At 44.6% G+C, this 144,179-nt stretch overlaps 3 protein-coding genes across 3 annotated transcripts; 2 read left to right on the top strand and 1 right to left on the bottom strand.

Annotated features, from left to right (window-relative positions):
• The first annotated feature begins 34,943 nt into the window (after nt 1-34,943).
• LOC126539174 (neprilysin-1-like) lies at nt 34,944-67,833 on the top strand. Its single transcript, XM_055075120.1, has 10 exons — nt 34,944-34,981; nt 36,349-36,510; nt 39,352-39,432; nt 41,432-41,640; nt 45,433-45,627; nt 56,582-56,712; nt 56,787-57,012; nt 60,845-60,943; nt 65,652-65,729; nt 67,717-67,833. Exons 3-10 carry the CDS (start codon nt 39,366-39,368, stop codon nt 67,831-67,833), a joined length of 1,122 nt encoding a protein of 373 aa, XP_054931095.1. The 5' UTR covers nt 34,944-34,981; nt 36,349-36,510; nt 39,352-39,365.
• A 5,798-nt stretch (nt 67,834-73,631) lies between these two features.
• On the top strand, nt 73,632-95,056 carry LOC126539169 (membrane metallo-endopeptidase-like 1). The gene is made up of 8 exons (XM_050185919.2): nt 73,632-73,684; nt 77,502-77,553; nt 82,354-82,421; nt 84,420-84,550; nt 87,959-88,024; nt 90,701-90,805; nt 90,931-91,007; nt 94,813-95,056. The coding sequence occupies exons 1-8, from the start codon at nt 73,633-73,635 to the stop codon at nt 94,910-94,912; spliced, it is 651 nt and encodes a 216-aa protein (XP_050041876.2). The 5' UTR covers nt 73,632; the 3' UTR covers nt 94,913-95,056.
• Nucleotides 95,057-101,387: 6,331 nt separating this feature from the next.
• Nucleotides 101,388-133,074, bottom strand: LOC126539160 (neprilysin-1-like). Its single transcript, XM_050185907.2, has 18 exons — nt 132,435-133,074; nt 131,791-131,877; nt 129,742-129,938; nt 126,930-127,127; nt 121,434-121,520; nt 119,658-119,791; nt 119,354-119,579; nt 117,966-118,064; nt 115,388-115,465; nt 115,194-115,306; nt 114,794-114,852; nt 114,270-114,321; nt 108,959-109,026; nt 106,797-106,927; nt 106,400-106,465; nt 105,394-105,495; nt 102,785-102,861; nt 101,388-101,530 (listed from the first exon to the last, which is right to left on the bottom strand). Exons 2-18 carry the CDS (start codon nt 131,798-131,800, stop codon nt 101,419-101,421), a joined length of 1,809 nt encoding a protein of 602 aa, XP_050041864.2. The 5' UTR covers nt 131,801-131,877; nt 132,435-133,074; the 3' UTR covers nt 101,388-101,418.
• Nucleotides 133,075-144,179: the final 11,105 nt, after the last annotated feature.

Raw genomic sequence — 144,179 nt, 5'->3', positions numbered from 1 at the left:
CCTCTTGCGGCGGTTGTTCATGTGACGTCTGCGGTGCCGCTGCTGCCGTCTTGCAGTCAGAGGTGGTTTCAGCGTCCATCACTTCTTGAACATTAAATGCTTGCATGGGCTGCGCCTCTACTCTCCGCTCTTGGCGGGGCGAGAGGGGGTCCCTCCGCGGCACCTTGCATTTCTCGTTGGCGTCCTCGGGCGCCGTGCTCGTTTTGGTTATTTTAGTCGCTGAGCTGCCGCTAGCTAGCGCATCTATTTTACTCATGAGTCCCTTGATCTGCACATTCTGTTCCTGAATCTGGGCGTTTTGCCTTTCGATTAGTCTTTTAAGTTCTGTACATTCGCCGCACTCTTGGCGTGTTGCGGCGTTTTGGTTAGAGGGGGTAGGTGAGGTAGGGTTGAGGGGTGGGAACTCTGTCGTTCCCTAGAGCGACGGAAGACCTGTTGGTTCAGCCCACCTTTTTCTCGACGAGTATCCCTCGTTGGTTGGACTCGACCCCGGTTCTTGATCTGGTCCGGGACCTCGAACGGTATCCCCGGCGTCTTGCGCTCGAGCTACGACTGCCTCCTTTCCCCATCGTCTCCCAGCGGCGGCCGTCCTTGGAGCCAGCCGATGGAGCCTGGTCGGCCCTGTTCAGGCCATTCCGGGAACAGGATCTCGATCGTTGACGGCTTTGGTGACTGCCCTTTCGGGCCGGCGTTCTCGAACGGCTCCGCGAAGAGATGCTGCGTTGGGGTCGGCCTGCATGCCCTCTTTCTTCTTGGCTGCTGTCGTCGATGGCCCGGCGCCGCTCCCAGCGCCGGCGCCGCACCACGTACGGCGTCTTAAATTTTGCCTTACAGGCCCGGTCGGCGGTGAGATGTTTGCCGCCGCACAGGCCGCACTTGGGCACGCGCGCATGCTCTTTGTCCGGGTTGGCGATGCCGCACCCCCGGCAGATGCGATTTTGGGGATTGGGGCACACGTCCATTCGGTGTCCGACGCGGCCGCACTGGTAGCAGACGTCGATCTGCTTGCGGTGCAGTGAACATTCAACGAGCAGGTTCCTGTAACGCACGTAATTGGTAACCTTGGGCCCCTCGAAGGCCATCCCCACGGACCTGGTCTTGCCGATCCGTTTCGCCTGCAACGCCGTCGGGTTGTGCTTGTGCACCACTAGGTCTTGAATTTCTTGGGCGGTGTCCTCTAGCGGGATGCCCCGTATCACTCCTTTAACTGTTGCGTGAGGCGCCGATTCGTAAGTGCTCACCTCGTGGGCCGTTCCTCGAATGTCGATGCGTTTCACCATGGCGTACTTGTCGGCGTGCTCCCTCTTCGAGGTACTCACGAGGATTATGTTCTGTTGATGGTTTGGACAAATAATATCTTCTCTTGCTGCAATTGCATCGACTTGGGCCGCCCCAGTAATAGCTCGGCTGATTTCGACCCGGGCCACATCGCTCACTTGAAGCCCGCCGCGTGGCCGCATTACAATCTTCACGTCTTCGCGCGGGAGGTCTGGCATTCTCGCGCCCTTGAGCAGCTTGCCCTTGTTTACTCGCTTCACCCTGTGACGAAGGCTCTTGTCGGTGGTGCCATAGATGTCATCGCCACGTCTGTTGCTGACGTCAACTGCGGCTTCGGCGCCATCTTGGCTTGCGTGGCTCCTTTGCTTCAACGTCTCGCCGGCTGTTTTCCACCCCTCGGCTCTAGTGAGTTGATCCGGCGAAATTTCTTCGCCATCGACCTCAATTCTCATAGCGGTCGCCATATTGGGTCACTGTCCGCTTGCCAAATTAGCGATTGGTCGGTAATTGGCTGCGGCTCGATGCGGCCTGAGAGTAGGCCTACCGCTTCCCTCGGCCGAAGCCGAGGCCGGTGGGCGCTCTTCGTGGGTCACAAAATCGGCTCTAATTACCGAAGAAATGGACGCCTACCTCGGAATTGGGTATCCCGGTGGTCCACGTAGGTTCATACATCCGATTGATGCACTTTCATGAAGATCTGAGTTGAATATTCTGAGCAATTAGCGAAAATTCAGAGAGCTGACGTGGAACACGTTCATTCAGCAACGCAATGGCTCATCGCGAATGTGCAGAACACCACACGAATGCTACGTCATGCTTACTTGGCCTGAGCTAGTGCGCTCTAGTCGGCTACTCTGCACTGGGGAAGAGGGAATGGGAGCGAAAGTACTGGGATGGATGATGACCATAAGAGAAGTGGTGAGTGCTTATGTAGGTCAGACAGTTGTCTTGCTAGAGCCCTTCGTCGAGCTTGGTGTCCTGCAGAAACTTCAACAATACTTCTGTTGTACGCATTGAAATTGCAGTATCAGGCCGTGGGCCGAGGATAGCTTCCTCCGACAGTGGTTGCCTGCCAACGTTGGCAAGGAAACTTTCTAACGTCCTTCGCTCGAGCATATATACTGGGCAGTCGCACAGTACGTGTTGCAGTGTTTCAGGCATCTGTCAGTGTTCACTATCAGGGCTGTTCGATTGGCCGATGAGATGCGCGTAGCGACGGGTGAAAGCAACGCCGAGCCGAATCCTGTGCAGCAATGATGTTTTGCTCTGTGTAAGCTTCGGGGGCATACAGAATTTACCGTCTGGGTCAATCATATGTAGACGTCTGTGAATGTTGTCATAGTGGGCTCTGTACGCCTTTGTAAGGTCCTGCATGAGTGCTTTGATCACGGAGTTGGCGTCAGGTCGCGAGTAGGCAATCTGTACTTCATCAGAGGAAGAGGAGGCCGATCTTGCCTCACTGTCAGCGAGTTCATTGCCAAAAACACCACAATGACTAGGCACCCATTGAAAGGTGATCACGTGGCCACTTAACTCGTCACTGTGATGAAGTTCGATGGTTTCGAGCACGAGCGGTTAGTATGGTCCTTTCTTTAAAAAGTATTTTAGCACCTGTAGCGCTGATTTGGCATCGCACAATATCGTCCATTTAGGAGGTGTCTGCGTTCTCATAAAACGGACAGCCTCCCGTATTCCCGCAAGTTCCGCAGCCATAGATGTCGATTTGTGGTCTAATCGAAATCGTCGAGTAATTCCAAGTTGTGGGATGACAAATGAGGCCGTTGTGGCAGATGGCGTTACCGAACCATCAGTAGATACTTGTACAGTTCCACTGTATAATGTAAATATATGGGACAGGGTGAGCTGTTTCAAGCCAATGGAGGAAACGTGAAATTTCTTCATAATTCCGGGTATCTGAAGCCCCACGAGTGCTCTTGGCAATGTCTATGAAGGTGTCGCGGGGATGTCGGTGGCCTGGAATCTTGCAGGTATAATGCTTGCGTGACATGCAACAGCTTTAGAAAAACCACAGTCAAGGTAGGTGCTTGGAAGTGTTGACAGTGGATGGTGTGAGTTTCTGGTTAGCAGGCGAATATAGGTTCGCACAGGTTCACAAGACCTGTATATGTCGCTTGGACAAGCCCGTGCTTCCACTATTGTGCCCTTAGTTGACGTGCAGCGTGGCAAGCCAAGACATATCCGTAGTGCTTGTGCCTGAAGGCTCTCCAGCGTGCGTATACAAGATGTCCCCATGTTAGACAACACAGGCGTGCTGTAGCGTATGTAGCCCACAAATACTGCCAGGTACACTTGGAGCAAACTTCGCTCAGAGGGGCCCCATTTCAGTCCTGATATTACACGAAGAACGTGTATGAAGTTGGTCAGTTTAGCCTTAAGTGCAGTAACATGTTTGGTCCAAGAAAGATTGCTGTCTATTATCACGCCAAGAAATCTGTGGTGGGTGACTAAAGGGAGCGCCGTTCCGTCGACAACGATTGGATAATGTGACATTGATTTGCGCGTGAAAGCCATGACTGCACACGTAGTTGCTGAGAGTTGCAGGCCTCTACGGCGCAAGTACTTCGCCGTTATGGTAGCCGCACGTTGAAGCCTTGCACGCACTTGTGGACGTGTGACCCCAGATGACCAGATACAGATATCATCCCCGTACGTACTGAGACGCGCTGTTTCAGGTAGCTCGTCTGCAAGGCCCACCAGTATGATATTGAACAATATTGGGCTAAGGACACCACCCTGCGGAACACCCCTGCGAACGTCATGTCTATCAGTCTCGCCATCCGAAATGGACATGAAAATGGTGCGGCCACTGAGGTAACTCTGCAGCCATGCGTACATCCGGCCACCAAATCCAATATCCTCAAGCGCCCGAAGAATCGAATGGTGGAAGACGTTGTCGTAGGCACTTTTGATATCCAGAAATATAGCACATGCAAGACGACGGCGTCTCTTTTCCTGTTGAACAGAAGATACTAGGTCGCTCACACCGTCAATGGACGATCGGCCTCTTCTGAATCCATTGATAAAATCAGGAAGTCCACCACTTTCCTCGAGTAGCCATTCCAGTGTGTTCAGTACCATCCGCTCCATCACTTTACCGACACAGTTTGCCAAGGATATTGGCCGATAATGTGAGAGATCATGTGGGCATTTCCCATGTTTTAGCAAAGCCACAAGACGACTGCACTTCCAGTGAGTTGGCACAGTTGCTGTGTCCCACGTAGGGTTGTAGAGCGTCAGGAGAATTTCTCGAGCTTCTACTCCAAAATGACAAATCGTGGAGTATGTAATTCCGCCTGTTCCTGAACAAGTTGACCGGCGGGAAGTAGATATCGCAGCGTCGAGCTCGTGCACAGTAAAAGGCGCGTCCAGACGGGGATCACTAGATGGTGGGAAAGTAGCGCATTTATGTATTATGTAGCGCATTTGTTATCTGGTGCAAGCCCCCGAAGTGTGTCTGTCTTAGGCACCGACCGGCTTAAATTTTAAAATTTCCCCATAAATGTTTCATGAACTATATGAAGTGAATAAGTGTTAAATTATTCGTTGTAAATAATAAGTATCACACATTGCTCACGTAGGGCGCCGCTATTGTATTGCCGAAAAGGGAAAGGCTACCTTTCCGTCAATGTCTTTAAAACATTTTTGGCTGTTTATTTTTGAAATGCGTGTCAGGTTCTTCACGTATCTCGCCGCAGAATGCTCGAAGACCTTTGCCCGTCTGTGCGTCAACATGCAGATTGTCGAAGGCTTGTCGCGAAAAGAACAAATGTTTGACATTATCAACGAGAAAACGTTTCTGTTGAAATTTCACTTCTTTTTTTACTTAAATTGTCGCTCAAAAAATCACGGAAGACCGAACTGAAGCCCCCTTTCCTAAGCACCAGTCGCGAAGCGCAGTCGAATCTTCTGCGTCTACGTACGCCTCAGTATATTGTCCTTTTTTGCGCTAAAGTTCAAGTACCCATAGCCAACTAACATGCAGTCAAATTTTACATCGTTATTTGCTTTATCGCAGTGCCAACACAGCATGAATGGATGAGTCGTTCATCGCTCACATGGACGCCCTATTGGCCAGAAAGAACCAAAGGAAAGGCGGCAAGAGGCTATTAAGCGAGGGAGGGGAAGGGGGTTGAGGAGAAGGAAGAAATATTCGATGTTTCGAATACGAATCGAATATTACCCACTATTCGTATTGGTATTCCAAAGAAAAAAAGTATTCGGGATTTCCCAACATCCCAATAACTAACCAAACATTTTGGAAAAAGTGACTGTTAAGTTCTGGCTACTCTTCTCCGTCTGCTAAACAATGTATCGCAAGTTAACAGAAGCAAAACAACGAAAAAAAATTTTGGACTCAATGCAGAAACAAAATTGGTAGTGGAAGCATTGTTTTCGGTTTCGTGGCGGAAGCCTACATGACAACCTGCGATGTTAACTTGTAATATGACATTTAGTGTTTTTGGCAGTCGATTCATCTAACAGTTTTATGTTTTATGCTACAGCCAGTGATTTTTTCCTTGCAATGGACCCTTTTGCATAGGTCTATGGAACATAAGTCCTTAAACAGCTTTTTTTCTCCAACAACTTCTTATCTTTTTCGGCGACCATTTACCTAAAGTAAATCTACAACTAGCCACAGAGCAGCCTTTCGTCCGTAGAAAGTTTGTTTGCAACCAGGATCTAATGATGTGAATAGGCTATTGATGCAGTTTTTTTAATGCAAGTTACTGATCTTGTGGTTAAAGATAGGAGGGCGCTTACCTTCGCCTTTAAGATTGGAATGCGATATCATTCGAAAATCCCTTGATGCTTCTCAGGCTTCCTGGAAACTGCAGCTTGTCTGAACGCAATGTTTACCGGCAAATGGAGGGGGCGGGGGGGGGAGGGGGGAGAACGCTGTGTTTCAGAAACGCGGCCCCTTGTGTGGCCCGATCCTACAGGTGGTGCACAGTCGCGCCAGGTTTCAGGTTTCTGTTATTTCTGTTGCTTCTCTCTTTTAATATTTCAATCTGAGAAGATTAGCATATAAGGCATGCGCTATCGGTGTTGCGTTTCATCACATTTCTTTTGTGGGCGGTCACTGTCAGAATTCAGATGAATAACTTTGTCAAGAATGTATAACAAGGTATGAGCAACTTCAGTGACAGAATCGTGTGGCAATGTAACCCGCATATATTTCATGTCATATAGCAAGGCATATACCTAAATATATACGGAAATGTTCCCTCACGGGGACTCCGGCACCGGACGCCTAAGCCGACACCGGATTTACACCGGATTTTACGACACTGGAACTTTTACTTACATATTGAAAGCGCTTTTCAATAACGGTGTCATTTAGAATCCATGGCGGAAATCTGATCTTTTTGGTCAATTTCTTCAACTGAAAGAAAAAAACCTTTTTGTCAGTTTGGCGTTCTTTTTGCGACATAATTCCGAAAGCTTTCTCGGCAAGAAGGACTGCTCGCTGATCTTAGCATCACCATTTGATTAAAACAGTATCTTCACGTATGTGGACAAGGTACGTTTACTGTTGCTGTTATTTGCTACTGTTATTTGCCTAAACACTGGCATGAAGATGCGAGACTGTGTGGCGCCTAGGCACCTTGATGCTCGCAGTATGCAACTGCGATTTGTGGGAGTTTTTCATTCTTTTTGATGGCACAACTGTCCACATTAAATTCGTGCTTTTCTTTTTGTAGAATTTTAACCTTATGGTTCAGATTTTAATCACTGTGGTCTTCATCGAACAGTCCCTCGCCTTTAGTAGGGAAACTTGGAGAAGTTTGTTTTATGGTCCTAGATAAAATATAGTGCTAACAAAAACAATGATGCAGAAAAAAACACGTGTGAGCTGTGCCGATTCCCTTGGTCCCCTTTTTTTTAACGATGTTTTTGTGGAGTACTGCCTACCTAGAATGAGGGACTTCCGTTGGCCATTGATGCGAAGCTGCCCTCTTTAAAACTAAATGCCATAGGGAACACTCGAACTTTGATCTATTTTTTTTTATTATGAACGCGTGCTTACATTGATGATGTATGTGAAATTGTGGTCCGAAGTTGTAACAAGGTACAAAGAAGAAACACAATCCAAGTCATAGAAAGGCTGTGTTTCCCTGTCCATTACTGCGACTAAATAGCGCAACTGACGACCCTTACCGATGTAATGCGTAAGAGAAACACTTGGCAGCTCCTTGTGAGCTTCGTGAATAGTGGCTTGCGGATGACATAATAATGGGATGGGTATTCTTAAGATACATCATGTACTCTTGGAGAGCTGACTGTCTGTGCATCTATCTGCACCTTCAACGGAACTCAAGCTTGGCACTACGGCACATGGCAAAGCATGATAGCGGGCCACGAGCCCTAATGAAACCCTAATATATAAAGCCCCAATATATATATATATATATATATATATATATATATATATATTTATTTATTTATTTATTTATTTATTTATTTATCTATTTATCTATTTATTTATTTATCAATACTGCTCTCCTTCGAGAGCGTGGCAGTTGGGCAGTACAATAATTCAGCTGTACAATGCAAGGACAAAGTATAGATTACACAAAAAGTAAAAAAACGACATAAGCAGTGCAAGTTATACATAGTACTATACAAGTAAACCATGGTAAGATTAAACGGAATAGTAAATAATAAAAAAAAGAAATGTAAAAGAGCAAGATGCTTTATAACAATAGCACAGATATTACTAAGGGCAAGTAATAAAACAGAAACTAAAATAAACTACGAGTGTTAGGGAGTCATTATGGCAAACGAATAAGCTGTCGAAAATTAGAGTGTTTACTAAAATTTCCTAACGAATAAAGCAATCTGTGCCGGTGTCCCTGCTTGCATAATAGGTACTGTTATTGACACACAGTTTTTTCTATTTGTAAGATAAATTCGGATAATGATTCAATTTTGGTGATAGTAGGATCAAGTTGGTTCCATTCTGCTATCGCGAGTGGGAAAAAAGAATACTTAAATGTGTCATTTTTGCATGTGTATTCTGTCGATGTGTGCGCATGCTTGTTACGTGTAGGTCGAGCCTCGGAGAATGAAATGTATCGGGAGGTATCTATTCTGTAGTTATATTTTAGTAGTTGAAACAAGAATTTTAAGCAAGCGTGTTTCGCTCTTGTGGATAGCGTTCGCAAACCGGACTGGGTTAAAAGATGTGTTGGCGAGTCTGTACGTCTATATTTGTTATGGATGAACCTCACAGCTTTCCTTTGTATTGATTCTAGCTTACTTATGTTAGTCTGTGTATGCGGAAACCAGACTGTGTTAGCTTATTCGAGAACAGGCCTTACAAATGATGTGTAGGCTAGCAGCTTCGTTGACTTGGTTGCGAGTGCCAGGCTTCTCTTTAAGAAAAATAGTTTGCGCAGTGCCTTTGAGATTATATTACTCATATGTTTGTCCCATTCGAGCTCCGAGGTTAATGTAACACCTAGATATTTGTGTTCTTCAACTTTGTTAAGTGGAGTGCCGTTAATTGTGTAAACAAAAATTGATGATACCGTTTTTCTGGCTACAGTCATGATCGCGGATTTTTGCATGTTTATTTGCATCTGCCATTTGGAGCACTAATCAGTTATGTCAGCTAGAGAATCATTTAATTTAATATGATCATTGTAATTGTTAATTTCTCTGTATATGACGCAGTCGTCTGCGAATAGTTTTATATTGCAATTGATGTTAGCTGTGATATCGTTAATATAGAGTAAGAAAAGCAATGGTCCAAGCACAGACCCTTGGGGGACTCCGGATGTTACTGGGACTGTGTTAGAAAGAGTTTTTTCGTAAACCACAAATTGCGAGCGGTTACTTAGGAAACCTTTTATCCAAGCAGAAAGTTCTCCTATACCAAAAACCTTTTCGACTTTAGCTATTAATATGCTGTGACATACACAGTCGAAAGCCTTGGACAAATCGAGTAGAATCAAGTCAGTTTGACCGCGGTTGTTAACTGTAACAGCAAGATCGTGGACTAGTTCCGTTAGTTGGGTTACTGTCGATAGACCACTGCGAAAACCGTGTTGGTTGGGTGAGAAAAAATTAATGCGCTCTAGGAATATGGTCATGTGCTTTAAGATTAGGTGTTCTAGAAGTTTACATGACGTGCTAGTTAGTGAAATGGGTCTGAAATTTGAAGGTAATGTTGTGTCACTTCCTTGTGGATCGGGATTACCTTTGCAATTTTCCAATCATGAGGTAGTTGTGAAGTTTTAAGTGATTTCCGGAAAACTAGGCCAAGATATTTACTACACCATGTGCATATCTTTTGAGGAAAGTATTAGGTACGTCGTCGGGGCCACTACCTTTCTTGGGGTCAAGTTTAAGCAGTAGATTGAAAATACCAGCATCCGTAATGTCTAGTTTAGCGATTTTCGCGCGATGTTGCGTTGCAAATGGGGGAATAATGTTATCATCTACAGTAAACACTGACCGAAAAAAATCGTTATATGCGTTAGCCTTAGCAGTTTTTTCTTCGGGAAGAGAATGTGATGTAGCATTTTTATTAGTACGAAAGTAATTCCAGAACCTCTGAGGGTTATTAACAAGAAAATTAGGTAGTGTTACATCAAAGTAGTGCTGTTTAGCACGTTTAGCTTTAAGCTTGAATTCCGCGATGGCATCCGGTAATTTCTGAATTCTGGAGTCTCCACCCCCTTTTGTTTTTATTGTCCTACGTAACCTTTTCAAACGTCGCTTTGCTTGAATAACTTCTCGCGTGATCCATGGATTGTTTTTTGGAGGACGCTTTGTTTTTGTAGGTACATAGTGACTGATGCAGTAAAGTACAACCGATTTGAAGTGACACCAAAGGAAATTTACATCTACTGAAGCATCTGAGCCAATTTCTGAAAAATGCTGGAATTCATGAGCGAGGTGCATTAGTATGCTGTTATCGTCAGCGTTTTCGAAGTCTGTTACTACAGATACAGAAGGATGAGTGGTTATGCTGCCACCAAGAGGCACGATGCACACTGGTACGTCGTTGTCTGATATACCATGAATTACATCAGTTTTCATGCGATTTATGTCGAAGTGGTTACTGAAAAAGATTAGATCTAGTATGTTCTTAGTATTTCCCTGTGAGCGGGTGGGGCATGAAACGATCTGATGAAGATTGAAGGTTAGCATGAGGTCAAACAACGCATCCGAAGCTGACGATGAGTAGCACACACTATTCCCGTTAATGTCTGGCAGATTAAAGTCACCCAAGAGGACAACGCGGGAATCAAACACGTGGCGTTCTATGTAATCATGAATGACACTGATAGAGGCTTCATCAGAGTTTGGGCTCCGATAAACACAGCCTATGAATATGCTTGTGCCGTCACAAAGTAGTTTACAAAAAATGGCCTCTGCGCCTTGTACCTCTGGAAGGGCTATAAAGGAAAGGCCCTTTTTTATCAATAACGCCCCTCCACCACCACGTGTATAGTTGGGTGGTGCGAACTCGTGATCAAAAATGTCAGGTGTGAGCCATGTTTCTGTTATGGCTGCTAGGTCAGGTTCATGATCAATGATCAGATTTTCAAGTGATTCAGTCTTGTTGATGACGCTTCTTGCGTTCAGCGTGAGGAGTGTTAGTTCGCTAATTTTGCAGTGCGACGAGTAGTAGCTCCCTTTTTTGTTTGGTCGCTGGACGCACTCACCGCCTTTGCTGCACCTGCAGTAGCTACTTCTACGCGTTTTTCATTGAGTGGTATCTTGTCCTCTTTCTCATCGATCCAAACATATGCTCTATTATTTACATATAACTTATCAAAAACAAGGGAAACTTTCTCATTTCTTTGTCGGTTTGTTTTCGCACTATTCCAAAGCTTCCTTCGAATATCGCGTACGCGTTTCGAAAAGTCTTCTCCAATGGATAGGCCTGTACCTTTAAGTTTGTATCTCCGTTTTAGCATTGAAGATTTGTCCCTTGAGTCAAGTAGCTTAAGAATTACAGGCCTAACCTTGTTCGGTGCTCCTCTACTAATTCGGTGTATACGTTCGATTGCTACTGGTTGTAATTCTAGAGTATCTACAATCATGTTTTTGTTCACCGCACTTTCAAGTATCAAGGGTGTCTCTCCCTCTACCTCCGGTAAGCCATATATTAACAGGTTATTTCGCCTGCTACGATTCTCTAGATCGTCGATTTTTTTCTTGCATGTCTTTGATAATAACATTCATATTTGCTATTTGTTCTTGACAAGAGTCAACCTTTTCTTCTAGTTTTGTTAGTAGGTCTAATTTCTTGTCCATTTTAGCCAGGTGACTTTCCTTAATTTTTTATATCCGCAGCTATTTCCTTTAATTATTGGCTGATTTCAGGGCATGGATTCGTCTCAATGTCTCCGCCAAGCAATAAGAGTTCATGTACATGCATCACATGCTCAATCACAACAGCACATAGCCGTGGGCACGGCAGCACAAGCAAAAAGGGTCATTTGAGCGGATACACTTTCCATATCGCCTCCTCACCTGTAGGATGAAGATAAGCGGATTGTTAGCTGACCGCATACCGTGAGTGCCGCCGTGCCCAATGGCTCGGCCTTGCTTGAGGTGGTCTTTTATAGCTGGGTTTAAGTGGTGGCGCTGGGCACAGGTCACGCGCACAGCCCACGCTCCCAGCGTCCACGCAGGTGGATGACGAGTGATGCAGCACGGGGTCCCATGACTTGAGCGGCACAGAATCTCGTTGTAGGTTGATAGCGGTGGCATTCGCGACACATGTTGTTCCGGCTTGTCCTGGTGGCTCGAAACTCGGACCGGCATAGAGCAGCAGTCCGGGCACAAGCTGTAGGATGAACATAAGCGGATTGTTAGCTGACCGCATTCCGTGAGTGCCGCCGTGCCCAATGGCTCGGCCTTGCTTGAGGTGGTCTTTTATAGCTGGGTTAAGTGGTGGCGCTGGGCACAGGTCACGCGCACAGCCCACGCTCCCAGCGTCCACGCAGGTGGATGACGAGTGATGCAGCACGGGGTCCCATGACTTGAGCGGCACGGAATCTCGTTGTAGGTTGATAGCGGTGGCATTCGCGACACATGTTGTTCCGGCTTGTCCTGGTGGCTCGAAACTCGGACCGGCATAGAGCAGCAGTCCGGGCACAAGCTGTAGGATAAACATAAGCGGATTGTTAGCTGACCGCATTCCGTGAGTGCCGCCGTGCCCAATGGCTCGGCCTTGCTTGAGGTGGTCTTTTATAGCTGGGTTAAGTGGTGGCGCTGGGCACAGGTCACGCGCACAGCCCACGCTCCCAGCGTCCACGCAGGTGGATGACGAGTGATGCAGCACCTGGTCCCATGACTTGAGCGGCACGGAATCTCGTTGTAGGTTGATAGCGGTGGCATTCGCGACACATGTTGTTCCGGCTTGTCCTGGTGGCTCGAAACTCGGACCGGCATAGAGCAGCAGTCCGGGCACAAGCTGTAGGATAAACATAAGCGGATTGTTAGCTGACCGCATTCCGTGAGTGCCGCCGTGCCCAATGGCTCGGCCTTGCTTGAGGTGGTCTTTTATAGCTGGGTTAAGTGGTGGCGCTGGGCACAGGTCACGCGCACAGCCCACGCTCCCAGCGTCCACGCAGGTGGATGACGAGTGATGCAGCACGGGGTCCCATGACTTGAGCGGCACGGAATCTCGTTGTAGGTTGATAGCGGTGGCATTCGCGACACATGTTGTTCCGGCTTGTCCTGGTGGCTCGAAACTCGGACCGGCATAGAGCAGCAGTCCGGGCACAAGCTGTAGGATGAACATAAGCGGATTGTTAGCTGACCGCATTCCGTGAGTGCCGCCGTGCCCAATGGCTCGGCCTTGCTTGAGGTGGTCTTTTATAGCTGGGTTAAGTGGTGGCGCTGGGCACAGGTCACGCGCACAGCCCACGCTCCCAGCGTCCACGCAGGTGGATGACGAGTGATGCAGCACGGGTTCCCATGACTTGAGCGGCACGGAATCTCGTTGTAGGTTGATAGCGGTGGCATTCGCGACACATGTTGTTCCGGCTTGTCCTGGTGGCTCGAAACTCGGACCGGCATAGAGCAGCAGTCCGGGCACAAGCTGTAGGATAAACATAAGCGGATTGTTAGCTGACCGCATTCCGTGAGTGCCGCCGTGCCAAATGGCTCGGCCTTGCTTGAGGTGGTCTTTTATAGCTGGGTTAAGTGGTGGCGCTGGGCACAGGTCACGCGCACAGCCCACGCTCCCAGCGTCCACGCAGGTGGATGACGAGTGATGCAGCACGGGTTCCCATGACTTGAGCGGCACGGAATCTCGTTGTAGGTTGATAGCGGTGGCATTCGCGACACATGTTGTTCCGGCTTGTCCTGGTGGCTCGAAACTCGGACCGGCATAGAGCAGCAGTCCGGGCACAAGCTGTAGGATGAACATAAGCGGATTGTTAGCTGACCGCATTCCGTGAGTGCCGCCGTGCCCAATGGCTCGGCCTTGCTTGAGGTGGTCTTTTATAGCTGGGTTAAGTGGTGGCGCTGGGCACAGGTCACGCGCACAGCCCACGCTCCCAGCGTCCACGCAGGTGGATGACGAGTGATGCAGCACGGGGTCCCATGACTTGAGCGGCACGGAATCTCGTTGTAGGTTGATAGCGGTGGCATTCGCGACACATGTTGTTCCGGCTTGTCCTGGTGGCTCGAAACTCGGACCGGCATAGAGCAGCAGTCCGGGCACAAGCTGTAGGATAAACATAAGCGGATTGTTAGCTGACCGCATTCCGTGAGTGCCGCCGTGCCAAATGGCTCGGCCTTGCTTGAGGTGGTCTTTTATAGCTGGGTTAAGTGGTGGCGCTGGGCACAGGTCACGCGCACAGCCCACGCTCCCAGCGTCCACGCAGGTGGATGACGAGTGATGCAGCACGGGGTCCCATGACTTGAGCGGCACGGAATCTCGTTGTAGGTTGATAGCGGTGGCATTCGCGACACATGTTGTTCCGGCTTGTCCTGGTGGCTCGAAACTCGGACCGGCATAGAGCAGCAGTCCGGGCACAAGCTGTAGGATGCAGATAAGCGGATTGTTAGCTGACCGCATTCCGTGAGTGCCGCCGTGCCCATCTCTTTTCCCACACTCTTTTCCCATCTCATTACTTGTGAAACAGGATAAAATGTCCCACTAAGGGCACTTTCTAATATAGGGGGTGCATTTGTTAGCTGCACCATTTTTTTTACAAATTGCCGATGGCATGTAGCAGAATACTGACCCTTGGTCTAACTTACTCGATGAGGTGGCCATTACTTCTACGAGAAATCGAAATGTTCAATTGTATAACTGATATAATTATGCTAATTCACTTTTTAAGAAACTACCTTACTCCGCATATTTCAATCAACGAATTATGGCCGCTGAGACCACACAGCGTGTCCACTTGGAATGAATTCTCTAGACAGGCCCATTTCGGAGATAATTTTCAATGTACACGACGAAATGCATTGCTGTTCCAGTTTCTTTCCTAAGAAGAACCTCATTTATGCATTGAAGCATGAAAGTAACTGGAATACCAATGAATTTCGACGGACCTTTAAACCTTAGTATCTCGGAACTGGGAACACAAGCCCCGTATCGCACTACGGCGCTTGTATTCAATGTGCACTCTGAGATCAGCGTGAACATTCTTGTCGCCCACACGGACGTAAGCCACGCCAGGATTCACGGAAGGACACGAAAAATGCCGCCCGCCGAGAGGCTAACAGCTTCGCTGTAAAGCGCAACAAATCTGCAAAAATTATACGGCAGAAATCCGAAGAGTTGGCAGTCAGCGGTTAATATTGCAAGTACAGAAAAGTTGGCAAGTCAGTCGTTTTGTTGGCGGGGTGGCAAAATCTTCGATTTGGGCGCTACTTGTCCAGTTTGGATATCAATTCACTAAATGCTAATTTCTTTTGTTTTGCTTGTGGTCCTTCGCCTGAAGTTGCGAAAGCCTTCTTGCCACTTACGCGTACTTATACGTATGACCCCAGGGTGCATCAGATATGGATGTCGAGTGGCCTCGAGGACGCGCTGCTTGCTGTAATTTTTTGTTCTCCGATCTAAGTGGCGAAAGTGCTTTCGCCACATGGGTGCGAAGGGTCACGAACAGGCGTCGTAGCCTCAAGGAGGACAACCTGCTTCGGCTCACCAACCCCTTTGTGCTCTGTCACTTACCTACAGCGTCGCCAGGTACAACTGGCTCAGAGCCGAGCGAGACAAGCTCAGTGCTCTCATTAGAAAATTCGTCAAGAGAGCCATCGGGCGGCCCGTCAGAACGCATACAGAGGACCTCCTCCGGCTCGGCATACACAACACCATGGAGGAGATAGCCGAGGCTCAGGAACGGGCTCAGCTAACTTGGCTGTCCACCACGCCGGCCGGCAGGCGTATCCTCGAAGAGATCGGACTCGCCCCCACCAAGAACTTTGCTGACAACAGCCTGATCCCCAGATAATTAAATAGGGGATAAGATCGTCGTCGCCCCGTCGCCCCGCCACGTTCATGCCGTTCACAACGCAGGTCGTCGAAAGGCAAGAGCACCGAATATACTGAAGCAAATATACAAGGACAAGATCGAAGCAAGCTCCGTGGACGCCGCCGCGTACTGAGACGGTAAAGTTCTTGCGGTTTCTGTCGTGGACACGTTGGGCATAGTCATCAACTGTGCATCGGTCCGAACGACGGAAGCCGAGGTGACCGAGCAAGTGGCCGTTGCACTCGCCATGCAAGGCGGTCGGAGAGACAGAGTATATAGCGATTCCAAAGCGGCCGTCAGGGCATTCCAGAAAGGCCGGGTAGACCGGCAGGCAGTTTGTGGGGATTCGCGACTCTCACACGTCCCCTGATGTGTTATTTTCTCGCATAGCTCCCGTCTCCTGTAATCCGGCTTCGCCGCATGGCAAAGTGCCCGTGGCAGTCAGTGTGGTTGAAACGCATTACGAGAGATGGCGCGAGTGTGGCTCTGCTAACGCCACCTAACAATGGGGTTACTTGGGCGCTGAAAGAAGGCTCTTACTCATTGGCTCGGGTTCGGAAAGCGGCGCGGACGTTCTGCACGTGCGCCGATCCATGCTTTTGCAAGAGCGTCTCGTGAGGCCTACTCGGGAATGGACGAACACGATCGTTCGAATGCGCCACCATTCGACCATACGCGCGAACGACCAGGCGTTGCTGTCTATCATGGGCCAAAGATATTCGCTTGTTATTCGGTCCCGGCGAGTCGGACTTCCTCGATTTGCCGCGCGCCCATCGGCATGTTTTGTGGATAGCAACTCGGCTAGCAGGCATTGATCTATGAAAGGTGCAATAAATGCCCTTGCGATTGTTTGCCCTACTGTGTTGTCATTCCTTTGTCCCAAGAGCACGGCTGAGAACCCCAGTAGTACAAATTATGAAGGGCGCCAAACACGGCGACAGCTCCATACAGTCCATCTTTCAGTTACCTGCCCACACGGGGCGGTTGAGGGGGTTCCGCCGAACCTCAATGAGTCTTCCCACGAGGCTGCGCGAGTCTTCACCGACCGTGCTGCCCTCAGATCGGGCGACTCTCTCCCAGGACACAGAGACGCTCCTATCACGCACAACGAAATCACTAAATTTTTTTTACTTAGAGAGAAGGTATTTCCCACCGCCTCATTCCAAGCTAATCAGGGCCGAAGGCTGTCACGCTCATACTCTTGCAAACTAAATCCTACCAAAATCCAGAGTCCCTTAACAGCCTATATCCTGCGATTTACCCGAATTGTTCATGCGAGGCCTGTGGTGAGGCTGCTATTTTGTCTCACATGCTCTGGGAGTGCGGGTCGTTGGGCCCTAGGTTCACCAAGAAAAGGGGGGACGCGTTTCGGCGAAGTCCCGTCTTTGAAGACCAAATCCTGGCCGTCCAGCGCGCCCGCGATCGCGCCGGCAGCCTAGACCTGTCAGTCCCGTCGTGGGATTAGCCGGGTGCGCGTTTCATCGCGTTTGCTGAACCCAGTAAAAGTTTATTAACTCACTCACTCACTCACTCATTCGCCACTTGGGAGGCACTGCTGTAAAGAATAGAGAAAGACAAAAAAAAAACGTAAAGCCAGTTCCTCGCAGTAAACTCTGTCAAAACAGCGAAGCTGGTGGTTGTCTTTTCAAGTTTGAACTCGTGTTTAGTGCTATTTTCATGGAAGTCTTTTGTCTCGTTGTAGTCGTTTTTCTAGATCCGAGATTCCGTTCCGGATTGCGCACGCTCACTCTTCATTTGCGGGAGGTTGTGTTCAAAGCACAGTCTATCACACACTTTGCAGCTGTGGCCGCACTCACGGTCGAGGAATTCTTTCTTGAACATGGCATTCTGTGTCGACGTCTCTCGTCGATCTCCTACTCTTGTTAGATACGGGACTTTTCCTGAGCCTCCTTCGAGTTCACCAGACCACATAGAATCGCGCCACACCAAAGTAAGGAACGCAGAAGCAGATCTACCCCGTTCCCGAGGCGCGGCACGTTCAAAAGAGTTGGCGTCCCCCACCTTGTGCACCGCAGGTGGAGCTATTCACTGCTTGACCCTTCCCGAAAGTGTAGCGAGAGCCTGCCACTGTTCCAGGTAACGTGGGTCCCGAGGCAAGACGGCTGTAAAGCACCGCGAAGCCCTTGCAGCAATCTCCCCATCCGCCTTTGTGAAGGAAGTTGCAGACCGGGAAGGCAATACCGCAGAGAGAAGTAAGCCCTCGGACAATTGGGGCCCAAGGTGCGACCCTGTACGCCGGGAGAGACGCAATCGCACGGGTGCCTGCCATTGGCCGAAAATGACGCCACCTGAGCGGGCTCGCCGAGTGGCCAAGCGTGACGTGACTTCGAGACAACGAAAGGGTTAAAAGTCAGAGACCGGGAGCAGCAACGGAGCATTCCTTCATTCATTTCTTTCGAGCTTCTTGCCACGGGCCGCAGCGTCCGAGTTGCTGCCGGTTCGTAATGACTTTATGACTGTTAATTTCTTTCAACTCTCACTGTAAATAATGTAAATAAACCTCCAGTTTTCATCTCAAAGTCCTCCTCAACCTCGGCCGACTCCCGCACCCAACGGCAAGGTCCAAAATCTGGGGGACAGCAATTGGGATTGTCCTCCAGATACAACTGGTTGACAGCGGTGGGATCGTCCTACACTCCAACACTCTCGAAGTTGGGGGTTAGCTTGCTTCCACCGGCGCTTGGCTTGCGCTTGGCTTGCGTTTCTCGCTCTCGAAGCTCGGGATTTGCGCGACGTCGACGCGGCCGCTCTCGTGCCAGCACCGGCGTTTATTGTGCACTCCATCATCTGTATATTATCATCATCATGTGTGTATGTGCGTGCCCCTCATATATATATATATATATATATATATAGAGAGAGAGTAATGGTAACGAAGACCTCCACAAGTAAAGAAGACGAAGAGAATGGCAAGCGGATGGATACAGTAACAGTGGACCAGCAGCTCCGGAAACTGCCCCCATGCGTGACACCGGACAATGGACGGCGAAGGCTCAACTTGGAACAGCTCCGCTCTTGTAATCCCCGTGTGCCGAGCATAGGGGGCACGTTAAAAACCCCATGCGGCCAAAATTAATCCGGAGTCCCCTACCACTGCGTGCCTTACACTCAGTTAGTGTTCAAGGCACGTAAAACACCAGAATGTTTTACAGCTAAGCTGTTTTATGCTGACCCTGTGCCGTCGTTGCGGGGTTCACGAAAGCTATAATCATCAGCAACGGCTCGAACCTCGTCGTCTTCTTCCACAGCTGGCTCAATTGCCGCTCATCATTCTATAGCGTAGAATTTCACTTCTGTCGTCGTAATGGGGAGACCGCGTTTACGGGGGTAGGAGCCATTGCGTAAGGGGGTATGAGCCATTCGTTGTCTTACGTGAGGAACAGATTTAATTTTGAAGCAATTTAATTTTGAAGAATCGCAAGCGCCAATGCCGGATCGATACTTCTAACCATGCCATCGAACAAACTCGACACTTCGAACGCAAGCGACAACGGCAGACTGCGGGCATACCATCACTGACGTCGTTCTCTCCATCGCAGCCGAACGTGTGTTTAACCTCATTAAGAAACAAAAACATCAATCGTCAAACAAATAAAAGCAATCGCCAAACGATTGCAGAGCCCGCATCTCCAGTCGTGGCCATTGCACCCAATAAACGGAGCTTTAGGTTAGTTGTCCCAGAAATTCCATCCTAGCTACAACTGCGGGAAGCCCACGAGTAGTACGCACTCCTGAAGAAAGCCACCTACCACGAGCGCCAGCGAGAGTTGGAGAGCGCCAGCGATGTAGGACCTGCTTCATGCGCAAAACAAAAAAGACACGCTGGGATAACTGCAAAAAAAAAAGCGCTCCTAAACATGTCCGCCACGCGGAGCACGCGAAAGCGAGAATGAGCTGAAAGAATAGTTGAAAAAAAAGATTTACAATACAGACTGCTTTCGAAATTTGACGTGCATGGTGAAACACTTGGTGCAACTAATACAGCTTCGTTGTTTTAGAATCTTCACGGGTTGAGAGGGGCGGTAATCTTTTTTTCTGACATGCTTCGTTGCTTGCCTGTTTGTTCGCGGTTATATTTCTGTGTTTGGCATGTTTGTTTCCATGTAGCCTCGTTTTAGAAATAAATTAGACATAAACGTTTTCGTTTATTTCATAATGCTGCAGGCCCATTACGGGTTACTTCGAAAATTCAGCAGCCCAGGGCACCTTCACCGAGTGCATTCCTTTACAATTTACACAGTGTACACCTGTGTGTTCCGCGGTCCTTCAGACAATGCCTATACAAGTTGTACTCACGTCCTCTTTGGCTGCAACGTTGAAGTGCTTGTCGATGTACATTCGGCCAGCAACGAAAGGCATCACGCCAATGACTTCTTCAAGGCAATTCTGCCAATGTGGCTTTTCTTTCTGCACTGCATGCGCACTTTTCAATAGATTCTGCCAAGAATTTGCGAATTCTTCTGACGTCAGCAATACCAGCTGGGAGATGCGTGTCCACGCTGCAAAATTGTACATGTCCGAACTGAAAAATGTGAATTAATAATTCCAATAGCCAGGGTACTTGGTTTTCCACGCAGTCTTGAAACGCGATCCGTGCTAACTACTTACAGGTCGTATATCCACTTGAAGATATCATGGGCTTTGTTGAAGTAGGACATCCCGAACATTCTTGTCCAGCGTAATGTTCGCCACCGAAAATGTCCTGTTTAGGCCTTGTAGGACTGGAATCTGAAAGAACAGAAAATAATGGCCGCAATTCGTCGCTTATTAGCTCAAGAAAAAACAAAATATGGAGCTGTGTTGGTATTACTGCGTTTCAGCGCTATCGTTTCTTTGTCCTAATACGGCGCAACAAGATCGTTTTCTTTTTTCCCAAAACGGAACAGATCTCAAAGCGCTGTCGTAGGTAGTAGAGTTGAAAAATACGCTTGGACACGGATCGAGTCCCACAACACTTCAGACACCCACATGTGCTTGACAACATAGTAGCAGTTGACTGAGTACTTTTAGAGTTATTCGTGGCATAATTCACCCAGAATTTTTCCTACCTGCACACAAAGAATTCAATCCTTGTATTAGTTCTTTCTGGCAATTTATCCTTTGCACTACTTGTGAATGGCTGCTTGTAAGTATTTGATGACATATCCTCTGCCACTAAAACACCACAGGCATTTGTGCGGGCAGCTGTCGTTGTCATTTTATTACCTCCACTCATACGTGCATTCTTGCTTAAAGGAGTCCTGCAACACTCCTTGAGCATGGTAAATAAATCATAGCAGAGCGCGAGAGAATGCTATAGTGCACACCTGAGCCATATATTACTCAATTCCACGCTGGGGATAAAATGAGATCTTTGAATGCCAAAATATTTCTAAAATTGTGTGCTTTCATGTGAAATGCTTTACATGAAATTGATAAACTATGTTTATGGGTCCCTTTAAAGTTGATTGTCGAATTTTCTCGCCCAGATATTTTCCTGTGCTAAGTAACAAGTAGGCGAACTTTTGACGTAAGCGCCCTCTTCTATTAATCCCACAGCAAATCTTCCATTTAGTCTTTTCCTTTTTTGTTGTTGTTGTTGCAAGTACAAATTCACCGGTAAATGAAAAAAAAAGGCCAACTGTTACTACGACCATTTGATCTTTGCTATAACTTGTTCTACGACGCCTTGTCTATTCTTTACTTGCAAACAAGTAGATCAGAAGAGTGCGAAAACTAGTTGAAGACTAAAGCGAAAGACCATCGTACGTATGGCACTTTTTTCTGCAGTTCATCGATAGTCATCTTTTGGTAGAAAGCTTTGATGTCTCGTCTTGTATTCGAATCTGATGTTCTCTGCAAAAAACATGGATTTTTCTGAACATCATTTTTTTTTTACAAATAAAGTATGAGCGCAGGTGACCTTAGAAAAAAGAAGGAACTTGTTTCGATGAGTAGGTAGGGTATGGATGTGTAGGTAGATCATATTCTTGATCTTCTTTAATAGCTGCATTTTTTTACCCTATTATCAAATAAGTTTGACAATAGGGTAAAAAATGCAGCTGCGGTCCTAAAGTTCGAAAATTCGAAAAATGCAGAATAGGTGTTGTGTACCGGCTCCCGTTAACCTGTGGCAACATGTACATAGGACAAACCGGTCGGTGCATAAACACCCGTCTAAAAGAAAATGAACGTTCTCTCGCTAAAGAAAGCTATTCGCACTTGTCGGACCACTGTGATCTATGTCATCGTGGTCCGGTATTTTTTGACACTGACATGTTGTTTTCACATAAAAACAAACTAACACGTGAAATTACAGAAGCGTTTCACATCAAAAAGTGTGCTGAAAGATGCATAAACCAACCATCAGTTGCAATCACTGACAAGGAATTTGCATCTTTAAATACTGGTTGAACCTTTTAAAACTGTTTTTAATCTGTCTCTGTTTATACTGACGACACTTGTTGCACATGCTCAGTGCGGATAACTGGGGTATTTATGTTCTGTATCTTTTCGAAAATAAATAGTTGTGAGTAAGCGCTCGTGTGTCCGCCTTCACTGTGTCCTTGTCGATTGCGCGCGCTAAATATTCCACTATGAATTTTACTGAGTAGTTATTTCAATGCAGATGGTGCTTTCTTAAAGTTGCGACGACTTATGTGCCCTAATACTCGAGTGGCATTATTGGCGACGTATTCAATGTGAAGCGCCCATGATAGGTTAGGTGTTATGTGAATACCCGAGTACTTAGCCTAATTCACTGTTTCAAGGCTTACATTCTCAAGATAGGATGGTAAAGGGCTGTTATAACTTCTAGGCATGCATTACTTTACATTAATTAACACTCAAAGGGGCACGTAAGCAAAAAATGATTTTTTTCTGTATCAGTAAATTACCTTTCTACGACACCAAAGCACCACTCTTACCACGATAAGGCGCTTGGTAAGCAAGAAAAAGCGCACAAACGACAGAAGGGTGGCGACGCCTCCTTCAAGTTCCCGCACCCAGCCCCTGGGACGTCATGGATTTTCATGGCATCTTCTAGGGGCTACTAATTATATGTAGCTGTACAGACTGACTACAATTGTGTTCTAATGGAACCAAATATTCAACATCGCAAATTTCGGGAACATTTACTCAGCCAAAGCTGTAGAAATGCGAAGACATACTTTGGAAACCCTGACGTCACACTGACGTCAGGTTTTCGGAGCGAAATTCAAATACTGATACTTCGAACTTCATTTTCTCATCCAACAACCAAACTATTATTTTGAAATGACTGTCTGCAGGGTTCCCCACACAATGCTTTATTAGTCTAAACTGATTTACTGTATCGCTTTAGTATCCCTTTAAATCCATTCACCGTGTACAGCACCAAATAATTATGGTATTTAGGTGAGATTCCAGGCAGGAACGGTCGTTATGATTAGATATATCGCGAAATGTGACCAAATCGTCAGGAAAAGGTGTATTCGAAGTTGGAAGTGCGGTCGTTAATGTTGACTGAATTGACGCAGGACCTTTCGGAAACAGAAGGGTAACATACTGTTTTGTAAGCGTCACTGCCGTTTCAGCTTACTCTTTTGCGTTCGCATGCCATTTCATATCCGACAGAACACTGGCTTGCCTAAAAAGGACATCATTGGCATTTTCAATCATCCTGACAATTTTGTTCCCCAACTAGGGGTGCTATAACCTAAAACTATTCGAAAATTTTTTATTCCATTTCTGAAATCAGCCCTCCACGATTGGTCAAAATGCTTTTTGGACCACCCCCACTTCTGCTGTCTGTCACGCGACGTCACGAAAACCGCGATAGCACCCCATCTGATATGACGTGCGCACACTGATTACGTAAGATTTGACCGAACAAAAGAAAAATGGTTATTTCTGATTCGACACCTTTTCGCCGTCAGCCCTCGGCTATTGGTCAAAAGTTTTCGGGCTGCACCCACTTCACCTGCCTGTCACGCGACGTCACGAAACCGCGAAAACTCATCGCGTCAAAGTAACGTGTATGCGCTCAAGATTCATTAATATGCTGAACAAAACTGATTTTTTTTCCTGAATAGCCGCAGGCTGCCCCGTTCCGAAAGGAATAAAAGATGGCTGCCGCCGATCGCTCAGGCACTGGCTCTCGCACCTGCCAGAGAGCATGGGTTTATTTGCGTGTAATAAAACGTTTTGCGTGGCCGTGTGAAGTTTTCGATCACTTTCGGCACTTTTACGACCTCGTTCTGCCAACTCTTCTTTGCTGAAGATCCGCTTTAGCATCATCTTTAAGGTTGCGTTGCATGCAGCAGTGATTTTCGACCAGGCACCATAAGCTAAGTAAGGGAAAGCGGACCAATCGCAGACACCGGCACCACCCTCTTCATTGGGTTATCCATTTTCAGTGCAGTAACTCGGCCCCATCGAATCCCTCTCCACTTCAGCGTGCTCCTCACCACTTGCGAGCCAATTAGACAAGACAAGCCGCTCAGTGTAGGCAATGTTGTTCGTTTTTCAAGCAAACGAAAGTTACCTCCTATGAACGAGGAGAGCGTTTGATTGGTCTGTCCAGACAACCCTGCGGGTAAACGCCCAATGCTTGCGTCGGCGGTTACGAAAATTTGACGTCAGGACATTGTAATAAAAACATATTCGAATAGTTTGACGTTATAGGGCCGAGATCATAAGGTCCACGATCATTTTCTTAGGTAAGTCTGGGCTGTGTCATTTATGAGACCGCATGCGGATTCAAAATGACCGTAAATAAAGTGCAGCGAGCTTATGAACAGCGGCAACTGTGAATAAAGGTCGCCATATCCGTTCATCACAGCATTCTCGGGAGAAACGTATTAAAACCCTAGGGGATGCTGTCTTGTACTACGGCGCGCTGACGACCTCAGAAGTCTTCAGACTTGACTGTTTCCTTCGAGAAAGAGTAAGAAAATACGTCGACTCGACCGTCACGTAAGTATTTTGCTACGGCTGCTGCTGGTATTATTTCACTTGACTATTCTACTTGCGAAACTTGTTCAAACTTTGAAATCGAGGATTGTCAGCAGCGAACGCGTGCGTGCTTGGCCGAAATTGTAAACTTAAAATAATCTTCGAGATAGCCTTCATTAAAATATATTGCGAAACATATGCAAGAAAGTCCAAGGTATTATTTTTGATCTGCTGAGGTCGATAGCTCGAAATAAAACTTAAAGCCAATAAACATTGTGCAATGCCCTATTAGTTACGTTAATACACTTGAGCGGTACTTCATTTGTGAGTTGTTAAGCAAGCAAAATAAATTTCTTGGGTTTTTCTTGTTAAATCAACGATCTGACCATGAGGCACGTCGTAGCGGGGGACTCAGGAATAATTTTGACCACCAGGGAATTTTTAGTGTGAGCTCAATGCAGGCCACACGGGTGTTTTTTTTTTTTAATTTCCCCAACATCGAAATGCGGCCACCGTTTCCTGGATTTGATACCGCGACCTCGTGCTTAGCAGAAGAACGCCATAGCCGCTGAGCCACCATGGTTGTTATGGAAAACCAGTTCTGAAATACTATAGTCAAAATATTTTACTGATATTACATTTCATTCCTCCTTGTGGAGAACGAATAAAAAAATTAATGAAATTCTTTTACGCCTAGATTTCTTTGATGTGGAGTTGTACTTGGGCTTCCGATACGTTACGGCAACGCCTGTGTGTTTTTAACATAGTTTGGTGACGGACAATGCCGAGTGGTGTTAGTGCTAAAAACACACGGCTGGAACTTCCCAGTATCAACAAGTCTATTAAAGCCAATATGTAATAACCTAATTAACGTTTCCTTGCAACGGCACACAAATTATTCATCAGCATTTTCTTTCCCGCAACATTTGTTCTGTTTTCGGCAACCATCTGTTTAGCATTCTTGCGAAACTAGTCATGCAGTAACCATTTATTCATCGAATATTTGTTCCCAACAAGTCTCTAAAAATTTTGAGAATCTATTAGTGTAGTTTTTACTACTCAGTGCGAACATGGTGCCTAATTAAAATAAAATAGGTATTCCTGCTGTAGATACATGCGCCTGCTTTTCACTATTCCATATTGGATTCGTACTCGAAAAAAAGTATAGATTCGCCCACCCGCACCAGAAACACATAACTAATAACGTGAAATAAAACACCGTTATAAATGTTCCTCGTGTAAGCCAGTGTTTCCTAACGGCGGTGTTTTGCGTAGGGCACGAAAGCAGGAGAGGAAGGACAGAGACGAGTAAAGAGCGCTTACTCCCTACAGATCTTTATTTGCGGACGAGCATGATATGTGTGCGTGGCAAACAGGAAATCGCCGTTATGAACCACCTCGCCCAAGCCTCTACCCTAATAAGCCGTTGTATTCAGACGCTTGACTCGTTAGGCGCGTGGTACAGAACGTAGGCGCGCATATCTGACGATGATGAGAGAATGCACGGTATACGCGTTACTCTATATGCGAAATTCGCTGAGCGTCTCTTGTACTGTGGTGTCATGGTGCGTGTCGACATGGTCCAGCTCGTCGTGCCTTCTTGTTTAAGCATGTTTTAATGCTGAGTAAAACTTCCGGCATGGTGGCCCAGTCGTGGTGGCTGAGCCACGCATTCTCGACTGAATCCTGCAGCGTGCCATCGCTTTTGCCTTGCTGGATTATGAAATCTTCGCTTTCACCGATTCCCGCACAGTGCTTGAAATCTGAAAAACATTTTTTTCTCCTAGTAAAAAAATTGTAAATGAAAGGTAGCAAGCAATAATCATTTGCCTTGGTACCATGAAAGCAATTCGGACATATTACGTTCGACTGATTCTAAATAAATTGACATTCACTTAAGTATCCTTACATGATTTCATGAGAGAGCCACTTTAATACACCTTAATTTACTTTCATCCGTATTTATACACCTTAATCTATCCTAATGGATCTTAGTTAACCGCAATCCACCTTAACCCACGTTCACCTACCTTAATCCACTTCGATCTACATCATATCACATTAATCCATTCTGATCCACTTTAGTCTATTTTAATCCAATTTCATCCACCTTAGTTCACAACAGTTCACTTTAGTATATCTCAATCCCATTTAATCCACCATATTCTACCTCTATTCACGTTAATCCACCTTCATTCACTTTAATGCGCCTTAATCAACTTGAATTCATCTTCATTCACTTCACTTCACCTAAATCAACTTTACTCCACCTTAAGACACTCTGACTTGTTCTAATGCAAAACCATCCGTGTACTTAGATTTAGGTGCATCTTAAAGAATCCCAGGTGTGTGCTTCAGAATCGGAAAGTGGTTTTGCCTCGTAAAACCCCAATTTAAGAATCCTAGGTGGTCCAAATTTTCCAAGCCACCCACTACGGCGTGCCTCATAATCAGGAAGCGGTTTTGGCGCGTAAAGCTTCATAATTTAATTTTACTTTATAATCTTCGCATACAAACGTGCAAGATGCCAATGATGATTTTTTCCTGCTATTCATGGCGGAAAACGCCGGTCTGCCTCATAGGACATATGATGCTTTCGCAATAAAAGCGAAATGTGAGACGTCAGCCACGCCCATGACTGGCTTACAAAGCGCCCTGTTCGTGCCATGCTTTCATTGTGGAAGGCAGGATAAAATGATTTGTCATTATAGTCGGTCATAACAGAATACATGAAGAAATGAGGTAGCAAATTATTGGATCCTGCCTTCATTGGCAGTATCCAATGATTGAATTTCCGTATATTTGTTCTAGCAGAATATACAAAGAAATCGAATAGCAAAATTATTGTGTTCTCCTGTATTATCCTATAGAATAAATGAATTAAGCAATTAATACATTAATTAATTCATTGGGTGACGTGTAGCATATGTGTTCAAATATCATTAGAAAGAATATGAACGCAGCGCAAAGGTATTTCTTCCGCTTGAAAGGTCACCAGTGACGTTCGAAAATGCTCTCTCCGCTACATCAAAGGTCATATCGGCCACATTGCTGACGAACATTTCTTACGCACGTTTTGAGAATTCAACACCGCATTTGTTCTTTCATGTTCTTTTTCATTAGTATAGAAGACAGAAGAACAGCCATGAATCTCATGACGTTAGCCACCGTGATGACCTTTTTGTCATCTTCAATCCCAACGACAGCCAAAACTCCAGAAGGCAAGTTTCTGACACTATCATTCGGGGTAATGACATTTACTGTACAGTTCAAACGCCCGTGTTTTCGACGCGACATTTATCAGCCATACACCAACTGCATGCGAACTCTTTCAAATGTCAGCTACGATCGCCTCACTAAGTGCTGCGTTTGTAGCCCCACCCAAATAACATAAGAATAAAAGCTGCAGTCGTCTCAACGCAAAGGTCCAATTGCTAAATTTTTTGGTATGTATGTCCATCTGCCCGAGGCCTACAAATGTATTAGGGAGAAGTTGTTCTCTACAGAATTACCCAATAAAAAAAAAGACACAGTACCTGAGTGCCCTCATTGCAACACATATAGACCTTCGAGCCACTAATTTTCTTACTAAAGCGAAGTTTTCTATGCCTTTTTCTCAGGCGTTTAACACGTCTACTCGGTCGCCTTCTTGCCGACTTAAGGTGGACCTGTCATGGGCGCAGTGCAATAGTAAACTGGGTCGATACCAGACATGTTCAAATTAAAGATGCGCCGATCTCTGAGGGAGGCTAATCCATGGTAGCGTGCGTAACTTGGATCAATTGGTTGAATCTCTTCATCTAGCCGTCTTATACTGGGTAAGTACATAATCGCGATGCTGCAAAAGGTGCTGGTTGCAGGAGATAAGCCACCGTGATGACCTTTTTGTCATCTTCAATCCCAACGACAGCCAAAACTCCAGAAGGCAAGTTTCTGACACTATCATTCGGGGTAATGACATTTACTGTGCAGTTCAAGCGCCCGTGTTTTCGACGCGACATTTATCAGCCATACACCAACTGCATGCGAACTCTTGCAAATGTCAGCTACGATCGCCTCACTAAGTGCTGCGTTTGTAGCCCCACCCAAATAACATAAGAATAAAAGCTGCAGTCGTCTCAACGCAAAGGTCCAATTGCTAAATTTTTTGGTATGTATGTCCATCTGCCCGAGGCCTACAAATGTATTAGGGAGAAGTTGTTCTCTACAGAATTACCCAATAAAAAAAAAGACACACTACCTGAGTGCCCTCATTGCAACACATATAGACCTTCGAGCCACTAATTTTCTTACTAAAGCGAAGTTTTCTATGCCTTTTTCTCAGGCGTTTAACACGTCTACTCGGTCGCCTTCTTGCCGACTTAAGGTGGACCTGTCATGGGCGCAGTGCAATAGTAAACCGGGTCGATACCAGACATGTTCAAATTAAAGATGCACCGATCTCTGAGGGAGGGTAATCCATGGTAGCGTGCGTAACTTGGATCAATTGGTTGAATCTCTTCATCTAGCCGTCTTATACTGGGTAATTACATAATCGCGATGCTGCAAAAGGTGCTGGTTGCAGGAGATAAGCAGAGTCGGGGCATTTATTTAGCTCCTTCACATATATTCCGTAGTGTGCGTTGGGTCTTCATTTGTTTTTTGCGTATCACCGCAAATTACACTTCCAGCGTCCAGAATCGCATGTCAGCGGACCGTCGATATCTCTCCCCAAAGAATAGTCGTCATGCCTCGAGCGTGATTTCTAAATGTTTCTTGCTCGCTTGCGCATGGTCAGCCCCAAAGCATTCAATTTCGAATGAACGTTCCGGTCGCCACTCAGCTCTCGGGCCTGTCGTCGCTTGTCCTGTTCAGAACCGCACTCCGTTCACCAAATATGTATCATCTGGCCAGAATTAGTCTTCCATTGTACGAAACGATGATGATGATTTGTAGGTTTTTCTTGTGCAAGGGCCACATTTAACCAAAGAGCGCCATGAGTATTCTCAATACATTACAGTGTTACAAAAATAATAAATAAATAGGCGTACTCAGCAAGGGCCAAAACTTTTGTTTCACGAACAACACAATAAAGAAATTCGAGCTTCACAAGGACCTCTCAGATTTCTCCCGACTAATGCGTATCAGACACTTTTTCGCAGACACACCAGACAGCGGGACGACACCACTTAGAGCCCAATCCACTTGTACTCCCGAACAAGAACATGCCATAGAACTTGACATATACCTTAAAACTGTCACTAAAGAAATTATAAGCCGATCCAAGACATCTAAGCGACGTAAAAACTTAACTGCGTCGGAGAGTGATATCATTTCAAATCTTAGTTGCCGGAATGACATTGTTATTAAGGAAACAGATAAGGGTGGAAGTATAGTCATTTGGCCAATAGAAAAATACAAGCACGAGGCCTACAGACAAATAAACAACCCAGAACATTACTGTAAGCTAGATAACGATCCGACATTATCCTACACATTGACAATTACCAACAGGCCGAAATCATTTTGGCTGATGAATTGATAACACCGTCAGAATGCAAATTTCTTAAACCTAGCAACAAAATTGTCGGGCGTTTTTACCTTCATCCAAAAATTCATAAAATTCCATCCATTGAACTATACACCGCTATTATCCCAGGTCGCCCGACAGTATCAAACAACAACACCCCGTCAAAGAGCTTCTCCACATTCCTTAACCACTACCTTGGTGACTTTCCAAAAGCACTTCCGTCATTTGTACAAGATACGCCCCACCTGCTGAGAATTATAGAGGACATTAATACTAAAGGCACACTACCCCACAACACAATTCTCGCAACACTAGACGACACGACCCTGTACACCAGCATTCCAATCCCTGGTGGTTTATCTTCGATAAAACAAACTCTGTCTAAACACAATGTACAACACACTACTGAAGTCTATTTGACTCTCCTTGAATTCGCTCTAACACATAACTACTTCGAATTTGAGGAAAGTTACTTCCTACAGATACATGGTACAAGCATGGGTACTCCTTTTGCACCAACCTACGCGAACATATTTATGGGAATTCTAGAAACAGGTTTCCTATCGCGCTGCACTGCCAAGCCCCACACATACTTACGATACATAGACGACATACTCATAATATGGGGACATGCTCAAGAGAGTCTAAATAAATATGTAGCATTTCTAAACTCTTTTCACCCAACAATAAGATTCACATCAGAATCCTAAATTAAGCGCATAGACTTTCTAGACACAATATTCATTGATAATAGGGGGCTAAAGACAACGCTGTATAGGAAACCTTTCGACAAAGAACAGTACCTAGAATATACGAGCCACCATTCCAGACATTGCAAACAACGCATCTTTAAAGGCCAAGCCACACGACTACGCTGCCTTTGCCTTGAAGACCAAGACTACATAGATAGACTCGATCACCTTAAAGAAACCATATCAAACAGGACCCACCCAAACAGTGACCTTCAAATAGCCTACACCGCTGCAACCAAACTTGATCGAGCAAAGGTCCTCAAGCCCAGCCCGAGGATCACAAGAACAACAACGCCTCTTCTTACTACTAAATTCTCAAACATACTCCCAAACGTGAATAACATCCTCAGTAAATACTACCCAATTCTCATCAGCAACCAGAAACATAATAAGATTTTTCCCGACTCGCCCAGAGTAGCCTACAGACGAAACACTAATTTTAAAGATATTATTGTGCATGCCAAACTAAAGACATAGAGGAAGTTGGGAACCAGTCCCTTTGGCCGCCCCAGGTGTTCTACATACAAGCATATTCAATCTACTACTACAGTAAAAAGTACAGCGTCAAATTACGCCCACAGGGTAACTTCGGCTTTCACCTGCACATCGAAAACGTAGTCTAATGTCTAAAATGTGCCGCTTGTAGCAAGCAATACATAGGTGAGACTGGACAACAATTTCATACGAGACTCAACGGTCACCGCGGGGACACAAAACACAATTTACCTAAAGCAGTAGCCAGCCGCTTTAATGAACATGGTCATATATTTGACAAAGAAAGGCACTACATACTACAAACAAATTTCCGTTCACCTCGCGAAAGGAAATATACGGAATCATACCTAATACACAAGTTTAATTGCCTACACCCGACGGTAATTAATTTGGCACGTGGCTACTTAGAATCTTTAAAAGCGGTAACTTAAATCTGAACATCCCATATCGTCAACCAAGACACAGAACACATTCTGCCACCAGCTAATCTTAATTCTTAACCTCACCTACTCTTCCATTCCGATAATCTTTTCCTGCCTACTACTAAATTTAATTTACTCTTTCTGGTTTTTACGTTTATATGAACTGTACGACCCCCTTTCTCCATGTACACTTGCCCCCGCCCGCTTCTTTCGGTTCCCCCCTCTCTTTTCCTTTTTTTAAATATATTTTTTGAAACACCCTCGTCAACACATTCCGAAGTCCCAGACGTCAAATGCTTTTTTCAGCGCCTCAACCCACGGTATCGCCATTTCTGGATGTCCCCGTAACGACACCTGCGTTGAGCGACTGGCGCTGAAAGATCATGCCACTGAAAGAATGCCGCTTGAAAGATCATGCCGCTGCCTTTCAGTCACCCCATAGATTGCACCGCAGACTCCTTGTTGCCATCTTAACTATTTCAATATTACTCGACATATTGCTGCTATGCTACTCAAGTCAGTCATTTTTTTAGGGGGGGGGGGGGGGGAGGGTCTTTTGTGTTGCTCGCGCACTGACCGCCTGACCGGCTCTTATAATGCTACAAAAACATGCTGCCAATGACACCCCTGAATGCTCCCTGACCTCTCGCTTCCCCAACGCCCTGCCATGCCCCCTTCTTTCTTTATATTTTTACTTTCGTCTTGGTGTCGCCCGCGTTTCTTTTTTTCTTTTCTTGTCTCCCCGCCTTCCCACTCTCCCGCTCTTGTCCCGTCGTCTTGGGAACGAAGCTCACAGACGTCAGGCAGCACATTACCTCTGAAATTTCTCCCTTTATAACCAACCGTCACCGACAACACCCGCACGTGACGTCACTGCACTAACCCTTTAAAACTAACATGCCGATGATGACGAGGCCGCCTTTGACGAAGATAGGTCCTCCTATCGAAACGTTGGCCAGCATTTCTGAGGCACCTTATCCCTGTGTACAAACTATAAACCACAGTGTGCTATTTCTTCTGTCAGCCCCGTTCTTAATTTTCGAATCTCGTGTAAGTTTATTTTGCATATACTCGAGGACGACATACCTATGCATATACTTGAGGAGGACATACCTGCTAAAGAATTTTGCGAATGATGATGGTAAACTTGTGGGTATGGTTTGATGATTGCGCGATAGACTTCAGTAAAGAGGGTGGTGTATAGTGCCATAATAAGAACTGATATATAAAGTTACTTAAAATATATGACTATGGCAAGGTGCTCAGAATTAGAAAAGCAATGCTGTCATGCAGCATCAGTCCGTGACTCCTGCTTCAGCAAGATTCATGGAGTAAATTGAGTAAATTGAGTAAAGTTGAGTAAACTTCAAGTTCACTCAAAACAAACGTGTTTTGAGAACTTGTTAGTTTCAATTCGGAATTCCCACCCATCCCCAACATCCAAATTAACACGAAGTGCGAACCTGCAGGGTGGCTGTTCTATGTTATCTATTCCTTACGGTATCCCGCTCGTGTGAAGCTAATATCCTTCAGAAATGCAATAAGTGAATCAGAGGTATATTGTATGAAATAACAAATAAAAGGAATATGCAGATCCAACGCACACGTTGACATATATGTACGCGAAGCAAAGCTTAAGGATTATGGACGACACATTTTAAAAGTCGATATTGTAGTATCTCTATGAAACGGGCCCTCATGCTTTATGTAATTTCGTACTCGTGTCACAACGCGTGGCAACCCAAGGGCGAAAAAGTAAAGTGTTTAATCAAAAGCTGCACAAGCACAGTTTTGTTCTTTCATCGTATGCAACCTGTAATCTCATCGAATGCTTGTTTATTGACCACAAAGGTCCCGACCTTATTGTCATGCACATTTACAGCGAAGTTGTATATGGCTAGCCGATTCGTCCGTCCGTCTGTCTAATGTACGCCGAAAACTCCTTTGGTGCAATCCTGTGCGCACGCGCAGGAAAGTAAAAAAGAGGACGAGAGGCACGCGATTGGCTGCGCCAGTAGTCACGTCATTGCTCTCCGTCGCAGCCGAGCGCGCGCACAGCAGTTTCTCTCCGGCTCCGAAGTGTGTGGGTCACGCGTCACACGTACTCCTAAGGAGCAGGCAGCTTTTGGTCAGCAACGCCGCGAGCATAACCGGGAACCAGCTCGTCTACGCTGTGCCGATGCTGCAGCCCAGGCCCAAGAACAGGCTCGTGCAGCCGAGCGCAAGCAGCAACTGCATACCGAGGATTCGGCGGCTTAACAAGCCGTCGTATAATGAACGGTCGGGATTAACCTAGTGATAAAATCCGGGGCCGCACGTTTCAGCTACGCTGTTTGACCATCTGTACGGAGTGCTTGGGCGGTGATCTTTTTTAATTGAGGAACTGCATCATTCACAAGCACGCCGAAGTGCAAACTCCAATTCAGGTGAAAGCGCTCCATGATACGTCTACGCAGCGACGTCACATGGGCAAAGGCGATGTGTGATGCTTATTGAGGGAAAAATCGTGATGACAGGCATATGCGGTGAAAAGTACGGCACGTATCAAGCAAAATTTAAGTATTCTGTGCCTATATATTGCGTGCCAGTGTGATGGACCAATTCTGCCGAACAGCCCAGGAATGGGCACACCCTGAGTGACACACCGAATGGCTCAATCAGAGAAAGTAAAGCAAATCAAAGAATCGGTCAATATTATTCACCGTTTCATTAAGAAGTCGGTCTGGTTTTTTAGATGCCTGTGAGCCGACATTATACGTTCAGGTATCGTGTAGAAAGTTAGGTTTTTTTTGCAGAACAGAGGTACACTCATGCAGGTTCGATATTTTTGCTACAGTATAGGCGTCATTCCAGCTATCTGGTTATACCCGGCTAACTCTCTATCGAATTCACAGCAATGTTCACGAAGCTTCAAGGGCCGCAAGGGCGACTTGAGCTAGAGCGATAACCCGATGCAGCAGCAATCTCGTGCAAGTGGTCACTGGCAAAATGTCATACAATGCACGTGTGGCAATACCTGTTCCTGTTACTGATGCCTGTGTTCGTTCTTTTGAATTTCCCATCTAGGAAGCTACAATGTCTGTTGTGAGGCCGTCTGTTTCGAACGAGGTGACGTACTTGGCATGCGCCAGAGCAATATTTGTGTGTTTGTGTTCGTTTGTGCATGTGCATGCGTGTGTATACGTATACTGAAGGGATTAGATTTACCAGAAGTCCAACTAAGGCCAAAAGAGCGTTGACCCTAGGCTCATAAAGCTGTGCTGTTCACGTTTCCTTTTTCACAAGGTTCCTCGATTTTTAACGTACAGTAAACAGTTCCTCGACAAGCTTACTCCCGAATATTAATCCCATGGCGAGGCAGACCCATCTGGATGCCCCAACAGGCAACGCCGCAGGGACAAATGATCTACTGGTGTTTCCTTAAATAACTTACTTGCAGCTTTGTGGTGACTGTTTATGTTCGCTGGTATACCGTTCTCTAGCTTTCACCCCCATCTTTCTCAGTTGAAGGCTTCCAAGGTGTCATTATGTGCTTTCTTACTCTCCGGTATGTATTTTCTTTAAATGTAAGTTCGGTATACTAAACAAAACACCCACAAGCACATTGCAGGTAATTGCAGCTGAAATAAGTCGAGAATGTTTGGAAAAAAAGTGCCCTGTATATAAAGCACAAAGTGAAATAGACTAGCCACACGGCGAATAATACAAGTGTAACCAATCAGGCACCACTGTTTAATCCTAAAAGGCGCGTGAAATATAATATGACAAGAAACACGCTGCGCGTAGACAGCTATCTCTAAAGCCGTGATGGAGAAGCAGTGATAAGCGTCAATAATTCCACTGTAAAGGACCTCAATAATCGTGCCCCTGAATCATGGCGATTATAAGACGGCCGCGACGCCTCAGTGTTCATACGGGATTCCCTATCTCAGCTCGGGGTGCCGGGCTCAACTTCCAGACGCGGTATCACCAATCTGACGATGGGTAGAAATCAAAAAAGGGTCTTAGATGCACTTTAAAGAAAAAAAAGAACAAGCTGTCGAAATTACTCCGTAGTCACCCCCTGCTGCGGGGACTCTCATAGACCTCAGTGTACGTTGAGACGCTCAACGTCACTTTCCTTTTTACCTCATAAAAAGTATTCGGCACGTGATTATCCGCGTATTCAGATTGAATAAAGTTACGTTTCGGAGCTACTCGTGTGTTTGAAATAATGGAAGTCTTTAAAACACCGTAGTGTTCGAACGCAACCACAGATACCTCTATAATATACTAGTAAAAAAATGTAGAGCAGCATGTAGGAATCGATGCATTATATCCAATCGACCTTGTCGCGTGGCTCGTACGAAATTCAAAAAAAGTTTAATGTTCACTTTATCTATGCCTTGTTTCTTAGAACAGAAAAAGCCACGGTACCCGACTGTGTTTCAAAACTTGCTCTAACAAAAACCTTAACGCCACAATTTGCTTTCCAGCAAAGCTGATAAACGAGTCGCTGAACACGAGCGTCGAGCCTTGTGACGATTTCTACTCGTACGCCTGCGGCGGGTGGATTGACAAGCACGAAATACCAGACGACAAGTCGAGTACCGGGAACTTTTACCTGCTGCGGGATGAACTGCAAGTCACTCTGAAAAGTGAGGCACCCATATACATTGTGCCCTCGCTAACGTTAGCCATGGTCTTGAAGAATAGAATATATCATATACGAGAACGCAGCCAATGCCAATCTGTCAGCAGCGTCGTAGGACAACCTTTGTCCTCCTCCTCAATGCCGCGAGTGCGTTGCATTGACTCCGCGCTTCACGCGGAAAAGGCAGCTCGCATTTCGCGGTGACCAACGGCGTTGCCGACGTCTCGCCACTTTCAAGATGCTGCCGAGCCCGGCATTGAGCAGAGTTCTTTATTCCAAGTGTCGCCTGGGACCGATGGTGTCGCGGCGGGCCGGACGCGTAACCATGCGAATACTTTCATACTTCGAGAGTGTTCGCTATAACGCGCAAAAAATAATCACGTGAGACATAGCAAACTGAAAAATAAAGGACTCGGGTATGTTAAAACACAATTATTACTTTTCTATCCAAATTTGCGCCCTACATTTAGTAATCAAAAAGTTAATTAATTAACCTAATCTAATTATCGATAGTGCAGTTATGAAAGACGAATGCTTCTGGTGGGGTACGTCACTGCTGACAGAATACCATCGGGTGCGTCCTCGTATATCTCACAGTTTACATTTAAGAGCTTGGCTAACGTGAACTGGGACACCCCGTACAGATTAAACTCCTTCTGTGAGCGTGAAATCTGCCACGAGAGTATGAAATTTATTCGTTGAGTGCTCAATTCGACTAAAATGGGATCTGCCATCAAGGTGTTTGAGCTATCATGCTATCATGCACCAAGTTTAAATGTTGGGCTCAAGTTCTTGAGGATTTGTGAATTGTGCGAAGGACTTGGAAAGTTGTAGCACGTACCACCTCGTTATTGTCTGAATTCTTGTTACTTTTTTTGTTTCTTCAATTATCTTTGTTTCCTTTTACCTTTCCTCCAGACCAACCATTGTAGCCAACTGGCACTTACACTAGCCAAGCTCCTTGTCTTTTCCTGCATTCTATCTTTCTTTTAAAAAAGCGCATGATTCTACGTGAATAAGACCAAGTGCGAGCTTAGAGGTTAGTTAGGAAAACCGCCAGTAATATTTCCTTCCCTGACATTAGAATATTTAATTAAATGTACTTATCTAACTTTTTTTACTTTGTCTAATTGTCAAGATGCAAATTAGGTGGCTGTAGAGAGTCGTTAGACGCGATAAAAAGACGTGTTTCCGCCTATTTGCAGATGGCATGTCTACTTTTTCCGGCTTGCACTGCTAAGCTATAGAGGTCGTGGAATCAAATCCCGGCCGCGGCGGCGGCATTTCGAAGGGGGAGAAATGCAAAAAACGCCCGTGTACCGCACATTGAGGGCACCTTAAAAATCTCCTGGTGGTCAAAATTAATTCGGAGACCCCCCGACTATGGCTTGCCTCATATTCTACGCACGGTTATTACACGTAAAAAAACCCAGCATTCTATTATTTTTTCTGGAAAATAGCGAGAACCTGTGAGAAATGAAAAATACGGCGTGAATACGTGCCCATGCGCATGGAATAGCAGCGCCATCAAGCAGTTTCAGCGGGTGAGAGCGAGCTGTTCAACTCACGCTTACCGAGCCGAGCACTTCCTTTCCCTGGATCGTGATAAGCAAGAATCGCCAGGAGCTTTTCGCGCCTCGTGGAAAGAACGCGCACGCTGTTGTCGCCTCCGCTCGGCGCAGTCATAAGTCACCTATTTCTCCTATTTCGCGGCCTTTCTTTACTTGCACAGTAAAATAAACTAGCGACGTGTAACACGCTGGAAGCGCTTCATTCTTTACGCATCTTACGATTCTCTACAACTCCTAATTGGCATAGTTACATGAGAACAACGACGAAAATGTTAAGTAATTGCTTTTATTTACTAAGTAAATGACAGTGACTAAACAATACTGGCGGTTTCTTGACAAGAATAAACAACATGCACTTGGTTTTATTCGCGTAGGGCATTTCGTCTGCTTATCAACCTCGACGCGACATTGGCACATTGAAACTGTGCCAGAACTCAGCCTTGGATCAAGCACAAGAACATCCGATAGTAGATCGGAAGCTCAGCTCCCCATAGAAGAAAAAAGAAGAATACGCGCATATCCAACTCTTTTACATGAACTTATGAATCCCCATGCGTTCATGGCCTATTGAACTTGCCCATGTTATATATTGGAATATGCTGTTTCTCATATGTAGCGCCCATAGGTTCATGTATTTTAGGATGTTGAGATTTTTTTACAGGGAGGACATTGACCACCTATTTTGCCACTCTCCTCAATTTGAAGCGCAATGACAATGTATGCCCAACGCATTCAGAAAACTAGACGATCGTGCTCTGAATGAACAGACAATACTACAACACCGTCCCCACCGATCATCGGCTCAGAAAGCAGCGAAGACAATATTGTGCTTCCTGAGAACGTCTGGCCTGTGTGAGCACCTTTGGCTCTGTAGTACTTTCCCTGCACGTCACTCTACTCTCTCTCTCTCTCTCCCTTCTTTCTATTCCCCTTCTTCCTTCCCTCAGTGTAGGGCAGAGAACCGGACTCCTGACTGGTTAACATTCCTACCACCCTTTTATCTACCTCTCTCTATTGATAGGGAGGCACCAAACCGAAACATCATAAACCACAAACTTTGTGTTAACAAAACGCCCAGCGCGCTCACGTGAAACTGCACATTCAACTCTTACCCAGGGTATAAATTTGTGGCCGCTATATTTGTACGACCCAGTGCAGTGAACTCTCTTTGTGCACAAGCTGAGAAAAGCTTTGTCCTCATGTGCTGAAAAGGCTCGGGCATTGACGATTTGTTCGAGCAAATTTCGCATGTTTATTTGTTTCTTTGCTTCCAGATATATTCGGAAACATGACGCTCGTAGAGCAGAACCAAAATATAACGGACAAGCTTGCTGCTGCCTACAATGCCTGTGTCGGTACGTCGAACGTTCTGAAATTAACCTGTTGAAAGGCAACAATTTATGGAAATTGATTGTCTTTTGTACTTCCGATATAATTACTCCCAGAGAAAAAATATACGGAGCAGAGATTCCGCTATAAAGGTATTTTTTTTAATTCGCCTACGATTGCAGCTTGAAGTTGAGTTCTGCATTCCAAACTTAAGATTGCAGTCTTTTCAGTGCGCTGGTCAATTTCTGTTTGCGCGCATGAATAACGAATAGCTCGGCAGGCCTGCGATCCGAATTATTTCGCTGGCGAGTCTACGTATACTTACTCGCACGAATGCCGTATGCACCTGCGTGCGTACGTACATACGTACGTTCGCGTGCTTCGTGTGTTTACTCTTACGAACTCCCGTACAGCCGTAAAAAAATTCATCAGCTGTGACTAAATCGTGAGTACCAAATTAACGGCAGCCTCCAGCTGAAGACAAGCATAGTCAATGTCGCGAATGGCGATTTTTTGATAATTGATCTCCATTACTAGAGCTAGCGGAGTTCAGAATAGCTTTCCAGTAACGAGTACACAATCATCAGTGATAATGAGGGGCAGACCTGGTCAACTCCAGGCGCTGAAGAATGTGCGACACGGAGAGCTGAACGTCGTGAAGACATTGCAAAAAAATAAAGGTAGCGCTTTTTCTTTTCAACCTAAATTACGAGTACCTTAACAAACATGTAAAATGTCAGAAACGCATTGTCCTCCGCCTAAGTGGCGTAGAGCACCGCAAGTTCAACTACTGTTACAAATATTAATTTTTTTTATCTTCATAGAATTTTCATAAATAGTCGGTAGCAGATACCACAAGCATACTCCTTTATCTGCATTACTCGTAGAGGCAAGTAATGCTAGCATGTAAAAGGGGATTGCATAGCCGAGTAAATTAAATTTCACTAATAACGCTTTAACTAATCAATCTAGGCTGCATATCGCAATTTACGAATGCGAGACGGCGAGTTTGGAAGGCCGGAACGAGTTTCCAGACACGCGTTCCGAAGTCGTGCGACGAAATGCATTGGTGCTCCACCTGTATCTGTCCTGCGCCACTCGAGAAGGCGTTTCGTTTGCTAAAGTAAGTGAAACGATAAGTGCATTTTGCCGCAAGCTGAACAACGATTAAATATTTAAAGAATAACTTGAGTTAATTTCACGTTCACTCCGAATGAAGCTGTTTCGAGAACTCGTTGGGTTCAATTCGTAATTGCTATACGTTCCGTAAGATTATCAATTTCGGAAGCTACTTAGCAAAATTTTAGGCACTAGAGAAATCAATTACGATGCAAGCGGAAGGAAGCTCGAAGGTCAATCCGCTCGCTGCTGCGGGCGCTGTCATGAAAGCGATTGTCTCACGTGACGGACGGATGGAGGGAAGGGTGAAGGGACGGACGGACAGGTTTCCTCATTGGGTAGGCATAGAAATGCTTAGGCCATTTAAAAAAAACGCACGCTGTTATTGCCGCCGTAGACAGAGTAAGAGATGAAAAGCTTGCTTTCCCACAGAGACTGTTTCATGGCGCTGCTGTCCCGTGCGCATTAGGATGTTTTGATGTCCATGTATGAACGCACCCTATAGTGTGCGCGGGGTCGCTGTCGCGTGATAATATTATTCATATTTGGGGTCAGTTGCCACTTGCCGAAAGAAGGTAGACACGGTTGACTAATTTGGTGAAAACATCCCATTTAAACGTGTCTGTGATTGTTTACAGTAGCTTAATTGAGATTTTTAATATTAGAACAACAATGTAAAACTCAGATAACGTTTAGGAAAATTTTTGTACGCCAGGAATTAAAACTACTGTCCGTTTCCCTACAAGTCTTTAGGTAGCATTTCTTGGTCTTATACGGGTGGAATATTCCATCTCTTTTTCTTTTTATTGGTTCATAATATCTGGGACACCATGTGTACCACAACTGGCGACCCTCAAGTCTGCCTAGCAAACCAGTTCTTTTCTGCCTGCTCTCTCAATTTCGCAGAAGTTCCGGCAAAAGAAGATCAACTTAAAGTTCTGTCCAAAATAATGAATCATTCAGGATTTGGTCAGTGGCCTATAGATCCTGCAGACAAAAATATATCTACCGTTATAGGAAACTGTACTGACGTGCTTAATACCATCCCTATCTATACCTTGCTGCCATTCTACGTTGAGAGAGATGTCCAGAACCTCACGTCTTACGTGGTTCAGGTAAGAAATCTTTGACGAGAAGCCGGTATGAAATGCACCTGCTTTCTTTCTGTTTCAATGCACAAACGCGCAAACAGTGCTTATACGTAGGAATAGACACGAACGACGAGAAAAATATTTCAACCGATATTTATTATCACTAAGAAAGTAGTTCTCAGAATATTGCAATACGCTGAAACCCTACTCTAACGAAAATGGGTGTATAAATTTAGGCTCTAAACCTGACGCGAAAAACACGCGTGCATAGAGTAATGAACAATTAATTATTTAAGACGAATCGCAAATTGAACATATCGTAATGCAAGCGAGAGAGAGAGAGAGAGAGGGGGAGAGATAGCGTTTATTTCGACCATCGAGGTCGTTGCTCTTGAGGTCGAGAGGGTGGTGTCCTCATTCCAGGACTCGACTGGCCACGGCTGCTCGACGTACTTGGTGGACGAGAGAAAAGACGGGGACTGCGGTAGATGGAAATTTAAGACGATGAGCAAAGCGTGAACAAGGTGAATGCTGGAGCCAACGTTTCGACAAGTGGACTTGACTTCTTCAAGGCCAAGGTCTTGAAGAAGTCAAGTCCACTTGTCGAAACGTTGGCTCCAGCATTCACCTTGTTCACGTTTTGCTCATCGTCTTGGTGGACGAGAGCTTCTTGTCCCGCCAGGGTATCGCCGGTCAGCTTCATAAATCGGCTTGATAAACACGCCAGCTTACAGCGTTCAGTGCATGCGCGCGTTCTATACCGACGTTTTCTATGTTCCTTCCTTTGACTTTTTGCTGCTGCTGCAGCCTGATGCGGCCTCCTGTTCTGCCGAACAGCTCTAGTATGGGTCACGCTGAAAGTATTGTTATCGTCGGGCCATTCTCATCCATAATGGCTTCTAGCAATAGTTTTGCATGATTGGCCAGTATACCGTCCATACTGAAAGAAACCACAGATCAAGTGCAAATCTAGGCAGCCTGAGGTGGGCTGGCGATGCGCGTAAGCGCGGACATGAGCTCCAACACCAAAGCGTCATCAATGTCAAGCCGTGGTCGTCATTTTACAGCCTTAATGCCATTCTGATCATTAATTCGTTGTCTGGTCATCGTCATCCTTCAGCCGTCTTGACTCATATTGCAACATTGCCATTGCAATATGCCAAATATTCTGATCATTACTTCGTTGTCAGGTCATCGTCATCCTTCAGCCCTCTTGACTCTGTCGCTGTCACTGTGTTGTCATATCGTCATCACGCCGCCTACTTCGAGCCCTCGTCGTCATACTGTCATCGTCGTTCCTTCATCGTCACTGCGTCATTGTCATCCCATAGTCGTCATGCCTTTATTGTCATTGCGTCGTCGTCAACGATTCACGGGCACGCGGTCATAGTCATTCTATAACCAACACTTTGTCGTAGTGATTCCGCTTCTATCATGATATTGTTGTGATTTTGTTACGCCGTCGTTGTCATTGCGTGATCGTCGTTCCATCATCATCATGTCAATGTCGTCCCATCGTCTTAATCATGCAGTCGCCGATATGCCTTTGTCGTCGATGTATCGCCGACAAACGGGCGTTGCCATTTCAGTGTCGTCATTCCGTTCTAGTGATGCATCGTAACCCTGAAGTCAACGACCTTCCGTCATCGTCATCCCGTTGTCATCTTGCCGTTGTCGCCATTGCGTCGACGTCAGAGATTCAGTTTCACACGGCCATCGTCATTCCGCAACCAATATTTTGTCGTAGTGATGCCACTTTTGTCGTAGTATCGTCGTGATGATTTTGTCCCCACGCCGTGTTCGTCAATGCAACGTCGTCGTTCCGCATTCGTTATACCAGTGTCGTCACGGCGTCATAATCGTGTAGTCGTGTCGTGCCTTTGTCGCCAATGTGTCGCAGCCATACAGTAGTTGTCCGTTCAGTGTCGTTATTCCGTTGTCATGCCATCGTAGTCATGCAGTCAACGATCTTCCATGATCGTCATCCTATTCTCGTCACGCCAACGCAGCCATTCTAGTGTCCGAAGATCGTTGACGACAAGGCGTCGTCGGCAGAGTGTCGTCGTCGCACTATCGTCACCATTCTAATAATAGTCATTCCGTTTTCATCATGTCATAGTCGTCATCGTGTTGTCATACATTCGTCGTCATGACATTGTTACCATTCCATGGTCGTCATACTGTTGTACTCATTCAGGTGTCGTTATGCATTGTCGCCTCGCTATTATCACCATTCTATCGCAGGTATAACGTCTTTCTAACAAAGTCATGATTGTGCCTTCGTGGCTACTCCATTGTCGTCATACTAATCCTGTTATCCGATTGTTGTTAAAGTGTCATCACCCCACAGTTGTCGTCATACCCAGTCGTCATTTCGTCGTCGTGCCTGGGATCCCTGTGTTCGAGCTCCACAATTTAGGCTGACGTTCTGCGAGGCGTTTCACGGCGAAAAATGTGTTCTACTTTGCCTTGCGCGCTCTACTTGCGAATGTTCTCTAAAGAAGAGCAGACTTCTTCAAACGCCGTTTAGGGCTTTGCTGAACCACATCCTCACAGCGCGTAGGATTCCGAATTTCTTTACGATCATTACTCCGCTTTTTCGGCTGTAGACTAAGTGCATCGGTATTGGGCAAAAAGCCAAGATAATGACCTGGATTCGAACATAGGTAGCCTAATATACAGTTTAGTATTGCGTGACACGTGATACGCTACCGTAATAAATGAGGCACACGTGCGTATGCGTCTTATGCCGCTGAGTAATCCGCAGTGACTTCGTCGTAACATCGCAACGCAAAGGCCAGCCAAAACCCACTATAGCACAAATTTCCCCCATCTATCCGAATTCGACCTTGCTAGCTGCTTGCTCTCGACTGTGACAACAAAACATCAATGATAAAATCAGTCATCCCTTAGTATAATATCACGCTGGGCACAAAGTATTAGCGATGTTTCGTCCTTAATTTAAAGTCAGCTGTTTGTTTTTGACGCTCCTAGGCCTAGAAAAGCAGCACCGAGCCTGAAGATTGTTTTGACTTCGACCTAGTAGATTGGTTGATGCCAAAGCATTCGATTTTTTGATGAGTTGGCGAAGAAAAAAACGCTCTAAGAGCTTAATTTGTTGCCACATTAATAATAATGTCATACTCTCTAGCATGGTACGCGAAAACGCTATGCGAAAACGGGAGATCTTCCGGCATGCCTGCCGCAGTTCTGTACAGAGGCAGCGCGTGTGCATATGGCCTAAGATATTAAATATTGCGGTAAGGTATCATTTGTCAAGCACGCAGAAAGTCTGTTTCGTGCGTCGAGAACGCCATACGAAAGGTCGCTGAGAAACTAAAAGCTAAGAATACTATTTTTGCGCGAAGGTAATTATGCGAAATAAATTATTATTTGGCACGTTAAGTGACGTTTCTCCTTTCATTTCTTTCTTCAATCACAGGTAATAAGTCTGCGTAGGACGCATGTGTCATAAGTGTTCGTTAAACAGTAGCACCTCACGATAGGGAAACTTATCATCCACCCGACCGCATAGCCCAAAGCGGTCGAAGCACTTCGTTATAACCGGGTTTGACATTGTAGCATTAGAAGACGCTGAGCAATACTTTTCATGAGTGGAGTATTTTCTTGCGTTGTTAGCATTACGTCAAGCTCCTCAAAGCAACCGCAACCTTAAGCAACGTCGTGTCTCCATGTTGCATTTCATCAGGGCCTTCAGAACATAGGACATTTACCAAAGTTATTGAGATTCTGGATTTAAAACTCTAGTATTAAACTTACAGTGTGAATTAATCAACAACGTTTTTGACTTTTCAGATAGACCAGTTATATTTTGAAACGGTGGGTAGGAATCAGCTAATTCATCCCAATTCAACAGAAAATGAGCCGATAATAACGGCTTACAAAAAGGTTGTAAAGACGGCGCTGGAACTCATGAAGCCAAATTTCACCGAAACGGAACTATCTGGGCTCGCTGACACGCTCGTAGATTTTGAAGGACAGTTGGCCAACGTAAGAATCATTTTTGTTCCCTTCTGTCACCATAGTTTTATGTCGACGTACATTTGAAACGAAAACCACTTGATCACGGCCCTCTACCGGTTCCAGTATACCTGGCCGAAAGTGTTCGGATAACAAAAAGACAAAGAAAATGAAATTTAGTGACAGTAAGGCCGAGAAGTCGGTCTGAGCTATTGCTTGTTCTGGCAGTTCTTTCACGAGGGGATCGGGGTGCACGGAATAAGATAAGTGATGATAACGAAGAGAAGTATAAGTTCGTACATTCCAGTCCACCGCGTTGCGACATCTTTATTGCCGTGCGTGCAGCCGAGTTGTTTGTAAAATGGAAAGACACACTGCTAGTAAATGTTATAAGAAGCTGTAATCACGACTGCACTGTGTGCGTCCGGCTGTCGACCCAAAACGGTCATGAGATAGTGGTCTGACGTTAACGTGTGCTATTGAAGAGTCGAAAGTTTAATATTGGCGGGCGTGTACGAGGACAAACTCCAAACACGCGTGCTAGTGCTTCTAGCACCTGACAGCGTTCACAACTTGCATTAGTGTCACTTCAACCTGGTGAACGCGACACCAAGGTGAATCTGGTGCATCACACTCCAGGTTTTGTTATACCTTGGATGCATACCAAACTTTATTTCTGGGTCGCACTTGTGCAGTTCCCTGTGGCGTCAGTCCGATTGAATCTAGTGCTCAAACGCAGTTCCGCATGAAGAAACGACCATGGCATCCGTGTCCTTTCGTGAGAACGCAATGCGTGCTCCCTTTCAGAGGCATCAATCAAGAACGTTCTTGCTTCAGTGTTGCCCGCTCATTCCCTACCATGCCCCAGTGTACGGGCATTCATTGAAAGGTGAGATTACCAAAGAGCCTAGAAAGAAAGCTAAGGAGGGCGTAACGAACAACTAAACGTGACAGGCATAACAGAGATATACAGGGCGACGACATCATATGTGCCAAATAAGCGGAATTCGCCAAGTCATGTAGTGCTTAAACTGATGACCATTGGTATATTATGTAAAAGTGTCATTGCGAAGGATAACGGAGGATAGCACCTGTCTTGGACGGCAAATGCTTTGATGGAGTATTAAGGAAGTTATCAGGCATAGGAGGGATCCCGCTGACGCTGGACAGACGTAATTAAAGAACTATGAGAGAGGCTCACGTTTTGCGTTGGGCCCACTTCAGCTGAAAGTGGCAGTTGCGGAGGAGGTGAGGATGATTGCACCAAATGACAAGACAATATGCATACGACCCTGACAGCATTATTCAGCTGATGAGCCGACTGTCTCCACCTCTGAGGGTCCCGTTTTCAGCGTTACCACTACGAGAGCATCGTCTGTATTCATGCATGGTGCAACTTTGTCTTACGAATAAAATGGCTTCTCTCGCCTACCTTTCTAAACAGACATTCTGCGCTAGCATGTTAGCAGAAACTGGTCCACGAATCAGACCACAAGCAGTAATATAAGAAAGCGCGCACTTTACACTGATGTGAATTTTACAACTGCGGCCTCTATCCTCCGGCCAACACGGACGCATCGGCCAGCGTAGATTCTGATGCCAGAGTCGTTCAGTATCGTATTGCGCCTCTCGGTGTTGGCTGGTCTAGCCATTTGTACCACGTAGTCTCTTCTACTATTATGCAGTGTGCTGCTGTCGCTGTGGCCTTAAGAACGGATACGCACTGAACACCTTCATCCTCATGGATTCGATGTCAACAATTCGGCAACTACCTCGCGGCGTGCCTTCAAACAAGTTCTGTCGTAAAATACTGGTTTCATTTACAATAATTGGCAAAAATAAAACGAATTAAGATAACATTTCAGTGGATGCCTTCACATGTTGTCTCACTGGCAACGAAAGAGCAGATCATAATCTGATTGAAAAAATCGCGAAATTGGAAAAGCGAAAACCACACAAGAGATACACAGAAAGATCGAGCGCAGTCCCGATTGGTTCATTGCAAGGTTGGGCGCAAAAAATATAGCATAACAAGACAGCCGAAATTCACAGACGCCTATACATCTCGAAAGAAAGAAGTACCTATACCGCACGATATTTTAATACATATTATAAATTAAAAAGACAGTAAACAACAATATAAATGTGAAACTTACACATGTGCTACCTCTTCATTTGATTAAAAAAAAATACGAGGGCATCTAAGCACTTATGAGTTGTGCATGCGACAGCATTGATGTCCACTTGAACGCCACCGAGGCGTCCTTCGGGTAATGAACTCCTCCCAGGCAAGTGAGCGCATTGAGAGACTTGGCCAACGCTTCATACATAGCACAAGGCCACCGCAATGCGATCTGTGACGTCATGATACCTTGCCCGACTGCCGCAGAATCTGACGGAGAAGCTCCCGAGTAAGCAGCGGTGATGTTTACGTCACCGCTTTCATCACTCCGGGCTTGGCAATGAACATCTCTGTTCAAGGAGCATGAAGTCATCAAGCAGAGTGCATAGACCTCCTATCTAGGCGGCGCTGGTTTAGCTCAGTGGGAACGACACTCGGCTCATGAGCGTTGGGGTCATAGGTTAGAATCTCTCTACCGCCAACGCTTCTCCTTTCGAATATATTCTGTCTTTTTATACATTAATTTCTTTGCAGCGATTACCGACGTGAAGTTAGAACGCATGTGACAACATGAGCGGATAAGGAAGGCGCGGATAACGCAGACCTCCGAGAGCGAGGGTGACGTATGGTGTCGCGTGTGATGCCCCTACCCTTCATGCAACACCCAGCGCGCCAGGTACCATGTTTATGCCCTTACGGCTTGCAACCTTCTTTAGGTTATGTGTAACCCTGTGCAAATAAGGAACCGCTAGCGGTTTGTTCTTTCCACTCCTCCTGCCACTGGCCTTCATCAGGGCCCTTTGAACTTCTGTAAGAGGGTCTCAACTATACTGCTGCAAACTATGGTTGTAAAGAGCAGATACTCCTACCAGTGATTCACCTCCAAGGCAGCCAGCAGTGAGAATGCCGGTGAATCACCAACCTCGTAAAGAGACAATTCGTCGCCACTTTTGCTCACCTTGGAAGCTGTTAGATCCTCACATTCTCGTAAAGGGACATAGTCGCCGAGGAGCCACCTTCTTGTAAAGTAAGGACAAGATCAGCCTACACGCCTCTATTGCTCTTTAATGTCGGCCGTGCTGATGCTTCATCTTCCATTGAGTGCAATGAATTGAGTGATACAGAGCACTTCATCTCGTCCTGCAAGCGTTCTTTCCTCAAAGGAAGAGACTTCTGGACCGCTTGAGAAGAGGTTTCTCTCGCGGAGATGGCAGAACATTTAATTATCAAGGAAGGACCACCGAGAATTCTCAAGGAAGTGTCTTCCATTCTACTTGCATTTCTGCTAGAGAAAAGACAGATCGACTCATGTTGACAGGCATTTATCACATATAAATAGATCCTAAGATGAAGCAATTGCCGGTCAGGTCTCCATACGCTAACCCCACCTGCACTCATCACTACCACCAGCACAACCACCATTGATTGATTGATTGATTGATTGATTGATTGATTGATTGATTGATTGATTGATTGATTGATTGATTGATTGATTGATTGATTGATTGATTGATTGACTGATTGATTGATATTAGTGTTCAAATGCAACACAGGCGCTATCATGTGCTTTTCTTTGACATGTACCCAGTACTTAATGAACAAGTGTTTCAGCCTTCCACCTCATCGGATGCATCCTTGGCGGCCACGGATCGAACCCGCAACCTAGTATTCAGCAGCGAAGCGCCACAGCCACCGTGGCAGGCGATCATAGCATGCAATACAATTATCATTTATTGCTCCGACCTATTTTCGCACAGTGGATAGGCTATCCTTTATAGAGCGTAAGTCATTGTATGCATGCCGTCTGGTAAACATGCCGCTCATTTCTTATTTCTGTACTTCCTAGCTTGTTATTCGTATTGCCAATCACGCACTCAACTTTCGCTATCTACAGCTGACGACACCCCCGGAACAAAGGCGCAACATACTGGATATTTATGACAGAACTACTATCGGCGAATTACAAAAGAATTTCACTCAGGTAAGCAAATCGCGGTCTTTGTACTCCGAAAACGCTCTCGTTCCCAGAAACGAAACATGTTCTGCTGCAGTTCATGTCTTGTGTAAGATCAAATAAAGTATCCTCATGCGAGGGATAAAAAGGCCGCATTCTTTGTCGAGCGCTTTTGGGGACACTATTTGTTTCGGTTGACGTGGTCTTGCACGAGGACCGATGGAGCGTACGGGCTTCCTTTCTGGTGCGTCATGAAAGGATCGCAGTGAAGAAGGCCTGCTTTGAGATTTCAGCAATTTCTCCGGCTTTTAACTAACTTTCTATTGCACCGTAATTGTGACCACTCATTGCTGTCTGTGGATGAATCGGATTCCCAGTGGCATTGATGGACAGTATATTTCTCCTCTATATGACAATGTTATTAGGCAGGGGTTTTGCGAACAGTAATTTTCTTCATCACCATCATCATCATCATCAGCAGCAGCAGCAGCAGCTGCCTGGTTTCGCCCACTGTAGGGCAAAAGCCTCTCCCATACTTCTCCAACTAGCACAGTCATCTACTAATTGTGGCCACGTTGTCACTGCAAACTTCTTAATCTCATCCGCCCACCTAACTTTCTGCCGCCCCCTGCTACGCTTCCCTCCCCTTGGAATCCAGTCCGTAACCCTTAATGACCATCGGTTATCTTCCCTCCTCATTACATGTCCTGCCCATGTCCATTTCTTTTTCTTGATTTACACTAAGATGTCATAAACTCGCGTTTGTCCCCTCACCTAATCTGCTCTTTTCTTATCCCTTAACGTTACACCCATCATTCTTCTTTCCATAGCACGTTGCGTCGTCCTCAATTTAAGTAGAACCCTTTTCGTAAGCCTCCACATTTCTGCCACGTACGTGAGTACTGGTAAGACACAGCTGTTATACACCTTTCTCTTGAGGGATAACGGCAACATGCTGTTCATGATCTGAGAATGCCTGCCAAACGCACCCCAGCCAATTCTTATTCTTCTGATTATTTCGGTCTTGTGGACCGGGTCCGCGGTCACTACCTGTCCTAAGTAGATATATTCCCTTAACACTTCCAGTGCCTCGCTACCTATCGCAAACTGCTGCTCTCTTCCGAGGCTGTTAAACATTACTTTAGCTTTCTGCAGATAAATTTTTAGACCCACCCTTCTGCTTTGCCTGTCCAGGTCAGTGAGCATGCATTGAAATTGGTCCCCTGAGTTACTAAGCAAGGCAATATCATCAGCGAATCGCAAGTTACTAACCTATTCTCTTACCTCTTATCCCCAATCCTTCCCCATCCAGGCCTCTGAATACCTCCTGTAAACACGCTGTGAATAGCATTGGAGAGATCGTATCTCCCTGTCTGACACCTTCCTTTATTGGGATTTTCTTGCTTTCTTTATGCAGTATGCAGTACGGCTTCTGTGGAGCCGCTGTAGATATCTTTCAGTATTTTTACTTACGGCTCGCCTACACCCTGATTCCGTAATGCCTCCATGGCTGTTTGAGGTTTCGAATAAATATCACGATTTCTCGTAATCAATGAAAGCTATATGTAAGGGTTGGTTATATTCCTCACATTTCTCTATCACCTGAATGATAATGTGAATGTGGTCTATTGTTGAGTATCCTTTACGGAATCCTGCCTGGTCCTTTGGTTGACAGAAGTCTAAGGTCTTGCTGATTCTATTTGCGATTACCTTTGTAGGCAGCGGACAGTAAGCTGAATGGTTTATAATTTTTAGAGTCTTTGGCGTCCCCTTTCTTCTGGATTAGGATTATGTTAGCGTTCTTCCAAGATTCCGGTACGCTCGAAGTGATGAGGCATCGCGCATACAGGGTGGCCAGTTTTTCTAGAACAATGTTCCCACCATCTTTCAACAAATCTGTTGCCTGATCCTCCCCAGCTGCCATCCCCCTTTGCTTAGCTCCCAAGGCTTTCTTTACTTCTTCCGGCGTTACTTGTGGGATTCCAAATTCCTCTAGACTATTATCTCTTCCAATATCACCTTGGGTGCCACTGGTACTTTATAAATCTCTATAGAACTCCTCAGCCACTTGAACAATCTCATCCATATTAGTAATGATATTGCCGGCTTTGTCTCTTAACGCATACATCAGATTCTTGCCTATTTCTAGTTTCTTATTCACCGCTATTAGGCTTCCTCCGTTCCTGAGAGCATGTTCAATTCTATCCATATTGTACTTCTTTATGTCAGCTGTCTTACGCTTATTTATTAACTTGGAATGTTCTGCCAGTTCTATTCTAGCTGTAGGGTTGGAGGTTTCATACATTGGCGTTCCTTGATCAGATCTTTCGTCTCCTGCGATAGCTTACTGGCATCCTGTCTAACGGAGTTACCTCCGACTTCTACTGCTCACTCCTTAATGATGCCCATAAGATTGTCCTTCATATCTTCAACACTAAGGTCCTCTTTCTGAGTTAAAGCCGAATACCTGTTCTGTAGCTTGATCCGGAATTCCTCTAGTTTCCCTCTTACCGCTAACTCATTGATTGGCTTCTTATGTACCAGTGTCTTCCGTTCTCTCCTCAAGTCTAGGCTAATTCGAGCTCTTACCATCCTACGGTCACTGCAGCGCACCTTGCCGAGCACGTCCACATCTTGTATGATGCCAGGGTTAGCGTAGAGCATAAAGTCTATTTCATTTCTAGTCTCGTCATTCGGGCTCCTCCACGTCCACTTTCGGCTATACTGCTTGCGGGAGAAGTTATTCATTATCCGCATATTATTCTGTTCTGGAAACTCTACTAATAACTCTCCCCTGCTATTCCTAGAGCCTATGCCACATTCCCCCACTAACTTGCGTCCAGCCTGCTTCTTGAATACCGTCGCATTGAAATCGCCAATCAGTATAGTGTATTTTGCTTTGACTTGACCCGTCTTTACGTCTTCATAGAAGCTTTGGGCTTCCTGGTCATCATGACTGGATGAAGGGGCGTAGACCTGTACGACCTTCAATTTGTACCTCTTATAAGTTTCTCAACAAGACCTGCCAGCCTCTCGTTAATGCTATAGAATTCGTGTATGTTACCAGCTATATTCTTATTAATCAGGAATCGGACTCCTAGTTCTCGTCTCTCCGCTAAGCCCCGGTAGCACAGGACGTGCCCGCTCTTTAGCACTGTATATAGTTCTTTTGTCTTCCTAATTTCACTGAGTCCGATTATGTCCAATTTAGTGCCCTCTAATTCCTCCAATATCGAATACTCAATCCAATATCGCATACTCGAATAGTTTTCGAACAATGAAGAACTTTTAGTTGATATTATGACACAATGATCGCACATTGGTACCACTAGAACGTTTCTGTCATTGGATTGAACATTATGAAGCACTGCCTATTAAAAGCACAAATGGAGCATCAGGACCCAATAAGCCGTTTGCTTGCACAGCCAGTACTCTTTGTAGAGTGTGGATGATTGCGGTAGCCGTTAAGGTGTGATTGCCTGAGAAATGTGCCTGCACCTCTGCGTAATAACTCAGGTTTTATACCTACTAGCTATAGCCACGGGAATCGAGTTTATTGTAAGTTTGCTCAACTTTTCGTTTGATTTCTTTGATACAGTTTGCATTTTCAAATATTCGATAACCGTTAAAGTATATTATTATTTACAAATAGTGAATTTTCTATTCGAAGCCCGAATCAAATATGAGGCGTACCAAGTTTCAACCGTTTATCTAATGTCGCACGAAAAAAATATCCCGATTATTACTAAGAGAAAATAAGGCCTCATGCTAAAATGCGAGCTTTCTAGTAACGCATACTATATCATTGTCTCTCCAAAACAAACGGTACTATATGAGAAATTTGATTTACACTAGTTACACCATCTTATGACCGTTATTTGCTTATTCATAATTCTGAGTGGTCTGTTTATTCTTCATGGTAAATAGCTTTGCAATTGCAGCCATCTCTTCATTGCCCAGACCATTCACAATGGCTTTGTTAATGACTGTGAATGTTCTAGCACAATTTCTGAATTGTTAGGCTGACTTGTGATGCAAGCAGTATACTTCACACAATCACTTGAGGACACTGCGTTAATTTCTAATTAAGTGAAGGAATTTGACGTCTGTGTTAATATACAATGCACAGTGCGAATTCCTGTGCTCACAAATTCCGAAAGTTTATTTTTCGCGCTTCCGAGTAAAGGACGCAATTCATGCAAGAGACTTTCTCGAGCAGGCACCGCAAAGTATAACATCAACACGAACATCCGAATGAAATTCCGAAAGCGTTTTGTTTTATTTAGTTCCAGAAGCATGGGTCTTCGTACATGCTTCTATGGCTGTCTTCATTTTCATCTCGCCCTCGGTAATCTCTGATTTGAATTGAATTCTGGTGTTTGACGCATCAAAGCCACAACATGATTATAAGGCACGCTGTAGATGGAAACTCTTGTTTAATTTTGATCACCAGGAGATCTTTAATGCGTCTCCGATCCTCAATAATCTCCTAAACAGCAAGTTGCAATATATATGTACACATTTGCCTGACCGAATCACGCCTCTACTCTCTAACGAGCACGCGGGATCTGGTACTTTGCCACACCCCAAAATTTCTCCTTACGCAAAATTTTTGTTCCTCGTGACCGTATATGCATATAAAAACAAGTTTTGCTGTTTTCAAAGGCATGCGTTTATTGACAGATGCGTCATTCATGAGGAGAAGAAAGATGGGTAACACTGCATGACGTCATGGTGAACTACATTCACTAAACGGATGAGAACAAGACACAACAAGAAAGCCAGACGAGCTCTGACTTAAAAGCTGACGTTTATGGCAAAAGAGAAGCACGGTTAAAGCGTTGTGAGAAAGAAAAAAGATCATCTGGAAAAAAAGCTTGCAGATCATATGCACTGTGGGAATTAATTTAAGCGAAGCTCTCATGAGCCAACAACATCGGCGGAACATCCTGATAACAAAGGTGCAGGAGTTTCGGGCGATGAACTCGTCCCATAATCAGCGCTCAGTGGTCATCAGCGGTGGTGGCGAACACTGAAGAACAAAGGTAAAATTTCCTTTGACACTATAACCCTTGCGAGACACCACGTGTCTCTGCATCGGACGCGTTGAAGTAGCAGGCCGAAAATATTCATGGCACAGTGCGAAGATAGCGACATTGGCACAGCGGCACAAACGCTGTAAGCACTAACCGCACTAAGCGCGTTTGTCGCGAGCGAAAACGCGACGCGACGCTGCGTCTAGCGCTCTCGAAGCCGCCGGCACGAGGGCATCCGCATTCCCCACCATGACCTCCGAGATCACCGCTGCGCGCGTTGTCCGCAAGAATCGAACGGCGGTACTGCCCGCACCGAGGCAGTACTGTCAATACCTGCACAATACTGCACACAACGATGGTGGTGTTCTTCGTCCGTGATTGCCTCTAGTGATGTGCGGAATGCGACACTGTCTGGTGATGTTGCAGAGAATCGAGCATTGTATCACGGGGCTGAACTCTCCCCTCTCATTGGTGGAAGCACTCACGGCATTACGACGCTGGTGGTTCTTGATGTTCGAGTAACGACAGCTCCCACTCGCAGAATCTGTGGGGACACTCGACTGTATTGCGCCCCCTTATGTTATTTTTCCCGCGTGGCTCTCGTATCTCCTGCAATCCAGCTCGACCACGAAGCCAAGCTCCACCGGCTGTCGGCGTAGCTGCAGAATAGTAAGAGAGATCGTGCCACTGTTGCGCTGCTAACGCCAGCTCACGATGGCGTTACTGTACTCGCGGACAACTTTCTGTGGCTGTGAAGGGAAAGCTACGGAGGCAAAACACGCACAAGTGAGAGCACTTCTGAAAAGAGTCCGGCGTTTTCATTCTCGTCAGTTTAGGCTGGCGAAGAGAAAACATACAACCTCATTATTAACAATTAAATAAGACAAAACACAACACTGAATTAAAAAGTTTACTTATTTGGCGAATTTTCCCTTCAACGTCTGGTGAAAGGCACTTCGCTCGTGGAAGCTACGTTGATTCGGCGTGTATTCCGAGCAATAAAAAGCATTGTCAAACGTTGCCGGACTACTTAGCGCGGTAACAAACGTGCAGAGGTTCGGCTTTCGTAGCTTTCCCTTCATAGCCACAGAAAGTTGGCCGCCAGTATAATGAGATTACCCGCACGCAAAAGCGAGTAGCCTCTTCCTCTGTATTTGGCTCAGCAGGGTGTGGTGACGGTTCGCAAATAAAATTTATTGCAACTGCAAAGCTTTCATTCTGAGAAACTCGTACATGTTTCCTTTGTAACCACGTATAAACTGCTATAGTCCGGTGAATGACAATTGTCTGTTTCATGAATCTTTCTACACCTTGCGGGCTTCCAGAAAACTGATTTGTCATACTTTTCCTGGCAACTGATGTTTGTTTCTCAGCAGCGGTTTACATGTACCTTTCGTTTGTAATAAACGTAATTTTGTAGTCCGGACACATTCGGTTTACTTCTTGACCTGTGTTTTCGTCTGTTTTGGGCTGTTTAGTCAATCATGATGTCTGTGTAAGTCGGGGGAGGCCACGGGTCGTTTAAATAGAGGAGACACTCAAACTACAAAGTATTCAAACTTCGGTAATGCTGCTTAGATGTGCAAATTCCACCCAAAATAACAATAGATACCCACAAGTATCGGCATCTGATGGCACTTGCACTACCGCTTCTGCGATGTGGATTATCTCTATGCGCATGTTCGGGTTGCATCGAATAAATTTATGTATGACTGTTGCTTGATAAACGGTCATTAAAAGTAAACTGTGTAATGAAAAACCGTAATTTTATAGAATACTCACCATCACTGAGTAATCAAATTTTCTGCAGCGTAGTTGTATCATTAAGCTTGTGATAAAAAAAGTGATTGTAAAGCATTTCCTTTTCCTCAGATTCCACTGCTGAATATGCTGAATAAACAGTTTTCTAAGGTGAACATTACGTTAAGAGAAGAAGAAACAGTAGAACTCTACGCTAAGGAGTACTACAGTAAATTAGACGAATTCCTCAAATGCGCTGACTGGTGAGTGATCAAAATTTCACATCCTTCCATATGAGCATTTAAAGTGAATGTGAAATCCTGACATGTATTTACAGCAACACTCTATTCAACTTCGCTGGATTGCGAGAGATTCTCAGTTGGGCTGCGCGTGCCTCGGGCAGTTTCCGCAATGCTTCATTCGAGCTGGACAAAGCGTCTTCAGGAGTCCAAGTCGAGAAGGCCAGATGGAAAACGTGTGTCGACACAATGAACCAAATGATGCAAGAGATCGTCGGCTACCTCTACGTCCTGGAAAATTTCCGCCAGGAAGCTAAGCTAGAGGTAACCGCCCACTCGTTTACTAAACCCTGTGACGTTTTCGCTAAAACTGTGATGCCATTATCACATAGCAACTTCTTCAACATTACTCCGTGCAACTTCCTATGGAGAAGAACAAGACAGAAATTTATGGGAAGATGGAATCCCGAAGTGAATAACTTATTAACCGGGGTCGAGCAAGGAATGTCGTTAGAACCTACCAACATTCTCTGGAAAAAGAATAGCAAAGGCAATTACGAGAACGACCAAGACATTGTTGCTTCGACGAGCGACATTTCTTGTTCAGCCACTGTTAATCACTTGAAGCCTCGGTCTCCCTAAACGACTGGCCTATTTAATGAAAAACAGTGCAGGGTGAAAAGAAATACTATTCAAGACGGTGCAGGGCAAAATAAAGAACTAAAAAACAACCAAGGCCGAAAAAGAAAACGCTCTGATATACGGTGCCATATGGTTAGTAAGAGACAACTGTATGCTAGAAAAATAAGGCAATGCAGTGCAGATTAAAAAAAAATCAATGAAAGACAATGCATAGCACAAAAAAAAAAACAATCAGACAGTGAAGTGTAGAAAAAGAACAAGAACAAAGGCAGTGCATGCCGAAAATGAAAATGAAATATAGTGCAGAGTGAATAAACGATGGGAAAGTTCAGGGCAAAAAACAAGAACAATGCAATACAAGGCAGAGCGAAAGAAGCTAAACTAGTGCGGGGTGAAAAAAACGAAAATAAAGCCAATGCACGGCGACAGTAACGCTGAAATACGGTAAGATGAACAACTATTAAAGACAACGCAGGGTCACAAGTTGAGTAACTTTAGCATACGCCAAAGAAGATGAACGCGAAAGCCTGCGTGCTCACAAGACATTCATTACATTACTTGATATTTACATTGGAATGCGTTGTTAATTCCCATTTCATTCCTCGCGCCAAAGTTCGTGGATTCTAGTGCCTCAATTAACTTCACCCTAATTCACACCAAAGGTCGTGGGTTTCACTCTCACCAAAGGTTGACGGTTCACCTCTAACCAAAGGTCGTGCGTTCGAGAGTCTCAATTACCTCTGTGTGATATAATGGTGCCTTCATTAACTTCACCTTAATGAACATTAAAATAGTAGGTTCGACTTTCGTCCTTCACGATGTCAATTGGAATCCAACTTGGAGATAATGCCGGTTTGCCCACATCTCGATGTTGGGTCGTGTGTTTGTGTGCCTTAATTAACAACTAAGGTAGTGAGTTCTACTGTTGAACTTCACGATGTCAATTGGAATCCAACTTGGAGATATGGCCGGTTCGCCCATGTCTCCAAGTGGGTTCGACTCCTACCAAAGGTCGTGGGAGCGAGTGCCCTAATTAACGATATCTTAATTGATTATGCATTAATTAATGTGCCTTAATATCAAATGTCGAAATCCGCATGCCTTAATTAACTATACTTTAATTACCACGCAAGTTCTTGGGTTCCAATACCTTAATTAAGTGTATCTTAACTATCTATACTTTAAATAACTTCGCCTTAATTAACACCGAATGTCGCGATTTCTACTCCCACCGAAGGTCGAGGGTTCGTAGCCTTTTCGAACCTTAGCGTGGTGGTCATGCCAACGCCGGATATTCCGCCTCATAAGCTATAAATGCTTTCGCATTAAAAAAAGCAATGTACAGTGCAGAGCCTCTCGGGAAGAGCCGCGAACCGAAAGACACAGACTGAGCAGATGCATCACAAGAATGCACCAACAAGCAAGAAGAACATTCCCGCCACCACACAATGACCTAAACAAGGAACATGCAATGGCCCTAGGGTACACTACAAACAAATACCTTCCCGGACCCGTTTAACCCTGAACGGGTATTTCCTGAAGTACACAAAGAAGCCACATGAAAGGTATTCAAACAGGACGCAGCTACACTCAAACATGTGCTATGGGAATACAATGCCCAACGCGAAAGCGAGTTTAACTCCGAGACCCTATCGCTGAGGTGGGCCGCTGCTCTGCGCAGCTCCGAGCTCGGCGACCAACTCTGGGCCGTCGAACGGGCTCGCGAGGCGGTGCTCAGACAAGATCTCGACTGACGGGCTTTATTTTCGACGTCCCGGCGTGGGAGACCTGAGCCCAGGTCACCGAAAACCGGCAGGACAATTCAATAAAGTTATTGCCAACCAGCCAACAGTGCGCACAGCGAAAAAAAAAAAGTCAGGGCAGGGTGAGAAGATCACTGACTTGTAATTCTAATGCAGGGTGAATAAACAATCAAAGAAAGCCCAGGGCGACAAAAACAATGACAGACAGCGCAGCGCAATAAAAAAGACACTGTAGAAACGTCGCAGTATGAAAAACAGTGAGAACGGTGCAGGGCGAAAAAACAACTCAAATACAGGACAGGGCGAATTAGCAATGAAAGACAGCGCGAATTGTTATGAAAGATGAAGAGCAGCGCAGAGCAAAAGAAAACACTGAAATGCAGTGGAGGAAAAAAATTGCAGGGCGTAAGGAACAACAAAAACAGTGAAGCCGAAACATACATTAAAAATACAGCACAGGCACAAAAGAGTGAAATTCAATGCAGAGAGATAAAATGGTGAGAACAGTGCTAGGCGAAAAGCACACAACCGAGGGTTAACAAAACACGAAAATACTGTGCAGGATGTTTATTTTTGCTGGTATGGCGTTTGATGACGGTAGATGACATGGGACACATAGGGTTTATATAATCTCTAACCTTCCGAATAAACTTTCAGACCAGCTGCCTGGTCTCGCAATGTACTGTTGGTGGCAAAATGCATATTCCAGAAAATAAATAATGTTACAACTCGTGCAGGTAAAACTGTTGTTCATTTGATTCCCATAATTACTTACGGTGCTCTTCATATTTATATCCGTTTTGAGATGTTTGCAAGTCATGCACCTGGGACGAGAACAGGCATCTATGTTGACGGTACCGTGAGGCCTGTCAGCCCTGCTTCTAAAACGACAGTAGCATTCCAACCACTTGCCCCTCTATACCAACCAAACACCGCCCCGCCCTGCCCTGCGCCCCGCCTCACCACTCTCCTTTTGTTCTTTTGGGCTTCTACCGCGTTCTATTTAAAAAGTTGACTTCCGCTTGCTGGTCGCACCACTGCATTCTCCTCCTGCTTCCCCATTGAATGTGTTGAATAGTGAGCTACGCGCAAAAAAAAAATCAAAATGCTGTTAAGGAAAGCAGCTGCTGTCCGGATGAAGCAGTTGCCGTCCTCTTGGCGAAAGGTTGACTTCAGCGACATTCCTTATCCTACCACTCTTAATCACTTTCAGCTTCCATTTTCCTGTGGACCTCTCTCTTGTTTTGTATTTGTCTTGTTTTAGAGCACAAATTACTAGCAGATAAATTATCATTGCTGATGGCCACGTAAGCCACACCTCAAGTTTACGTAGGCTAATTGTCCTAAATCAGAAGTTGAGCATTATCCTATAAAAACAGAGTTGTCATGCTGGTTCCACGTTTCCCTTTCCCCTATTGTTTCTCTGCGTAAAGCGTTAAGGTGAATTTCTGTAATTAAAGGTGCAATATTCATTACCCTATAAAGGCCTAAGTCTGGATACATTGTGTAATCAAGCAAAAAAGCAACGTAGAGAATAATTCCATCCCGTAGATTCTACAGCGCTTATTTTTTATAAGAAAAAGGTTCAGCGAAGAAAATAATGAGCACTGTAATGCTGCGTTTTAATATCGCATGTAGTATAACTCATCAAGCATGTCATATGCTCCTCATACATTGTGAACAGTTGCGTTCGCCTCAAGAATTATTATCAGTGTGCCGCCAAAATATGGCTGAACACTGTGCTTTCACAGGTGGAAGACCTTGTCAGCAGGCTCATGACCACGTTCAACGAAACAATTCAAAAGAACGACTGGATGGACAATCAAACTCGATCTGCTGCACAAGACAAGGTACAGTGACAACATTCTATATATATATATATATATATATATATATATATATATATATATATATATATATATATATATATATATATATATGTATATATATATATATATATATATGTGTGTGTGTGTGTTTGTGTGTGTGTGTGTGTGTGTGTGTGTGTGTGTGTGTGTGTGTGTGTGTGTGTGTGTGTGTGTGTGTGTGTGTGTGTGTGTGTGTGTGTGCGTGCGTGTGTGTGTGTGTGTGTGTGTGTGTGCAGTACATAATTGCAGGAAGCACAATCCAGCTGTTCCTTCCACTGACTTTCGTTTTTTGTCTAGCCTTACTTCGGATGTGTTTTTTGAAAGACAATGTGAGATTTAGGAATAAATATCGGGATTTCACAATCTGCCGAACAGAGCCCAGCTGCCGTCATTTCTAACTGCAAAATATGCTTGCGAAATCTTCTAACTGATTCAAGGCTCTCAAAAGAAAGCATTAACACACAGTGCTCCGAGTTTGGGTTCACTAAAGTATATTGAAGAGTCATTTTAATGGTGTACAAGCCAGTCCTGTTTACCCGACTATTACATGCCTTGAATCGTTGGGCTTCGCTACATGCTGTGCCGACCGTGCTAAGCGCTGAGCTAAAATCCACCAGTGCGAAGAAGCAAAATGGTTTTTCGAACACTATCTGGCAATGCAACCGCACGATAGCAATTAGAACCTCTGAAGGTGCGGCACCGAGAGTGCTGAGAAAAAAGTTAAGTGTTTGTAAAACTCATATAAAAATCTCAATTTAGCCAAAACACCGACGTTCAAGAATGCAGAGATAACCTAATAAACTATTATTCATCTAAGACACTAGTTGCAGAGACAGTTATTACATGTGATACTGTTTAGAGTAAAGGGTCCCAAAACACAAATAGGCAGGGCCGGTGTATACCTTCTGTAAGCTTTTTAAAATATAGCAGCAATCCTGTAGTGCGCGGTCCACTGCTCTCGAATGTTTTCGTCGCTACACATGTCATATAAAGCATGACATTTCAAGCGGACGCCACTTAAGCTACCATACAGCTACTTAAGTAGCCATTTGAATTAAATCTATTCGTATTGTTATATATATACGATACACACACACGTGCATATATATATATATATATATATATATATATATATATATATATATATATATATATATATATATATATGTATATATGAACGTTTTAAGTAAAGCAACAGAATTGGTAAAGAGTCCCTTTTGATTTCGATATAGTTGTTCAAATAATAATGTTTTCCAGTGCCAGATAGAATACCAAACTTCAATTACCGCATCAAACAAATTCATTATGCAAGAACATGGGATTGTGGTGTAACTGGTCAGCACGCGAGCCACTTTGCTGCTAGTTTGCGCGTGGATATACAAAAGGTCCAGCTATGAAAGTCTGCTGGACAGGGGACATACTGACTCGTTGAATGCACGCACAATGCCGGCCCTGCAACTAGTCAATGATACGGCCACAATGCAAGAACAGTGGAGCAAACGGCGCGAGCAGCATCACACATCGCCAATTAGGTTTGGTACGGGCGAGTCACAATAGCAGATCCACGGCAGAAAGTAATGGACAGCATAATGTCGCATGCAGTTACCAGAGGGCACTGTGGCGCTAATGTCTATGAGAGCTGCAAGCAGGGCGGTTCATCCAATATGGTAATGATGGTAGTGACGTATAAACGCTTTCCGAAAAGCAGTAAATTTGGTAAAGAGTCCCTTTCCATTGTGACTATACATTTGTCTAAACTTCGTCCAGATATTAAACGGCTTCATTACCTTCTAAACTTATGATTATCGTCAATGCACTGCGCTAGAAATATTAAATAAACAACATTAATTTCCTCAACGGCACGATTCGAACACATGACCTCTAACACAAAGCCCGATTTTCAAGCCAAGGACACATGGACAGTGGAACCAATTCAAATAGCAGCGATTATGCGTGGTCGCAAACTCTTATTGCCATCGGAATAAAAAAGTAGATTTCCGTGAAAGCTAGGCCGACGAAGGCAGATAAAGCCCGCAAATCAGACATATCCATGTACTTACCACCATTCCCATTCCCATGATGACTGCAAGAGCACTACGACAGATTTCCCTCTAGTAATTATTCTCGGAACCATTACGGTGGAATTACGACAAAAACCAAACTCAAGCAAGATACGGAGACACAGACTTGGTATCCAACAAGATAGCTTGAATCACGCATCATACATTTAGAGATTGTGGGGAGGAAAAGCTCAAGAGAACGAGAGAGAGAGAGAGAGTTATTTACAGAAAGGCAGAGAACTCAGAAAGGTATCAAGTTTGTAAAAGAAACAAAAGAAAAAGGAAGAAAAGATACAGCAACGCGTGTCTGTAGCATGCACAGTCACCTACTCTACCCTCGTGATCTATAAAAAAAATTCAGCGTCTTCTCAGTAACGTTTACTGGACGCCAGCTTACGCGCAAGTCGCCCAGTTACGCTATCTCTGCTGGCAAGGTAACTTCACGACTGTAGCTAGGGGCTCGCCTTCTGGCCAAACGAATAAACTCCTGGAACAGCCTGTGCCGGCAGTCAGGAACGTTAGCGGTAAGTAGTAGAAAACTGGACACCAACCACAACAATTTTAAGTAACAGACGTATCAGCTACCGCATCGGAGCCTTGTTCGCAATGAAGGAATAGCTGGGCATTCACAAAAAAAAAAAACTGGGTGCTCAATGAAGATGAAAAAGCATGGGCATATGCATGCGTAAATGCCCATGTAACCACGCAATCACCCGTAAACGTTATAATTGTGCACTCCGAGCCCTTTCGGAGAGGCAGCACTGTGACTCGCCGAGACATTTCCTGCCGCACGTCAGAGACAGAAAGAAGTCATAAGGGAAAGGCAGGTAAGTGAACCAGGCTGAGCCCGGTAGGCTACCCTGTACTGGGGAAGGGGGAATAAGGATTGTAAGGATTAACATAAACTGCCCCTTCATACACTTCACTGCAAACCCTTTTATTGCGATGGGAATTATACGGGCGCTTCCCGTATACGTGGGCCTTGAGCACACCCCCCACGTGGACCGATACCGAAGAAAGTGCAATGCCGAGCCAAGCCGCGGCGGAGGTGAAGCAGGCGTTAAGCACTCCCCATACGTGGGCCAATCCCGAAAATGTGCAATGCCGAGCCGACCCGCGGCGGAGGTGAAGCAGGCGTGAAGCCCTCCCCATACTTTGGCCAATCCCGAAGATAGTGCAATGCCGGGCCGACCCGCGGCGGAGGTGACACAGCCGTTAAGCACTCCCCATACGTGGGCCGATCCCGAAGATAGCGCAATGCTGGGCCGACCCGCGGCGGAGGTGAAGCAGGCGTGAAGCCCTCCCCATACTTTGGCCAATCCCGAAGATAGTGCAATGCCGGGCCGACCCGCGGCGGAGGTGACACAGCCGTTAAGCATTCCCCATATGTGGGCCAATCCAGAAGATGTGCAATGCCGAGCCGACCCGCGACGGAGGTGAAGCAGGCGTTAAGCCCTCTCCATACGTTGGCCAATCCAGAAGATAGTGCAATGCAGGGCCGACCCGGGGCGCAGGTGACCCAGCCGTTAAGCACTCCCCATACGTGGGCCGATCCCGAAGATAGCGCAATGCTGGGCCGACCCGCGGCGGAGCTGAAGCAGGCGTTAAGCACTCCCCATACGTGGGCCGGTCCAGAAGATAGCGCGATGCCAGGTCGACCCACGGCGAAGGTGAAGCCGACGTTAAGTTCTTTTAGTCTTTTTTTTTTTGAAACGCAAGGGCCTTGTCTTAATAGGGTGGGTTTTTCTCAAGACATGTCGTCCGTCACCAAGGCTCGCTTATGGACGTCAAGAGATGTCCCCTCAACAAGTAGCGCCTTGCTAAAACCAGGAACCTTTTCAATAAAGACCGTTGCAATACCGCACCTGCCCGAAGTCTCGCGCTGCAGGCTCAAGAAAAAGCGGAATGAAAAAGCCTACGTTGCTCTTCCCGCAGTGGCTAAAACGCCTCGATTTGGCAGATCTTCGGAACAACGCCAACAAGGTATGTCAACAGGGCACGTGGACAGGGTACATCTCGTACAGGGAAGGATATAATAACACTTACGAAAGCAATCAAAACAAGCTAACAACCAACAGTCATAGCACTTGACGCCAACAACCTGGCCTCGGGTCTCGCACCGGAGTGATGGCAGCGTCCACAGTCCTCCTTGCTTGTTTAGCGCGATACAAGTTAGGTTTGCAAATGCGACCGAACACGTTGGCTATGCTATCCCCTGACGAACGGCAGAAGATATCTATTGACCAGATGAGGCTTCGAGAGAACGATTACACTGGCTATAGCGTTGTGTCTTGTCACCGTAGTGCTCGCTTCCTGCCACAATGTTTGTTACCGTGACCACATGGCCCGCGTGACACCGGGGAGCGGCTGACCCCCTTTCATACTTCGTAGGTTTATGTAACGCCCTTCCTTACTGAAATGCTATGTAGTAAGGCCAGTGAGCGGCGCGTTATTGGATAGCACCTAATGCAACGCCGCAGTAGCCGTCGATGGCACTGACGCGACAAGACCGCGTGTTCCCTACGGCGTCTTCCCGTGATAACTAAATTTTAAAAAAAAATAAGCCAATCTGAAAATTCAAGAGCGTTTTCATCAGATATAATAAGTTGTTCGTCATCTTGCTTTTACAGTTGGCGAAAATGGATTCGAAAATCGGATACCCCGACTGGCAACTCAACGTAACATATCTTGAGCAGCTTTACAAAGAGGTGAGTGCTCATTCGATTCGCGCATTCAGCTGGCATTTCATGCTAGTACGCCGGTACTCGAGAAAGGGCAGAAATCAGTGGAGTTAACATTGAATGAAACAAGATTAAAATATTTTGACGGCAGAAACTCACTGCGCATACGCTGTTTGACTACAGACAGTAATTGTGGCACACTCATGTATATAGTAACATGCGCATATCACGCACTGTGGGAATCGATGTAAGCGAAGCTTTCTGTGCTGTTTGCTTTCACTGACGATAATTAGCGATGATTTTGACGTTGACCGCTTAATTTTTTCAACGTTTGGTCCAACACGAAAGTGGCTGAGTCGATATTAAACAATACTTTGCTTGTACCACGGCTCTTTGTCTGCCTCCAGATGACGCAGAGGCAGGATCATGTAGCAGCTCGCTAAACAACCGTTTCCCTGTCCTCATGTGACTTTTACGAATCATACTTTCGTGACGTAAAGCTTTATTTTGACCAATCACGCGTGAGTAAGTGAACAGTTCCCTTTCAGTACAGTTCCCTTTGAGAACAGTTAAAAGATCCCAACGCATGAGTTTTATCCTGACACGGTGCGCACTGAACGATACACGTATATTTTCACAGCTTGTAAGCAAATCCTTGGAACCTCATTTGAAGCTGAATGTTATGTTAAATTCTTTCTTAATGTTACTCCTGATGTTGACTTGGACAGCATCACGACTAATCGATTTGCGACGCTAATACCATATTCCCTTGTTTATTTAGAAATCGCAGCCGGGCGCATGCGTCAGCATTATTTTCGGCGACGGTGACAGCAAACATCAAACCGATGCATGCAGTGGTTAGCAGCCGGACGTTATCATGCGACAAACACGTATTATATGCAGGCAAAGCAGACCACTTCTTATGTCGTCCAATCAATAGCAATTTAACAGTTCCACTGGATTTGCGAACATAAAGTTACGGTGCTTCCATCTGCGAAGAAGACTATAAACTAGGGAAATCACAGTACCATAGAATCGCGCCATGTACAGCCAGTTCATTCGGGTCACAGCGTTTCCTGCCCGCCAAAATTTGAAATTGAGACACCTCTGCATCTTGCGGTTTATTTGCAGATATATCAAGGGTGAAAAACATGCGATACAGAAATATATTATACTCAAATATATTACGATCGAATAGCGCGTGCTTTATCCCTACGGAGCGCCTCTGTGAGTAAACCTTGCAAGTCGAATGTATTATCAGGATTGAAGTGCTGTCTGGCCGAGTTCAAGCACTGTCTTTACTGGCGATCGCAACGACCATATAAAAATTACTAAGCTCTTTAGCTTGAGCTAAAAGACCTGACTAGAGTAAAACGGTACGTTCTTTATATAACCAAAACGTTGAGCGGGCGTTTTACTGAATGGATGCTTGAAATTTTTGTTATGGCCATGTACTGTATAAGAGGGGTTGCCGCGCCGTTTTTTGGCGGGTTTTCTGTTGTGCCATTGACGAAGGAAAATTGCTTGATTATTAAATGATTGACATGGCAGCAAAAAGTCCTTTTGGGTTTAATTGCTGCATTATTAAAACTGTGATAAAAGGTGGCGGAAATCTTTACATCATTAGGCAGTTCGCCACTACAAAAGGGACGCTCAATTGTAGGGAAAGAAAAACGCAAAAAAAGTAAGCCACTTATCACATAGACCAACATACGGAAGCAAGCAGTCCTCCAACGTATACTCAGGCTGTCATTTTCTAGTTCAAATACTGACTTTCTTCTGCGCGATGAAAAAAAATTTGTTTCAGAATAGTGGCATGTTTTTTGTTCGTCCTTTGTGTCTTTATTCGCCAGTGGGGTTCTCATAAAATCTCGGGCATCATTTCTATGAGCAACTATTTTAGTGCGCAGGAGGCCATTCTGCAAGTGTTTTTGCTTAATAATGCCGACAAAAACTGCGATGACGCTCTAGTCTTAATCGCCAGTCATCCAGCCACTGTACTTTAATCTTGCAGGTACCAAACCTGAATCTGAGCAGTTCCTTCTTGGACATGTCTTATTACATTGAGGAAAACAACGATATGCGAAAACTGCTCAAGTTACGACAGCCATATGTCAAGAGAGATGTGTAAGACACCAAGTACCTTTTCTGCATGTAGACGTCTTCGTTTGAGAAACGAGTCAGGTGCCCTGCAGCACAAAGGCCTCACAGAAGATCCGAAATTACTGTTGTTCTAGATTAAGAAAATCAACCGAAAATGCCTGTATTTGCTAATGATACATAGTGAAAACGACAAGAATTTGAAAACTGCCAAAAGATTTCACGAATAGAGCTTACTATGTTTTTTTGCAAGAACTTGATCACAGATGTAAAAAACACGCGATGAATGTTCATTTCCTGAATTTAAAATTTTGATGTTCGTTTTTGCGTTATTGCAAATATGAAGCCTAATGCAAATCTATTTCATTCTATAATGTTTTACAGTGAAATTTCTAAATGCCATAACATTCCTATGCTTCTTTTGTCTTCATTGTCTGTTGGCTTCATATGGTTGTTACTAAAAATTTCGAACACGCAACGTTCATTTTGGAACCTGTCTGAGACGAGGAGTTCGTGAGAAGGGTAACGAAATACTATACTATTAATTACGACACGTACACTTGTTTTTGTTGTCGTTCTATTCAATGTGTAATCTCATGCATTGTTTTTGTTTAGGCACTGCCAAAGTTGGTACTTCATTGTCGTGCGATGTTCCTGTTTATTTGCTGCGCAGTCCACAAGCTAGGCGGAATGAGAGAGCAGTTCATGCGAAGGAACACTGTGACACGCCGACGCAGTTATTCCACGTAGGCGATGGTGATGTATGGTGTTTGTCGAAGGAATAATGCGGAAGATAGCTGCGTGAAGGGGCTTCTATACAGCCCTCGTGTTACAATGGCACTTATCTAACGGGGAGGATCGACCAAGTATGGGCACATACCCAGGGGCATATTACGGCTACAGCCGATAAGTGCTCAAAATTGTGTTTTCTTTGCCCGTCGGTCAGTTCCGTTACGCTGAAGGCAGCCGTTGCGGTTATCGACGACACACAACTACGATTTCGCAGAGGGCAGTGACGCCTGTGCATGCATTTGGGAGGCCACAACAAGCAACACTGCATTGGGCGCATATGACGTTACTTGCAACGCATACAAATTATTTTTGAGAAGATACCGGTGTGTTTGCGCGCAATTCGTCAATGTCTTGCTTGTAAAAACTACATCGACGGCACAATGACGACGTACGTGGCAGTGATAGTGGCAAGCCTCAAACAGGGAGCATACAGAGGATAGAGAATGCGCTGAGAAGAAAGCGGTTGGTGGAAAACAACGTCGGAAGCATCGACAACGTCAATGCAAACGAAGTTATTGCAGCTACAACACCACGTCGTTTACAAAGTAGCTCAGAGGATTCATAGATGCCAAGTGCCCTGTCGACAAAAACTGGTGAGTTTGCACGAACTCACACTTGGCTTAAAGCGCAACAAACGAGGACACAAGAAGGACTACACGAGCACTACATAGCAGTACTGCAGGAAAATAAAGCAGGACTGAAAAGGGCTTCGTGAATGTTGCATGTACCTTAAGGGAAGAGGAGTTAGCCGAATTCATTAGGATGTGCAAGAGCTTCGACAATTATGCGTGTCGACGGGCACTGAGAATAGTGTGGTTTAAAGCTGAATGCTTGCAAGACGGAGAGACGTTCTTGTCGTACATACGGCAGATGAGCATTGCTCTTTTTCTGAATTATTTCTAGCTTCCCAGCACCTTATTTTTGTATAGATTCCGTACCACACAGGAACATGCAGAAGCTGTCAGATAACTAAGTTGAAAATTAATAATTTAGTATTTAACGTATCAGTGTGCAACGCGAGCCACAAAAAAATGAGCTTTTTAAGAGTTTTGTGGCCGATAAGTTTAGTATGACGAGACTACGGCATGCTGGTGGTTGAATAAGGACCACGATATTTATATGCTTGGACACTTTTTCCACCGTAGAACATGTAAACGCTTCACGGAACGTGGATGAAAACAGACGCCTCGAAAATGACATTACTACGGCCTGAAAGTTAGTTATTTGCCAGGATTTTATAGACATTTACCAGTTATAGTCATTTGCCAGGTTTTACATCATTAACAAAATTTATTAAAGAGAATATTCAAGAGAATGTGATCGTTTGGTGAGCTTATAGTTTGGCAAAGTACTCATTCGTCGGCGTGGAAACCTACGTATAATGCATTCTACGTTAGTCGCCAAATCATTAATATACAGTAAGAAGAGTAACGAGCTGAAGACGGAACCCTGCGGTTCACTGGATGATACATCAACAGTATAAGAGACAGTATTTTTTAAAGAAATGTACTGGGAACGGCCAATAAAAAAACTAGAGATCATATTAACCAGAATAGGACTTAGATATTGTAAGAAGCTTGTGTAAAACCGTTCGATAAGTCTGTGAAGATAATGTCAATTTGATAAACTATATAAATTCCAGAAATTATGTCGTTACAAAATTCTATACATTGAGCTGTAGTACTTAACCGTGACGAAAACTGTGTTGAAAATAGGGAGAATATTGTTACCATCAAGGCGTAGTGTAATATACCCATGCTATATGCGCTCCAACATTTTGTACGATAAGATGTTTGGGAGTTTGGCCTATTATTTAGGAGTGATTCTTTGTCACCTGATTTATGCAAACGATTTACTATTGTCGTTTTCTATAATTAACGATGCTTGCTAGGCGACAGCTATTCCTCGAATATAAACGTTAAGTAGGGACTACACCAAAGATAGTAACAGTGCACAAAGTAATAACAATCTCATCTGGCCCAAAACTCTTTTTCGCATCAAGGTTCAGGATCTCCTTAAGAACACCCTCCTCACAGAACAAGACATCTTAATTAAGACGACAAATAGACCGCCGATGTTAGGAGGAATGCTGAGGTTATCTATTGTGAAGGTAGATTGAAACTGTGCATTATTTGTGGCGATCAGCTGGATCAGTATTGGGTATATCGTTAACAATAAAGTTCCGACTAGAACTTACGTTAGGAAAAAGATTGTGCTCTAACATTTTCTAGAATTACATAATTTCTAGAATTAATGTAACGTAAAACTATAATACAGATGTCTGGCTTTATTAACTGTAACCAGCACTTCCTCGTTTAAAGATATAAAACTGCGCTGTAGCATGAAGGCCGCCAGCGCGTTTTTAGGCGTCTGAATATATAAATGAGACGAGACAAGTGTACAAATTCCCTAGTCATCCAAGAAAGATTTGCAATTTGTCTCTAAGTTTTTAGAGGAACAAAATTGCGACTGCACCTATAAAATATGTTGAAAAAGAACGAAGTTGAGCTGTTTAACATCGCATATTCAACTCGTTCAAAATAAATACATAATGTATCAGTAACTCAGTGGCAATCAACTCGGTGGAAGTGATGAAAAGTAGATTAAGTGAATATTGATGCAATAATGCCAAAGGAAATTGACACCTGTGCAGCTCTGTGGTCCGGCAATCGGTCTACAACTGCCAATTCGTACTCGTCATCAAAAATGCACGCACTGACGAGCGCAAGATCTTGCACTACTGTTCATCAAGCGTTGCATTTAACAATCTGCTTCATGTCAAGCGAAAGTGCCAGGTCGACGAACTCTTTGCAATAATAGGACATCGCGGCCGAAAATAGATCAACTTGGCCAATACTTACACCTGTGCACTGCTATTGTCGCTTAATATTTTAAAATTAGCACAATAGTTATGTTCGTTGTGATGATATCACAGACTGGTTGGCGATATTTCAGAGCTACTGAAGCCGTCATGGAACCACGTTTAGGTGACTCCAATAATCTGAGGCCAGGAAGGAGTGGTTAGTGAAGTGAATTCAGAAAATTTATCAGTATTCTAACATTAATATTTAAAAGCCGTGTGATACCATAAGTATCGCGACAGAGTCAACGGTAACGAGCCGACCGAACACTTGAGCGACATTTACGTGTGATATTTGAAGGCTCAAACAATGTTCTTGCACTACGATCACGGGTGCACTTCACATTTTCAATAAATGCGTGATCACCGCGCAAAAGAACTGTGTCAACATTGTTCTCATAAATAGCGCTAGCGCCCCACAAGTCTTTTTTCTAATAAATCGTGCATGAACAATGAAAGTATCGGCAATACGAGCATCCGTACCTTTTAGTTTAAAGGCATTAAATTAATTTGTCCTAATAGTTCAGAAGCTTTGAAGCTTTATAATGATGGGACGTAGTTGACTGCTTATCCTATGGCACCATTTTATTTTGGGGCAATTAATAATTAGTTGTTCTGGAAACAATTGTGAAACCTGCGTCCGCAAATTCAGCTTTATCGCTTCATTCTCGAGGATCAGAAATACCGTGCAAAATGAGGTTATTCCTACACGAGTGGTTTCTCAGATGATCGTTAATAGACAAAACTTTCTTTAATGTGTGAGTACGTCAGGAATGTTGAGTTTTAGAATCGGAAGGCAGTGACTAAAGTGCGGATACCCGTTTTCCAATCGCGTCACAACGAGAGTTCGCAAACTGTGGAAACTACCCAATGTTGCTGACATCTTCGCCAGTTCTTTTTTCACCTTCAAGAAACTGAGCGAACATGTTGGCTATATTAGAATTCGCACTGACATCACCACTTCATGGGAATTTTCGATCCGGAATTCCATGATATGTTAGCTAAGGGGTGGAATCAAGTGCAGAACTAAGGAAGCCGTTCAGAGATATCGTTACAGTATTTGGGCCCTAGATTCAGCTCAACATACCCACTCAAAAGTACCGCGCTGAAATAGCATATGGCGTAAGAATGTAGGGAAACAAACAAGAAGCCGTGACGGTGTGGGTGAAGAAGCATCTGAGCGAAAGTAGGTAACTCCCTCAAGAGAACATAACCGTCCAAAATTGAGCTGTGAGATCTGTACCTCACAGCCTTACATCCTTCTTGTGTGTAATAGTGTGAGATTATAAACAGGTTTACACCCTTATTGTAAGGGTGTAAATTAAATTGCGATCAGCGTGACGTCACCGACTGTGCAGGCACATGGGTCGCTTGATGCGCAAATAGAGAAGCCGTCCATTATTCACCGTCACTACTACGTCACAATATACAGAGCAGATAGGGCTGTCCAATCGTAGGCACAAGGCATCATGCACGTATTGAGCAGGTTTGCATTAAGCACGTCGGACTGGTCGTATGTCGCAAGGCGACGCAACCGCCTCAGCGAAGCCGATGACAGGATCGGCAAGCCAGACAGAACGACTGCGCAAAAATCAAAGCTGGGATCAGCATTCTTCCATCGCTGCTGTCGCCTCGCCCACATCCAGTGGCACACGAATGAGGAAAGCCAAACATGGGAAACATGTGAAATTCAAAGAACCCGTCGCAAACCATGCGGCATTCCATTAGCCGGTTTGTGTGCTTTAGATATGACTGTGGTGGCTCGTTATTTTTTAAGTTGTTTGCCAGGGTCACAACAATGTTCTCCAGCTCTACAAGTGCTCATTATATTTTCTGTTAGATCTTCAAACATATTCGCCGAGATAGCGACTGACAGACAACAATTAACATAACGACAGGCCTACAGACCTACAAGTGGATAGAACGACTGCCTAATATAAAACGATGGTGGGCTACGCAAAGAAAGAGTCGCTTTCTTTGCCTTTGTTCTTTGAGCTCTTTGGTACATCCTGGTTTTTTTCTCCAGGTGCAACAGTTCTGCTGAGGTCTTGTAAAATGAATCTGCGAACTTCGATGGCACGTTGAAGTTCCTTTATATCTGTTTGTTTGACGCGTTCTGTACAATCGCGAATATTGACGTACGCTTAAATTGCTTTGCTCTTCCCTTACAGCTGGTTCATGGGAGCCGCAGTTCTGAACGCTTTCTACAGTCCAGATAACAACGAAATGGGTAAGTGCTCGCATGTGCTTACTCTTTTCAAGATGCACATAATTTTTTTCCGACAGAAGTTCGAAACCGTCAGAGCAACTCTTGCTACATATATTCTACATATTATTTTTTCTATTTCGGATCAATCCAATGCGACAGCATTGAATGTATAGCCAGTTCGTTAAAAAAAATGGGGCAATTAAGTTTCTCTTCGGCTCATTGATCCCGTCAGAATTACATAAAAATAATTGATAATGCCAACAGGCAACTTCAATTCCCCTCTCGCCCCCCCCCCCCCCCCCCCGAAAAAAAACGACTATACACTTTTTACCATTCCCAATCTCAAATTCCAGGCAAGTATCTGAATGAACGAAATCTATACATGTTTGTAAAAAATCAATTCTGCGGTTTTACGGGCCAGAAGAACAACTTGGTTATAAGGCACGCTGCAGTGGACATTGTAGAATAATTTTGACCACCTAGGGTTCCTTAACGCGCACCTAAATTCCTTTGTAGCAATTGCTACGAACAGGTGGATGTCTGATTTTCCCTTTATTCACCTAAATTTTAGCACGCGAGCGTGTATGCTTTCCGCCCCCTTCAAAAAGCGTTTGCCGTGGCCGCGGTTGAACGTGTGATCTCGAGCTTGGCAGTGTAACGTCGTAACCATGGAACTACCTCTGCAGGTGAAATGTTAACGAGACCGCAAAATGCTAAATGCATGACGAAGCATTGTCCTCCCATTTCACACACCGGACGCGCTCGAAAACATTATATGCTAGTTTTTTTTTTTTTTACGGTATCCCGAATGAACTAGATCACGTAGCGACTTGTTATAGAGAAGATGTTTGCGCGACTAGAGTGTTAGAAACGGTATATGCCGATTTCACTGTTTCCTGAAGACAAAAAATAACTACATTTGAAATTAGTTACATTGTGAGGTATAACGTTCCGAAATTTGCGATCTGATTATGAGGCCCGCGTATAAGTTGTGACCCCCTGGGGCTCTTTAACGTGCACACTATGCAAAGCACACGGACGCTCTTTAAATTTCGCCCCCATTGAAATGCGGTCGCTGTGGCCCGGATTTCATCCCACGCCATCGCGCTCACCAGCACAACGCCAAAGCCACTACACACCCCGGCGAGTAAGACTAGATCATTCCCAAAGTTTATATTTTGACTAAATGTGGGAAGTATAGAGGGTAATAAGCGAGTGAATCTTCGCGTGCGTGGATTAATTAGGGGCTCAATGAAAATTACTATAACCTTGTTCTCAGTCTGTGTACAGGCGTTGTATAATACGCTTGCAATGTTTCCCCGCTGTGATCGGAGGGCCAAAAACAGCAGCAATTTCATACTTAAAGAGTATTGGTTCATGCTATGGGGGACGTCCACCGAAACTTTGAAGTGTGTTGGTTATTTACGTGCTTTGGGGAAATAATTACGCGGTCTCCTCGGTGATCTATGTGAGGCACGTTGCTTAGATGTCGTTGAAGCAAGATTGAAAGCAAGCTTGTGGGTGACGTACGACAATTATTGATTCTGTTCAGTAAAACTGAAGTTCTAGAAAATCACTTATTAAAGCTTTCCAGAGAGCCATGCTGCACTTAATAGGTCTAGCCGGCACATTTCCCAGAGAACTAAATGAATTGTACATGACACCAAACTTAAACCCACCGTGATTGCTCAGTGGCTATGGTGTTGGGCTGCTGAGCACAAGGTCACGGGATCGAATCCTGGCCACGGCGGCCGCATTTCGGTGGAGGCGAAATGCGAAAACTCTCGTGTAGTTAGATTTAAATGCACGTTAAAGAACCCCAGGTAGTCAAAATTTCCGGAGTCCTCCACTACGGCGTGTCTCATAATCAGAAAGTGGTTTTGGCACGTAAAACCCCATAATTTAATACCCAATTCCAGTGAAAATCTTGGGTTGGGTAAGTGCGGCGCGACCTTTAAAAAAATATTGTTGCGCTAGAAAAGGGTCGCAATAAATGTGCCGCACGATTTCGTATTTCGCGGGCTTTCTTTCAGGCTTGGAAAAAAAGCTTTTTATGTAGCCTGGATTGAGCAACAGAAAGGTAGAGGGGGGTATTTTTCAGGATTGCTTACCATTATCTCACTGACACTTGTGCTCTACATATAATAGCTGTGAAGTCGATTAGGTAATAATGCTAAGTATGTAATCAGGCGGCACACAAAAAAAATATTATTGATCCCCTTTTCATAGATATCGGTAGAACACGAAACTGAAAGTGCCTTCACAGAAGCTGTTCATTGAACGCGTCAGAGCACTGCGCAAACCCGCCATAAACCACAGTCGTTCGCAAACTGCACGAGCGAAACCGAAACGGGTTGTTAGTAAATCACTTCGTGGACTCAAGGTCCGTTGCCGAGAAAGGCGCATAATTTGCTCGGGTTGGCAACCATGTTGCCGCTTTGCTTGGCGCTCGGCGTCGTCCTGGTGAGCGGCGTCTTGCTGCCATGTTGCTTCAGCGCAGGTACGGCAGCTTGATACGGCTCCATAGTAGAGATTTTTAGCATTTCCGCTATTGCGGTAAACGGGGGTGGTTTGGGCAGATTGCCGGATTTGCGGGGCGTAAAACGTGAGCTGCCGGAACGGCGCAGCCGCCTGGCGGCGTAGAGGTCAACCAGACAAACCCAGAGCTAACATTCCAGTAACCCACTTATTCTGCTTAACTGCTGGTGCAAATTTTCGGCAGCGGCGTAATGGTGAACACGATTACGGCGCTGTCGTAAATTTACACCCCAGCTAAGAAGAACGTAGTAGTTAGCTCTGTGTTTATGTGGTTGAGCTTTGCACCCCCAGCTGGCGCCACTACTCTGGCCGCTCACGTTTGCGCCCTCACCCATCCGGCAAACTGGCCGCACTTGCCGGAATACCGGACACACTAAAATTCCGCCTATTAAGTTGCGACGCGCTCAGCTTCAGGAATGCGAGTGGCTTGCGCCGCGAACGAGCGGACGCGTTCTGCTTCAAGCTGGCGTGTCTCTCGCCGGACCAAAGCAAGATTCTCTCGTCGGCGTCGTTGTCTTTTTGCGCCGCTTAGCAGAAGAGTTTTCTTGGTTGACGCCATCGCAAGCGAAGCAATACGAGGCGTGTAAGCGCTGATGTTGTTGAAGCTGCGCTTCGCAAGCGATGAGGCGTCACAGGCGAAGCCAACGTGAAAGGAAAACCATGCGCGGGAAGTGCGTCGTCACCTCAGCAGAAAGCGTACAGCGCCTACACCGGGCTACGCCACGTTGCATCCTCCAATTCGCTGAGACTACCGAAGCGCTCACTGTAGGCGCTCGTTAGTGTCACGATGCAGTAGTTCGCTTCATCGCTCCTGGATAGCAGCACCAACTCTGTCAAGAAGAAGAGCATATTTTACGCGTTCGCACCGACTTAACATCTGTTACAAGAAGTTTATGGTGGACCCCGCCGTAAGGCAGACTCGAGTTAAAAAGTGGTCCCACTTGCTCCAAAGGACGGCAAATAACATTAACTTGGTTTTCTCCAGCTACGTGACACTTGCATCTTTCAAGATTTTGGCACAGGTTATGTGGGACATCCAGTACGCGCGTAGTGCTGGAAACGTGAGAGCCATATGCCGGCAAGGTTTTAAAGCATGTGCTTTAAATAAAGGCAACATAAAATTTTAATGGCACGGGTCGAAAAACCAGGTTCGCTGGAAAATGGGCTGCGATTCTGCTAGGTCGCCCAAGAATTCTGCGTTTTCAGACGATCTGTTCTTTGTTGCTTTTACAAAGCGGTTACCTGATTTTATCTTTTCTTGAATTTATAACTTAGATATTCTTCATCATTTCTTTTGTAGTGTTTCCTTCGGGTATACTTCAAGGTGTGTTCTATCAACATGGTCTTCCACGGTAAGTTACATACGCAGTCGAACGTTTGCCGAAATAGCTCAGAAATGTGCCGATGCAAATAGATTTCAAAACGTATTGCTCTAAATGTGATTCGGCGATGTCCGTTAAGTGTAACAGTTAAAGTTGCATACTTTGGCAACTTGTTTGTACATGTCTGGAAGTGGGGCAGCCCAAAAAAAGACATGGGCGAGGCAGAGCGACACCGCAGAGTTGATCACAATTTGTTTTACTGCACTGATTCGTTCTTTTATATGCGTGACTAAAAAACACACAAGTGGCTGTCAGTGGAGCGTGTTCGAAAACCTTCGTGATGGAAAAAGCGCTACTAAAAACGGAAACTTAGCAAGAACACAGGAAAAAACGCTAAAAGGAAAAAAGTGCTACTAAAACCGGAGACTTGGCAAGACGCACTTTCTCCTTAGTTCTTGCTAAGTGTCCATTTTTAGTAGCGAACGAGAAGAAAGGGGGTTAAGCGAGGGGAACGATTTTTATTAATCATGTCATATCCTATGACATCAATTTCAGTAGCGTTTTTTCCATCAATAGAGACTTTTAGCGTGTCCGCTATTCCGGCAAACCGGGGCTGTTTGGGCGGACTACCGAATGGGCGGGGGCGTAAATGTGAGTGGCCGGAGCGGTGCAGCCGCCTGGTGTTGTAGAGCTCAATCAGACAGACACAGAGCTAAAATTGCAGTAACCTACCTTTTTCTGCTTCGCTGCTGATGCAAATTTTCGGCAGCGGCGTAATTGTGTTCCCAATTACGCCGCTGTCAAAAACTTACACCCCAGCTCAGAAGAATATAGTAATTGGCTCTGTGTTTAGGCGGCTGAGCTTTGCACCACCCGCTGGCGCCACCAATCTGGCCGCTCACGTTTACGCCCCCGACCATCCGGTAATCCGCCCAAACCGCCCCGGTTTGCCGGAATAGCGGACACGCTATAAGTCTCTATTAACACATAAGTATTGCGGATTCACCAGTCGCATTAATACTGTGTGCCACATCCCGCAGTGACAGACCCTTTTCGATCAAGGAAGCCTACGGAAAGCTTGCAGTCTTCTTTTAAAACAATGATTCCGTATACTTCGATCGATGCACTGCGCGTTGCTCTTCAAATTCCATTGCGGCAATATTGGCAACGACTTTTTCAAAAATGAGGTGCCCGAAAGCAGCCGAGTCACCGCGATGAAAATGAGTGAACACGTTTTTTCTTCTTCTCTACAACGTGCATATTATAAACGGATTGCACCGATACGAGGAAGTTTTCGTGTACAAATCAAAGACAGTTCATTATAGGGTATCCCTGCGTCTGGCATGCAGTCTGCTTAGCTCGCACGCCTTGAAGGCCGAATAGTCAGTTTAAAAAGGTATTTTTGATTTAATTTTTTGCTTTAAGTAATGCCTATTGGAATCATGGTAAATTGATTGTGGTGAATGACATGGGATGTTTGAGACAGAGGTGATTCAGGTTAGACTATATAAGTAACGATTCCAAACTTATAGTCCGCATCAAAGAAATAAAGTGGCAAATAACAGTCAGTCTTGTTTTCTGCTGCTTAAAAAATAAAATGAGGTAACGGTATTGATGCCCTGAACGGTGAACAAGTACAGTTTGTGCAAAACACTGCGACGACTGTTCTTAAGCTTTAGCACGTGGCGTGGAATTTCGCTCTAAGCGGGTACAAAAATTCAAAAGCGTGAGCATTGTGCCCCGGTGATGGCTTGTAGAAATCGAAGAGCGTTGTACTCCACTTGGACAGGCCGAACATGCGTCGAACAATAGCGGGCAACAAACGGAGATTTCCCGTGCTATTTACAGTCGTTGCTACCACGCACTCAGGAGGTGACGGCATTCATTAACGACTGCAGTATTATGACTACCGAGGACGTGCTGTTGGGTTACATAAAGGCATTTGCAATCATTGGTGATCAGAAATCCTCTTGTAGTAAAAAATTCGGCTGATCTCATAAGCTTCCTAACTCAATCTAATCCTAGTGATTGTAATATTTTTAGCATCCATGTTCAGGACCTGTACTATAACATTCCACATGAGGACCTAATGATAAGCGTTAAACTGTGTATCACCGAGGACAATGATGAACTCAAGTTTTCTAGCGACTGTGGTGTATCTGTAAGCAGTTTTCTCGAGATTTTCTCTTTTTACTTAGCTTTAACTGTTGTTGAATGGAAAAGAAATTTGAACCGACAAAAATCTCGCATTTGCATTGGCTCCAAGGTTGCTCCTGTACTAACATTTTACTAGGTAGGGTTGATATAAATATAGAAAATAACCTAGATGACAAAACAATCAAAGTGCTAAGATATGTTGATGATTTTTTTATCTTTGACAAGAGTACTACCACCAAATGGTTCATAATGTACTTCAAGTATTCCGCAAATGTGGCTCAGGGTGAGATTTTACACATGAAGTGCCAGATAAGAACGAACTATATTTTTTTAGATACCAGGCTTAAGCTAACTGATAAGCAAGTGTGCTGGATGTATTGCCCTAGGTCAGGAAAACCAATTTAAAATGTTCACTCCGCACATTCCAAGGAAGTAAAAAATGGCATTGCTTTTTCGGTTCTATTTTCCGCACTTTCGAATTCGTGTTTTCACCAGACTTCTTAGAGTTTCTTAAAACTACTGGAGCTTTTGAGAGCGGCAGGTTTTCGAGAGGATGCTATCCGCATGTCCGTAAAGAAGCTTGCTAAGCGTGTAAAATTAGGAGCACCCACAAGAAAGAACATTCCAGAGCCTAAAGACAAGAAGAAAAGCTGGTTTTAATTCCATATGTACATAAGCTATCACACAGCCTCAGGAATGTAGCATGCAGGTTTGATGCAAAGGTTGTTTTTTCTGTCCCTAATAACATCATCAAAATTTGCGGTAAAATTGATACGAAGTTGGCCCAGGCTGCCTCTACTCATGCTGGGAAAGGCTGTACTGTTAAGCGTACATCCCCGTTTGTGCACTGTAGAATGGGAGTTGTCTACCAGCTTCCAATTTCCTGCGGTGACGTCTATATCGGCCAAACAGGTCGTTGCCTGAACTTTAGATTGTCTGAGCATAGGCGTTCGCTAACGGGTAATGCCTACATCACATGTCGCGCGGCATTGCTAAGAGCATGGGTGCACTCCAATCTATAGAAACACCACAATACTTTCCGCGCATAGAAATCAGTCCAAGAGGGAGATTATTGAGGCCTACGCTATCAGGAAAAAGGTCGTGTTGTGTAAGCATGGCATCGTTAAATTATTATGACAGAGAATTTGAATTTGTAAGCCGCCTCATAGTGCAGCATTAGATTACAGGGTTCTGTGTTTTTTTTTTTTTTTGCTTGCTCACTGATAATGACGCCATCGATGGGAGAGCACGTGGCTATGGGTTGTGTACATAAGTTTGTGTATGCCTTCGAATAAAATTAGTTGTGAGTTCAGCGCTGTCCTGTGTGTTCCTGCCTTCTGTCTTCGTCATATTGAGCTGCCCCTTCAAGATGTTCAACCACTACCAACTCGCCCAAATGTCGATCCTACTACTGCCTAGCACTGCTGCACACTACTGCTTTACTATAGGTACCACCAGTATGTTCGACACGCCATGTTTCATCAGCAATTATGAAAAAAAAAGTTGTTCGCCCCTCGTAATGGCTACAGCCAATAATTAACTTGCGCCTGTGCTTTAAAACGGTCATCTAAAATTATTTTATAAAGAAATGCATCACTGACTGTTCACGTCATCAAAATTTAGGTACTCTAATTATGAGGGCTCACTCGAAAGTGCACAAAGGACCATCGTATCATCTCGACTCTTCCAATGAAGTCTGTATCCCCTTGGAATATTGTTACGGTGGAAAAGAGGACAAGGTCGTCGATGGTAAAGACGACGAAGTGGCAACAGCCTTTCGAGATTCTCGGCTGCTCTTTTTATATGCCCTGTAAATACATCTTGTAAATAGTTTTATACCCGTGACAATATAATTATGTAACTTTGAAATATTTCTATACATAAGATCATCATAATTCGTGTCTGAAAGGGATTCGAGGAAAAATGATGTCACGACATGCTTTCGTACTTATTACAGCATTCTCAAACGGGTTTTTGATGTGATTGGCCTCGACGCCCGCGTAAGTCAGACAGCCATGTCTGAACTGTCGATGTGTAGATATCTTTCTAGTCTTCCTTTCTTTCTATTTTCTTTCTTTCTTTCCTTCTTCCTTCCTTTCTTTCTCTCTTCCTTTCTTTCTTTCTTTCTCTCTTTCTTCCTTTCTTTCTTTCTTTCTTTCTTTCTTTCTTTGGGTTTATCGAAGGCAAACTAAGAACAAAATTGCCTCGAAAGACGCAGCTAAAGAGTTGTTTTCCACAAATATTAAGAAATCCGCCAGTACCCTCAACAACAAACGAAGAGACCATGCTTAATGTTCATAGAGACAGGCATGTCTGGTTTCACGACGGACATACGGCGTTCGTTCTTTGGAAACAAGACAGCAAGTGCTGCAATTGCAAAAGCAGTGTTTCCGTGGGGAGTCGTGAACGATATCGCTAAGCTGCTTGCCTCGTTTGTCATCAGCGATATCACTTCTCGTATACGCGCTTCGGCGCCACTATACCTGATATTTTTCTTTTCATGTCAGCATGGCTTCACACTTGTGTCATGATTTGTTTTTTTAATAAGATACAAGTACGCTTCGCTCAGCCAACCTTCAGAAAATGTGTTTTCAGCAATCGGAAATGTGACCACGTTTCAATTCTTGTCCTGTTTGCAAAACCTGAACCTGAATTATTTCAACCCACCCACAGTTCTCTCAGCTTTGGAGCTATCGGGATGGTAGTCGGACACGAAATGACACACGGCTTCGACGACACAGGTAAATATACCTAATTAAAAAAAATACTCGCGCCTAGAAGACTCTTCAAAGCAAACATTTATTGACAAAAGACATTTCCCGTGAGAAATATCTAGAAAACAAACACTAGGTATAGTGCAGATCGAGGTGGCCCGTGGATGATTCTAGTAAGTGCACAAGTGAACTCGAACAAGAGGCCGTCCTTGTCATGCCGCCGTCGTCTTCGTAAAAGCAAAGCTTTCTTTGTCTTCTACTTCGGCTTTGCGCTGCTGCTGCTGCTGCTGCTGCTGCTGCCGCCGCCGCCGCCGGATAGCTCTTGCCGAGTGTCATACTGAAAATAATATCGTCATCACGCCGTCGTCGTACCATTGTCATCCCTGCTTGCTCCTGGCGACAGTAGTAGACGATTGGCTGGTACTGGAAAGAAACGCACCAAGTGGCCCAAGTTATTTATTCAAGCCCATACCCAATAGCCCGTGCCCAGTAGCACAAGACCAGTTGCAAATACCTAGTTGCACATACCCAGGAGCCCAAGTTGCTTCTTCGAGCACATGTACCTAGGGGCACATGCGCAGCTGCACACATTCAGTGGCTCAAGTTCTCTGCTCGGACCCATGCCCAGTTGCATATACCCAGTGATCCTGCAAAGATTGACTGGGTATACCTGGCTGGTTCATTATCACAGAAAGAAAGAGAGCTTCAAGACGGGACAAAAAGGAGGAACCAAGTGATCCAAGTGGCCTATTCGAACACATATACAGCGACACATATCCAGTGACCCAAGTTTTTTTATCAGCAATACAGAAGTGGCAGCTAACAGCAGCAGCAGCAGCCAGCAGAAGCGGCAAGTCGAAGGAGGAGGCAAAGCATGCTTCGCCTTAAAAAGGTTTCTATACCCATAGTTCGTGCGTGCATGTGGTGTCCCAGTTAACGTTAGCCTAGCTGCTTGAGAAAGAAATGATTACAAAAACACATTGCAAGATACGAATTTAAGACCTAACGTGTTCCACCGTCAGAGACCTGGCGATCGAGCATAGTAGCTGTTAACACTGTATTTATTTAATCTTTTTTTCTTTGAACCACTTGGTTATAACGTAAGGTGGGACACGGCATGTTAAATATTACCAATAAGTACGTAAGGAAAAATATAGGCATTCTGTCTAGAGTTTTTTCAACACCACCAGCTGTAAAAATAAACAAAATGGAAACGCTGAAAATGACCGCTGCACCAATCGTCCGTTCATTCGCGCATAAGTCGATATTTTTTTTTTTTTTGATGCACCCACTGCTGCGACGCTTCAGCGCCTAAGTTATCCTCAACTTATGCCCGGAATCAGTCGATTTCCGGCCGCAGAGAGCAGCATTACGATGTGGATGGAATGCAAGAGCGCTGATATGCCATGTTTTGGGTGTACGTTAAGGAGCCCCAGGTGGTGAACGTTAATAGGGAACTGTATGTTACGGCATCTTCATAGCCCTTGTCTCGCTTTAGGAATTGAAACTCTCATGATTCCCTTTTTCAGTAATGCACATATTTAGACCTGCGGTGGTTGCTCAGTGGCTATGGTGTTAGGCTGCTGAGCACGAGGTCGCGGGATCGAATCCCGGCCACGGCGGCCGCATTTCGATAGGGGCGAAATGCGAAAACACCCGTGTACTTAGATTTAGGTGCACGTTAAAGAACCCCAGGAGGTCGAAATTTCCGGAGTCCTCCACTACGGCATGCCTCATAATCAGAAAGTGGTTTTGGCACGTAAAACCTCATAATTTATTTTTGATATTTAGACACCAATTGGTCTTTATCTGACCACTATGTCCATGTCCGTTTTACTTTGATATATTCATTTAGGTTTGCTTCTCTTTGCTCTAGTGTGCATTAGGTGTGCGTAAGCCATAATCACGCCGTATTGAAGCTAAACCTCACACCTACATGTGCATTTTGTTTTGTCCCAATAAAAGCCTTTATATTGCTTCGCCTAATATGCCTTCTGGCACGTGTACCTTTTATCCCCTGCGAAGGAAGCCAGTTTGGTGCAGAAGGCAGGCTGCAGCAATGGTGGACCAACGAAACACGCACGAAATTTAATGAAAAGGCTAAGTGCTTCATTGATCAGTACGGGAACATCACCGACGAAGAGGCCAACATGACGGTGAGGTTTCGGTCAGCTTTTGAATCTCGGAATTCCATAGACTGCAGTGACACAGAAGAGCGTAAGAAATTCCAGAAATGTGCAAGCGTATTCGTAAATCTCAGCCTGATCGTCGTTCTCGCGCCTAAATTATGTATCCGCTAAATTTGTATCCGCCTAAATTTTGTATTTTGTTCTCGCGCCTAATTTTGTATAAATGTAGAGACCAGTTTACCCACAGATAAAAGAAAAGGTTCATGGATAAACTGCGTGCCAAATGTGAACGTTAGCATGCGAAACAACCTGTAAAAACCTGTATTTCCCGCCAAAACAACAGTTCCCTAGAAAGAGGCTACTCTACCAGAACTGGAAAATGCGCCACTGGTAGTGATGCAGCGTAGAAGTGACAGCTTGCCGAAAGGTGACCCGGAGTGCACACACGCTCTGAACTGAACATACAAGAATGCTCGATGCATCACTCACGTCGAGTATTCCGCATGCGGCTGCATTTATAAAGTGTTTTCGCATATATCAAAGGAAACAAGAATGAATAAATGAGGCTAGCGGTCTCAGGGCACCACGTCCGATTGAGGGATTGATGTATGTCCCCGTTATCGTGTACAGTTACGTGGCACACCTCTGGGGGTGCATTTCGTCAGCTACGACGCTGTATGAATGTTGTTAATGAGCCATGTATGCGAGCTTCGACGACCTTTAAGTACATGTAACTCTTACAGGTTGAGCACGGGTGAGGTTTCATTGCTCTAGCCTCCTAGAGGGGCAATGAACCACTTATTTACCGAAAAAGAGAATTTATTTTAAATTAAGATAGGCTATTTCAAAAATACTTTGCCGCAAGAAGTACTCCAATGCGTTCGGCACAACCGGAGTTATTATTGGCAGTGAAAGATGGACTCCACGGTGCTTCTGCTTCTTCTTCGAAGCCTTGCACTACGAAGGCTACAGCTGAGTGGGGCATGCCCACAAATCTCCGCCTTCTGGATGACACCGTGACGCGCCGTTCAAATTTCACTTTGAATATTAAAACAGACGCCACTACTTCCATTTTTTTGGTACCTAAGATGTGTTAAACCTAAGCCAAACGCGGCTGTTTTCAGCGAGCCGCAGTGCGCTTAGCCAGTGGACTCGTCGCTGCACCCAAGGGCGCGACCGCGGTATCTACGTTACGTAGAAGACCACAGCTACCAATAGCAGCCCTGTATGAGAATCCGCTTTATTACGAAATAAAGTGCCCAGAAGAGAGTGAGAAGCAGGCTTCTGTTGAAGAGAGAGCGTTTGAGAGAAAGGAGACTTCATTCTCCGCTTGCGAGCTCCAAGCACCGCGTACCACAGCAAAACTTGGCTGAGATATTCAGAGCAGCGTATGCTATCCGCCGACTATTTTATTTCACCAAGCCCGAGGGGTGGTTCAGGACCCCTTTTACGCGAACTTCTAGTCCTCTAAAGTATACGCAACTTATCGTCGGTCGCTGCGGCGGCTCAATTGATCTAACAGTATCAATAACATGGCATAGAGAAGGTGACGGTATATAAAGAGACATAAAAAATACGAACAAGGTAAATGACAGGATGAGCGCTAACTGTGCCTAACCGTTTACGTAGACATTCAATGTACGAGTGTCTAAACACATGCTCTTCCTCTTATAGTTACTTAGATGTTAGTTTTATACTCCTTCCTGTTGGACTGATATTCACGTGTTTATATGGCGTGACGTTTGTAATCACCATTCAGTTAGGAGCAAAGTCTTATGACGTCTACCCTGTCGGCGCCTTTTTTTGTTCTTTACGCTGTCTGTATTCGTACGTTCGTCGTGAACATCGTAATAGATCACTGTCTTATACTGCTGCAAGTTGAGCCCAGTGTGGCCAAACAAATATTATCCTTGGGGCTATCGTACACACCAAAATTGATCACTTTGGTCTTAGGTTCCATCTTGATACACAGCGCGGGACCAGACAAGGTACGCAAATGAGGGACAAAGACAATCGCTTGCCTACGTCGCTCGGTGGCCGCCTTTACCTGGTTCCGCCTTGTGTAGCAAGATGAAATACACACCAGCCCGATCTCATAGCCTGCTGCAGTTGGATTTCTTCACCACTAAGCACAGCATGACGACCCATATATAGAGACAATGACTAATTAGAGGTGTATTTTTTTTTCGGTATTACATTTGGCATGACGGTCTTGCTAATCGATTACCGTGACCAACCAAATTGTCACACTTCTTTTCTTTTAATTCCCAGGGGCTGCATATTTGTGCCTTGGTTCAAAATTACGTAACACCCTAGATAAAACATATGAAAAGCTGTATGCTTTATGTAATAAACATTCAGTAGGCACAACCAAAAAATATTGTTATTATTGAAGAGTTCGAGCAATCCATAACTGAAACGCTGATTAAATGTTGATTACGATGCATCCTGTGGGTGTTTTTAGTAGGTATCAGCAGTAATCAATACAAGGTTACCGCTGGCTCATTTGAGGTGTATGCCATGCTGTTCATGCACGAAGTTTGTTCATACAGTGATCCAAGCTTCATCACCTTTTCAAGAATTATTTTGGGGGGCGCTTTGGCCTGCGTACTGCGACCAATTACGCATCCTTTTGTGCAACAATTTGTTTTTTACCATCACCGTTCCACCACTCCTAACTACTGGCATTGATTGCGTCAAGTCGAAGCAGATACAACGGAATATGAAACAATGTATTTTAAAAATTATCTCTTCAAGTCACGTACCTTGATATGCACGCAAATTAACGGTGGCCCATTGGTGTCACCAGATTTATCAACGATACACTGAAGTACAAAACAAGCGAGCTTCCACTAGCTAGAAGACCTCTACTTCTGAAATGTTGTCTGTTGCATACGAAATAATTTCAAGTTTCCCAATTACCCGTTACTCATATGCTCTCTGTTATGCATATTTATTTGTATTTAGTGTATAGTATCTATATTTCAATATTCGCGTTTTTTTTTTGTTTGCTCACATTGTTTGTAATTTGCCTTGTATACTTCAGTTCCCTTCCTGCAAGGACCGATGTATGGCCTGCAGTATGTTATAAATAATAAAAAAGAAAAAGATAGTAGTCGATCCTCTTTCGCTGGCATCGTTCAAGTGACTAATAGAGTATTTCCAACCCGCCGCGGTGGCTTAGGGGCTATGGTGTTGCGCTGCTAAGCACGAGGTCGCGGGATGAAATCCCGGCAGCGGCGACCGCATTTAGATGACAGCGAAATGCAAAAGCGCGCGTGTCCAGTGCATTGGCGGCACCTTAAGGATTCGCCTGGAGGTCAGAATTATTCTGGAGTTCACCACTACTGCGTGACTCATAATCAAATCGTAGTATTGGCATGTAAAACCCAAGAATTCATTCATTCTGAAGGACAATTCCATTTCTCTTCGCAGCTCAATGGGCAAAATACTGTTGGTGAAAACATTGCCGACAATGGTGGTATTCGAATGGCTTACCAGGTGAGTTTAACCAAGAACTGAGGCGCTTTCCGTGTGCAAACCATACTTTAAAACAATTGCCGCTATTTCCAACTTTGGCGATATATTGGCTGCCGTGGACAACCTGTCTCGTGCGGCACGTTGCAAGCGGAGCGAAGTGCGGCGTGAATACCTTGCAAATCGGGTGAGGCTTGGGTGCTATTCATAGCAGCAACAGCAGCAGAAAGACCTCCGCTCATGCAGCGCTTTGTTTCCATATATGCTATCGATGGCGTCATTGGTGAACAGACGACGGGAACTACTCTGGCGCCATCTCGTAGCCGTCATCACCGCAGGGCCCGTCTGGCGCGGCACTACGCTTTTCTTCTCACGCTTTCGCCATGCCCTCCTACCACGCTTTTCGACTCGTACTTCCACTGTACCCTCCTCGCGCTCTCTTCACTATCATCGTCTTTCATCCCTCTCTGCGCTCCGCGTTCGCTCTTTCATCCTTCCCAGCGCTCGTTCACTCCGTTGAGGCCGCCCCACATTCAACGTTTTTAATGTGTTGCGTCTCCCGGCGCGGTCGCATGAACGGCACCAGAGAGAACGTCCAGTCACACGAGCGGCACGCAGACCAGCGCCAGCGCCGCGTCGCCCAATGTGACCAGATTTATTTAACCAGAAACCTCCTAAGTAATTGTGTAATGTTAATGAAAAGAGCTATAATAAGTGTTCCTCAATGCAATATTTATGCCTTTTGTATAGTTTTACGCTAAATAAAATATTCAGGACAGTGTAGAAAAATTACACAAGGCTAGGCTTCAGAAAACTGACAGCGATATCGACGTGAATATCGTGATGTTGAGCGAGCTGAGCATAGAGCAAAGTAGGTGCTTTTTCCTTCTAGACGCCATACGCCACATCATGGAAAGAAGGCAGCAGCTTTTGCTGCTAAAAAAGAAGCTCCTGCTTCTCATTATTATCGATGTTCACCAGTAGCATGATTGAAGCAATCAAACAAGCAGCAATGGCGGCGCGAACTGCGAATCTCCGGAAATCGCTTGTAAAAGTTGTCAGCAGCGCGGCCACGCCCTTCCACGCGCTGATTGGTCTGGGCTTATCGAGCCGCTTCTGACGGCGACGGCGAGATCGGTGTCCCTTGAGCGCGACGTTTCGGCTTGGCGCCACCCTCAGCGTCGACGCCGAGCGAAGTCGGGTGACAAAACGCCAGGAAACGCTGAGAAAACGCTGAATGTGGGGCAGCCTTTACGAGGTACGCCGACGCCGACGCTGGCCTCAGAAACGAGTACCTAAGAGCTGCGCTCTAAATTAAAAACAGTATATATTTCTCAGCAAGTGCTCTGACCTTCTATGTGCACGTGGCTAATACATATGCCCTAGGCGGGAACGCGCAACCAGCAAGGACATCCGTTCCGGTTTCGGCTGTTGAGCTGTGCCCATAGAGTTTCCTACAAAATTACTAGAGGGAACTCTGGCGCTGCAGTCGTTGTCCTACCATGGGAATGATGGGAAGTACATGGATTTGTCTGATCTTCGTGCTTGTGGATTCAAACATTCTTGTGGCTTTGTATATTACGCTTCATAAATATTATTGTCGTATATTTCGGCGCAATCTATATTCTTCGAAGTGCAGAAGACGCCGGGAATGCGTACAGTTTCTATTAATTGCAACGATTGAGCTTGTCCAGGTGGGCAAATCGAAACGCGCCAAGCGTCTCAAGGCACTGGCATGCCCGCGATAAATTCATAAGGGCGTTTCATTCGCTCGTCGATACGTGCGTCCGTGGCTTAATGGTTTCAATATCAGGCTTCTGCGCTAGAGTCCCTGTGTTCGAATCCTGCCGTCGGAGAATCTTAATGATGTTTATTTAGTTATTTATTCCGCAATATACTGCTGAAAATGACGCGTTAGCAAAGTCACAATGCCGTTTGAAGCCAAAAGGACGAAGTTTAGGCAAATCCATGTACTTCCCATAATTCCCATGCTGGGACAACCGCTCCCATTGCAGCTCCCGTAGACACTAGCGCCAGAGTTCCCTCTAGTAATTCTTGTAGGAAATTCTATGGCTGTGCCCACACGTATATATCCCCGGCTTTACGAAAGGACAGCTAAGTCGAACGGCGACGTAATAATATAAACCTATTATATATAGGACTTTCGGGATTTCTGGAAGACGAAGGATAAATGGAGAAGGGTGTTGTAAACATTATATCCGTCCTTCTTGGGGGCTCCTTGAAGAACATTCCAGAAAAATGTAGCATCCCTGCAGTCTGCGAAGCAGTGTCCCATAGCATATTCCCCTTGCCATAATCAGCAGAGCACATGACAACTTCTTGCATTTACCCATGCCTTAGCAGTAGGGTTGCTGTGTGCAGATTAAGAAAGTGCGATTTAACGCCCACACGGCGGACACGATTGGGCACATCATTGCATCCAAGGCGATAAATTGGTGAGATCCAGTGTTCCTTGGAACACTCGATCTACTGCGGTGAAGAGGGAGAAATTGATTTATTTAAATTATGGCTCTAGGCTGCTCTAGGCTTATCTAGGGGAGGTAGATAAGAAAGACGAGTACTGTTCGAGAAACATTGACGATACTATAAAAAAACTATGGTGTAAAGCATATTATACGGTATATTGTCAAGCCCTGCATAATGTGCTGAAGTAAAAGTCCCAATTCATTTGTGTTTCAGGCTTATGAAAAATTACTAAAAGAAGAATATAAGGATGTGGACACTCGCCTACCTGGACTAACACACCTATCGGGAAAGCAACTATTCTTTATCGCGGAAGCAATGGTATGAGCACCATTTGCAAATGTCGCTTCGGACAGCAAAATATTCTTTTTTTTCATATTACCTCGAATAGGACAGTTCAAAGAGGCTGTGGAACATAACACTGACATAGGTGTTCTCTTACACAGGTATGGTGCAGTCGATATCGCAAAGAAAGGCGACAGCTACAAATTCAGTATGACACACACAGCCCCGCCGAATACAGGTACGTATAAGCCGTTCCAGTGTTATAGAAAGAAAGCTAAGTGGAACGACAAATACTGCAATAAGAAGGCATTCATCATACCAACGCAAGCTTATCCCTAAAGAGAGAAAGAAAAAATAAGTAATAGGACAACGCGATACGCGAGCCATGTTTTGAGGCAACAGGAACAGCAACAGTTGTATAACACTAGCCATAGGTCGGCAAAAACTCACTCGTGAGTTGACTGACTGAAACTTAGACTGACCCCTGAGTGAGTCCGAATGAACATGGCTTACTAGCATTCAGATGAGCCTGATTTCGACTAAGCCTTAAACAAAAACTATATTTCCTGAGAGAGTCTGAGCGTGTTCTGATCGCCCTGCCGACCTGTTGTCAATTTCGAAAATGCCATCGCAAAAATCGCGGCGATGGCGGCAACACGCAAATTTTATCCAGGCAGCGCGCCATGCTTCCAGTGATTGTACATATGAAAAAAACAAAAACAAATCTCATCACCCAAGCACTCCGTACAGATGGTTAAACAGAGAAGCTGATACGTGCGGCCCCGATGTTTATTGCTGGGTTAATCCCGACGGTTCATTGAAGTCTATCTCAAATATTGGTTACGTCTTAGTGTTTTTTAATCAGCTTACCCACCCGTTCAGCTCCCACGGAGAGAACGACGTCAGTGATGGTATGCCCGCAGTCCGCCGTTGTCGCTTGCGTTCGATGTCTCGAGTTTACTCGGCGGCATTATTAGCAGCATCCGCCCACCATTCCCGCTTGGGTGATTCTTCGAAATTAAATTGTTTCAAAATTAAGCCTGGCCATCATGTAAGACAATGAATGGCTCGTACTCCCGTAAACGCGGCCTCCCCATTACGACGCCAGAAGAGAACTGAAATTCACCGCTGGAATGATGAGCGGCCACAGAGCCATCTGTGAAAGAAGACGACGACGCTCGAGCCATTGCTGATGATGACAGTTTTCTGTACACAGGCGCAGACAGACGTATTTTCTTTTCGCCTAGCTATATAAAGCTTCGCTTTAATACACAGTACGGAACCGCGTAACTGGCCAGTTATGGACAGCACAACGCCCAGGTCGACGCTGCCTCCTCGCTGTTGCTCCAACTCTCTTATCCTCTCTCTATTTCTCAAACACACGACTATCACAAAGACATGTCAGCTTTATATGCACGCTTTTGTAGCGTTTTCCCGGAGCCCTCGCTGCGCCGGCAACGCAAATATAGGCGCCGCTCATTTGAGACTTACGGCGCCCTTCTGGAACACGCTTCCACACTCATCCATGCTTCTATAGCCATTCTTCTAGTTTTTCTTCCAAAACTGTGTCTACTCTTCGCACCTCCGCCACACAGTTGAAGGGGTTTGAAAGCGAGCGAAGAAAGCTGCGAGAGCTTCTTTCTCGTATTTTCCTGACTTAGAAACGCACACGTGAGTGGTTAAAGAGAAATCTGGGGACTATTGCTTCTCGAAATCTGCATTTGCCTAGGTACTACAGAGGAGGGCGTGCTTTGCTCCATTTGTCCCTAGCCAAGCTGGTACCAAATACAGCAGCTGGGGTGAACAAATCCTGATAGAGAGTCCGTAATGGTGAAACGGCCGTTTTTTTCGTCGTCAGGGATTGGCCCGCGTGACTTGGGCGTGCTCGTAACTTAGGGTTCGCCACTTCTCAGTGCGCCCTCGGTGCTCTCACTATCACTAACCTAACGTAAGTTAAGCTAACCAAATTTAGCCTAACTAGGTATAACACCACAATCACACGGTCGTTTTCATTGAGCACTGAAGCTAAATGCCACTGAAATACCCGTGCCTAATTTGCACCTTTGCGTGAGCTCGTGAACGGGAGCGAATGTGACCAGCTTATTTCAGTGATCTTTGATTGAAGTGCTCATCGAAAACGAGCGCGTGACTGCGGTATAGCCTAACGAGCCCAAAAATGTCTTCTTCTGGTTTTTTTTTTTTTTTTTAAGTTGCACGCCTTAATGAGACGGCGCCATTCCGCGACATTAGGAGTTTTCATTTTCTTTTTCTTTCTTTTTTTTTTAGCGCGGTATACGAATAAAATCGCAGCGACAAAGTCATTACGCGGGAGACCGTCCTTTACGCGACAATATTCAACGAACTAGAGTCTCGCTGCGATAATTGATGTAAAAATCAACTCTTCCAATTGCTAAAATTATCATGTTCCCACCCTGAACGAGTTCATCCCAACACCGGGGGCCAAGTTTTATTTCGTTCCACTAACGCTCCCGTATTTATTAAGGCGATAGGCTGAAGCGGTTGATAGCCCCGATGGTCTTGAAACAAACACGTCGTCCGGTTCAATGGTACAAAAACTGTCATCATCAGCAATCGGTCATACTCCTAACTCGCCGTGGTTGCTTAGTGACTATGGTGTTGGGCTGCTAAGCACGAGGTCGCGGGATCGAATCCCGGCCAAGGCGGCCGCATTTTGATGGGGGCGAAATGCGAAAACACCCGTGTACTTCGATTTAGCTAAGTGCATGTTAAAGAATCCCAGGCGGTCCAAATTTCCGGAGTCCCCCACTACGGAGTGCGTCATAATCAAATCGTGGTTTTGGCACGTATAACCCCATAATTTAGATCATGCTCCCCTAAGCAAGCGAAAAATGCAATGGCTTATCCCTGTCGCAATGCAGATGCTCTGAGCACTAAGCAAAAGGAAGCATACAGTGCATACATTCATTGGAATGACGCATAGAACGTACAGAAACGCGGCGTCTAGTCGAGTGGTACAAAAAACAAAAAAAAAAGACATCCACGTTACCTTCTCAGTTGCTCACACTCCCGTGAACGAGCGAAAAATTCCAATGGATCATACTCCCGTAAGGATGAAGCTGTAAGCACTCAACAATATGAGGCGAACAGTGCATACATTCATTCAAATAACCCTTACAACACACTGGACAGCATACGTTTCATTGCCCTACTGAGAGGATGCTATGTAATGTGGAAGGGAAAGCCCCTTGGCGGGAGTCTGACCACGCTATACGAGTTCGTGAAGCCGCAGCTAAGCGTCGAAAACGAGCCGAAGAAGCCGAATTGCGAAAGCAGCAATGCGACGATGCGAGACGGCGCATTATCAAGTCTGCAGCAGGCATTCGCCTTCACATGTTAGCAGGTAACATGCTGCCGAACTTTTTTAACAGGATGTAAGATTATTATTTCAATGTAACCCATTCTGACAAGATATTTGGACAATTTAAACATTTAATTTCGTCAGTACTTAATCCAGCTCCATGTGGTTGTCACTTTAATAAAATATTCAGTCCCTACTTCCTCTTAAATCATCCGCTCCCCATATTATATACAATCTGCTTTCTTCTACCACAACGGTGAGCCAAGATTTGCAATTTCCTCTTTGCGTTTATGCTGGTTTTGATGCTATACCATGTTATAGCAAATTTTAGCGCACACTGCGATCTTCAGCACCATCTCATCCATTGTTTATCACTTAGGTTGATGAAAACAAAATACATATTACTTAAAATTTACGAGTCTCGATTTCAGACAGCCTGCAACAGTTTCAGGCGAACGATTTACAAAAGGAAAAGAACACTGGTGAAGAAAGAGTCTAAATTTGGTATCAGCACGCCCTTTCGGAAACTAATAGCATATTCATTTTTTCACTTAACCGTTCACTGCATGCTACTTTGGGCGTCGTCACCACTTTTCAAAAGGCTAGCAATCCAAAAAATAATAATTTTCATAATACGCAATTCAACATAATTTTCGGGGCATATTTGCTAAGTGCAGTTTTGCTATTCTTTTTTTTTTTGTAGAGTAAACATACCAATGCAAAACATGGAAGAATTTTCCACCGTATTCCAGTGTGGGAACAGTTCGAAGATGAATCCAGCGAAACGGTGCGAATTATGGTAAATTGTGGTGCTACAGGATAATAAAAGCGACACAGAAAGGAGGAGGTCCAGATGGCAAGTCACATTACATGGATTAGACAACTGACATTCCTGCTGAATAATCAACTTCCCAAATAAAGACTTTCTTTACTTATAAACAATACAACACTCCTTCATTCTGGTTGTTGTTCATTTACTGAGATATCGAGGCATCTCTTTCTAAAAAACACTCACTCACTCACTTTCTAAACACTTGGTCAGAATTTCAGTGACCGCCCTCATCGGGAATTACACAGAGCTATCACTCGGTCTTCGAGTTGCCAGTATACAGCTCTTGCAAGCAAGTAGTGTGAATGTATGCCATCGTGAGCAGTGTCATTTCTGATGAAAAACAATGGCCTTTCTCAGGGGAAATTTGTTGTTACATTTACACTTAATGAATGCAACTCGGCCACCTCCGACACATACTGTGTCGAAGGTGGTCCGAAGGTCGTGCCGTTAGCTTGTTGCTGGGTAACGCAAGAAAAATAAGTCGCAAAGTATAAGTTTATTTATACGCAAAACTTTTTTTAGTTATAGCAGGAAAGAATTAAAAAAAAACGTTGTCTGTAAGTTTATCTGACATTCTTTTTTTTCCGACACTCGCGTCAATTAGCGGATGCGATTAACACTAACCGTGACGTGTTTCTTGTTGTCACTTTTCGTCGAGTGTCCCCTCTTGTTCGATTTATTTCTCTGTGGTGCGGGTGCCAAGAGAAGGGAAGCGCAGTCGAGGACGGCCGAAGACTAGGTGGGGCGATGAAATCAAGAAATTTGCAGGTGTTGGAATCTGTTGGCGCAGGACAGGGGTAATTGGAGATCTTAGGGAGACGCCTTCGACCTGCAGTGGAGATAAAATAGGATTATTATTATTATTATTATTATGATTATTATTATTATTATTATTATTATTATTATTATTATTATTATTATTATTATTATTATTATTATTATTATTATTATAGTGGCGACGCGCATACTCCAGTGGAATGCTGGAGGCCTCCCGCGCAACCGTTATGACATTGCAGAATTCATAATAAAATTCAATTCTAAAGTACTCTGTATTTGGGAAAGACTTAACAAATTGTAATATTGTAGCTCTATAGCTTTCTCTTGGCGCCAACAATGATTTCTCTTCAAATACACGTAAAACACAGAAATACATTTATGAGACTAGCGTTCGACCGATTTCAATGGTATCGTGGAAACGAGAAGCCAAATGAGGCGGGGCGAGCTCTATTCATCAGCCGATCTGCTTTGCTGGGGTCTGCATCGTTGTAATCGCCACCTTCCAACTCTCAGCCTAATTTTCACGACTCGAGTCGAACGCGGCGCCCGCTCAAGAATGTAACAACAGAGGCACCTGCGAGACTCTGTGCCTCCGAATCGCCATCCACTGCCTGCCATGGTTTATCCCGAGCCGGACAAGTGTTTCTTTTCCGGCAGCAGTCTGCATTTACCCTCGTGCCAGACCTTCCAGGAAAAGTCGCGCACTTAGGCAAGACTTCGGTGGGACGTCTGCGCTTGCGACGTCCACCACGGTGCCCCCAACTGCGCCAAAAGCGCAAAAACAACTCGTGTGATTCTCGGCCAAACACCTGGTGCGGAAATGTCCGGCACACGAAGCCGCGTAGTTCGCTTGTGGAGCGGCTCCCCCAGTAGAGTTGGTCACCAGGCCCCGCACACCCGTAGTATTAGTTGGTGGCGCTGATGAACAGCACACTCGGCGGGTCACGGTGACGCTTCTCCCGCGTGAGCTGTAACACGTACATCATATTTTCAGGGCAGTAAACCAGCGCTAAACAACAGGAGGAGGAGAGGGACATGGGCACCAGCGCTGACTAACAACCAACTTGGTTGTGTATGTGTCCCTCTCCTCCTCCTGTTGTTTAGCGCTGTTTTACTGCTCGTAATCATGAACCAACCAGCCCAAATGCTTACTCTTCAGCATATTTGCATTTCCTTTTCTTTTTTGCAAGGGCAAGCGCCAGAGGCAATTGATTGTACCTGTCTATTCCCGGATCCGAAGAAAGCAATACCGTATTTTACGAACAAATGTTCTTTCTAAAGTAGAGTTTGAAGTATGGAGGCCTGGTAACGCGTCCTTATTCAAAGGCATTTTTTTGAAAAACCAAGACAACTTCTGAGCTGACTTCTGTGCCGATCGGAATGTCGTAGAGATTTTGCGAACATCAGTGACACTCGCTTCCATCTCGTTGCAGCAGTTATTTAAGAAAGAAACAGTTCTGAGTTCTTCATTAAACATCATTCTCTTTGAGAGGGTACGAACAATTGGTGTAGATCCGTAGCCAAGTGCTTATACGGGGACCATGTACAAAATACACTTGAAGAACCGTTATTACAGTATTACAGCGAATACACAAATGGCAGTTAAATCCGAGGAGACACAAAAACATGTCGCAGAATATCAACAACAAAGAAGAAACAGAAGGAAAGGAAGGGGAAAAGAAGACATGCATTAGAGAGGTCATGTCTTGAATTACAGATATTACAGATGTCTTGGAGACAAATATGTCAGGGTGAGGATCATGAACTGATAAAAATGATAGTATTGCGAGATACAACACCGGACATTAAGCACAAGGCTACAAGATCGAAAAGAATTAAACAGGAATTGGCAAAAGAAAGGCAGGCCAGCCCATCATTTATAGCCAATGCACGGGGCTGCCGGCCGAATACAGAATGGGTTCCTCCTCTTGCATTTCGCACCTCGCCATGATGACGCGCAGCAGAGTCCATTTGCCACGCAGTCGTGTGCTTCCTTTCCTAAAGACGACGATCGTGCGTACTGAAAAAAAAAAAAGGGAGAGAGAGAGGTAAGGCTGCTGCCTTTCGTTCTACTGGTGATAACGAGGTTATGTGCACGCTAAGGAATCACATGTAGCAAAAGCTTGCTTCCTTCACTCTTACTTTCTATCGCAATTTCTTTGTCAAACGGCTAGTTTGACGAGTTGCCGCGCTATCATCTTCCAAATCAGCGTCTTTATCTTCATTCCGTTCTGCGCTGTTCGGTTTCGGCATTTACTCTGCATTTCGACGTTGCCGTCGCCACGAAAGCGGGCGATGTAGCCAGCACTGATATCGCAGCTTGCTTTGACCTTTGCCGCCATTTTGTCATATGTCGGTTCATGCGGTTGGATGCAAGGATGCCCACCTGCTTTGGTGAACAGCTTTAGCTTCAGCCGTCAGGTCGGAATTCACGCCGCCTTTTCGAAGGGACCAAAGAGTGAGTGAAATAATGCCGGCTTCTCATTTATGTTGGATATTTCGGTGGATCAGTGCGTCGAACAAAGGGGGTACGGACAACCTGGTCAGGCTAAGTTTCCCAGCAAACGAGGCGAGACCAATTCTCGCAACTGTTTCGAAGTAATTACGCATAAACAACATTTCAAATAGCAGCTATGCGAAGTGCCTTCCGCGCCTTTTTTGCCACGAAACGCTTTTCTTTTTCTGCTCGCGAAGTAGGCTTATCAACCGTTATGCAAATACACTACAGCTGCCAGTTCAGTGCAGCACGCCACTGAATTTGTTCTCGACTTGTTGCCCAAAAAAAAATCGTTCCTTTGGCGCTGTATAATTTTGGCCGTTTACGTGTACTTGAACGTTGTCTTTGCCGCAGTAGCGGGTGATGTAGCCAGCGCTAACGTCACGGCTTAATTTTACGTTGGCTACCATTTTGCCATATAGAGGTGCATGTGGTTGAGCTCAAGAAGCCTCACCTGTTTTTATGATTACCTTTAGCGCTTGCCTTCAGGCCACAACTTTTTTGAAGGCGCTACAAGTTGACTAAAAGAATTTTGGTTGCTCGTGCACTGCAGGGCCTCCTCGTGGCTCATGCTTCGAACCATGGAGGGACCGACAGCCGGGTGAAGTTCCGCTTCCCTGCAGACGAGGTGAGCACAGTCTTCTCTGTTGCTTTGAAGTAATTACGCTCAATAAGAAGAAAGAAATGAATAAGTTGGTAAAAATTAGTGTTGTAAATTTACCACGAGAAAAGACGAACTCAAAGGAATCACTAACCACGAGCACTCTTGTCCGCACACATGCGCAAATCATACTAAATATTCGTGTTTTTTTTTCTTTTCTGAAATAAAAATTTCCTCTTTGATAGGCGCTCATGGTGTGTTCCTTTCCCTTCGTCTTTTCTGCTGCAAAATTTTCAACATAATTACGCACAATGGATATTTTGTGTGTCAGCTATGCGATATGTGCCTTCGGCTGAGTTTTGTTCTAAAACTCTCCTTTTCTTTATGTCCTGTTCAACTAGTAGGCGAAACAACCGTTAGGAAAATGCACGACAGCTGCCAGTTCAGTGCAGTAGGCTACTGAATTTGGTGTGGGCGCGTTGAAGACATAACCGATTTGTTCTTATGCGAAACGCAATTCTAAACTTGTAGACAATGCATTCAAGGACAAAAAAATGCACCAGGAGAGGGAAAAAGAACAAGAAAAGAGAGGAAGGCATGGGAGGGTGTTGGGGAAGCGAGAGGTTATGGAGCATTCAGGGGTGTCGTTGGTGGTATGTTTTTGTGGCTTCAGAAGAGACGGTCAGGAGGTCAGCGGCGAGTAACAAAAAAGGCCCAAAATACAACAGTTGAAAGAATGACTTGAGTAGCGTAGCAGCTATGCGGCGAGTAATATTGAAGGAGTTAAGATGGTGGCAAGAAGTCTGGAGTGCAATGCATGGGGTAGCTGGAAGGCAGCGGAATGGTCTTTCAAAGGGCGTTAGCCCCAGTGGCTCAACGTAGGTGTAGGCACGGCGGTATACAGAAGTGGCGATGCCCTTTGTGGATGAGGCGCCGAAAAGGGTATCTTGGCGTCTGGGTCTTTGGAATGTGTTGGTGAGGGTGTTTCAAGAAAATATAATAAAAAACTGACGGGAAAAAACAGTGGGGGGGGGGGGGGGGGCGAAACCGGAACAACAAATGGAAGAGTGACATGAGTAAAAGCGGGCGGGGGCAGGTGTACGTGGGGAAATGTGGTCGTACAGTTGATATAAACGCAAAAACATGAAAGTATATTAAATTGAGTAGTAGGCAGGGAAAATTGGAAATAGAGGAATAGGTGTGGTTAAGGAATCAAGGTTAGCTGGTGGCGCAATGTGTTTGGTGCCTTGGTTGATGATATTAGAATTTCAGATTTAAGTTACAGCTTTTAAAGATTCTAAGTTGCCGTGCCAAATTAATTCCCGTCGTGTGTAGGCATATAAACTTGTGTATGAGGTATGATTCCATATATTTCCTCTCGCGAGGTGAACGGAAATTTGTTTGTAGTATACAGAGTCTTGCTTTAATTGTCGAATATATGACCATGTTCATTGAAGTGGCTGGCTAATGTTTGAGGTAAATCGTGTTTTGTGTCAGCGCGGTGACCGTTGAGTCTTGTATGAATTTGTCATCTAGTCTCACCTATGTATTGTTTGCTATAAGCCGCACATTCTAGACAGTAGACCTAGACAGTCACCTGCACATCAAGCAACGTAGTCTTGTTAAATCTTTACATTTTAAATCTTCAACTGCGTCATTCGGGTGTGCTATACTTTCCCATGCTTTACTATCGAATCGCGAGATCACGGGGCAATATTATCATCTGGAATTATTCGGACAATGTAGTTGACAGTTAGTGGACAGATGCAATAAATTCTGAGGTTTCACGTGCCAAAATCACAATATGATTATGGTGGACGTAGTAGTGGGGGAACCCGATTTAATTTAGACCACGTGGAATTCTTTAACGTAGACCTAAAGGAAAATACACGAGTGTTCCGGAATTTAACCCCCATCGAAATGCCTCGTGCATTTTACCTCGAGCTTAGTAGCCCAACTCCATCGCCGTTATGCCACTGCGATGGATCGCGGATGCATGTACAGCACCGCCTTTATGTGCAGTGTCTCGAACGGCTTCACCAGCAGTCGCACAGTTTCGACAAGTGCGGCATCTCGCATGAGCTACCTTTGGCTGTATGCGCGAGATTTATTTATTTATTTATTTCAGTTCCCTCAAGTCCCGGAAGGGCGTTAGAGGGGGGGTGTGTACAATGCAAAAATAGAAAAAGATACAGAAGTACAGACGGGAGATTTCTATACAAAGATATTGATGCTATTACAAAAATAAAACGAAACACGAAAGTACAGAGTGGAAGTTTTTAAACAAAAGTAGTGGTGCTATTGCATCAGGTAGTCAATAAGTGCTGATTGGAAAGATGGCATGTCCACAGCTGAGACAATGGAAAGGAGGAAGGTGGTTCCACTCGATGCAAGTTTTAGGCAGAAATGAGCCGAAGAAAACGTTAGTGCAACAATAGGGGATGGCGGCACTAAACTCATGCAGATTGATAAGGCTTTGCGAAAGTTTCCAGTTGTCGTTACCATGTAATTCTTGAATAGAAAAAATGAAACAATTACGGTATGAAAAAGTGCATTAAGGTTGTTCGGAGTACATTAACTTAATAAGTTTATTGTAATAAAGTCACCACAGCACGCAAGTCTCGTTGCTTTTGGCCTTGAATTGCATCTTCCCCTTCTCTTCGCAGCGAAATACTGAAGTAAATGATTTCATATTCCTCAAGGAGACGTTTATCCTGCAATACAGAGAAAGAAAAGGCATTTATGACCCGCAAACATTCCACACAAGCAAATAAGAAGATATCGCGAAAACATGATAAATATGTGGCCAGCACGAGTCATTTCACCTTGATCCGTAACGTCAGACGTTCTTCAAACGATAACTGCCAAAAGTATTCCTAGCAAGTCATCGGGACTCTTTAGTAATGGGATTAGCGTTATTTTGGCACTTCACGCACTTTTCGGTATGTCTGTAGGTATATAAGCTCTTTGATGCCGACTTGGGCGACTAGGCACTGTGCAACTGGGCATGTATCATGGTGTATGTGCCCGAATAGACAACAGGGCACTGGATATGCGTAACTCGGCATGTGACTCGAGGTATGGGAACATTGTTGGTCAGTCCTCCAGACTGAGTAGGAGGAACTTGGTAGGTGCCGGGGTAGACAAACGGAACAAGATGCAAGAAGCGAAGTCGGCAAAAAAGATTGTAGTAGTCAGCTGCAGAATAAGTTAAAACGTCGCCACCAAAAGCCGCCGAGTGTGGAGAAAGGAGTGAACAGAATGAGCCAAGAGCGTGCATTCGTATTTTTTGCTTTCCTATTGTTAAATTCGACACTCAACCTACGTGTATGTCTTAAAACAAGTATTTACTGAATACATAAGCTGCAGCATTTGTATTCGAGAACGTTTTCTACTGCCATTAGCGAATCTCCTGCAGGGAAAAGAGGTAAATTTTATTCAGACTTGTGAGACCTTTGTCATAAAATGGGAAGGTAAAGCCAGTGATCCAATTTTGATTTATTCATTTATTTATTTTTTGGCCGGAGAGGGAGGTTCCTATTATTGTGTCTTTGGTCAACCGAGAGCTTCTGGAACTGTGGTCATTGTGTCCGCAATCAATTTTTGCTGACGTGTAAGAAATACCTTTTGCATCGCGCCGGTGCACGTGTGTGCCTAAATAGCTAGCTGGGGTTTCGGACCCTACATTTCGTCGCGGATCTTATCGATAATCTGCGGAAATAGCTTTAAGTACGGCGAAAAAGAACAGAAATAAATGAAATCAAACTATAACAGCTTTGACATTTCTTACGTTGTTTTTTTTTTTTTTTGGATATTGAAGTCGAAGTAAACATTACGTGTGTGCCACCGTAAAGTTTACAAAACGGCACATCTCTAATAGAATAATGCTCCTTTGTGGCCCTCTCATTTCCGATGTTTTATTATTAAGGAAATATGAGTTTACAGAAAGAGCAAAAATAAAAAGTCACCTTTGCCGCCGCGGGCTGTGGGGGTCATATTCTATTTGCAAACGCAGTGCGTCTGGACGTAAGCTGCCACACCAGACCTGCAAGGCCAACGCATTTGTTGTTAGTATAATGCGCTGCTGTTGCAAATTCTATTATTTTTATGGGAAGGAGGGTGGGGAAGGGGAGCATACATATAACCAAGCGGCCGGCTTCTGAATAACAGCATTCGTTAGTGTCCACGAGTAGAAAGACACTTTTGATTGACCTTTCACGCCCTTTAAGTTTTCAGTTCTGTACCACATAGTCACCGATCGAAAGAGTTTGGCAGTGGAAACAAACTCAAAGTGAAAAGTTCACGCGCAACTGCTTTATGACACAGCCTTAGCGCTCAGTTCATTTAAGGATTTTTTTTTATTCATTTATGATACCCTCTAGGTACAGTGTACATTACAGAAGGGAGGCGCATAAGTAAAAAAGAAAAAGAAATGGTAACAACAATTATACCATTACAATACAAAACAAAACAGGCACTTAAAGATGAACATGAATAGTAAAGGAACACAACAGGCACATGCTAAAATAAAGATCTAAATATAAGCGTATCATAATACAAATCACAACATTAACTTTTTAGGGCATAATCACAATATTATGTTTTCTATTGTGGTCCTAAAAAGGACCGGATCTGTTATAGCCACTAACGATGTTGACAAGTTATTGCATTCTTTGCATGTTTTAGGGAAAAAATGAATGCGAGCACGTGACTGTGTTACAAAGCGGTATGGTGACTTTATTTATTTCAATCTTAGCGCCTTTCACTTAGTTTCAGCTTTCTGTTGTAATTTCTTTAGCAAAAATAACATGGACAAATAACTAAATCTAGACAAATCTTCATCGTTAACAAGAACCAGGAAGCTTAACGAGAGCAACATTTTGGCCAAGTTGGCAAGTCATTACCCAAGTATTATTGCGCAGCAAGACACGGACATAAGAGAAGCACTTGGAGTGTGTTCTTCTTCTCTTGCATCCGAGTCTTTTGTTGGGCAATAATACTTGAGCAACAGGAAGCAGCATAGCATTTCTTCAAATGATACGCTCTGGCTTTCGCGTAAACTTGAAGCAGAACGGAAGCACAGCGGAAGATGTGAAGAGGTGGTAATGCAAGATATTAAGTCGTTCATAGCAAGCGGGGCATTATCACAAGTACTGCTTGTGAACGGACATGGGACACGTCCATATATGTCCCGTCCACTTTCTGTCTTTGCGCTTTCGTTTCTTCTGGTTAAATTTAATGCTTTGATGCGAAGTCCAATTTGACTCTTCCCTTAACTTTGTCGGTGCTGGCTACTGGCTGTGGGCTACTGCTGTCTTGTCGAGTATAGAACAGCTTGGGCCACTCGGCATGTGTCATTGGGTATGTACCCGATTAGACAACTTGGGGTACTAGGTATGCTAAACTGGGCTTGTAGCAGAGGGTATGTGAACATCCTTGGAAAATACCCTAGAAAAGGCGTATGCCCCTGGGCAGGTATTCGTATTCGCAAGCAAAATAGAAAACATGAATTCTGCTACGGAGAACTGAAGGCAAGAAATGCAGCCGAGTGCGGATAAACAAGTACAGGAAAGAGAAAGGAACCAGAGCGGAAATTCAGCGAGCTGCATTGAGTGAGGTCAAAATGAGGATGTTGAGTTTTTTTTTTTGTAAAAATCAAAGCAAACTTCGCACGTTTGCGTTGGATCTCGCCGATTTTCTTTTATAAATCATGACAATCAATGACCTCTTTCAGATCCACTGAAACATTTCCCAGCGATATATAATAGCGCCTCTCCTGCGTCGAGTGACTCCATCGTATGCCTGGAAATTTCCTCGTCCTGTCACGCAGCTTAATCTCATACTGATGTCTTTCTGTGTTACGCTTGCTATCTTCTGTTCCGTTGCAATTTGCGCCATCCTTCTTTTATATGTCGCTTATTAACTGATCAAACAGGCATCCTTGACGAATCGCACATGCTCTCACTATATATAATTACGTTTAATGTTTGTTACAGATGTGGGGGGGGGGGGGGGAGGAGCCAGACAGCCTCATTCCTCTCAAACACATTTGATCTTGTAGCAGCTGGTAGCAGCTACAAATTCATCGTACAGCTGACGACGTGCCAGCCTCTGACGACGACGACGAAGTACCTCCTCTCGACCGTGTGGCCCACCTCCTTCATTCCTTCATTCAACGCCACAACGCCTTGCCTAAGAGTACTTGCTGATGGAGAGCGAACGCAAAGTACTTGAAAACGGTCACTGATGCACATAGTGTGCGCATATCTCAAGGTATCCCATATACATATGAATATCTACTGAAATGAGACTCTTTCGGGTGGTGCCAGAAAAGAATGCAGCAAAACCCATCGCTTCCTGTCTTCACTTTCGACATTCCTCTAGCCATCCATTCATACTTCTTATAAGGAAACAAGAACCTTTTCATAAGGAATGTATGGTGTAAGCAGCTGGCAACATGATTGTGGTATTTGGTGACCAATTCGCTGCTGTCTTGCTTGCGTCGTTTTGTGCCTCTACTTACAGCGTTTTTTATTTGTTATGCATTAGTCACAACCAGAGGTTAAATTCAGCTTACGAAAGCACTAGAGATGAAAAACAGCTGCTTCGAGGAGTATCGTTCCAGTCCTGGAAGGCGCACGTCCGGCGTTTTGAAGGCCTTCAAATGTGGGTCAAGTGTCTGAAAAAGAAAAGCGCACGAAGAGACACAAGTGAGTTATGCGGCTGTAATTTGTTAAAATGAAATTTTCGTCACATCTCTCCTCATATTCCTAAGCCGACTGCTCGCTCAATGAAGAACGATAGCCTTTTCCACATATTTGAAATTACTGCTGTCCTGAATCAGGCAAAAGTTATTTTATGACATCAAGTTTCCTGTTCTCTTCAGCTAATATAATTCTTTGTCAGTATATGGACTGTGTTAATTTCCTTTCTGTGTCATTCCTTTGCCTGTGGCATAACTACAACGTCACTTAATGACGGAATGCAAAGATGGCGTTATTTTTTTCACTAACAATAGTGACTGTTTGGCTACTTAGTTTTCACATTGTTTGAACGTTGTTTTTAGCAATGGATAGCTAAATATTTTCTCAACCTAAGAGGTAGGCAAAAGGGAAACCCGAAACACAGCCACGTCTCTGATTCCATTTTAGGTGGCAAAGTAAGCCTTTTCGAAGGATGGTCGACATTACAATGATCAACACTAGTCTAACAAGGTATTTCATTAGAGCGATCGGACTAGTGAAGCTGCCTTCGCCAGGGCAACGACAATAACTGACGAAGACAGGCCCACTTATAGATATGTATGTTGGCTGCAGCGACGTCGTTTGTTCGATCACTGTTGATAATTTCTATTGCCGGTAGTTGCGTCATCCTCTCTTTTAGTTACCATCAAGACTGTTTTATGTAACTCCGTAATTCGCATGCGCAGTCTTTTGCAAATTTTTTAACACAACTGCGATTTTAATCACACATATCTTTGGGCTGCGTCCAGAGAAATCCTGTCAAGGGAGCACCTGCGTTCACACGGCATTTTTTGCGCGATAACTCTACCACAACCATTCATGTGCACAAGTCGTACGCACCCTAAAAGCCATTCGAAATCCTCCGTTGTCGGCCATGTTCTCGCCCAACGTATTCACACCATTCAACTGGAAGTGAACCAGAAAATGTCGGTTATACTTCGAAAAAAAGAAAGCTTTCGGTGAACTGGTTTTCGTGGCTAGAATGTAACAACGTGTGGCTGGTTTGAGCCAGTACATTGCGAGTAAGGGCTTTCGGCTAGCCCCTGCTTGTACCAGAATGAATCTTTCTTGAAGGTTTGATCGTGAGCAAGAACGCTTAAAAGGTCTTCCCCAAATATCCACATGAAATGACCAGGTGTGTGCAACACTTTTTAGTACACTATTGGGAAAACACTCAAAGCAACAAAGAAGGCAAATTTCAAGTGTTAGTTGACAAGATTCTCTATTTGGCACCCACCGTTCTGTTGGGCAGTCCACTGAGCACGGAGCTGTATTGGCGAACAAAACATTCTGCCTTCTTTTCGAACTGCTTTTGTGTCGAATTGGACCACCAGTTTCTCAACCGTCCGTCCTCGTCGAACTTCTTGCCTGCAAGATTAAGTGAGAACTCTTGGATATGAAATAGTATTTAGAAATACCTTACACAATGAGTCTTATATTATCTCTATGTGTATGATCCCATAAAATAAAGATGAAAATTTGTTTTTAAAGAGGGTAACAGGCATGTGCTGCCACGTAGAACCACGATAGCACTGTCGCTTTTGCGTGCATGCTGCTAAACGATAACAAGCTATTTTGAAGTCGCATGTAAGCATTATATGGCAAGCAAAAATTATTTAATACATATTCTCTTTCACATGACTATAGACATAACACATTAACCAATATCCTCTCAGATACAGAAAAATTGTTCCTGGTTAAGACGGCAACACTGCCCACAGATATTCAACCTAGCTGTCATGCAAAACCTGAATAATTTCACACGTATTCGTATAGAGGCATTTTTTACTCTACCTGCATTTGAGTCATAATAAGCTGACTACTCATACGACCAGGACTGTAGAACGTGTACGTTGGTTTGCGAAATGAATCCTCGCAGCAGCGGTTCCAGTGAACTGACGTTTATATTCGCTTTCTATTTAGTGCGACTGTAGGTAAGAGCTCGAAACTTGACTTCCTTCGACCGTAGATCTGTTTATTTGGTTACTCTAATGAAAGCCGTTGTCATTATCGACGATTTTGTGCTGTTGTCAGACCACCTCACCATCTTCCACTTCACCGTATGCCCATGGCGCGTAAAAAAAAAAAAGGAAAGATTTTCCGCCATCACCATTGTGCTGCTTGCGCCGCAGAACAATCCTAGCCACAAGAACCATTTTATATAGCACAGCATTCTGACCCACATAGTAGTGCCAGTGAGAATATCTCTGTTCTGCGTAATTAGGCAATCAATTCATACATATTATCGGCATGTACTGTACGCCTTTTAGAGCACACAAAGCTGGTAGCATAACGGCATATTTAACCGTTCCGTAGTTGAAGAACAACTGAGCTGTTGCAAGAAATGAAATCGTACCGATGAACGTGAACAAAACACGCGGAGGGTGGTTGAGCGAGTGCTCAAAAGAAAGCTTTGGCTGCCAGAGTTCCTGAGATTTGAAGTCGTGTCACTGCGACAATGTGCATTGAGGAGCCAGACGCGCTAACGATTGCGCAGTCGCGCACTTGTACAATATTTTTGTCCAAGCAATTGCTTTCAACACGAACACTTAAGCGGTGACGTTTGTTCATGTATTTCGGAGATCACAACGAACACTAGTGTAGCATCGCGTAGAAATCGTTCTGCAAGTGCTCACGGTGTGTTGGCACCTGATACTCCGTCATCATAGCTTGAAAACAGCCTCGATGCGGACGATGAGGCGCGAATGACATTGATAATGATGAGCCTTGATCATGGCGCATGCCTGTAATTGAGGATGTCCCAAAAACCTTGCTGATTTGCTAAGAACAACGCCGACAGCGTCACTGACATCTCCACGGTTTCTTGTATATCGTGAATCGCATATTACATGGTGGCCGAGTGTTCCATGCATCAGCACTACAAATATACAAGCGAAAAAAGTTTATCCTTTAGTTCGAATTTCGCAGCTGGTACAGAAACATTTCAGTCATGTATTATATATATTATATATTATACATTAGTTATTATTATAGAAATTATAGTTTCTGTAAGGATGTTCTTGTCTTCTCTCACTTTCCATGCACTAATTTGAGCCTAGATTTGACGTATGTGCATCCACTTGTTGAGAACTGGCAAGAACGTAATCGTAGCGAACATCACACCATCTACTGAGTTGTTACCGACGGCTCAAACATTAAGCGCGCCGAAAATTGACAGCCGCCCCAGTACACGACAATGACCTTTTCCTAAATCTTTCGTCAAACACTTCTCACCGGAGGGATGTTTCTTTTTATCGTGTTCGTTGCATGTTCTCAAATTATACATACCGCTCTCTGATCACACCTCGATCTTGCGCCAGAAAAACCAACATATGAACCTGTGCGTTGCTATTGTTTTCTCTTATTGTTAATTATGAGCATGACAATCACAAAACTTACCTGTGTTGTCGAAGCCATGAATCATTTCGTGGCCGATGATGGTGCCGATCGCCCCGTAGTTAACCGACCTAGCAACAAATTTTCATAAGCAATTTACTCCAGCAGCCAAATGGGCGCGCGCGGACACATGCAATGATGTCATTACGAAACAGCAAATCCTCCTGTATACGAACTAGAAATTTGTGGGCTGCTCTACTGCAGAAGTGATTTTTCTCGAGGCCACCCGCAATTTCGTTTCACGCAAACTGCGCCTTCAAATAATGTGGCTTAAAACAAAACAGCTCACGCATATCAGCATGCTACATACATATAACCATGTCTACAACTCCCGCAGGTGTTTGCCGGTTGCCGACTCTACTCTCTACGGAACCGCGCAACGAAACAAGCGCTACCTGAATATCCTCATTTCAACAAATGTACACCTCTAAGCGCATCATCGCTTTAACAAAGCCAATTCATACTTCCAAACCTATTTGTGACTACTTTCACAACTCAGCGGCCGTATAGACTCTTCTTTAACCTAGTTTGCTCGAAAAATCAAATAGTCCTCTTTTTTTCCGTGCTGATTCTAAACTTGTACGAAACATGTCCAACTGCCATACTGCTACTGAGCTTGTCACTTGCAAACGCCTTGACTGTACTTTTGCTCCCGCAGCTAATGCGAGCCCCGATGTACCGCCGTGGTGGCGTGGGGGCGATGGCGTTGCGCTTAGCCTGAGGGCCGCGTTTTGGTGGGTGCTAAATGCAAAGGCCCCATTGGGCCGTCAATTGGGTCCGCTTGAAAGAATTTGAGGCGGTTAAAATTAATCCGGAGTCCCCCACGACGGTGTGTCTCATAAAGATATCGTCGTATATAAGTTACATAGTCAGAGATAAAAGGCCTCAGTAAGGTAGTCCTACGTTTCGATAGGTGGACCTAGGTGTGCCAAAAATGGATCCACCTATCGAAACGTAGACGAGCCTTACTGAGGCATTTTATCCCTGTTTATGTAACCACAGTGTGCTAACTCCATCTGTCGGCCCCCTTATTGATTTTGGATCAAAATCATATCGTGGTTTGGGCACACAAAACACCCAAATTTAAGTTTAGTTTAACACTCTAAGCACGCCGCTCATTCTGGTGCTCATGAAAGATGCAAAAAGGCAGCAGGTTAAAGATGGTGTAATTGGAAGACTGTAGCTACGCTTCAGTATAAGGAAGAACAAGGTGCTCAACGCGTATTCGGGCTCGGTGTGATGGTGCCTGCTTGCCAAAGTAAAATGCTGCAAAAGGTTTAGTATAGCTGGCTAGCGTACGCAAGGTGTGTGTACACTAACATTCAGGTTGGGAATCTGTCTGCCTGCCAGAATAGTCGGTATCTATGAAATGAATCAACACACGCATGTCAAAGCGTAAGAAAAAATGTTTGTGCTGACAAATTCGAGGATCACAATTCAATGCTGCAAATGGAAGCATATGAAGTGCAGGGTCACTGTGCTTGTGTTGTGGTTTCATTGGCTATTGAGTTGGAAAAGTTGTGGTTTCGCCCAAAATGAGAAGCGATGGCAGCGCTAGCCATCTCAGTAGGCAAAAGTGAGCATTCGAAGAAAGCTTCACTTTGAAATGCTATCACCAAAACAGTGCATGTGCTTTGGCTCGGTCTGGTCGGAAAGCCACTACTGGACTCGCCCCACGCTTCTCGAAAATATATTTCGAGTTGATTCGAGATATACTGGTGTGCACTGTATATACAACTGGGCACTAAGTAGCATTTACCCTCAATATTATATATCGCAAAGAAATTAGCTGCAGTGAAAGTGCCCTACTTGGTTGTTATTGCTGCAGTAGCTGTTTCCGCAGGCTTACGGTATATTCGATTTGTCGCCTTGTTCATGTGCCACATCTCAGTCTGTATATATCACGCGCGCTCCCAATCCGAGCTAGAAGGCCATCACGACAGCAGAGCACGCATGGCGATCTCGGAACAGTCAGACAATGGAAGCGGAAAAGCGGAGTCACAACATATTTCTGATATTGCACAAGATATCTCAGAAGAAAAGACAATTGCCCCTGGCTGAGCGACGTGAAGAAAACGAAACCGAGTGGGATACCAATATGCTTTCACGCATAGCGTTTCCTACAAAAATTACAGGAACTCCAGGGCTGCGATAGTCCAGCTAATTTGGGAATGATTGAAAGAGTTTATTGATTTCATCACGCTTGTACCTTGAGGCACTTTTCCGGCGTTGTTTATTCCTATTGATCTTTCGAATCTTCCAAGGGATCCTAGTTTTCTAAGCGTGTTAGGAGATTAACTTTGTACATGTGCACTCACATAATGATTGTGAATTTTCACATTTAAATGCTACTAATAGTTCTTTTTTTTAATTGTAAGACGATATATTTTCAAAATGACCAATATTATTGAAGCCAGATGAAGTTAAAGCAAATCCATGTATTTACCTATCCTTTTCATGTGGGCTATACGCCATAATTGTATTTTCCGTACACACTAGCGCCAGAATTTCCTTTAATAATTTTCGTAGGGAACTCTATGCGTAAGCAGGCCTTTTTTAACGTGTCTTGCTTCAAGGTTAAAGGGCGCACATCACAGCCAAGTCAAACAGGTAGCGCTCCAAACTCGAGATCAACAAGATAGCTTTTAAAGTAACAACTGAAAAAAAGAACACCGACGCGGAAGTACACGTCAATGCAGCGTCCCTGGAAGCGTGCTTGATTCCACTAACCGCTCTAATGAGATGTTAAAGCGCCCTGAGCCAGAGGTGAGCGTCTGAATTTAGGCAGATGAATTAATCATGACCAGCCCGTTTAGACAGATCGAATAGGAATCACCCGGTGAGGGTGCTCGAGAGCAATTCTCGTATTCTTATTTCACTTCGTGCTGATGAGGCCTTTGCTTAACAAAATAACTAACGGAATGAGGCAACCATTCTTGATTCCTCAAGCGAAAGACGGGGTTTTAGGTGTTAAAGAAAATAGTTATTTCTGCTAACAAAGAAATTATCGGTGCCTAAACCATCACACATGTTTCTGAAAGTTAACGACAGCTTTCTCCATCGACCCTGGTTTTCTGATCCACTGTAAACCTTTTTATTTTCCGATTTCACATCAACAGACAGACTAACACGAAGCACCGCCAACAATCTGAATACCAGTCATGAGGCCATTCTCACAGTATATCTTAATGTAATGTCGTTCTCAACTTCGAAGCCAACCCCCAACCCCAAACCCTATGTCACTCACGCAGTATATCGCTATGTCCAACGCAAGCTACCTGTCAACCTCAATTCCCAAACCAAATGTCAAACGTAATCCGGCGCACGCAGTTCTTCATGCCTTGTGAACCTGTTGGCTCTCTATGCCATGCTACTTTCTCCCCACCTCCTCACTTGCGCTTTTATCGTTTAAGCGTTGTTTGGCGAGGATCCCAGCAAAATCTGTCTGTGACGCAAGAAGTGTAATGCCTTGTATCTGCACAAATAGACGTAATTTGAAAAGCTAAGAGATTTAATCGATATAATAATGTAAATGTAGATGACTGGTGCACGTGATAATAGCGTAACTATTATTATTGTTTTCTAGGTTGTCCTTGCCTATGTTGCCTTGCTGATAATAGTCTTGCTCTCTTCTTTTCTGACCTTTCTGTTTATGTATGTTTTCTTTTCGAAGTCTCTCCTTTTTGTACCAGAGTATCTCTGAAACGTCCCCCCTCCCTGCTACAACGCCCTTGTGGCGCTGCAGGTATTCGCATAAATAAATAAGTTATCATTGCCACCAAAAATGCCACCCAAACGCGAACAGGCCGGTCAAAGTCTCAGTTGCTTTAATAATAATAATAGTATAGACAGAAGATGAGAGGATGGGTAAAGGAGGATAATATAAGACTATAAAAGTGCTACAGAAGTTATGAGAATTGCCTGCTATTGCGTAAACATTGCTTGGTACGGCAGTAACTTCAATTTGGCTACTTGCTTTTCTTAGCTTATGAATGTCTACCCGTTGCTTTTCCCGGTGCAAAAGGATGCTTACGCATTAATAAACAATTCTCGGAATTTGTGTTGCATTTCCTTAGCCATATATAATCCGCTTTCACACATCCTGCAAACACCTCTGTCTACATTTCTATGATTACTATTATTGTAGAGAAGGATTGGAACGATGTAGTGGGTCGATGAAGTTACTGCTTGGCCCGGCAGTAACTTCAATTTTACCTGCTTGCTTTTCTTAGCTTATGAATATCTACCCGTTGCTTTTCCCGGTGCAAAAGGATGCTTACGCATTAATAAACAATTCTCGGAATTTATGTTGCATTTCTTTAGCCTTATATATTCCTCTTTCGCACATCCTGCATTACTCTCTGTCTACATTTCTATTATTACTGTTATTGTAGAGAGGGATTGGAACGATGTAGTGGGTCGTTGAAGTTACTGCTTGGCACGACAGTAACTTCAATTTTGCTTGCTTGCTTTTCTTAGCTTATGAATATATACCCGTTGCTTTTCCTGGTGCAAAAGGATGCTTACGCATTAATAAACAATTCTCGGAATTTATGTTGCATTTCTTTAGCCTTATATAATCCTCTTTCGCACATCCTGCATTACTCTCTGTCTACATTTCTATTATTACTATTATTGTAGAGAGGGATTCGAACGATGTAGTGGGTCGTCCCCTTCAGCGCCTTTGCTCGTGAATTCCGCTCGTGCTGGGAGCCCCTTCCCTGCCCTACCGGTCAGTCTGAAACGATGGTGACTGATAAGCGCATTTACAAGTGGCGGAGGGTGCTTCGGCCTACAACGTCAACCGTGGTACTTCGATGCCGCGCCCGTCGCTCGACCATGCCTGAAGCCGCACACCAGCAAACTGTTACTAATATAATAAATATTAATATCATTATTAGTATTTAATTTAAAAACATAAATTCGTTTGAGAGGAAATGTAAAACAAGGGTCAGGCTGAAAACTGTCATCGGAAGGAGGGCAAAACCCGCCTGCCCTTCAGACGCGAGGAGACAGAAACATAGAAATGTAAGGTAAGGAGGAGGGAAGGAAAGAGAAAAGAAAGAGCACGGTAGCAAATCTCAAAGAATAAAGCAGTACACCGACACATAGTACAGGTCTCACACATTAGGGCCTATCAGTACGAATCACGCCGATAAAGGAGTGTTTAAAATAGAAGACAATGTACGAGGTTTTGTGGTGTGAAAACAAAACGAAAAAAGGCTACAAACCGTCTCTATAATGAGAAACACGGACCATTCAATGTGGGTGAAAAAAGCTAAAGAAAACTACCCATTAAAGGATATCTACGTACTCCGGTAGTCCATGCTGGTAAAAAGAGTCTCGAAGTATACCGGCCGGGAAAACTGAAACGAACGGTGCAATATATTAGATTCGCGCGAAATCGGGTTTCTTGTTGGCACCTCATAGGCGTGCGAAGTGCGATGCCAAAACACGAATAACGACATCCTGTACTTTTCGGCGAGGGCTAGTTCTTGTTATTTCAAGACTGATCAGTAGACCAAAGAACTAGGCGAGATTTCCTGCAAAACTGATTTGCCCGATTTGCGAGTCATTGAGATAATTTCTTTCATCGCAGCAGTGAGAATGCAGTGAGCACTTTGGTCCTGATACAATAAACGTTTTCAATGCGATTGCAATATCCGTGTATGCACTATAGGTTCGCTGCGACCGAATGAAGAGACAGAAGGAATGTTTATAAAACTACGGTTTAGGCACGAGCCCAAGATAATACGGACAACAGCCGTGTCTTGTATAGCTAAAAGCTTGGCAAAAAATTTAATGCGCGTGCTTTAAAACTAGTCAGAATTTATTTACCCATTTCATTCGCCCCAGGGTTGTAGAACGCGTTTACGACGGCCGGTGCAGTGACCCAGCTGCAAAGACATCAGACTTAAGTGGGAGAACAAAAGCAATTGTATGAAAGTATTTTCTTGTTGATATAACGCGAGCGTCTCAGGAATTTATATGAATATACGTAAAACTATTTGACATGGATGGTCTTGCAATACAGTTACCAGAAGTCCTACAACGTTGAATTGAAGAAACTTGCTCAGATGTTATTGCTTTCTCTAGATTAACAAAGTGGGAAATAAATTTAAAGAAATAATTTATTGAAGTCCGCGACAAACCTACACACATGCTGCGAAAATTGCGGGGTTTTAGGTAGTAAGACTACGACCTTATTGCGACTGCCGTCGTGTGGACGTCTACTTACCTGTTTTTCTTATCGGGGGTCTTTCCTAGTAGTAGGAGCTTTTTGATAGCAGCATTGTCTTGGAAAAGTAATACAATCTTAAAAAAGGGGTCGCTTAAGTTGAAATGAGGAACCTGTAAGACAGACAAAAAAACTAACGTATTTAACAAGAAATTCTGTGCCATAGTTTGAAGATAAATATAGCTTTTACTTACGTATCGAAATTGTTGTTCCATATAGGTATCGTTTTGAATCCATGGAGGAAATCCTATTTTGTTTGCCATTTTCTCTAGCTGTATGAGAAAGACAGCAACCACTGCAGCACCTGTTGTTTTTTCATCTTTAAATATCATACGTCTTTCTCGAGAAGATAAGATTTATCCGTGCTTTGGCAGCAGTCGGCTCAACATCCCCCAAAAATATTCCGCTGATGCAATTTTGACACTCAATTTATTCCAACAAAAAGAAATATTTTGTTCCCTAACATACCATAGGTACGTGATCAATATGTGTTCAAACATACCAACCGTGTCTGTATGCGTTGAGCTCATGCATCTAGCTTGCTTGTTGCACTGAGCATCAATATACACTTGACAAACATAACTTTAGAGAAAAATAAAAATAAAATAAAATAAAGGTTGTTACGTTCGGAATATTGCCCGGAGGGCCAATTTAGGCGTCTTTGTGCTTTTGATGGTAACGCCATTTCACTGAGCCAGTGCGAGTACTTAAATTCTGTAAACTAAGGCATTTATGCGGGAGAGCGCGTTTTCATTGCAGAGCGGGTAAGACATTCTACTCAAGTGACTAGACCACACGGCCGCTTCCAGAACCGTCTTCCTCGACGTGCTTGTTCATCAAGTTCGTCTCAACGGTTCCGAAGAATGGCTACGGCAAATTTATCAAATAGAAAGTTTAAGTGTTTAAAAGAGGTCCTAGTAACACATCACGCAGCCAAAGCCAACCACGATGAAGAGCCAGCTAAACACTGCCAACATTGGTGTTCAGCGAACGACGGCGCACATGTTATTGCACATCTTTTGCCATGAAGGCGGAGCTAATGGAATCTTCGGATCATCTGATTGAAGGGGCATGACATTATCGGTTTTCCCTGGAGTAGAGATCTGGAGAAGGCGGCTGATATTAAAGCAGGCAATATTGTGCGTTTTCAGTGTGTTTCCACAATGACGTAGTTGTGTGCTCCAACTATGTGTGTTCGGACACGTCGTGTGATCAATGTGCCTGTAAGTATAAGTATCCCTAAATTAAATGACTGTGCATGCTCAAAGATATCCGCAATGAATGCAAACACCCTTTCATGCCTACACAATCAACTACCCAACTCTAGCTCCTGACCAACAAGCCACCTTCGTCGTAAAACATACGGATAAAGAAGAGGGCGCGCCTAGCCTCCATGTGACGCCCAGGTAGCGTCGGCCAGCTACACTTTCTCGGATGCACCGTTAGCATAAGCTGCAACCCTATCTATGACGCACGCTGGTCCTTGCCTCGTTCAGCAACCACAACAAAGAGTACAACTCCGTACAAGACGCCCTTGCTACACCGTCTTTCGTAGTGTTTTACCGAGTAAGGAACTCTGACAAAGACGACCGTGCTGCTTAAGCAGGATGTGCAAAAAAAGGGTCTAAGAACGCAAAAGTGGTGTATTTTGGCAGCGCAGGAATACTGAAGGTTGCATCACAAAATTCTTTCTGCCAATGTCTCTCTATATAAGCTGCGAACATAACATATCTTATGCCCTATCGCAAGAAAGCATTGACAATAGATTTGGCAGCAAATGTCCTTTTAACCGGGTATTTTTGCATGATCACTGCTAAATTATGCGCCTATTGCTCTTTTGGTGGGTTTTGTTCAGGTAGGGTTTTGTTCAGGTAAGCCTCCGTTAGGTCTTTTTAGCGGCTGGCATCTTCTCTAGCATTTATGGAAAGCACATAGGCGCTCATCGTTTCGATTGGCACCCTATGCACCCTTATCAATATCGAGTAAATATGACTTCCGGCGTCGCAGGAGTACTAACTTGCACCTATTTTCATTTACCTTCTGTTGTCATGTTCCGTATAGTATGCTCTATTATCGTTGTTGTCGTATTACATTTTCGTGATTTCTGTTGATAACGGTTATGATGTGTTCATGTTCGCGCAAAAATGCAGATTTGGTCACAAAGTATTTTTGCTAATTTTCTTACTACATAATTAGTCTGTGGATATCATACGTTATATATGCACTGAAAACAGAAACGTTGGTCGTGTCAGAAATACGTTACTGAGTAAACATAACGGCCATTTTCTTAATGTTCATTTTATCCTAGACAGAAGGGCATAATTTTGTAATTACAGCCCTAAGAATATGATGATATTTCTAAGGTTGATTCTACCCTCGATCAAGAGTTTCTTCTAACGAAACGGCGATTTTGAGTGGCTTGAGCATGACAGTTCTAGACATAAAGCGGCCCTATTGGTGTAACTTCATTTAATGTGCGCTCTGATTTATATACTATATTTGAGCATTGGTAATAAATGCCGGATAACTGCATCACTCAGTTCCAGTGTAGCTGTACATAAGCTACGGAAAGCTTACTGGTAACGGTGTAAGTTACCGGCACGAAAATTCACATTTTTCATACACTCACGCACGCACACGCGCACACACACATACACACATACATGCATGCATTCATGCATACATACATGCATACACGACAGCTCGAAATGGCATTTGGCCACAAAATTCGACAACCGCATCATATGCCGCAAATAACTTGTGGTGTGGTACCTTCAGCAGTGCTGCTTCTTTTGTGCTGTTGTCCATCCACGGTCTTGATGAAAGCGATTCCTTAAAGGTATTCTTGATTTTTTCTATCATCATTTCGACCTGATATGGAAAAGAATGAAAAAATTCAATTATAGGGTTTTATGTGCCAAAACCACTTTCTGATTATGAGGCATGCGTAGTGGAGGACTCTGGAAATTTCGACCACCTGGGGATCTTTAACCTGTACCTAAACCTAAGCACACGGGTGTATTTAAATTTCGCCCCATCGGAATGCGGCCACCGTGGCTGGGATTCGATCTTGGCATCTTGGCTAGGCATCATCATGCCCAGATTTGCTGCTTCGTAACCTGCCAAAAGACATTTTAATAAAGAAAGTGACACATGCAAGCTGTGGCTTCACCCTGTTACCTTGTCGTTAATGTCATTTGTCCTGTACTCTGTTCTGCTTATGATCTCTACAACGTTGATGGCACCGAGCAACTAGCCCCAGTTGCAGCACTACTAGGAGGATATACCCCCACTTTCCATTCGTTCATTTAAGAGCACAGCTCTTAGGCGCCCGTTCCTGGGTAGAGCATCGCCGTCGGCATCGACGTAACAGCGCGAACGTGCGCGTGTTACTGCTCACGCATTCGTTGTTGTCTTCTACCAGAGCTGGCTCCATTGTCACTCATCATTCCAGCGTTCCCATAGTGCCCCTCCCTCTGTGGAGGCGCTGACGGCACAGAGCCAGTCAGTGCGGTGATTTTGGTCTGAAACTCTGTCCCTCAATATATCGCTCGCGCCTTTGTTGTCGTCATCTTTCACAGCGGACACTAATGCCGCTCATCATGCCAGTGTTCCTATACTGCACCTCCCTCTGTGAAGGCGCTGACGGCACTGGCCCACTGCCAGTCGGTGCGGTTATTTCGGTCTCAAATTTTTTGCCTCAGTATATCTCGAAGTGAAAACACGTATAAAGCTGGGCTTGAAGTTAGCATTACGGAGTATCGTAATCGTTGGGCATCTTTTTCTTCTTGAGTGTCTGAAAGCAGCTTCGTTATTTCGCAGTTTTTGTACATTTCAGTAATGGGCAAATAGCTATTCTAGTTTCAGGACATCTGTGAAATTTGAAAATGCTTCTGAGCTTAAGAGACGTTGGCGTCGCCTGCCTTCGGGCAATTTTAACTATATATTCAGGTGCACGTATACACACATTTAGGAATAAAAAGGGCCGGCACATTTTCTCAAAATCTTGTCTACTTGCCTCCAAGTTGCTCACAACATGTACATACCTTTCCATACACATATACACAATTCCAAACACATATATACATTCCAAGCACATACACATTTCCAAGTTGCACAAAACACATAAATATCTCTGTTTGCAGGTGTTGTACACTCACGTCATTTTTTGCTGTGACGTTGAAGTTCTTCTCGACGTACATTCCGCCAATCACGAAAGGCATCGTGCCGACGACTTTTCCGAGGCAATACTGCCAACGCGGTTTTGCTTTTCGGACGCCATACGCAGCTTCTAGAACCCCTTGCCAAGCATTTTCGAATTTCTTCGACGTTAGCAAAAGCAGCTGGAAGGTGCGTCTCCACCCAGCAAGATTGTACATGTCCGTCCTATAAAGACCAACCACTCATTTAAATAAGCGAAATACGTGACCTTTGGTATATTTTATGAAAATACTGAGGGCTTACAGGTCATATATGCACTCAAAAAAGTCGTTGACCTTCTTGAAGTAAGACATCCCAAAGATAGCGACTTGCTCTGTCTCATTTAATGTGATGTTCGCTAGCGAGAACACTTTGTTCAAGCCATGTAGGAGTGGAATCTAGAAAAAGAAATACCGATAAACGATCTTTGATTATCCCAAAACCGTGTGTACACACAAAAACAAACTAAATATGACTGGCGTTCCAATAATGCTTTATGCGAGAGGCTTTTCTTATTCCTTAGAACGCTTCCATTTTTTTTTACTCTACGGTGTATGACAGAGTCGAACAGTTCTTTTAAACAATTTAACAGGCCTGAAAGCACCATTGTTCAAAATAGATGGGCCCGTCACGATAGCTGGAACAATCGTATTATCGCAGCAGGACGTTGGGCCCTAGCATAAGCTGGACAGTACTGTGACAATTCATAAAATGCTTTGAAGTCTTCTCACCGCATTTTCCATCAAGCATTTCCCATACGCGCGCTCAGTGAGCACAATTCTTACATCGAAGCTTTCATGTTAGTTTTGACCAGCTGTCGCTTTAAAGTACCACAGGCGGTGTTGCTGCCTGCTATAATTGTTTAAATACATGCCTCAGACACATGTGCCAAGCTTTATTCGCCGTATGAGTCGTGCGTGTGTGTGGGAGGGAGGAGGGTAGATGGAAGAAGGGTAGGGGGATCTCCGCGATCGCATGGGTGCACGGGTGAGAGAGCTTAGGGCAAGGCTGAGCATATAAATGCCTGCATTCTGGGAATTGTCATTCCCAGTGTCATTCGCACCTCTGTCATGAGATCAAAGAGCATTGTAAAAGCTAAGAATAAACCTGTTGCCTGTTGGGAACGTATGCGCTGTGCTGCTAAACGTGGTGCCGGACACGAACATTTACATGCGCTTTACTGCGAAGACAAACGGTACAACACTTATGCGGTGGTAGAAGAATGAGGACACTTCTTTGAGCGCAGTTGATAGTAAGCATGAGCGCATCATGCGGCTCTTGGCATAGCATTTAAGCGAAATGTTTCACGAAAACTTCCCTTAATGCTGTCTAACCTAGGCCCCAACAAGTATGTTGGATCTGCTGTCTTCGTATGTTACCTCCTCTGCTACTCATATTCTTATTTAAATCCTGCGGTTAGATTTTTCTCCCCTCGAACATTTTCCCGTGTTAGGGAATAAGTAAACGACTTCGCACATTGAAGCTTAGTTTTGTAGGTGCACAACGGCAAAACTTACCTGTATTGTGTAAATGCAAATACAAGCTTGCTGGCAAGAGCAATAGGCAATGGCGTCTTCCTACTGCGGTCATCCAACCAATAGCTATAACTTGACCTAACATGCATTCGTTAACCAAGTATTTGTCTGCACAAACATACATTACTCAGATAGAGCAAGACAATGAAGATGTTCTTTTTTTGCTTTCTCTCACGGTATGTTTAATCTAAGATTTACTATTATTTGTAATCAGTAACATTTATTAGTTGAATTGCGGTTCATTGCAAAAGAAAAAGAAATTTGCTTTGTACAGTGCATTCGCTTTTGCAGCTTGCTGTACAAAATGCGCAACGACTGTTATACATCTGCCTGAATGATGCGCTGACACTCCATTTGTATGCTGTCACGAGGCTATTCAAGCGGGGCTTAACGCTGGTTTTTTCTCGCCTGCCTTGGTTTTTACCCAGAAATAGAAATAAAAGATAAGATGGTATTTCCTAGAAGAATAAAGCTCTCGGGAAAATAAAATGCAGAGAAATCGTACGTTTGGCACTTGATCTTCTAGTTCCCGAATAGTTAATTTTTGGTAAATGGCCTTAATGTCTCGTCTTTCATCCGGATGCATTGTCATCTGCAAAGAAAAGCAGAGTATCATTGGATAACAGCTTTCTAATTGGGATGTGAGTGTACTAACATTGACAAAATTCATGCATTATCATCGAAGTATTTAATTTAATATTTAGGTAAGCGAATAACTATAAATCGCAGGAGACCATTTCACTGCGAAGTGATAACAAATACGATCTCCGAAATTTCGGTAACACGTGTGGACAACTCCTTCAAGAAGTGCATCATATCGGAATCTACGTAGGCTTCTCTGCTGGTGCAATTTGCCGGACTCTGACTGTATAACACTCTGCAAAATAATGTATCTCGCGCGCATTGACGCGCCTGCCCTTGTACCTCCAAATTAGTAGAAGTAATTTTTAAAAATGTATTTCAGTCATACCTGTATACTATGCCATTGCGATATAATAACTCGCAGACTTTAGCCATTGCTGTGGCGCTCAATCGGTTCACTGAGGCAGCAGTCAGCTCTCACAGCTGGCACATTCAACGAGAAATTGAATTGCGATGCAAAATACAAGCCCCGTATTGAGAAAGACATCTGCTCTTGAATCCCATGCATGGCTTGATCTAAATGACTCCTCTTGTGACGGTGTCCAAGACGCTAATGGCGCTTTTCGGCACGTTCACGACAGGCGTCAGTTATATCAAGTCAAGCATGGGACTCAAGTTAAAGTGCAATTCTGGATACGGGGGTTAAAGCAAGCTAAAGACGCTCCAGGCTCATTCCCACCATCCGCGTCACGGTCTCCGTGCTCTTCCACTACCGACGACGCATGTGCAGCTCGCGCTAGGAGTTTGTCTCGAGAGGCGCTGAGTACGTGTACCTGCAAAAAGGGCAAAACGAAGCGGGAGCACCGTCATCGCTCCGCTTCGATTATGTCATCGATGGCAAAACGGTTCATCTTTCTGCTTCCCGCTCCTGACATGAGCGTCATGAGTGCGCGCACAACAAGCGAACTATATTACACGCTTTTTTTTTTATTGCGACAGCGTGCCTTTTGTCATACAGAATTATTTACATACCGGATTTCCGGCGGTAGTCCGGCGACAACAATTTTAGTGTTTGGAAATGCTCTCCGGTTTTCGGAACAAACGCTCAATCAACGCTGCTTCCACATGCGACGGTTTCACGTTTGCCAAGACGCGGAAAGGTAAAAAAGGAAATACTCAAAAATTCGAAGTTCCGTCCGGAAGCCTAAGCACCTATTGTGATAGAAAATTAGTAGACAGCTGTACGAAGTAAGGATAATAGATTTATCGGCCGTATAAACTCGTAAACATTCGCTTACTAACTAAATTGGCAATGATAGAGTGTGTAAGCGTGGCTCAACGAGGGCGTAGAAAGAAACAGACACACGGAGACAGCGCTGTCTTTGTTTGTCTGCTGCTTTGAACATCCTTGTTCAGTCGCACTTACACATTCTATCATGGATTGAAACCAACTAGCCCGTCAACCTGTTTTAACTGAATTAACCAGCAGGGTGTCACGCACGCACAGGTAAACATGAGCACATCTCGCTCAATGAGCGCGGAAATTCAATTCTGTAGTGAGGAATCGCGGCAGCAGCAAGTGAATTAACCTTCATGCATATCTCGCTTCAACGCGAACGAAACGTCGAAAGCACAGCGCATACGAAGCTACCGGCACCACGCACACACTGCAAACATCGCGGATCGCTTTCAAGATGAGGAACACGCGGGCACGCACTTTGGCCACGTCGCAGATCGTTTCAAGACACACGAGCACCGGCAACGCAATAGGTCCGTATACGGCGTCCGCGATTCGCGTGGCTGCTGCCGTAGTAGACGCCGCGGTTGTCTCCACTCTGTACGGAGTGGCGGGTGAGGAGGACATCGAAGCACTCTAGCAGCCGTCGGAGAAGAGCATCCCTCCTTCCTCGCCTGACCCCCTGTTACGGCTGGCGTCTAGCACCTCGTGCAGAGAGGAATTTCACCCGACCTTCACCCACCATGCCTCGTCGAAATGAATCGTGACTTCCTAATTCGCCGTGACCATCTCGAGTGTCTGCCGGTCTGGCGGAAGCCCCGCAGTGTTTACAGGCCTCTTTTGTGTGTGTGTGTGTGTGTGTGTGTGTGTGTGTGTGTGTGTGTGTGTGTGTGTGTGTGTGTGTGTGTGTGTGTGTGTGTGCGTGCGTGCGTGCGTGCGTGCGTGCGTGCGACTTTAGAGGGACCCTTTCTGCGAACGGTCAAACTCTACAGGTGAACTTCCACGAACCAGCAACGCGCAAAAGAGACGGACCACCGTCTACAATTCCAAGAGGCTCGGTATAACCCGAGGCGGGGTATAACCGGAGGCGGGGCCCTCTTTCCGCCAGTCACACTCTGTGCCGGTCACGTGACGTCGACGGCAGCAAGATCCCTCCCACGATTGCAGAGAGCCTATTTAAGGGGCTCCGAAATGTACCTTTTTAGATCACTTCACTCTCTTCTCATCATCTTTCATCAACCTTTGAATAAACCGTGCAAGTCTCGCACTAGAAATCGTCTCGTCCTCGCTTGGTCGCCATGGTCTACCGAATGCCTGCAGCCCGCCGACAACGACACGCTGCCCAATAGTAACGACGGTCGAGCTTCGCTAGGCAGGCGTCGCTACAACTCGGCAGCAGTACGATACGCTACCCTTGAGCACGGAACACCTCATGCCTCCCGCGCGACAGGACAGGGCTCGCATCCGGCCGTATTCCTCGCTCGCGTACGCAAGATTGAACCGCGTTCGCCGGCTCACCCTCCCACGCTTTCCCTTATACGGAACCTCACGGCGACGGCGACGGCAGAAATGTGCCTGGAGTGTCCATATAATTGCTATCGCAATATAACGTTTGTCTATTTCTACAGGGTATTTTGTTGCAGTCCGTCAGGGTCTTCTTAGACACTCTTCACTGGATTTAGCATGGGTGGGGCCCTTTGTCCAGGACTTCAACGGCCTCAGCTGCCCTGCGTGCTCGCTGCACGAGACCAGTTTGGTCCTCGCAGCGGACGCTGACCAGCAGTGCCTCCCATTGCTCCGCAGATGGAATTCTAATTTTGTGGATTGCTGTTATAAGTTGACAATCCCATCCGGTGTGCCACAGGGTCGGCTTCTGACTGCACCCCGGGCAGTTAGTTGAGTGTCTGGTGGGGCACACCTCAGTAAGTTTAAGTTGGAGAAGGTTCCTGTCTGGAGCTGTCTCCGATCAGTGACCTTCGCCCTCGTGAGGGATTTATGTGGAGGAGGATATCGTATCCTGATTCCCCTGTAGTGTGCCAAGAAATGCATGTATTCATTTGAAACGCATGGTGGACTTACGAGTCTGGATTCTTCGGGTGCTCGGATTGCAAACCGTCTTGCTACCCTGTCGCTTCTTCGTTCCCCGCCATCCCTGCATGTCCCGGCACCCACATTATCTTGACGTAATAGTTCTGCGGAAACCCGCAAGGTGGAGAGAAGCAATTAATGAAGGGAAAATCAGACATCCACCCGTTCGTAGCAAATGCTACAAAGGAAACCCTTTTCCTTTGGTTTCCTTTGTAGCGTTTGCTACGAACGGGCGAATGTCCGATTTTCCCTTCATTAACCACAGTATCTTGTGTTGGATCGGCTGTGACAGTGTTGTGTGGCGTGTTACGACGCCTGTCGCCTCCCGGAGTAGCGGTAGGAATCTGTAATGAAACCAATTAATATCGCCCATCTTCCTACAGCAAGAATGTGTGTTTTCCAATATCCGCAGCCCGACTGCGCTCCTAATCTCGTTTTACTTGGGTTCCAGCCACAAGCGTAAATTTTTTATTAGTTTCCAATTAATTAATGGAAATGCGTTCCACAGAAAATATCAATATATGTGGGAAGGCTTTGCACACACTGGTAGTTTTTTACATTTTCCATATACATAATAAAAAATCTGAGGAACCACCCGCCATGGCTCCTTAGTGGCTACGGTGTTGGGCTGCTAAGCACGAGGTCGCGGCATCAAATCCCGGTCATGGCGGCTGCATTTCGATAGGGGCGAAATGCGAAAGCACCCATGAACTTAGACTTAGGTACACGTTAAAGAACCCCAGGTGGTCCAAATTATTCCTGAGCCCCTCACTACGGCGTTCCTAATAATCATATCGTGGTTTTAGCACGTAAAAGCCCATAACTTAATCTTAATTAAATATGCGGAACTGATTTGCCATATTGATGATTCCACATATTTATTGCTGCATATATTAAACAAGTAAAAACTAGAACGTGTTCCATATATATTGTCCTTTTATGTGGGTTATGTCGGTGAAAGATTCAAAGTTTTCCCCTTATAGCTAGAACCAAAGAGAAACATCATTGATAATGTAGGCATCTTCGGGTACTTAATCATAATTTATTGTTAGATTACGCAAGACAGACATGCGTTCACTGGTAAAAGCTTGTGGTTAAACACACCGTAGGACATAAGGCAGTTTACTGGATGCGATTGTTTTCAGCGTACGAGATGTTGTAGCGGTGGCGGGCCAATTGTTCTTTTCCATCCACAGGGAAGGTGGCGGGGAGGCAGTGGGTTAGATGACGTCATCCTAAACTTGTTTATTCATTTTTGTCCCAACCGCCTCATTCTTGGTCGATCCCCCGCGGTGGGTATGTGCCATTTGTACAGAGGATCATCACCATCATCACCACCACCGTTATTATGACATCATGATAAGAACGGTGAGTTAACAGTAACGAAGAAGGATGTTGCCGTCTTCGTCCTTTTAAAGGAAAGTAAAAAAAAAAAAACTGTTTCGAGGCTCCTACAGCTGTGTCCGCAATATGCCTTTCACTTTCCTGTATGATCAGTCTCGATAAAGGTCAGCCCCAGTTTAAATGCTTAAAGTAATTCGTTTTGTGTTCTTTCTTTTTTTTTTGCAAATGGGGGTATGTCATATGCATGTGTGTGTGTGTGTGTTTACGGAAATGACACCATAACAACGAATTGCACATGATCTGAAGTTAACGTTTTCTCAAACACGTAGCTAAAACAAACACTTTCTTGGCAATTTCATCTACACGGGTATATTAATACACTAATCCACGAGCGAAATTCCTACAGAACAAATTTCGACGCAGAAAAATTCATTGCAACAACCAGTGAAAGGCTCCCAGTGTTACTGGTCATCTGTCACAAGAAGTCGCAATAATTTCCAGAGACAAAACATAGTCCTAGAATGATGCAGTATAAGTAAATGACAAGTCAAAGAATGTAGCTGGATGGTTCCTGGCAGTTCAACCGACAGTCATGTAGCATACGTTAAAAACGTTGTGATTGCAATTCAAAGCAAAAAAAAGGTATTTTGCGAGAACCGAAAAATTATATCTTTGCTCCTCTACGCTCTTTCATGCTAAATAGCACAATAATATATCCTGGGAATAGTGAAGTATATGGTGAATGCTTACCGAAGCAAGCCATGCCTCAAATACGAAAATCCTTTCGGCAACCACCAAAGCATCGTACTGAGAGGCGTCCGGGTGTAGTACTTTCACAGCTGTGGCAATAAGAGTTATGTATGCTTGTACAATCCGTCGGTTGTAATCTGTCGCATTTGGATTAAGCAGTCTATCTCTGCCCAAAACAGGTAATGGCATCTCATCCAACTGGAAGAATGTAACAACAGTGAAAATTCAAAATCAAGAAGTGGCCATACAGATGGAGTAGCACACTTTGGTTTAAAAGATACAAGCAGGAATAAAACAGGAGCCAGCGTAACGAAAGGTTGGCCAACCTTCCTGAGGCACTTTATCTCTGCTTGTGACAGTGTAAATAAGGAAGAACTCTTAATCAAGAAAAAGCCCTGGCAGTTACATTTATTCTTATTTAACAGCCTGTTCGCGTCATCATAGAATCACTAGTAGTAATCAGCTCTAACACATGCGTAACTGGAAACATTGAGATTAGTTTGAAAGGGTTCGATCGTTTAACCCGTTGCAGTCGGAATCGTTGCAATGAAATATTCTTTTTTTACTTTCTTCTGAACGAAAATCACAGGTTAAAAAAAATTCTTACTAGGGTCTTAGGCAACATGTCGAAGGTTATTTTTTTTCAACAAACTGCCGACGGTGGACGTGTACGAAGCAGCATACGCTTCTTCAGACTTCTTAGTTCAAAATGGCATTAGTGTGAAATGTGGACACAAATTATTTGAACACCGTTTTTGTGTCATTCAAGTCAGGTTACATGCAGTAGACAACAGGCTCCAAAAACAGTGAAGTCGGGCCCCTAACAGTGAAGATGCCTAACGTAGTGATGCGATGCATATACATTTATGAAATCATAGCATAACCGTATTAATCTGCTACTATAAGTTGACAACTTATGCAACTAACACTGGTCGCACTCACATTTATGAGAATAGTTTTCTTGTCTTTGGTTTCAGGTATAATTTATCCAAAATGCTGATTCCCACTGGAATCAATCGATCATAAAGACGAATGACCAACGACACCTCTCATGTTAGGGGGCGCAGCGATATGTTAAACCGATTGTCTCTCAATTTTAGGCCTTCTGTATATTCTGCACCCTCAAGATGATCTTTTATTATGTAGGAATGAATTTGAGCGCTCCGAATAGACGCCATAATTGTGATCCATGCATATGGGCCTTTACACCCCGGACCAAAATTGCGAATGAATAGAAGGCGTAGAGTTAACCGCGCTATAACAAACAGAGCTTATGTTTTCGCCTCGTATACCATGTCATTCCATGCACCGTCGTGCCTTGCTGGTAATCACAGGTCTTACAATAAATTCTACAAAAAGAAGCACGTTGTAATTGCAAAGCGAGCAATAAACAATACAGGCCACTGTAATAACCATAAATAACTACAATACACAGCGAAAATGCATCTAACAATTTGAAATTACGATACAAAAAGAAATCTGGCATAACGAATATCATCACACATGTTCCTTGCCGACAGATTCGACAATAAATTACAGTGGTCTGGCACCAGGGAAGACCTGTTAAGACTTTATCAGCAGTCATATTAGTGATGCATAATTTGCTTTTTCCTTTACCTTTGTATTCCGCAATAAGCAGTCGAGCTACAATTTTGCTTTGCTGCCTACATTTTTTTACGGAATCTTCAGGCATTCAGTTATGGGCACAATTGGCATAGCACTGACTATATATTGCACGAAGCTACCAAGAAAACCTAGTGCAGTTTTCAGGGAAAAAAAGTTTCGCAGTTGAGGAAAAATGCATGAAGAAGCAAAGCTAGCTGGCTATTCAAGAATGCGTGTAGCACAACGCATGCTTTGGGAGGTGGTTATTTGTGGCACTAAGTTTCACCATGTGTTCTGGGTGCCGCTATCCTTACCACTGTTCTTTGCATTCACGCGGGAGCTTGCCAGTACTTCCACTTCCTTGAGAACCACTTAGAAACCCCCATGCAGAGTCTGCGACCAGATGCACAGTGAGCGTCTTCGACCAGAGGTACCGCTTCTCAATGCAGCGTCTCAAAACGCTAGCTGTCTCTAGGCAAGAATGCGAGAGCACACGCTTTACCACCCGCACCACCGGTACCACTGAGGACCGATACCGTACCACTGAGCCTGCACTTTCTTTTGCATCGGCACGTGAATAAGGTTATACAGACAGAAGAAAAACAAGGTTAGCTTCGCCAGAACGCTAAGCGCTTTTGAATTCTTCCAGGTCCAGGTACTGAACCCAAACCAAAGCCTTTCCAGGCAGTCGCTCTGCCAGTCCCTCTTGACGGTAGATAATGAGAGAGCTCGTGCTCCGGAATGGTGTTGGTCGCGGGTCCGATTCTCAGACGTTATTTCCTCTCAAATGTAAAGCTTTATTTCTGTGTAACCTAGCTGTGTTGTATTTCGTTTGCGGCTTCGTGCTATAGTCAGGTTGATAACAAATTTTCCGTTCGTGATCCTTTCTCTGCCCTGCTGCCTTCCGCAGAACTTGATTGCCATTACGAGTTCGATTGTGCTAGCCCTAGCTATTTTTCAATGCTTTATGAGATGTTCAAAAATTTCACTTTGTTACAGCTGCAATTGTTAGCATGTCACTTTATTGCAGCTGAGTTATTACGCTTAGGATTGGCTATAAGTGCCATCTCACGCGGAACAAATTTTTTTTCAACTTATAGTTGATGATGAAAATTAAAAAAATAACATTGTCATCTGGCTTCCAGATGGTGACTGCACTCCCCAGAAATCAAAGTGCCCCGCATTAAACCGTACAGAACATACGTACCTCGATGATGAAGCGCGTTGTATCGTTAAGGTCTTGACCGACACCAATGTAAAAGAACGGCCATAAAGATGTTCTCATCAGAAACTCTGTGTAGTTTCTATAAGGAAGTTCTGATGGTCTCAAGACAGGCCATGTAGGAAATCCGCTACGGAAAAGAAGGTCCCGCACCATCTTTAGGAGTTCCTCTTCTGTGAAAACTGTCAGAACGTGTGATGTTAGAAGTGAAGCAATGAATTTTGTTGGAACTTGTGCGGTGCAGTAAGTGCCAAAGCAATAAGATTAGCGTACGGTCAGCGCTCGATATAACAGGTGGATGTAAATATGGCGCGTAGTTTCCTATGTAGCTTGCTGTCGCGATGTCAAGCTCTTTGCTGCTCCAGAATTTTGGCTGCTCGGTGCAACCTTCTGCGACACGATAATGACCTGCTTGCCAACGATATTTTGCTTGAAATTTTCCGTGACAGGAAAGTAACCGTTCCTGATTCCACGGGACGAATTGCGCAAGTGCAAATGGGCAGTCACAATTATTGAGCTAGAGGGAGCGGCGAGGCGTGGTGGCTAAGCGTAGCAGCCAGTATATATACAGTTTATACTTTAGCACAGGCAAGTATTTTCACGAATAATTTTGTTTTCGTGTATTCCAACGCCAAAGACAGTTGCCTGATTGCTTACTCATGCGAACATATGATGCTTAATATTTTCGCAAAAATATTACGGCAGAACCCATCTCATGATGACTGTCGACGGCATAGCATTGAAGCAATGCAGCGGCACACCGTATTGCTAAAGCAACGTTTATGTCATGTATGTAGTGGCCATCCTGAGGCTTGATTTGCTTCGGCTATAGGCGTCATACAGTGTCACCCTTATGACCTCACTTTGCTGTGGCACTCACTGGGTGAGGATGCTCGTGAGCATGACGGCATAACGGAGACTTTGCGACGTCGAAATGTTAAGTACGATGTAATAACGAAGAAGGAATGACGTCGATGGAAGGACGAAGGCGGTATAACGTCGACGCCATGGTGATAATGAGATGACGATTTTTAATATAGGGCTATGTTATAAAGAAGGGCAGGGCAGGCTCAAAGCATCTGTGGCAGTTAAAATGCTAATCGCAACAAAAATGATAAGGGCTAGTGACAACAGCACAGCTTCTATGGTCGATAGGGGGCATTAATTCAGCATACTTGCATTGCGTAATTTGCTGCCTTGAGTAGTTACTACCAAATGTATGAAAAACATTGAGTAGAGAAAGGACAGCTGAACGCAACACTCCTTCAGTTACTGTGGTTGCTACTGCGATATAATTAAAATAGTGTTTCACGAGTTGTAAACGTCGACCGTAATGATATACATTCATTTATTTGGATGTCATAATGTTTACAATGCGAGTGAAAGCAAGTATTTGTTGCACAAAACACTTGCGTGCAATAAACTCTCCGGAGCAAAACAACATCGAGTAATTTGTGTACCACTTGAATGAAAAAGTAAAAGTTCCTACTTTCCAGGATTCTGCAGCGGTGATCGCATTGGTTATTCAGCTAAGCTGCACAGCCCTCGGGGTTTTATGTAAAACTTTTGCGATAATAGGGACCGACTGAGCATGAGGAAAGTGATTGCACAGACAGTAAACGCTATACAGCGACACGGCGTCTTCGACCGGGAGTGCAAGTAGAAGTCGTCGTACCCCACAATCCTTTGCGGGAATGTGGTTCTTGCTATTCACTTATTGCAATACGTATTTCAAGTATTAAAAGGAAGCTTTCGTGGTTGATCGTTTTCGTGAACACTTCTGCTTTTGCATGACGTGGAGTACATGACGACGCCTCACTGGTTCTACGTGAGTCATGTGAGAGCATCGATATCACCACGTGGCATGAAAAAAGTAAACCTGCGCTTATCGTCAGGCTATATTTCTGAATGCCTCCCATTGTTGGAGTCGGTAAACTCTATGCAAGTATTGCAACATGAAAACTGAAATCTTTTTGGGAACTCTGCGGAAAAAGAGGCCAGAGGAAAAGAAAGAAAGAAATCACACACGCTCACCTTCACACATGCATGCCTTGTACACAGTTGCAGCTTTCTCTTTCAAATTGTGGGGTTCAGTGATGTCAGTTATGTTTTCAATTATTTCTGCAAAGAATTAGTTGCCGATTTGAACGCGCAATTATCAGATTATGTAACATAATATACACGGAAAACCAGGTGGCAGATGCAACATCAGATAATTGGGGAGGAAGCATGAGTAATCATTGGAAACAGTAATACTGGCAGAAGAAGCACGGGTAAAAACAGAAATTAAAGGTTTACGATAATCTCTTCTCAGTGATAACAATGGGAACACTTATGAAATAAAATGGCAGTGTTAAAGAAATATTATTTTTGTACAAAATTACCAGGCGAAAACACACTTTCACGCTTTGTGCATTCTGCAGGACTGAGCAGGGGGAGAGTGCGATTGCAAACATATTCAAAAAACATATGGCAGATGCTGGCATTGGCTTAGACCACCAGTTACTCTGCGCACGCAATAGGTGACATCTGGGAATTCTGGGGCTTCTGGTTCCTGTATTTCATGCAAAAAAAGCGTGCGAGGAATAAGACAGTATGATGAAACGTTTGACAGCCTCTTTTATAAAAATGAAGGCTCAATTCTAGTTATTCTTATTCCTGTATGAGTGGATTGTTACCTTTTAGTTGATTTCGCACGTTTTGCTCCGCTAGTTCAAACGTTCCAAACGATGTATCAGCCTCTGGAATGGGGTGATCTCTGATCCAGCCGTCACAAACAAAGCCGAAGAAGTCTTCGCAAGGATCCAAGCTTGCGTTGATGCTTGCATTGAGTAACTTTGCTAAGATACATACGACAAAAAAGCCAAATATCAGCTGATGTGTTAAATACGATGAATAAAACAAACAAATTAAGCAGTGGCTGGTGCTAATCCTAAATTTGCATAATGAACAAGTTTCCAGCTGACGAATGTAACAGACAGCTTTTTCCGAAGTTGGGATACAACACGAGCAATTACTAATATATATTTTTTTTTTATTTTAACAGAAAATGTCCGAAAACAACATCCAGCGCATTTCACTGGCTAATTTCAAGCTTTACGGTTGGAGATGTAATAAATACGACAGATATTTCAGAAATGATTAAAAAAGTTATCATCAGGGTGTGCCACTCAAGGATAAGGGCATATATTGACATTTTGTAAACTCCCTTTGGTAGACTGTGTGATTTGAACAAATCCATATTTGCCGTTTCGATGTCTCTAACAGAAGCTAGTGTTGCTAAAACCGCATCCTAGAAGTAGCTATAGGCTATTGTACTCTTTATTACTCTACAGAGTTTTCAAATTTGAGCTTTATGGTTTTCTTAAATTTAGGCAATGGGAGGCACGTGAAGGCCACCTGTGCAAATAAGTTATGTGGCCAGAGGGAGACAAAGTGACGACACGAACTCCGCACGCAACCACCACGTCACTCAGAAAGGAGCTTTCCGCCGATCCTAACTTTCTTGCATGCGTAATGATACGAACGACAATTAAACATTGGATTCGTATATCTCGGAGCACAGACACGCAAGAAGAATTCTTCCAACAGATACTGCTTACAAACACGACTGCCTCTAACTTTTCAACATAAAGGCACCCAGTTACTTCAGTCCACAAAAAGTAAATTATTCAATTTTAGTTACTTGGACTGTTGACAGCGTTAATTACCATCTCACTTTGTGTACCCCTGGCCACACAACCTATTCCAACAGGTGATCTTCGCGTGCCTCCCAGCGCCTGATTTTAAGAAAACCATAAAACTTAATTTTGAACACCCGGTATAATTTTGAACCCTTAAAACGCTGCGGAATGCGCTGTCTGCGTATTTGCGGTATTAGCGTTCGTTGCGGAATAACTTCGAAGCCTCACACGCAGTAGCGTTAAGAGGTTAAATGGTCGACCGTTGGAACCTAATCATGGTTTATAAAATTGTTCGGTAGTTTCAAATAATTGCTATTTCGTATTAAATAAAAGATTTGGCTCGGGTTGTTCAGGCGATTGTCAAACAAAAGCATTACTAGCTTTCGAGCGTATTAAGATGAGAATCCCAGACCTGTACCTTCCCCTTAATATTCTTCACTGGGAAGATTGCTCATATGACATACCGCAAAGTGCAAAGGTTTCCGAAAAGCATTTGACAGCTCACAGATAAATGTAAAGAATGCTTGCTAGAAATCTGACAAATTTTTTTTTTTTTTACTTTAGGACCTACTATGAGTAATAGGTACGTTAACACAGACAGGCAATTGACGTCAAAAGCAAAGAAGTATTTGACAGGCATTTTACCCATGCATATAGCATTCCAAAGGACAATTTGTAAACTTAAGTGAAGCAGTGGTTTGCTTCAATATTTTTGAGCAACCTCGCAGGTCTCCCTCACAGGAGAAATGAACATTCTGTACAGAAGTGCTTCAATGACCTTTAGAGGCACACATAACATGCAAAAAAATGCTGTTCATTTGAGCAATCTCGCTGCGTTATATCAATTACTGGAGGGTCGCAAATACGCCTACTGGCTGAATAAACGTACACGCGCCAACTGAAAAAAATTCAAAACAGAGATTGACGTTTCGGCGCCCAATACGGGTGCATTGTTCACAATGAACGAATGCATGGTGGTCTTTATTATATACGCGTTGGAAGACGTAATGCGCTTGCGTACAACTCAGGGAGGGGCCCCGTGTCCGTTTTGTCGTGTTAGTAGTGGATTGTATGCAGAATGATTCAAGGAGCAATCGGAATGATAAATATGCCTACTGTGTCTCCTAAAGGTTGATGGGTAAAATTTACAATTCAGCATGACGCTCGCAAATGTAAACTGAAATCAACTCCATAATATGGCTAGCGGTCACTAATATGCATGCTGTGCCTTTAAATGTTGATCGGTAAAGTTTACGTCTCAGCATAACGCTTGTAAACGAAAACCTAAATGCACTACATAAAATAGCTAGCGATGCAAACAAATATAAGGTCGCGAAACGGGATTGAAGACAAAAAGAACATTTCCGCACATTTGAATTCGTAGGCAGAATGTCACGTTTGAAGGAGCATTCATGGCAAAGGCCAAAGACAACGGTACTTATACGGCGCTTCGAAGTTGCCTAGAAAGAGTGTATGAATGCATCGTAAATATAGTAATTAAAGTTAAAAGAAATATAGATGCACGCTCTCATTATCTGCGTTTAAGTCAATAATGCTATTATTTGTTTTGACTTTTATACTGCTGACATGTCTTTCGGACCTTTGGCAGTGCTGTATTTACTTGCACCAACATGGAGCCAACAAGGAAACAGTAACGCATCTGAGAAAATATAAATCAAGTAAACAATTATTTAAACGAACTGTTACAGGTACTATTTAGAAAAAATAAAACCACGTGAATTTGCGTTGAATCATTTCCAGAGCGTCATTCTTTTTCTTAGTGTATGGGTCCCAAATAATGCATGCGTATTCGAGGGCACGTCTAATGGTTTAATTATAAGTCAAGAACTTGACGGATGGAGGAGTTTGTAGGTGTTTATATATGAGGAAGCATAGTTTGTGGAAAGAAGATGCGCTTCTGTTGGATGCGTGTTTATTTAAACTGAGATTCTTAATTGTTACGCCAAGGTACTTGTATTCACTGATTTGTTTCAATAGGGGAAAAGAGAGCGTAAATCGAAGCGAGAAATAATTTTCCTTTCTGGGTACATTAATGCGCACAGTTTATTTTTCTGCAAGATTAGTTTCGTAACCGATTGGTTGCACCATTCGTAAACGTTACTTAGTATTTAGAAGCAGCTGATCATCTACGCTAACAATTTCCACAAACATAAGGCAATCGTCAGCGAATAGCCTTATATCGATAGGTTCCGGGATAATGTTAACAATCTCATTAATATAGATTTAGAAGAAGCAGGGATCCTAAAACACTTCCCTGAATAACACCTGACGTAACTGGAACTTTGAATGAGCAGTAACCGTTTATATTAGCGAACTGTGTGCGATTAGATAAATAAGCAGAAAACCCAAATTACAGTAAAGTTTGGAAGGCCGGCATTTTTAAGTTTGAAAATAACTTTAGCGTGGGGAACGAAATCGAAAGTTTCTTTTAAAGTCCAAACAAATACCATCAATTTACCCGGACTTATCTAGAATTGAGGCGAAAGTACGCATGACTGAGACCAATTGAGTAACAGTGGAAAAACCTTTCCTGAAACCAGGTTGCAAAGCTATAGTTGGTTATGACATGCTCAAGAATTTTGCAATAAGAGGAAGTGATAGATATGGGACGACCATTTGAGAGCAATGATTTATCCCCATGTTTTGAATACTGCCACGATTCGCGCTGTTTTCCAATCGCTTCGAATGTTAGATGTCGGACGTTCAACAAGAACAGCAGGTTCTCGCACCACGTCTTCCTTCGTGGGCGCGTGACATAGCTAGGTATCAGCTTCATCATAACCATCATCAACAACGCCAAGAATAATGAGATTAGCATGCCAGGCATTTCGCTCAGTTGTGATTCGTTGTAAAAAAGTGCACATTAACTCTCAACGTAAATGCACAAGCTTCCACCTAAATACATCTAAACGGAGAAATGTTTTTCTCGATAAGAAGCGCACCGATGTTTATGAGATTTATTGCATTTAAAAGGCAGTGTTAGAGTGTAGTAACATTACTAAGCGAATTTTCGATTTGTGCAATAAATCTTTATAGGGGAGGAGGAGGAGACAAAGGGGAGGAAAGACAGGGTTAGCCTGTCTAAGTACCCGCTGGCTACCCTGTGCTGGGGAGAGGGGTAAAAAAAATAAAAGGAGAAAGAAGAAGAGAAAAAAAATAAAGGAAACCGGAAAATTGACACAGTAACGCGACACTACGCGCTACAACATTCAAAGGCGGTCCCACAATTCGCATGTCCTTAAAAACTTCAGCAACGCCCTTACGGCCTTGAGGGCCGAAGCCCGTCTGGACCAGTGTCCTAGAGCTGCAACGTGGTACTTGAGATGATCTTTGAATCTGAAGTCTCCTTGCATCATTCTTTTTTTCTTTTTTGCGATTCTGCAAACGAATTCAGCAAATGAATAAGAGAAATGGACGGGCGGATGGCAAGGAATGGACAGCCGTAAGAGACGGATGGACAAGGCAAGCCCAGCATCGGCCACTTCACTGCTGTAGCAGTAAAAAATATAAACAACCAAGTTTACAACTCTGCAACACATTTATGAATAGTCATATCACAATTCAGTAAATTGCACCTATTGAGTCTTCTAAAACCGTCAAACGTAGGAGGGAGAAATACTAAAGTCGAAAACAACTCAAGTCTGCTGCGAAGCCCCGCCCACGCCCTCATGACCGCCAGCCACTGTTCCTCGGCGAGGCTGCAAATAGTTCGTACTTCAACTTTTCCTGTCACCTAAATTAGGCGGTAAAAATAAAAATAAAATTAGAAGCGCGTAATTTTGTACGTTTTCACTCGTCTATTATAGTGAAATAGTGGAAGCCTAATTCTTTATTGAACAGAACTAAAGCGGCGCTTGCTTCGCTGCATTTATGGTCAACTTTCGCTTTAGTTGGCAGTGAAGTTTCATGAGTAAAACGGGGTCAGCAGTGAAATGAACTGTACCGCGGACTTCTGAAGAGTGAAATACTCAGACTCCACACACTTTCTCCATGTCTGGTGCACGCCTCATTGCTTCCGCCGATAAAAAGACCCTTCAAGAAAAGCGAACTCGCAGACGTATCAACTACATCGCCATTTTGAAAACTTCGCATGACGCTGATTTTTTTTTTTTTTTTACATCTGTGATTGGCTGGCGAAGTAACAACCCCGCGCGGCCCGTGAGCCTTGGTTGCCAACTGATGTTTTAAGTTGTATCCTGCTGTAGTCAGGCAGAGTTCATTTCATTTAGCCTCTTCATCCGAGACAATGTTTGTCTGAATAAATCGAAATAAGATATATGTATTATGCACCACACGGAAATATAGAGCTTGTTTGCGAGCATGATTTTGTGGAACCATCGTAAACTTCGTAAGGCTCTCACGTAGGCTGCAAATTCATTAATCATATTTGTCCGCCTTAGACGCTCTGACACAATGGGTTTCCAAAACTGCCATATTTGTTTTCTGCGCATAGTTGGGGTTAGCAAAAGTTGTGCTCCTACTTCGTTAAACGCAGCGATATTCGGCAATATTTCTTTAACACGCCTGGCTCCAAATCCATAGTCTGCTTAGTAGAAACACTACCACTTAACTTGATCTCCTAAATCTCATGAATTTCGCTTAAATCGGTCCAGCAGTTGCCTCGTGAGAGAATTTCTACGCTTCCAGTCAATTTCAATAGGCAAATCAGAGATGGCCTCGACCTTAAGCTTCATCTCAAGGTGTAACTGGGCTTCATCAGTTCAACACTCTTTTCGGGAAATGCACAGCCAGGATAGTAATCGCCGGTGAAACCTTCGTCGCCACCCTCGTCATTCTCTTTGAGTGCTGCAAGGAACTTATCTTGGGTATGGATTTCTTGAGAGAGTACGGTGCAGTGATTAATGTCCGTGACCTCGTCGTCACATTTTCTACGAGCTCAGACGACGTCGACCCCGCGGAGCACCAGCGACCCCGCTTACGCATCGCCGACGACGACGTCACGCTTCCGCCGCGAAGCTGTGCCCTCGTACCTGTTATCTGCGACAACTTGAACACCGGGACTGGTGTCGCTGAACACATCGACGCACTGGTACTGAGTCAAGGCGTTTCCATCGCCAGGGCCGTAATTAACGTACACGATGGACGTGCTGAGCTCCTGCTGACGAATTTTACCAGGGAACGTCGACACGTTGTTAGAGGCACGGCTGTTGCTTACTTCGACGAATTTACCTCAATACAAGACTGCCTCTCAGTGGAGCACGTGACGGCCACCGTGGCCATGCCTGCCCCTGTTGTTGATATCAGTCGCACCTTGTCACCCGTCGAACGTAATAGCCTTCTTGAGCTCATCGATGAGTTTAAGAGCTGCTTTTCATCTACGTCACGAGTCAGCCAGACGCCGCTCACTAAGCACCGTATTGTCACCGAAGCCGACGCCAGACCAATTCGGCAGAATCCTTATCATGTGGCACCGAAAGAGCGCGAGGCGATACAAACGCAAGTGAAGACGATGCTTGAGGACGGGGTTATTCGGCCATCTAAGAGTCCTTGGGCATCGCCTGTCGTGTTGGTGAAAAAGAAGGACGGTAGCCTGCGCTTCTGCGTCGACTATCGAAAACTCAACCAGATCGCAAAGAAAGACGTTTATGCGCTGCCGCGTATCGACGATTCACTGGACAGGCTACGAAACGCACGTTACTTTTCGTCGATGGACTTGAAAAGCGGCTACTGGCAAATAGAAGTTGATGAGAGAGACCGTGAGAAGACCGCTTTTGTGACGCCCGACGGACTTTATGAATTTCAGGTGCTCCCCTTCGGTTTGTGTTCGGCGCCAGCAACGTTTCAGCGACTAATGGACACGGTACTCTCAGGCCTCAAATGGCAAACCTGTTTGGTGAACCTCGACGACGTGATTGTTTTCTCCGCCACGTTCGAGGAACACTTACGGAGACTAAAGACGGTCTTTGAAGCAATACGCTCAGCTGGTCTAACTTTGAAACCTGAAAAGTGCCATTTTGGCTTTGAAGAACTTCAATTTCTCGGTCACGTTGTCAGTCGTGAAGGTGTCCGACCTGACCCTGAAAAAAATCTCTGCCGTTGCTAATTTCCCAACGCCATCAGATAAAAAGGCCGTGCGACGTTTTCTGGGCCTTTGCGCCTACTAACGACGCTTTATTGCGGACTTTTCCCGCATCGCATGGCCATTAACGCATCTAACCAGAGAAGATGTCCCCTTCGTATGGGGTGAAGACCAGCAACGGGCATTTCACGACCTACGGCAACGGCTGCAGACGCCTCCCGTGCTCGCACACTTTGATGACGACGCTCCTACGATTCTTCATACCGACGCTAGTAATGTCGGCCTCGGCGCAGTGCTTGTACAGCGGCAGGAAGGCGCCGAAAGAGTGATTGCTTACGCCAGCAGGACGCTATCAAGAACGGAGGCAAACTATTCCACGACAGAAAAAGAATGTCTCGCACTGGTATGGGCCGTCCTGAAATTTCGGCCATATTTGTATGGTCGGTGTTTCACCGTTGTCAGTGATCATCATGCACTTTGCTGGCTGACTAATTTAAAAGATCCAGCTGGTCGGCTAGCGCGCTGGAGTCTTCGTCTCCAAGAGTTCGACTTCACGGTTGTCTACAAATCAGGGAAACGACACACCGACGCCGACTGCCTTTCTCGGTCTCCTGTTCAGACTGCAGTGCACGACGATGATGACACGGCTTTTCTAGGCGTGCTAGATACTGTCGCCGTTTCACGCCACCAACGCGAGGACGCAGAACTGGTCCCTCTTTTTGATTACTTAGAGGGAAGAACAGGCAGCGTGCCGAAGTTATTCGCCAGAGGGCTGCCTTCATTCTGCTTACGCCACGACGTTCTGTATAAAAAGACCTTTTCACCTAGTGGCAGCAGCTACCTACTCGTCATTCCCGCATCTCTTCGCGACGAAGTCCTACACGCCTGTCACAACGAGCCGACCGCTGGTCACTTGGGCTACACTCGGACATTAGCAAGAATTAGGCTAAAGTACTATTGGCCGAGACTTGCGTCCATCGTGAAACGTTACACACAGACATGCCTGGATTGCCAGCGCCGCAAACCCCTACATGGCAAGCCAGCTGGACTGCTGCATCCTGTTCAGACACCGCAAGCGCCGTTCGAACAAATTGGCATGGACCTTTTAGGTCCGTTTCCGGTGTCTACTGCCGGAAATAGATGAATAATCGTCGTCACGGATTATCTTACGCGATACGCCGAAACAGGTGCTATCCAACGTGGAACAGCAGCCGAAGCAGCGCGATTTTTTGTCGAAGCCGTCGTCCTAAGGCATGGCGCTCCCGCAGTGGTCATAACAGACAGAGGATCTGCGTTCACGGCTGCGCTTCTGGATACCGTGTTGCGACTAAGTGGTACCACTCACCGAAAGACCACGGCTTACCATCCCCAAACCAATGGGCTGACAGAACGTCTGAATAAGACTCTGGCAGACATGATGAGTATGTACGTCGACGTCGACCACAAGAACTGGGACGAGATTTTACCATATGTTACATTTGCATATAACACGGCTCGCCAAGAGACAACACGCGTGACGCCTTTCAACCTCGTTTACGGACGTGAAGTGACAACCATGTTGGACGCAATGCTGCCGCACGAGTGCAGTGACGACGAGACTGGTGCCGAGGAGTTTGCGCAACGCGCAGAGGAAGCCAGGCAGCTTGCGCGTTTGCGAATCAAAGAACAACAGGAATACGATGCCCGACACTACAATCTTCGACACAGACCCGTCACGTACAACGTCGGTGACCAAGTGTGGGTCTGGACTCCGATTCGTCGGCGGGGGCTGTCTGAAAAGCTCCTGCGAAGATACTTCGGCCCGTACACAGTTCTGCGCCGTATCAGCGATGTTAATTATGAAGTTGTCCCCGACAGCCCTAACTGCTCCAAACGCCGGCGGCATCTGCCCGAGGTTGTGCATGTGCTTCGTATGAAGCCATACATTTCCTCATGACCTCAACTTTGCACCGTCTGTGCACAGCCTTCGGACGTTGGTGCATCGGGACGATGCCTCTTTTTTCAAAGGGGGAGCAAATGTCACATCCTATATGGTCACCGCGGGTATGTGCCAGGCGATGGGAACGACGCTGAAGTAGCGCGCGAGTGAAAAAACAGAGACGACAACGACGTCGCGTTGACTGCTCTGATAAAGTGCTTCCATACGTCCTCTACGCCGGCTTTCCCGTCTTCTACTAGGCTGCGACAATATGTGATCATGCGCGACGTCAGCCAGCGGCACTGGTATGGGGCGTACGTAAGTGTCATAACCATAAGTCACAGAGTTTGAATAATGGTAGCATACGTGGGATTCAAGGCTTACCTCTCGCCTTGCATACTTCCGTCTCGCAAACAGTGTAGGGCTTGCCTTTCTCTGACAACAACAACAAACAAACAAAAAACGCTCATGTATTATTGTGTTAGACATCTCTTTCCCCTCCAATGTTAAAAATTGTACGCCTTTCTTTCTTGTACAAAAACAGGCGAGAACCTTAGCCGGTAATCCCAAATAAAATAGAATTTCTTATGGGAACATAAAAGATTAAAAAGGGGGCTGACAGATAGAGCACACGTGGTATAAAGATTATAAAAAGGGATAAGGTGCCTCAGAAAGGCTGGCCAACTTTTCGATAGGAGGACCTATCTTCATCAAAGGCTCCTCCTACCGAAACGTTAGCCAGCCTTTCGAGGCACCTTATCCCTGTCTATAACCTTTACACCGCGTGTTAAAGAAACCTAAGAGGTATAAAAGCTTACGAAACCGGAATGGTCTCAGCTTTCTCACATTGGTGCTCGAAATGGCTGATGACGATGAATAATAGTAAATGCAAGCCTTTGAGAATATCACTTTGAGGTGGCCTCTCCGATCTTTACCTGTACGTGCTTAACAGTGTACCCCTAGGTTCAGTTAACTCGTATATGTTATCGATATTACGAATAGCATGTCATAAAAAATGCACATTCGCTACACAATTAATAATGCCAATTGTAGCTTCCATTTCATTCGCTGCAATTTTTCCTATGCCCCGAGCTTTTTAAAACTAACTCTCTACAAAACTCTGGTCAGGTAAAACTCGCATATGGCCTAAGTATTTCGGATCTCTATCTTGTCTTCTTGAATCAATCAAAAATTCATGTGCCAATCTTACTGTGCGCAACTGCGCCCAGAATGCAACATTGTCAGTAATCAAACATTCTCGCAAACTATCTGATTTCGCAATCAGACGGAATGGTGCTCAACTGTGCCTCTTTTATAAAACCTTCTATCGTATTCGACAGCTAAAATGTGAGCTCGTCGCGCCCCTCTATATATTTTCTCCCGCATTGATCACAGTCTGAAAATCTATGTGCCCAGCTGCCGCACAAACCAGTACGCTAATTCCTTCAGACTGAAGACTGCCTCTGAGTAGAACCACTTCCCCTCTTCAATTGCCAGCAATACTGACGAGCCTTTATTCAAGACCACCATTTGTACGTCGTTCAAGTGCTAACCATTCCTCTCTGTAACGCCTTAGTGGCCCGGATAGTATCTAAATAAGTAAATAACTAAATTTAGAAATTTGTGGACTAGAAGCCCACCGCACGATATAGATCAGTTTAGAAGCTTTTGCTACATACATCCTGTGCGTTTTATGCAATCAACTGAAGTTTAAAAGACGGCGATGCAGTTAAGTTGAATTTTATAGACAAGTCCACCGACCGCTGTCTCAACTCTGCTTTAAAGTGTTTGTAGTGTAAGAAACAATGAGGCTTTTACCTTCCTTTGCGGCAAGAGATGGACTGTGCAGAATGAGCTCACTGAACGTGGGTGCCAGAAGATAGATCACTGCAGTAGAGATATGCATCTCCACCCTTTCTCCACCTGCACCAAGGAACACGCCATGAGTGTCGTGACTTCATTGCCTCTTATAAACGACCACGACAACGCTTTGTACAAGTGGCGAGCTAGCTACCTAGGTGCCTCGGTTGAGTGCCTGTATGAGTGCAAAACCTTTGAATTAAGGTAACCTTCACAGCAAGCTTGTGTTATGATTGTTGTTGGCAAAAAGTACATCTGCGTGTTGGCCGTGAGACCATTCTTCAGGTTATAAGTTCAGTTTCACTATCTGCACTATATTTTTTTAACAGTAAAAAAAACTGCATCTCGTACAAATAACTGCCTTGAGCAACAAAGCACACACATACACACAAACATACTGTTTTAAGAGCGAACATCCTAGGCCGAGTGTTATGTTCAGTTCAAAGGAAGGCAGAAGGTATAACAGGTCGCAGCTTAAACATGCATTAAGGAATTGTTGGGTCACGCAATGCCAGGAGTATGATACGGAAAAGTGGAAGCACAAAAATTGGTCACGGAAAAAACCGGAAAAACAACAAAACAACCAATGTTACACTATCTTTACCGTAAATATTTGTGAACTTGCTTACATTTCGGTCGTTCTATATGTAGGTTACCCTATTCGTCCACAGTATGAGGAAGAAGAGCTGGAATTTCTGCCTAAAGTCCTTCGTGAAAGGATCATAATAGCCCCAATCCCCAAGAACATGAGTCCAAAACACCATCGGGGTCGTAGAAGTGCTCGAGCTCGAAAGTTAATGCAGCAATTCGGTGGAAATCCGGTTACGGTCTACACAGATGTCGCTCGATGTGGTGCTTACAAGTACGCCCTCGCAGTAGTAGGCGCGGCCGCAGATCAAGG

The sequence above is a fragment of the Dermacentor andersoni genome, chromosome 11 (assembly GCF_023375885.2).
Source record: "Dermacentor andersoni chromosome 11, qqDerAnde1_hic_scaffold, whole genome shotgun sequence".
Classification (NCBI taxonomy): domain Eukaryota; kingdom Metazoa; phylum Arthropoda; class Arachnida; order Ixodida; family Ixodidae; genus Dermacentor; species Dermacentor andersoni.
Note: the sequence above shows the minus strand (reverse complement) of the source record. Positions and strands in the feature narration are given on the sequence as shown.

Bases quoted from the DNA above. Each gene is read 5' to 3' on its own strand.
- LOC126539174 (XM_055075120.1), top strand. From the start codon at position 39,366: ATGACGCTCGTAGAGCAGAACCAAAATATAACGGACAAGCTTGCTGCT. The intron at 39,433-41,431 runs GTACGTCGAACG...TCAATTTCGCAG, and splicing joins TGCCTACAATGCCTGTGTCG to AAGTTCCGGCAAAAGAAGAT. The intron at 60,944-65,651 runs GTACAGTGACAA...TTGCTTTTACAG, and splicing joins GATCTGCTGCACAAGACAAG to TTGGCGAAAATGGATTCGAA.
- LOC126539169 (XM_050185919.2), top strand. From the start codon at position 73,633: ATGGGAGCCGCAGTTCTGAACGCTTTCTACAGTCCAGATAACAACGAA. The intron at 88,025-90,700 runs GTGAGTTTAACC...TTTGTGTTTCAG, and splicing joins GTATTCGAATGGCTTACCAG to GCTTATGAAAAATTACTAAA. The intron at 90,806-90,930 runs GTATGAGCACCA...TCTCTTACACAG, and splicing joins TCTTTATCGCGGAAGCAATG to GTATGGTGCAGTCGATATCG.
- LOC126539160 (XM_050185907.2), bottom strand. The intron at 114,853-115,193 runs GTAAGTAGACGT...ATGTCTTTGCAG, and splicing joins ACCCCCGATAAGAAAAACAG to CTGGGTCACTGCACCGGCCG. The intron at 114,322-114,793 runs GTAAATAAATTC...CGTTCGTTTCAG, and splicing joins CCCTGGGGCGAATGAAATGG to TTTTCCCGGCCGGTATACTT.